The 111,332-nt window shown below is 39.0% G+C and overlaps 14 protein-coding genes across 18 annotated transcripts; 5 read left to right on the top strand and 9 right to left on the bottom strand.

Moving 5' to 3' along the window:
• Positions 1-18,836: 18,836 nt before the first annotated feature.
• Positions 18,837-22,712, top strand: LOC6562316 (flocculation protein FLO11). Its single transcript, XM_032735880.2, has 3 exons — positions 18,837-19,248; positions 19,709-20,049; positions 20,799-22,712. The coding sequence occupies exons 1-3, from the start codon at positions 18,837-18,839 to the stop codon at positions 22,710-22,712; spliced, it is 2,667 nt and encodes an 888-aa protein (XP_032591771.2).
• A 2,595-nt stretch (positions 22,713-25,307) lies between these two features.
• LOC6562317 (thioredoxin-like protein 4A) lies at positions 25,308-25,975 on the bottom strand. The gene is made up of 2 exons (XM_001989283.2): positions 25,808-25,975; positions 25,308-25,721 (listed from the first exon to the last, which is right to left on the bottom strand). Exons 1-2 carry the CDS (start codon positions 25,883-25,885, stop codon positions 25,371-25,373), a joined length of 429 nt encoding a protein of 142 aa, XP_001989319.1. The 5' UTR covers positions 25,886-25,975; the 3' UTR covers positions 25,308-25,370.
• Positions 25,976-26,124: 149 nt separating this feature from the next.
• On the bottom strand, positions 26,125-28,484 carry LOC6562318 (actin cytoskeleton-regulatory complex protein PAN1). Its single transcript, XM_001989284.2, has 3 exons — positions 28,312-28,484; positions 27,464-27,846; positions 26,125-27,402 (listed from the first exon to the last, which is right to left on the bottom strand). Exons 1-3 carry the CDS (start codon positions 28,482-28,484, stop codon positions 26,162-26,164), a joined length of 1,797 nt encoding a protein of 598 aa, XP_001989320.1. The 3' UTR covers positions 26,125-26,161.
• Positions 28,485-30,210: 1,726 nt separating this feature from the next.
• On the bottom strand, positions 30,211-36,986 carry LOC6562591 (transmembrane protein 94). Its single transcript, XM_032735991.2, has 10 exons — positions 36,930-36,986; positions 35,925-36,564; positions 35,160-35,865; positions 34,225-34,384; positions 33,223-33,319; positions 32,348-33,161; positions 31,026-32,158; positions 30,794-30,965; positions 30,467-30,716; positions 30,211-30,409 (listed from the first exon to the last, which is right to left on the bottom strand). Exons 2-10 carry the CDS (start codon positions 36,534-36,536, stop codon positions 30,337-30,339), a joined length of 4,017 nt encoding a protein of 1,338 aa, XP_032591882.1. The 5' UTR covers positions 36,537-36,564; positions 36,930-36,986; the 3' UTR covers positions 30,211-30,336.
• An 800-nt stretch (positions 36,987-37,786) lies between these two features.
• On the bottom strand, positions 37,787-41,602 carry LOC6562592 (transcription initiation factor TFIID subunit 2). The gene is made up of 3 exons (XM_001989286.3): positions 41,467-41,602; positions 39,672-41,413; positions 37,787-39,607 (listed from the first exon to the last, which is right to left on the bottom strand). Exons 1-3 carry the CDS (start codon positions 41,569-41,571, stop codon positions 38,038-38,040), a joined length of 3,417 nt encoding a protein of 1,138 aa, XP_001989322.1. The 5' UTR covers positions 41,572-41,602; the 3' UTR covers positions 37,787-38,037.
• A 430-nt stretch (positions 41,603-42,032) lies between these two features.
• Positions 42,033-43,872, bottom strand: LOC6562593 (thiamine transporter 2). The gene is made up of 2 exons (XM_001989287.2): positions 42,642-43,872; positions 42,033-42,579 (listed from the first exon to the last, which is right to left on the bottom strand). The coding sequence occupies exons 1-2, from the start codon at positions 43,795-43,797 to the stop codon at positions 42,446-42,448; spliced, it is 1,290 nt and encodes a 429-aa protein (XP_001989323.1). The 5' UTR covers positions 43,798-43,872; the 3' UTR covers positions 42,033-42,445.
• A 1,472-nt stretch (positions 43,873-45,344) lies between these two features.
• Positions 45,345-48,069, bottom strand: LOC6562594 (ATPase family protein 2 homolog). Its single transcript, XM_001989288.3, has 3 exons — positions 47,594-48,069; positions 47,045-47,539; positions 45,345-46,967 (listed from the first exon to the last, which is right to left on the bottom strand). The coding sequence occupies exons 1-3, from the start codon at positions 48,012-48,014 to the stop codon at positions 45,478-45,480; spliced, it is 2,406 nt and encodes an 801-aa protein (XP_001989324.1). The 5' UTR covers positions 48,015-48,069; the 3' UTR covers positions 45,345-45,477.
• Positions 48,070-48,209: 140 nt separating this feature from the next.
• Positions 48,210-52,456, bottom strand: LOC6562595 (PRKCA-binding protein). Of its 3 annotated transcripts, XM_032735915.2 has the most exons (5): positions 52,347-52,456; positions 52,117-52,173; positions 51,913-52,053; positions 51,164-51,275; positions 48,210-49,608 (listed from the first exon to the last, which is right to left on the bottom strand). In XM_032735915.2, the coding sequence occupies exons 1-5, from the start codon at positions 52,385-52,387 to the stop codon at positions 48,286-48,288; spliced, it is 1,674 nt and encodes a 557-aa protein (XP_032591806.1). In that variant the 5' UTR covers positions 52,388-52,456; the 3' UTR covers positions 48,210-48,285. The 3 variants fall into 3 exon arrangements, with proteins under 3 accessions (XP_032591806.1, XP_032591807.1, XP_001989325.2); XM_032735916.2 differs by lacking the exons at positions 51,913-52,053; positions 52,117-52,173 and having other exon boundaries at positions 52,347-52,452; XM_001989289.2 differs by lacking the exons at positions 51,913-52,053; positions 52,117-52,173; positions 52,347-52,456 and adding an exon at positions 51,406-51,469.
• On the top strand, positions 50,134-51,011 carry LOC6562596. Its single transcript, XM_001989290.3, has one exon. It carries the CDS (start codon positions 50,198-50,200, stop codon positions 50,981-50,983), a length of 786 nt encoding a protein of 261 aa, XP_001989326.1. The 5' UTR covers positions 50,134-50,197; the 3' UTR covers positions 50,984-51,011.
• Positions 52,457-52,558: 102 nt separating the features above from the next.
• On the top strand, positions 52,559-53,601 carry LOC6561387 (intraflagellar transport protein 43 homolog). Of its 2 annotated transcripts, none has more exons than XM_001989291.2 (5): positions 52,559-52,642; positions 52,698-52,969; positions 53,027-53,050; positions 53,105-53,227; positions 53,288-53,601. In XM_001989291.2, the coding sequence occupies exons 1-5, from the start codon at positions 52,604-52,606 to the stop codon at positions 53,562-53,564; spliced, it is 735 nt and encodes a 244-aa protein (XP_001989327.1). In that variant the 5' UTR covers positions 52,559-52,603; the 3' UTR covers positions 53,565-53,601. The 2 variants fall into 2 exon arrangements, with proteins under 2 accessions (XP_001989327.1, XP_032591808.1); XM_032735917.1 differs by having other exon boundaries at positions 53,285-53,601.
• A 118-nt stretch (positions 53,602-53,719) lies between these two features.
• Positions 53,720-56,279, top strand: LOC6561388 (T-complex protein 1 subunit delta). The gene is made up of 4 exons (XM_001989292.3): positions 53,720-53,940; positions 54,188-54,980; positions 55,232-55,916; positions 55,988-56,279. The coding sequence occupies exons 1-4, from the start codon at positions 53,835-53,837 to the stop codon at positions 56,003-56,005; spliced, it is 1,602 nt and encodes a 533-aa protein (XP_001989328.1). The 5' UTR covers positions 53,720-53,834; the 3' UTR covers positions 56,006-56,279.
• A 5,902-nt stretch (positions 56,280-62,181) lies between these two features.
• LOC6561389 (POU domain protein 2) lies at positions 62,182-79,785 on the bottom strand. 2 transcript variants are annotated; one of them, XM_032736558.2, is made up of 3 exons: positions 79,762-79,785; positions 68,663-68,719; positions 62,182-64,249 (listed from the first exon to the last, which is right to left on the bottom strand). In XM_032736558.2, the coding sequence occupies exons 2-3, from the start codon at positions 68,715-68,717 to the stop codon at positions 62,847-62,849; spliced, it is 1,458 nt and encodes a 485-aa protein (XP_032592449.1). In that variant the 5' UTR covers positions 68,718-68,719; positions 79,762-79,785; the 3' UTR covers positions 62,182-62,846. The 2 variants fall into 2 exon arrangements, with proteins under 2 accessions (XP_032592449.1, XP_001989329.1); XM_001989293.3 differs by lacking the exon at positions 79,762-79,785 and adding an exon at positions 72,432-72,900.
• LOC116805242 (POU domain protein 2-like) lies at positions 77,327-80,710 on the bottom strand. The gene is made up of 2 exons (XM_032735881.2): positions 79,989-80,710; positions 77,327-77,342 (listed from the first exon to the last, which is right to left on the bottom strand). Exons 1-2 carry the CDS (start codon positions 80,708-80,710, stop codon positions 77,327-77,329), a joined length of 738 nt encoding a protein of 245 aa, XP_032591772.2.
• A 5,286-nt stretch (positions 80,711-85,996) lies between these two features.
• Positions 85,997-87,889, top strand: LOC6561391 (neprilysin). Its single transcript, XM_001989295.2, has one exon. The coding sequence runs from the start codon at positions 86,021-86,023 to the stop codon at positions 87,887-87,889; it is 1,869 nt and encodes a 622-aa protein (XP_001989331.2). The 5' UTR covers positions 85,997-86,020.
• The last annotated feature ends 23,443 nt before the right edge of the window (positions 87,890-111,332 follow it).

The raw sequence follows: 111,332 nt of genomic DNA, 5'->3' as shown, positions 1-111,332 counted from the left end.
CTCCCCTTTTCTCACACCCTCTTTCTGCCTTTCTTTCGCTCTACCTCATCTATCTCTTCTCTATCTCTTTTGCCATATCCATCTATCTCTCTTCTCGCTTTTTCTCGCCCTTTCACGCTCTCAATTTATATTCCACAACTTAAGCCATAATTATTTACAGTGTATTCACCCCTCATCTCTACCCCGCCCCCCTCAGCATTCTGTCATATTATAACTTGTTGCTTGTTGCTAAACTTTGCTCTCAATGAATTTTGTAGTTTTGCTTTCGCCTTCGACATCAACTTTTCGCCTGCTTCTTTCGTCCTTGTGCTAAAACTGTCCTCTGGCTTCCCTTTGCTGTCCCCACTACACCTCCCTCTATCCGTGCAGACAATGTCCTGGCTTTGGCCATGCCAAAACTAATGTTGTGTGCATTTCGAAGGAGCCCAAGTTCTCCTTTTAAATATTTAACAAGCACAATTATTGGGATGGCTATCCGAGTAAGTTGGTATTCATTTGTGCAACATCTAATACATATATTTTATGGATCCCTCAAAGAGGAAAACTTTTGCTTATAGTTGATTTTGTCAATTTAAGTTTAACTTGCCATGTCTAAGCTATTTATAATTTGGCATTGATTTAACTTTTAATAATAACATTAATTGTTATTGTTATCAACATTTTATTTGCTTTCATTTTCTTGCGTATTTTCTTTTTTAACAACTCAATTTCTATCAATAAAATAAATCTGGCAAGTCGAAAGAGCCAATTAAATTGACTTTGAAATGCTTTTTCTTTCAATGCTTTTGCTTCATTTTCATTTTTCTAACAAGAGATTATCTTTGCCTGACTGAATCTATTATAAGACACGCTGAGAGTTTATAAACAACTCATATTTATTATTACCCATTATTTTCTATAGCAGGCATCATTCAATGCTCAACTTTATGTATATTTTTGTATACCCACATATATTTATATATATATATATATATATATATATATATATATGGCAATATGAGTAATGACTGCAATTGTTCAACAAAATTTCCCATCAAAGATAATTTACGAGCGTTTTGCACAACAAAAACGAATAAACACATTTTCTAGACACCTTTGCAAGTACTTATTGGCAACACACACCTTCAAATAGACACACAGACACTCACACACACACACGCACACCTTCACCCGGAAAATATACAAAATTTGAATGATGTGTAAACAGCTATTAGATAAATTTGCATACATAGATTATACAAGTATCTGTACAATATTTATACACGTGTGTTTTCTATTAGATTTGCGGAGAGTGTTTTATGTTATTTTGTAATGGATTGAGTAGCACTTTGAGGCATCATAACTAAGGCCAGCTATACTTAGGTGCCTATTATTTGAAATAGCAATAATTTGGAACTAATTCAAACTCCTGTTACTCAGATAGACAATTGATAGTTGATAATTTTAGATTTAGATTTAGTTCCACTTTAATAAAACATTTATTTAGTTTTACTAAGAAATAAGAAGCAAAAATAGTTGACTTTAAAACTTTATATAGAACAATTTTGAAATTAGTATATAGTTTATTCAATTAGTGAATATTTAATTGTTATTATTACAATCAACTCTTGTAATCTGATAAGTCTGCAGTAACTCTTAGCCCACCTGGACAGGGTAGCTTTGATTGTTCGTGGTCTCAGAGTAATCACTACTCTAGCGTACTCTAAGATATTCAAAACTAGCCGCTCTAAGTACAGGAACAAAGTAAGTAAACTAAGTAAGAAAGACAGACATGGAATGATTTCACTTGAGAACCTAATGCTAAAATTTAAGGAATAGACACAATTTTTAGGTTGCTTTAGATTGAACATCCATCAGGACACCTGTTAGATCAGATAATCATTAACACATTTCTGGACTTAGCTGCCTAGCTCTTTCTCTTTTCTGGTTACAATACTATCTAAATTCTTGTCAATACTCTGCTTGACTAATACTTGTCTAATTTCGTTGTATACTATTTCTTTCTGACTGACTAAAAGGCCACCAACTGTGTAATTACCTTCTTGAAAAGCCGATTTAGTCGATTTAGCCAAGCCTGTCTCAGAGACTATGGACCTAAAGACTTCAAATTTGAGACTAATATCCCATGTATCATAGATAGATCAAGTAGATGATTAACTCTTGGTCATAGCTATTATATTTACTATAGTTAATCTATTATATAGTTTAATCATAGCCTTAGCATCTTCTATTTTATGAATTGTAAATAAATATTTTCAATATTTGCGTAATCCTTTATTTATTGATAAATATTTATTCAGTTTATTCAGCTTATTTTGTATATTATATGTTTGACTGTATGTAATTTGATCTGTTATTTTTGTTCGTGTGATTTATTTTTTTTCGTAACTGCTGTTGGCCAATTTAAAGAACATAGTTATTAAGAGCGTGTTTTTTTCAAATTGCTTGTCACACCAACTACAGCTGACCCCCATACACACCCCCAATTCACCTCTGACCTCTCGACATTGTGACCAACTGTCGCCATCAATTTGCAGAGCGCTCCGTCAATCAGAATCAGAATCCCAATTCGAATCCGAATCAGAATCAGAATTGTGTGCTGTGCCGTAACCTCAAACACGATACGTATTCGTGCCTGCCACCGCTTCCCACCCTACCCTAACTCTGCCCCAGCCCCTGCCACTTACCCCATAAATGCCACAATGTTGGCAACATTGTAGGCGTTGTGATTGTATTTTTGGTGGGTCAACTTTTGCCATTGAATTTGTTTTTTTTTTGGGTGTTTTTTTGTTGGCAGCCAATTTTTTATAGCTGTTGCTTTTGCTGTTGCTGTGTTGCCTGCCAGCCAATTAATCATATTAATTTGCTGCAACTATTGATTTTCTGTTTATGTAAGCCTAGCAACTAAAAGCAAACATAATAATAATAATGCCACTATTACTAATTTATGGCAAAATCAACACGAAATTATACTTTAGGACATTTGGACCAGCTGCTAACAACAATAAAAACAACAAAAACAATAAAAAAAAGAAAACAATTTTGTCAGTCGCGCTTAAAAAATCTAATTATCTGCTTCAATGGCGAAATTTAATTAAATAAGTTTTGTGCAAACTGGCGTCGTTGTTGTCACTTGCTGTCGATGTTGCAAACTTAATTAAAAAGGAAACTCATGCCACACATACACACACATGCTCACACAGCACACACACACAACATATATATAAATGTTTTTTTTTTCTGTCCTTCGGTTGTAGTTAAGTCATGCTTACATATGTCAGCAACTTGCGAAAAACTTCTTGGCGAATATTTGTGGCTAATTAGTTGTGTGATGTTGCCAAAAGTTCTAAAAGTCGCACAAGCTTATTCAAATAACGTATACATAATACAAATAAATAACGATGAAAACTAGTTAATATTAAAAGAAGAGATTCTTTTACCTTGAACCTATAAAAAAAGGTGAAACAGGGTATAATGAAACTGAGCAATAATATGTAACAAGCTGAAGGAAGCATGGAGCAGACATGTCCGTCTGTCTGTCGGATCTGAGATATAGCCCTCCAATTGATATATATGTTATAGCCTGACATATTATTGATCAACTGTAAAAATTTTATTAAGATCGCATAAGAAATAAAATCAATTTTCAACAATTTACTCTCAGCAAGTCTCCTAGTTTAACCGTCTCAAAGAGAGGACTCTGAATTATTTTACCCAAAATCCAATGATCTTAAATAATCTTTAAACGCACAACTGAAAACCTTTTGCTGCTGCTGCTCGCAAAAAAAAATTAATTTAACTTTTTTTGATAGACAATGAAAAAGTTTTTGTTTTTCCTTTGTAAGAAGACTTATTATCAAAAAATATGCTAGCTTCGGAAACCTCTTTGTCATCGAGCCAATTACGAATTTTATCTGTTTAAAGATTGTCTTAACTTCTGCTCCTTTTAATATGCATATATAAACGAAAACTTGCAACACCGAAAATAAGGTTTATAAGTTTTTTATATAGTTTTTTCCTGCTTTTTGTTTTGCATATACATTTTTTTTGTTAGTGTTTGCTTTGCTGTCTGTGTCTGCATCTGTGTCTGTTTCCGAAGCTACTTGTGTTTGTCTTAAGCGAATTAAGTGCAACTTATGTGAGAGAGATGCACTGAGTAAGAGGAGTGGCAACTTAAGACAACAAAACGCTGCAAACTGAGAACTACTTAAATACAGTTTGCCCAAAGGCGGCTAAAGTTTTTCACTCGAATGCCATTGAGAAAAAGCAAAGAGTCTAAAAGAGTACCCTTAACTTTGAGATTTCACATGAGCTTTGTGGGGTTTTTTACACCCATAAACCATTGACTATGGTTACAAAGAGTAACGTGAAGTTGTGGAAAAGTACGTAGCAGACTGGAGAAGGTATTTACAGTCGCATAGAGTATTTTTATATATTTCTTATAATTTCTTCATCAACATCGAAGGCCGAGTCAATTTATCCATGTCCGCCTGTCTATAAAAGCTGGAGACTTCAAGTTCTTGTTTACCATACGCAGATCTTATTGATATAATTTTATCGATAACTTTCCTCACTTACACAATACCGATACAACTCGATTATCGGTAGCAATAAAAGGCACGTTTTGTAAAAAGATATAAGGCCTGTTTTCAGATCGAAAAAAGATCGTAGAGGTGAGAAAATTAGTAAATTTATTTTGGCTTTTAGCGGACCTTTTTCTTCATAGGTGCGAAATATATTGCAATTTCGAGAGTGTTTCGATCGGTAAGTAGGGAATATGCTTTATGCTCGGCTACACACCTTGACATAATATCAATCATATGTCAAAATATTGATAAGGTCGATTAAGAAGTCGATCAGTAAAGATTCATATCTATTATTATTCATATTTACCACCATATCTTTCTGGTTCTGGGTATCATTTAGACGAGCTCTCGCGACTGGAGCGTTCTTACTTGCTTTTATCTTTTTGTTATTTTGTCAAAGCGAAACTTTTGTTTTCACTTGCATTCAATGAAGGCAAGCTGTGTGCTTCTATTTGAATTTGTGCTTAACTAAAAGTAAAGACCTTCTGGCACGCACAACTAACACACACATGCATCCCAAGCTGGGTGAGAAAAGTTATTTGTGGCTAAATAGAAAAAAAAGGAATATATAAAAACTATTTTCCCTCTCGATTCGCCTCTCACATTTTTATTTGAGTTTCACCAAACTATTTCCTGCTCGAATTTCAAATGTGCAACTGTTGAGTATATATTACAGTGTGTGTGTTTGCGTGTGTGTGTGTGTAAGTAGGGGTCTTATTAATGTGCTTGTGTGTGTGTGTGGCTCCCTGGGGTCTTTACGCCTGGATTCAATTACATATTAGGTTATTGAAGCGTGTTTTGCTAAGTTAGCAGCTCGAACCAATCAGATAACGGCTATAAATGCCAGTTTCTTGTTGGCAACTTTATTCGTTTGATGCGATTAACAATTATTTGCCTATTTTACTTCAACTAGCTCGACTAGCTCTCTGTAAGTGTAACAATGACTGCTAAATTATCGATATATATTATTATCCTCATCACTTTTGACTATCAATTGTATTTAGATTGACTTCTGCTGTCCTCTCCAGTTTTCTTGCTAAATTATCGATTTTTAGTTTCAGGAGTATTTCCATTAAGTTATCGATTATTCAATAAACAGCCATGTCATTGCTTTCAAATACAACTCGAGTATATGAAATCAATCATAGATTGATTATGATTGACGTCACTCCATAAAATTGTCACATTATTTGTAAGTTTCTCGGTGACGCCCGAGTTTTATCTAATCTATCTAATCACGCGTCTGTCCTTCTCTTCTACGTGTACACTACTAAATTTAGACTGGCCGACAACAATAAACAATCAACAGCAAACAACAAACCAGAAACTACAACAATTATTCTAACAGATAAACTAAACACAGCAAAAAAGAAGCCAGAACAGAGCAGACTGTGAAAATAAACAGAATACAGAAATGCGAATTATTTTGTATCATTATTTTTAGGCACGCGAGTCAGTAAACAGCAGAAAAAACAAGTTTAATGGGAAAATCATTGAATTAAGCTGAATTCAAGGTTTTTTTTTACTTTAATTTGATACAGTTGAGTTCTTGAAAGTCGAATCTATTTGAAGAAAAAGTCAAAATGAAATGTTATTCATTTTAAGAATTGGTTTAGTTTATTCAGCTCTTAAGTCTGGCAAGAATATTTATTTTTTAAATATTTTTTTGTTATTATTTTGCATAAATCTATGATTGAATTCATAATCAATCAGCATAGTTTTCTCAGAATTAGATAAGGGAAACCCGAGAAAACGTATTGAAAAACTTAAGAGAAAAATGCAGAATACTTAAAAAAGAAAGAAAGAAAACTATGCAGAGGATAATACTTAATGCGATGTTAGTCTTCACACGATTTGTCAATTAACTGGCAGAAAGTCAAAGTGAAAATCACTTAAGGTATTTCATTACAAAGTGTAAAACAAGATTGTACCGTTAAAACGGTAAAAGCGAAACAAACACGAATACGAATACGAATACAAATACGAATAGGAATACAAAGCAACTGGCAAAGCGAAATAAAATCAGATTGCGAAACAAAATGAAAGAAAAGTCGACGCCAGCTGCGCAAATGGGAAGGAGACTGGGCGTAAATGGGAAGTTAATGGGTAGGGAAGGGGGGGTTACGGAAATAGCATGGAACAAGTGCAGACACTGACAGCAACAACAACAGCAACAACAACAACAACAACAGGTGGCAGAAACAGACAACGCACAGTGATTCATTGCTGCTATTTCAAATACACACACAGAAACACACAGGTTTATCTCCATACAACAAAAGAGCAGAGAACATTTATTAATTTTTAGATATAAATTAATGTTGAAGACATGGCAAATATTTATTATTAAATATAGTTCAAGTGTTCTGTGAGCCTAATCATAATAGTAATTTTACATTAATAAAACAAGTAAAAACACTAGCTTAATCATTTTAATTACGGGTTGTTCTATAGATCTAAAATTATTTCTAACGCTGCATGTTGAAGTACAACTTCAAACTGATTTTATTATTACTAGACTTACAAAGCTCACATATTATCTACAGCAGGTGATCAATTTTAAAACCCTACAAAGTATTATTTACTTATCTACAATAACCGATTTGCCATCCAGCAGCCATTTTGTTTGCGATTTAAACTCTAACTTCAGTTAATAATCTTAAGTGGCAATGGCAACTTTTATTGCTCATTGTACTGTTACTACTACTTTGGCCGTGACTGTTAGTTTTAGTGTTACTGCTACATTTAATGATATTTGAACCACTGTGCAAGTTGATGACCTTTCGTTATTGCAAAGTGGTTATAGTAACGGTCGCTAGATGGCGCGCCTGCTGACATTTTGCTGTTTCAAATTATTCCGCCAAGCGTTGTTTGTTTTTCCCACAAAGTGCTTTCTCTGTGTGTGTGTCGTGTCTGCGTGTGTTTGATGTGTGTGTGTGTGTGCTGTAGTCTCTGCAGTTGGCTTTAGAATAAATATTAAGTATGCTCACTCACCGCATGTATTTATGCAAATAATTGTTTTTGGCGAGTCACGAGTCGCGCGTTGCAAGCGGCGGAAACTGAGCCAAACTGAAAGCTGTTGCTGCAATTTTAATCTTGCTGCAACAGCAGCTGCCCAAGCAAGACAAACAGTGTGGTTTGCAGAGGTGGCCGAGGGGCAAGTGGGAACACTGTGAGACAGGCTGGCAGGCAGGAAACCAGCAGCAGTTGTTAACTCTGATTTAATGGCAATGGCGCAATGGGCTAACTATTAGCTACCTGTACTGAACTGCTCGACTGCCCAGCACTGGCAGATACAAGTACACTGCGCGAAAATCAGCATAAGTAATGCTTATTTAAATAAATACATTTTAATATTTGACAAGCGCAAAGTATTTCATAGTTCAAATAGGTTACAAGACGCGAAACTCTCAATTAAAGAGTCGCAAATTGGCACGATTTAAACTGAAAGCGAATGGTAAATAAAATGTAATATTCAAGTTTAAATTACAAAAAATACATATATGCTTATAAGATTTCAAAACAAGAATCTGAATTTCATACTACTTTTTATTATATTTCGGGCTTAACTTAAGTGTTTTGTGAAACAGAGAGAATATTAGATAATATTTATGCCAAAAATAAAATATTCATGCTCGAATCAAAAGTGTTTTTTGTATATTTTAAGCTTTTCATACTTCTTGAAAAAAATCTATGCCAAATCGTGCATACATTTCAACTTATTTAACTTTAACTATATGTTTTTTCTTGTGTGCTGACTGTTCGCATTACACCTCCATCCCCCACACTCTTCTCTGTGTTCTCCTTGGTCCTGCTACTGCTGCCGTCAATGTGCTCAACGGAAGTGGCAACGTGCTGCGTTTGTGGCTGTTGCAATACCCGATTACCCGGTCCCGGCTACGTCTACGTGCCTCCGGTTGGCTTTTTAATAGGTTAATGGCAGCACAGATGCTGCCCAGCCAGCTCCTAGCTACCAGCTACCAGCTCCTTATAGCTCCTAGCTGCAGCATGCAATATGTTTCCTCTTAGACCCCCTGCTCCTCCTCCTCGCTCCTCCCTCCTGCCTCGCCCAGCCGTTGGCATTATGATAAATACACATTTGGGCTGCTGCTTGGTGTGCTGAGGCGAATGGACTTTTAAATTACTTGGCCAGCTGAGAGTTTAAGATATGACTTCCTCTGTCTCTGTCTCTCTCTCTATCTCTCTCTCTCTCTCTCACTCTCTCTCTCTCTCGCTCTCTCTCTCGCTCTCTCTCTCTGTTAGAATGGACCCAGTTTGTTGTTAAGTGCTCTGGTTTCTGGCCTTTGGCTATTGAATCAAGGCGAAAGCATTTCCGACAGCAAATTTTGGTCAATTTGGACCAACAAAGTTTCTTAAACGATTCATTTACATGAAATGTGCTCTGGACATAAAAACCTGACCAGCCTTAACTCAACTAATTGTAGGAAATGCGTATTAGACAGGTAAATACCCTATTCCATAATATACTCTAAAATTATAGCTATACACTCAAAACATATTATATTTTATAACAAGGCTTCAAACAGTACTCAAGTGAGTTCTGTGGGACCTTTTCACTCTGTAACCCAACATTTCTAATTTATATGTTTTGAAGTGATTTTCCACAAAAAATATCCAACTTTAAAGAGCATAAAATATATATAAAATAAAAAAATCTAATTCAAATTTGGTTCTTAAGGTAATAATAGAATTTTCTCCATAAATGTGCTTATGCAATTAGGAAATTTAATAAACATTGAAAACTGAAGCTTCCACAATGGAATATATCTGAACCCATGATAAATATAAGCTAAAGTGGACTTTAAATTCATTTTTTTTATGATGGAAGAGCTTAAACAAAAATAGAGAAAGAAAGAAAGAGTTTGGAGAGGTAAAGAGACTTATTTTTTGTTGCATTCTGTCAGCTGCAATCAGTTGAAGAAACCGGTTGCCAGCGCCTTGAGTTGTTTAGTGGGTAAACAAAAAAGTACATAAAATATGTGTGGCAAGCAGGCGGACAATGTGCAATCTGTGCCAGGCACATGTCAGCCACACTCTGCTTGCCACACACACAGCAAGACAAAGGCGAGATGTCAGCAGCAGTTGTGGCAACAACAACAACAACAGCAGCAGCAGCAACAATGAAAACGACAGCAGCAAGAAAAACTATAATGACAGCCTTTAGACAAAAGGCGTTGGATTGTGCCGGAGTGTTACGGGAAGGTTGGGCGTTAAGTGTGGGCGTGGCAGCTGCGAGTGTTGACTGTGGGCGTGGCAGCAACAGTAACAGCAACAGCAGCAGCACAAAACTTTAATGGTGTCAGTAATTGTTAACTCAAGCGACGTTTATTTCCTGCTTGGCTGTCTTGCAACAACAACAGCAGAAACATTGCATACTTTGTGGCGCTTTTATTGTACAATACTGTCGATGTCGATCTTTGCTTGGCACTTTTACGCCACCGTTAAGCATACGAGTATATATAAAAACAAAAGTCAAGCATTATATATATGTATATTGTTTTGTTATTGCTGCAAGTAAATTACGTATACGCCATGTGGCTTGTGGCAGCACATTCATTTTTAGTGCGTAAATTAACTGTCGCTCGCATCCCATTTAATTAACCCTCAACACACACATTAAATTGCGCACATTTGTCAGTTTCGTGTCAAAAATGTGAACTGACCAAAAAATAAAGAAATAAAATAAATAAAACGGGAATGCTTGGTATGCTGGCTGGCAGCCAGAACAACAACAAAAACAACAGCAGCAACAGCAACAAGGCTAACAAAGTCGTTATAAATTTGTCTAGCGGGATGACTGGACAGGCCAGTGGATCCCGGCGACATGCCTTGACTGACATTATTGTCCCCCATTCAAGCCAATTCCCAGCAATTCCAATTCGGGGCACACATTTTTTTCTTCTTTTTTGGTTGGTGTCCAGCCGCCGGGTAGCCCAATTTGTCTGTCTGCCAAGCAGCGCATAAAAATTGTTTTAAATTAGTTCGTAATTTGATTTCTTTTCTCTCACATACTTTGACAGTTTCGGTCGGTTTATTGGCCTCATATATATATAGAGCTTAGTAGGCTTTTCTTGATGTCCTTACAAGTTAATATATATTCACCAGCTGAATTTATTGACCATTAGGCTTATTTTATGGCTGTTTGGCTTTGTATTCCAAATTAACTACTTACATTAGGATACTAAATTCAGGATTCTCTTTTCTGTAATCTTGAATCTGCTTTAAAATTGTGCCCAAAATAATAATGTATTTTGAAAATATTTTACACACTTTGTTTGCCTTTTTTAATATTAAGAGTTGACTGAACTTCTTCTGATGCCTGATGGCTATGCCAGAAATTCAATTAGACTTACTTAGCCTGTTAGCCAAAAGCAAACACCATCAAAAAAAGAGAGCCTTAATGCCAAATATTTTGAAAAGCAATTTACGCATAGACAATGCAAACAAAGACAAAAGATTTGCACCGCATTGATTTAAGAGCTTTTATTTCAATGTAATAAATTTGAAGCCACAGCAGAAAACTGATGGAAAATGTTGTTTAAATTTGGTATGCAAATGAAAATCCAGTTATTAAGGTCAGCCACGTGTAACTAATACAAAAAGCAAAACAGCCACTTAATCCGATTAGATAATGCAGGATAATTCATCCATTATTTTTGCAAGAGTTGTTTGACTTTGCTTACAAATTGAACTCATTGCGCAAAGAAATATTTTCTTGTTTGTACTTTTTTTGTATATACCCTGAAGTCATTGATAATGGATATATTTAAATTGAGGAAGATCATGTATTCTACGAATAGTAATAAATATATATATATATATTGGATTAGTCTATAGGAATAAGTCGTTCTCAGAGACTTCAAATTTGGAGTAAAAGTTCTCTTAAGCCAAAGACAGATCAAGCGATAATTGCCTTTGTTTCACGAATCGATATAAATCGATATCAATAAGAGACGCATTTGTAAACATATAGCATATATATTCCAATTAATACATAATTCACCCAGATCAGATTATTGATCAACAGTACAGATTTTGTTAGACAAAACGTATTCTTATTCTTGAATAAAATACTAAACTCTTTATTTAGCAGCTATGTTTAGGGTATCCTCTAATCGGGTTCTCTAATTTAGAGAGCATTCCAACTTGCTTCGTGTATCTATCTATTTATAAACATATATTTTATACATGATTTATTGACTCGCCGACGACAACGATATGTGCGTAAATGGTATCTGCGGCCTTCCAAGTGATTAAGCAATAAATTCACAAATAAACGACATATTTACACACACACAAGGACACAAGGACACACACACACATCATTTGACAGGGAATTATGAAATGTATGTGGAAAATGCAGGATTGAAAATGCATAAGAAAAACAAAGCAGAGGAGAGCAAATAAAAAGCAAGCCAAAAGGCATTTAGAGTTTTAGCAGCAGCTTATGGAGCAACTGGACTCATTAAATATCCCTTGTGGAGGCATTTGTAAAGCTGAGCACGTTCTAGTCTTGATTATTTGAGCAAATATTGAAAGTATACCCCAAAACACAAAAACTCAGACAAAACGTGACACGTTTATGGGAGTCGAAAATCGAATCCAATCTTGACTTTAGGCGCATAATTTTCGCTTCAGCGCATAGCAATAACAACAATGAAGCAAATGCAATTTAAAAAAGATATTTCAGTTTGTTTTGAATGGGGAACATTTGCCAAATAATGAAATAAATGATGCACGAAAGAAAGGCAGCCTCTTCTCCTGCCTAACACTCATGAAAACGTAAAACGCTTAGTATTAAAGACAACAACAAATAAATACACATACACTCTCACACACACATACACACACTCACAGACACACACACATACAGATGAGGGGGCATCGCCTAACAATGCCACCAAATGAAACAACACAAAAACATGGCCATAACAATAAAAGCACAACAATAAGCAGTAACAACGAGCCGAGCGTTTGGCAAGGATGAGCACTCGCAAGGACGTGCACTGCAACAAATTGGGTACAAATACACTTTTCTTTTTTGTGGCCCATCATGTATACAATGAATGAAAGAAAATTAAAAGCTATTGAAACGCTCATGGGAATCTTTTCTTTCTGTAGAAATATTACCAAAATCAAACAGGCAACGACAAAGTTGCATAGTGCTAAAAGGAAGTGTGTGTATGTGTGTGTGTGTGTGTGTGTTGCATGAGTGTGAGTGAGTGTAAAAAGTACTGAAAGAAGAGCATAAGCAATGGATAAGAGCAGATTGTCAAACCGAATCCAGTTTTGGTTCCGATTAAAATTCTGGTACGTAATGGGTTAAAAATCGGAAAAAATTAGGGAATAATTCTTAATTGTTTTGCGGGGTTCAGTTACATATTGGTATTAAGATTTTTATAATACATTTCCGAATTCAGAATTTCAATATTCCTATTCCAATTCGGGTCTAAAAGCTTAGATTAGAGTAAGCAAAATTCTCAATCAACTGCTCTCAATTAAATAGATCTTTCTGATCACTCTCAAGTCTTACAACTTAAGTCAAACCGATTTGGGCAAGTTTTTTTTTTCAAACACTGGTAGCTAAGAATCTAAGTTTTTTTACGGTGTAATATATGTCTCATTTATATATAGATATATGCGTATATAGATGAATGCTATACAAAAATATATAAAAATAATCCATTTATTTTTGCCTTGGCATTGTCAATTTAGGAAAGCCTTTCAAGCTTAAAGAAAAATGTTTTTTATGTATAGAAATTAATTCTAAGAACAAGAAAATCCTTCTAAATTTTGAGTTGATTTATTTTTTTGGCGATTTCATGTTGATTTTTTTCGCAGTGTATGCGCTAGAGGAGCAAGCACACGGCTAGATAGATATGCGCCTCATGGCCGTGTGGCTGCCAAGTGTAGCAGATTAACGGAATGTTTGTTAAATGGCGCAGACAGTAGGACGGTGCGAGGGGGGGCGTGGCACATAATTCGACAGTGAAAAATATACCCAAAACAGGGCATAGACAAAAGCAGAAAACAAAAAGAAAGGAAAAACACGCTAATAAGCCAGACAACTGACTGCAGGCATCGGAAGTGCTGAAGTTGGCTTCTTGCGGAAAAGCGAACATTTTGCGGGTTGCCTTTGCCAAATTTGTAATTCTAATAATTTCGTCAGCTTAGCTGATATTTTAATTAATTAAATATAGTATAAGCGATTATGCGCCAACAGCCAACAATGTTCTTCATTTCCATTTGAATTTCCATTTCCATTTGAGTTTTCATTTTCATCTGCTTAATGCTTTTTAAAGCCGCTTATAGGGCAACTAAGTGTAGCCATTGGTTATGCCACTTGATTACAGTGCGGGGCATTTAATTAGAAACAGCCAGACATTAACAGCAGACATTGAGCAACTTGCATCTGAGTGTAATTAAAGTGTGTTCTATGTTTCCGTGTGTTTGAAAGGATATACGAGGAGATTGTGGAGATTGGGGACTCAGGCCAATAATATTTGTGTATAGTAATAATAATTGCGTTAATAATAATTATTATTTTAAATGAAGATAGTTGCGTTAACAAACGAAATCTTTTTATGTTCATTATTATCAAATAATGTGTACAGAAACCAAAAGCATGATAAACGTATATATATGAGGAAATATGCCTAAATTGTGACTTTAAATGTTGTGTTACAGTTTCCGTGATTGGGAAAATTACTAGTTCTTTTTTCTACGTTCTTTCTTCTATATAATGCTATTGAAATGTACTCGAGTGTGTGTAGGGCTTACATATGTCGACTTCTTTGTATAATGCCTCAATACACATGAATGAATTCTTTGTTGTTGTTTGGGGGCCACCAACTCAAACCGAACGTGGCAAATATGCAGCGTACAGCGAACAAACACATTGTTCATGATATCCACATAAGGATATAAGGCATATATATATATATATATATATATATATATATATATATATATGTCTATATATATACAGTCACAACTACGTTCAATTGATTTGCCGTCAATTTCATTTCGGTTGCCGTCAAAAGGCAAAAACTGCACACAGTGAAAAAAATGGCAGTCGAAAACACAAAATACAAACACAGACAGCAGAAACATGACGCTAACATTGATAAATTATTATGCCGCCATAGTCCTTCGGCACACAAACACACACACACACACACAGACACAAGTATTACGCATACACACAAATATTACGCATACGCAGCGAGTGCCAAGTCAAGTTGAGGCCGCCTGTCAGCAGAGCGTGTTTTGTGCCTCTTGCCTCGGCCTTTGGCTCTGTTTCTGCCACTGCCACTGCCCCGCTGTCTAACCGCAATCATTCATCATGCTGCAACAACAACAACAACATGTTGCTCTGTATTTAGCCTACCTGACCATTTGCCGCTCAGCAAGTTTGCCTTGACATCGATATGTTGTTTGATATACACTTTCAATGCGCCGACATCGTTAATGTTAATGTTATTCTATCTATTGTCCATCTCTGTTTCAACCTCTCTCTCCCTCTCTCTCTCTCGTTCTATCTTTCTCTTTCGTTTGCCCAACACAACACAATTATCAGTTTTGTGTAACTGGCGCAAATCCCCAAGAGCTTTGTAATCCATCAATTCGTTCAAACAAGTAACTTCAACACTTTTCTGGGTGGCGGAATATATATATATATATATATTTTTTTTGTTGTTTTTTTTTTACGCATGTATATACATAGTGTATATATATATCTTTATATATATTTCATTCGTTCGAGCAATGCCCAGTGGAAGCTGCTACTTTTTAAAAGCAGTAAACTGAATTCCCAAAAAAAAAAGGGTTTTTAGTTAATTGTTGAGTTTTTGTCCGACTTTGAGTAATTGACAATATTAAGCAGAGTTTGCATTTACTACACAGGAGCAGCAGGAGCAATACATATATTGAAATATATTATAAGAAATGGGGAAGTTTAAATAAAGCAGTGGTTGGGTGTTGAGAGATTTCTCTGCTTTTATTTGAAATGAAAGTGGCCTTAACTTAAATCGATAATAAAAGCAAAGATATAATTAATCTTGGAGCTACAATTTTCTATAATATACACTCCTATATATTCTAAATTATTCAATTTCAGCTCGCCATAAGAAAAGTTTTCATTTCTTAAACCCTTTTGCAATTAAGTTCTATGAATTTCTTTATACAACTGTTGGGAGCTATTATAAATGTTTCTTATCATTACCAGCAGATTTGCAAGCAATTTATTTAATTTTATTGCCAATTTATTTGCTTACAAATTTGCCCATTTGGGCTAAGAAAAACAGCTATGAAAAAGTCCAACAGCAACTGGAAAGACGAAAAAAAAACGAAAATGCTGAAAAGTCATTAAAAATCACTTGAAAGTGCTTAGAGTGCAATTTTGCTCAACGTTTGCGGCTCATTATGCTCTGCACAGGGAAAAGGAATACGAATTATGGCCAATGCATAATGGCCATTAAAAGTTTTCCTTTTTTTCTTCTTTTTCCATTTTCATTTTTGTCTGTCCAGGCAATCGGAAAATGGAAACAAGCTGCGAAAAGCAGAGCATGAAAAAGTGAAGAAAAAAACACATAAAGAAATGAATACGAGAACATTAGACCAAAAACTTTTACAATAATCATTTGGAAAGCAACGACTGATGGCCAGCAGCGCGTCCTTGGACAGGACGGGAATAAAGAATACCAGAGATGTGCGGCACACACACACACACACACACACACACACACGCACACACACTCGCACGCAAATGGAATAACTACACAAAACCGAACTGAGAAAATTTACTGCGAAAGAAAAGAGAAAACTGCTTGTCGAAGCTTAAATTCCCTTTCAAAGTGGACACAAATCTGTTATATATTATTATATTTAACATTTCAATATAATTTATAAAAAACCCCATAGATTGTACTTATTAAAACTATGTGACACACTCTGAAAGAATTGTTCTAAATTTCAGAAAATCTCTCTCAAAACTAGAATGTTTTTATTTTGGTTTTTTAGAATATTTTCTTAATATAGGACAAACATTTTTAGATATTAGAAAGTCTTGCCATAAATCTACAATCCCAAAAATATGGTGTTTCTTTTATATTTTTTTTAGAAATATTGTGTATCATTAAGAAATGCATTTTTAAGAAGTAGAAATGCAAACCATAATTTTCAAGTCATGAAATATACTTTTTTCTGAGTATATATAGTCAAAAATCGATGATTTTTTGTGAGAAGCTTCAAAAGAAGCATATCTTTTAAGTTTGCGCTGCATAACGAATCGATAAAGGAAAAAGTTTTCTCTTTTCAAGAACTCTTCTTTGCATATTTGTTGTAAGAGCAACTCTGAGATATATTTAGTGTATTTCAAGTTTCATCGCGATCAATATAATATATCCATTTAATGTCGGGTATATCTGCTTCAATGCATTACAAATTGCATAAGTAAATTATAATGCGCGCTGCAAGGGTATCAGAAACGAGAGCTCGGATAGCAAATTCAGCCGAGCAGAGCTCCGCAACTGCGCGACTGTCAATACAAAAGCGAACAATTAGATGCCCGGCAAAACAAGGAAAAAACAAAGGGGGGCGTGGTGATTGGGGCAGCTATATTCAGCTCAACGACTGGCTGCCAATGACAATGAGCCAACGGGCGGCGCGGGGAGGATAAAACAACAAACAACCAGCAGGCAGAGGGACAAGCAGCGGGGCAGGCAGAGAGGCAGGCAACAGGCAACAAGCGATTCGTCCTTCTGAATTATTGAGCGTGCAACTTGTTGAAAATCCAAGGATGTAATGGAGCCAGCCACCTACACAAATACACATCTATATATAAATATACAGATATATATATATATATACACACACACACCTGCACACATATGTAACTTTAATTTACTCATTTCAAAGCGGAAAACGCGTTGAGAAATGTGCCAAGTTATTTCCCCAAAGGGAATCTTAAAAATTGCTGACTGTGAAGAAATGCGTAATGAAAAACGCTACAAAAAAAATGAAGAAAACAATTAAAAACTTCTGTGAAAGCTTTTTAAGGAATGCGCCCAACAAAATGTGGATAAGCTTATGGATTTTTAATTGCTGGCAGCGAAGAGTGGCAGGGATGGATGGATGGATGGGTGGCGGGGGCAGCAGATGGCTGCAGAAGAAATTTTAACTGTCGCTTTTCATTTTCCTATCTATGTGCGCCAAGGTGTTGGCTAATTTTCCAGCTGCGAGGGCTTTCTTTTCTTGGAATTTAAGTGGCCACAAAAGGCGCTCAAGAAATTTTTATACATTTTTTAGCAGATTCATTATAAAATAAATTACAGTCTTGTTAATTTGAACAAGCTACTTACATTTTTTATTATTTACTTCGTAAATGGTAAAAGTTTTGGGTAAATTGATTATTTATTTATTTCTTTATTTATTGTTATTATAAATAAAAAATAGAGAGAGACAGTAAAGTACAATTCAGAATGTTTAATAGCAAAATTCGATTCATTTATGGATGGAAATAATTGTGTAAACAAACTTTTAATTATTTATTACTATTATTTGGAATATTCGTTGGCTTAATTTAAATAAAAGTTGAGTAAACAAAAGGGTTAAAAGAGAGAGAAACTTTTTCTATATAAAATAGATATTGATTTACTTACTCTTATTGGCATAATTCATTTTAAACAATTGTCTATATTTAATTTTTATTTTATTATTTATTCTTTTGCAGACAATGTTGCAATAGAGATGGCCAAACTTACACGACGTGCGTCGTCGTCTGCAGCAACGCCGTCAACAGCAACAACAGCAACAGCAACAACCACAGGAAGAACAGGAACAGGAACAGCAGCAACTGCAACTGCAACTGCAACTGCAACAAGCACAACTGGAACAACGACTGTTAAACATGCTCGAGGAGAGCAACAACTGCAGCGCATTACACGTGCATCCTCCTCAGTCTCAGGCTCATCCTCATCCTTATCATCCTCTTACTCCTCCTCCAACACTCAATTTGCTGCCTTTGTCGATCCAAATGCAAATGTTGCCTCCGAGGATACATCATACTCAGCACCCGCTTCCGCATCCGCATCCGCATCGGCATCCGCATCATCATCGTCATCGTCGGCGCACTCGAATTACTCGAATAGCAACACTGCCTCGACAACAACGCCAACGGCGATTTACGCCCACGCCCGCACCACCGCCCCCGTTACGGCCACGCCCTACATGCCACTGTTGCCGCCCGGCGAACGTAATCTGACCGAGGCGGAAAATGCAGCGGAACGCGCCCGCATCCGCCAGGAGTTCTTTGCCACCTATGACGTGATGACGGGCGTACGGATTGCGGCCACTCTGGGCGGCTTCTTTGGCCTGATGGTCTTCCTCATCGTGTGGAAGAGTCGCAGCAGCAGCAATGAAACCCTCAAGGTGCTCAAAGATCCCAAAATGGCAGCCGTCGCCGCCGTCTGCATGCAGGAGGAGGAGGAGCGGGAGTTGCAGGAGGCCATCGTTGCCACCGGCATGTCCATCTATCCGGATGAGTATGATGCACTCGTCTATCGACGGCAGCGCATGCTCTCCCTGGGCAATGTGAGTGCGCCGCCGTTGCTGAATCGCGGCTATCGCTGTGCCTCTGTGGGTAAGTCAGAGTCTAAACAAATCTACACTCGGAAAAAAATCGAACTCCATTTTGAGAAAAATATTCAGAAAGTATTTATCTAAAAGAACAGTTTGTGTCTCTCTGAAAACCAAGCTTTTCTCTTCTTAACTCTCAAATTGAGAAACAATATTAGTTTTCATTTCTATTTTCTGAATTTCAGAGCAGTTTTTGCTAGAAAACATATTGAATATCTACTTTTAAGAAATATTCACTATTATTAAGAAATATGTAGAAATCTATTTTATTTTTTTTTTAGAAATTATTTCGAAAACCAAGACAAACTTTCTAGTTTTCAGAGCGATTTTCTTAGATTCAGTTCGATTTTTTGCTGGTACACTCGAAAAAAGTTCGATTTTTTGCTGGTACACTCGAAAAAAGTTCGATTTTTTGCTGGTACACTCGAAAAAAATCGTATTTAAATTGTATTTCTCAATTGCAGCTGGTGTTGGTGTGCCCGGTGCGACTGGTTATAGCTATCTGCTGGAGCCACCGCGTCGCTTTTCGTATTCGGCACTCTCCGCTGGAAGCGGTGCTCCTGGTGCACCCGGCAGACGGAAGAGCGGCTCGGAATCGTCAAGGATCTTCAGCAATTATCCGATGGGTGGCAGCTTTGGCACAGATGATTACTTTATGGAAACGGAGGATGAGCTGGACCACGAGGAGTATATGCAGAGGGACGCACACGATCAGGATCAGGATCACGAGGAGGAGGAGGACCAATTGCATCAGCGCACAGATTCCACGCGCAGCAAACCGGGGTTTCTGTCCGTCCCAATGGCGGTGAGTGAGTGAGCGTCAAGAGAGAGAGAGAGAGAGAGGGAGGGTAAGGGAGAAGAAGAGAGGGCGAGAATATGAGGCACAGAGAGAAAGAGAGAGAGAGAGAGAGAGAGAAGAGGAGAAGAGGAGAGGGCGAGAATAAGAGGGACAGAGAGAAAGACAGAAAGAGAGAAAGAGAGAGAGAGAGATGAGGATCTAAAGGATTTTAAATGCTGATGAGCTTTAAAATAACTCATGAGAATTTCTGTTTATAAAGCATAATGAAGAAAAGATAAAGTACGCTAAAACAGAGAGCTCGACTAAGAGATACCCTTTTCGCAGCTATTAGAAATATCATAGAATTGCTGATAGTAATTTAATTAAAGTCTGTTCGGATAGCACATTCTATATTAACACCACAGCAAGTCAGGAAATCAATATGCATATTCTCAGCTAGCCAAGTCGCTATTCAGTTGAGAAACTGTAGAAACTGTTGCAGATCTCTTCAAGCGATGTCGGAGCAGTCCCCTGAGCTGTCAGTGAACTAAACCACGGGATGGAACAAGCAAGATTTCAGAGAGTGGGTTGGAGGAGGGCGGTTTCCCCCTAATCTAACTTACCGGAATCTTATCTGGTCTTAAGGAAAGCCCGTTTTTTATATATCAATTGAAAGGCTATATAAATAAAAATAGATACTTTTTCGGGTTTCCCTTTTTATAAGCAATTTTAACCAATCCATGCTAATCATCTTCTCCATCCACCCACCACGACAGGGTCACGATTCGCGTCGGAGCAGTGCGATGACCTGTTGCAGCACTGATAGCTCCTATCTGGAGCGACGGACCTCTGCCTACACGCTGGGCATGAGCAATCTGCCGCCGACGCTGCAACGGAAGCTGTCGACTGCGTCGCGTACATCGAGCATAGAGAACTGGGACTACTACTATCCGGACATACAGGTGATACAGCCGACGCCAAAGGCATCTCCCTGTCCCTCGGAGCGGAGCATACACGAACCGATGCCAACGCCGAGTGTGAAGAAACGGGAAGTGCCTCCGGCTGGATTGGGTGCGCCCAGTTTTAAGCGCAAGCACAGCATTGTCTCCTATGATCCGGAGAGTGCCCATGCCGGACGCAAGCAGCAGATACACTCGATCAGCGCCGATACTGTGGATGTCTATCCGTACAATCAGACGACGCATCGGATGTCATCGGATTTTGTGGATGATGTGGTTAAACCGGTGCAATCGGCACCGCCCATCACCCCGGCGCAGCAAGCGTTTCATTTCTGCGAATCGCCGTCGGAGGAGCTGCGTCTGGGTGTGCGTCGCAAGCTGACGCTGGTCGAGCTGCAGCGCAGCGTGGAGAGCAACAACAACAGCTATCCCTACACAACAAATGCCGGCACGGGAACAGGCGCAGTAGCCGGAACGGGAACAGGAACGGGCACAGGCACAGGCACAGGCACAGCTCCGGCCACATCTAGCAGCATTAGTGTTGACAGCACGCCAGTTAGTTTGGATCGGCTGGAGCGGAATGGCAGCGGCGCCAGTGGTGTCAGCTTGGGCAAGGTGCTGCAGCAGGCGCTGCTCCAGGATGGCAAACGGGCGCCGCTCGCCTCGTTAAGTTCCTTTAAGATATCCTCTCTGGAATGCGGCGACTCGGAATTGCGCTCGCTCGATGAGGATTCGGTGTTTGGCCTGGCGGAGGACACCGATGATGATATGCAGCAGCTGAGCAGCGATAGCGAGGAGCAAATTGTGCCGGCAACGTTGCCCACAACAGATGCCCATCAGCTGCCCGGCAAGCGTTTGAGCTTGGGCGCTGTGCCCGCCGCCGTCGCCGTTGGCTTGATGGGTGCACGACCTCGACGTCCGCTGCTGCAACGACATCGCACCATTGGCGGCAGCTGCAGCCGCAATACACCAGCTACTCCTACAGCTGCGCCAACGGCTGCTCTGCCTCCTCCTCCGCCGCTGGAGACACATTTCGGTGCAGTGATTAGCAGTCCGCCACAGCGTCGCGGGCAACTGTTGCAGCAGCACAGTGATCCGCAAACGACAACGACGACGACAACAACGACAACGACGACCACAACAACCGAGGAGGACACCTGTTCCACGCTCAACACGGAGCTGGGCCTGCTCGAGGTGGCTCCCTCAGCTGGCGGGGAATCTACACAATACAGCAGCCTCAATACGGTCATCAGTGTGGGTGCACTGTCCACGCCAAGTCCAAGTCGTGGAGCAGCTCCAATTCCAATACCCGTCGCACAACTGCCATCCAATTGTAGTAGCTGTAGTGGTAGCAGTAGACTGGGCCACGATCCGTGCCCCACCTCCATATCGGACTCGGTGATAGCGCGGCCGCCAACCATTTGCATGCCCAACTCGCTCAAGGAGCTCATCTTGCGCGGCGCCAGCAAAAGTGCCCACAATCTCAGCTTGCACAGTGGCGAGATGACAGCGATGACAGCGACGCCAGCTGTTATCCTGGAATTGCCACTAATCCGACTGCCCACAGATGAGGATGAGGAGGATGCAGCGATTGCCGTTGGGGCTGCGAATGTGGTGGAGGAGGAGGACGTTCCGGATCCGGATCCAGATGCAAAAAGCGATGATTCCCGGTCGCGTGATCCCAGCCTGCCCGGCTCGGCCAGAAAGTGGTCGAAGGAGACGCTATTCTAGCCCAGTTTGTTGCCGCGGCTGTTCCATTCAAGAGCTTAACAACTGACTTTTTAGGCTAGTCCACAGAAAAAAAAACAAAACAAAAAACGGAATAAGAAACACTGCTAGAAAAAAAAGTGTAACTTTGACAACAAAATGTGTTTGTTAAAATGCGCTATTTCCACTGCAATATAAGAATTAAGTTGAGCAAACAAATAAAAGAAATTATTGATTGTTTTTTTTTTGTAGAAAATACACTGTTATTTTTGGTCTTCCAACTGTTGTATTTTCTATTTGCCATTGACATGTCAATAAATGAAAATTTACATTCGCAAGAAGGATATTTAAATTGATTGTAGTGGAAATAAAGCATAAAAAAAGAATTATTTGACACAAGAAAAATAAGGAAAACCGCTAAGAAGAAGAAAAACAGTTGTAAGAAAGTAAGAAGAGATTAGAACAACAACGTATTCGTACTTAGAGACTGTTGTCTATTAATTGTTAATAGAACTCTAAAAGTTAAGTAGTGATATTCGGATTTATTTTTCACACTATATCTATTAAATATAAACATGTCAAAATGCGACAAGTGTACATTTATATACACAACATTGAGCAAATGTTTATACATTTACCTATATATATATGTATATGTGAGATATATATATATAATTCTATATAGTACTCTTAGAATGCCAGCAGCCAGCAAGCAGCCGATATCAGTCTCCCTCAATCATTATTTCAATCATTCTTCAACTAGTGTCTTAAACAGCAGCTCAGCAAACAAACAACAAACAACAAACACACAACAACAAAATGAATACTTCAAGTATTGTAAATTAGAATTTTATATAGATTGCACACAACTGAAAAATACTTTACAACTGATGTACACTGACAGAAACAGAAGCCTACAACAAAATATATATATATATATATATATATATATATATATATATACAAATAGATGAGAACTTAAAGACCTCGGATAAGCGTTAGACGAACTATTGCAGTTGCCTACTTTCTAATTTTATAGACTCTTTATTTCTTTCCTTGCCATCTAGAAACTTGATATTTGACTTTTCTCAACAAACAATTCTTGGAACCACTTTTCTTCTATCGAAATTGAGACAAATTCAGAAAAGGTCATTCGCATGCAAATTGTTGAAAATAAAGTAAAAAAAAAAACAACATACTATAATAAAAACTAGTTGTTGTCAAAGGAAAATATATAGATATATATATTTAAAGAAGAAAAAGAGTAAATATAGCGTTACTTGAGCATATGTTTAAATAGTATGAACAATTTCCTAACTCATCCCACCTACGCATCTCTATTTTTCTATGAAAATGCATTTGCTCCACAAGTGAGAAAAAGTTATAGCAAATTAATGAAAATTAATAAAGGTATTATTAATGATAAACTTGTATTTTTCAAAACCACACAAAATTTGAAATCAAAATACAGAAATAATTATAGAGAAAACACACAAAACCAAAAGTATATATAATATGTAATAATGAAAATTAAAACTAGAGCTGCATTTTGTCGTTTGTGGGGAGAGGAGAATTCAACGAAGACCTATTAGAGACTTTCTCACATGCCTGAGCCTAATTTGTACCTATCCTATTGCATAAGTGTAAATCAAGCCCTATTTAAATATTTTTGAATACTAATAAGTATTTTATACGATGCAAAAAAAGAGAAAACAAAAAGAACAACTCAACAGGCGCCTAGGAAATGGTATATCAAAATTAAAAACAAAAATCAACAAAAACATATACTTACAAATAAATATTTAATTGTTGGTTATATGCTGAAGTATAAAAAAAAAACAAAAGTCAATGAAAAAATATAAAAAATAAAAAAAAACATAGTAGCGTTAAATTTGTTTCAAATAAGCAAATAAATATATATATATATACATATATATATATATATATATATATATATATATATATATATATATAAATATATATATTTAAAAGCAAGAAAAATAATAAGCAAACCTAAGTTGTATAAGTCGAAAAAGAAAAAAAACGTAGAAGAACCAATTATTAAACCTAAGCTTATAACAGAGTTAAGACCCAAAATAAAAAAAAAAACCGAGCTGTTGTATTAAATGAACAATAATAATTAAATGAAAAATGTATTGGAAAAAAATGGTTCAACAATTCATGGGGAGAACTCTAGTAATACTTTACAAAGTGGTTTATTTTATTCGAAATACTCTGAATACTCTTTTGTTGTGCCGTTTTCTTTTATACTTTTGTACTAATACAATTTTCCTATAAGTATTTCACAAAACTTCCAAACTTCTAATTTCCATATGTACCTTTAGCTAAATTTAAAAATCACAATTTGGTAAAACTGATGATGAAACGCATGAAAAGCAATGAAAGCAATTGAAAAAAATATACTATTAAATATGAAGTTATGAAGCCAAAGAGCTATTAAAAAAAAAACTTAGTTAAATGTTATACATATATAAAAGGAAAAAAAGAGAAAAAACAAAAAAACCAAATTGATGTAAATGTTAGCGATATTATTGAGAAATGTGACAAAAAAACGAAAGAAAAAACAAATAAACCAAATGAAAAAAATATACACAAAAGTTGCCAAGACAAAGATGTTTGCATTTTGTAGTTGGTTATTATTATTGCTAAACAAACTACGACTTAGTATCTATATTTGGTCGAGTAATCCTTGGGTGAAACGACTAAACCACGACCTTTGCGTGCGCCACGATAAACCGTCTCCACAATATCAATCATTTCCTGTTTGTCCTCCAGCGGCCAATTGATTTTATTATTGTTGCCGGTGCCCAAATCAATCATGATGTGTTTATTGCGGAAAAAGAACATAACGGTGCAGGGATCGTATAATTCGTACATTTTATTAAAATCCGGCACTTCCGTGATGTCCACCAAATAGATGACGGCAAAGTTTTTCACCTTCTCCGCAATGCTGTACATCACCTCATCCATTTTCATGCACGCCGGATCCCAATCGTGCCCGAAACGAATGACCTAAAATAAAGCATTTCTATTTATTGAGACTCCGCATCTGGTTTGTTTTGTATACGTTTATAATTATTATTTATTTGTTTACTTACAACCACGCGATCCTCCTCGGAGAGTATGGCCTGGTCCACTTGCCAGCCATTGTGTAAATGCGGTAGCATATACGACATCTTTACAAATTGTTTTTATTTATATTTTACAGCGGAAAGAATAAAATGTAAACAAATTCCAAGTGAATGTGGCTGATTAGCAATAAGTGTGACCGTGCGCTGAGCAAAGCTGTAATCGGCGCTGTTATCGATAGTTGCATTTCAGCAGTGAAGCGTTGCCAACTTATTATTATTGCGCGCCAAAAGTTTTTAAATTCAAATGGAAACCCAACGAGACGTGTTTAAAAATTACGTGTTTTATTAGCCGTAACTAGAGTTGGTTGTTGGTGTCGTTAGTCAGTTCAAATACTTAAGCTTAAAGTTATCTATTTGTTCCAGCACCTTGACAGTCATCTCATTTATATACTCATCCCGACTCTGCTGCGAATAGTCGGGCAAACTGCGCCGTGTCACATAATGATTTGGCAAGTTGACCTTATGTCGTCCAATCGACTTGATGATGAGCCACAAAATATAGAAATTGAACCACACGGTAAAGTATAATGGGATATACCAGAGTTTGCGACCAATATAGAAATAACTGTACTTCTTTACACGAGGCTCTGGTGGTGGTGGTGGCGGTGGCGGAGGTGGTGGTGGCGGCGTCGTTGTTGGTGGCGGCGGTGGTGGTGGATGATGATAATGATGCGGATGATGATCATCGTAGATTAGTTCGGGATACGAGACTTCTGGAAAGTGGGGATAAGTGGGAAAAGAGTCCGAATAATGATCGGGATAATGATCGTGATGGTGATCGTCGTGCTCAAAGTGTGGTGCGGGATGTGGATGCTCCGGATAATCGTGATCATGATCGTGATCGTGATCGGGAACATGATCGTGATCGTGAACATGATCGTGATCAGCTGGCTTTGGTGCTGCTGAATCCGGGTGCGCTTCGAGCCAGCCTGGAGGAGGTGTTGCATACTCCATTTGAGGATCGTATTTATTGTCATCGCTCGCCTGCTGACCTCCACTATTATCCAAGGCGGGCAGTGGTCCATCATCGCCAGCAGGTTTGGCATCATCGCCCCCATCGGGAGGGCCATCATCCGAAGAGCCGGCATCGCCGCCAGCACCACCCGCATCCTGGCCCGCCTGATTGTTAGTCGGTGGTAAATTGTCCTGTGCACTCGCAGGCAGGACGCCAATCGTATCATCATTGCCCGGATCATCATCCGGTGGAACGGCGGACATCGTACTCATTGTGCTGGCAGCTTTAGCCTTATCCCCATCACTTGGCTTGGGATACAGATAGCCCGAGGAGTCAACGGCAGGACCAGGATAGACATAACCACCACCCGATGCGGGTGGCAAATAACTTGTAACCGCATCCGAAGATTGACCCGTCTTGGCATCATCCGATGGTGATGGATAGTTGGTGTTGAGTGGCGGAAAGGAATAGATATTCTTGGGTGGGACATACGAGGGCACCGCATCGGAGCCAGCTGCCAGTTTGCCATCGAAGCTGTGGTCATGATGACTCTTAAATAGGGACGCGGCGACTGCTTGTCCAGGCGCAAAACGATCCGCAATTGAACCTGGGAGTGGAAGGGAATTTAAAATAGAGTATAACAAAAAGGAAGCCATCTTTAAACTAACCCCGTCGATAGCCTTGTTTGGGCGTCTGGTAGCGGCTGCCCTTGGGCCGATTGCGTTGCTGGCCGGGACGCGACTTAGGCTTGAACTGCTGTGGTCGTCCCGTCTTCACCAGTGGCGTTATGAGCTGGCCAAAGGGATATTTGGTGCGATAGTCGACGGCACGTCCAGTGGCGGTGGCTTCAGCCAAGCCAACTGGTGGCTCCTCGCTCGAAGCTTCCTCCTGTTCCTGTTCCTGCTCCTGATTCTGCTCCTGTTGCTGTTGATGCGATGGCGTTACAAATACGAAGGGTTCCTGCTCCTGCTGATGATTATAGGGTATGGGCGGAGGTAACGCAGTCGTCGTTGTCGTTGTTGTGGATACCACATTATCGGTTGAGTTGAAACTGTAGGGGATTAGTGAGCTATATGATATCTGGTTCCCCTTTATTCCGCAAAAAAATCACCCTAAATTATAATAAATCGCCATACTTTTGGCGCCAATTATTCAGAAAGTAAATTTATCAAAAATTTATGGATGTCGCTTTCCAAAAACTAGCGTTTGTCAGCTTGTATTTGGTTTTGTTAATTTCGAAATTGATGGACAACTAAACTCATTTCATAACTTGTTTCTACATTTTAATAAGGATTTCTTTTCAAGAATGTTGTATAGCATTGCTACTTTTTAAAAATGTTTTTCTTAATAATAAAAAACATTACTAAAAAACACAAGCGTCATATTTGATTGAATTGTCGCTTAAGGGCAAGCCTTATTAAATTCTAAGAAATAGAAAGCTTTCTTTTTTAATGTTGATTTACTAAAATGTAGGGCGATTATTCTTGTCTGAGTTAGCACTTGTTAGTCAACTCACATTTTGGGAAATATCAAATCCGTGTTGAGCGCTTTATAGATGCGCGGTCCTTGATCTGAACCATCAGTGCTGCCACTGACCACAACCTGTGAATAGCCGTCAATGCCAAGGATCGTGGCAAGCAGCAGGATTAGGCCCAAAAGCAGCGCACACTTTGCGCCGGCCTCTTTCATTATATATATCTTGTGTATGTATATATTTATGTATTAACCACAGGACACTGTTTATATATATATGTATATATATGTATATGTATGTATGTATATATATATATTTTTTTATTATTTTATTTTTTTTATTTCCGCACTCGTCATTTCCGCTTTTTGGAGCTCCGTAACTCAGCGTCTGCAATGCGCCGCGCGAAATTCTCGAATCGAGTGAAAAACAGTTGTTGGAATGGTTTTATTCATCGCATTCTTCGGCTTGGTTTTGTCGAAATATCGTGCATGGCGGGTATTTGATTTCATTTTTTCATGACCCACTTAAGGTGCTACTAGAAGTGATCCATATAAACGATATATACTACATAAATATCATGCACAGATGCTTAGGCCCGCGAGGTTCGTTCCATGGGCAGCACTTTCATTTAGCTGTTTGTCGCTGCACAGGTGCTAATTAATTCTTACTCCACATATTTGTTAGCCAGTTGGATCTGCCGTTAGGTTCTTTATCGTTCATGTTGTGGCATTAAAAAAAAAAACCTATGTGTTTCTTCGGCCTCCTTCATGTGAGCCATGCTTGAAGCCAAATCGTGTGCCTGCAATTTTCGCAATGAATTAGAAAGCAATAATTGACGGCACTATCTATGCTTACAATAGTTACAAAGTTGTCTACATAATTGTTATGTATTTTAACAACGACATTGTTGCACGTAATAAAAAAAACAAAAAGTTTGCTTTAAAATATAAGTTGGCTTTACTGGTTTAAGGGTGAATATATATTTCAAATTCAAATGTCAACTCCACAAATAAAAGAAATGAAGCATACTTTTAGGCATTTCAATTTTACTGGCAGCTGCATTGGAGAAGCGTCCAATGAAAACGCTTCTGTATGCCTTTAGGAATATGAGTTATGGCTTATGGCTATTAAAACTCCTTACAAAAATAACTATGTCGGCCAAATCATTACATATTTTCAAAGAACATGGTGTATTCAAGGTCATCAGAGACCAAACTCTTGTAAAACTTTCACTTCACTCCTTAAACCTGCTTACAAAAATTGCTCCAACTCGGCCAAATCCTTGCTGATTTTCAAAGGACACGCTGTCTGTGAATCGCGCGGATCAACTTAATAAAACATCAATGGAGATGGGAACCCACAGACTTATAAAAATACCACTCCAATCAGACAAAATAAACAGTTATCTTGTCAAAAATAAAATTAAAGCCATGCGATTAATTGTGATGCGTTAAATGCATGGATGTGGGTCAGAAAGAATGATCAAGATGATCGCTGAGTATTGCGTGCCAGAGTCCATTAACACCCAGTCAAGCGTGCCATGCATTATTGATACAGATCATTTACAACATTCAAAATATTGGCTAAACGTAAATAGTACTCAGATACATAGAAGAAGAATGGAGAGATAACTGGTTTCTGTTCCGAACTTTTAGTAGTTTACAAGTTAGAAGTTAGTTGTCTTCATTTTGGCTTTTATTTACCAGTAATACGTATATTTCATATAATAATTGCAAGTCTTTTTAGTGTTAGTACATAAATGATTTGTCATTGAAACAAGGAACAATAAAATCGAACATTTTACAAACTAGCAATCATTTGAAAATGTTAAATATGTTGCATATGTTAAATAATAATAATAGATTAGTAAAATATTCACAAAGACAAAATCATAGAATTAAATTATCAAGCAGTTGTTGCTTTTGCTTTGCAATACAAATAATAATAATAAATAAAAGTAAAGGGAATTTATAGAATAAATATGTACACAGAGCCTTGGCACTTTGGCTGGCGTAATTTTTTTCATTTGGTACTCGGCGTTAATCGGTGGTAAAAAAGAGTTAATTCTTAGAACGGCGAATTCATTCCCAGCTTGGTGCCAAAATCGAGGCGCGCCCTTCGCTGATAACGCGCATTAACTCTGCAAAATAACAATTAAAATTACTATTAAGATATATATAAAAATAAATATTTATACTTGTTCTCCTGTAGCTTAGCCAGCTCGCTGATCAGCAGGCTAAGCAAGCTGCTGCCAAAGAGCACGAGTATGGGCAGCCAGAGCTGTGGCAAGAGCTCCGCTAGTGATTCATCCAACAGCATTTGGAGGCTGCAGATGAAGCCGTGGAGCAGCAGCAGCGCCAAGCAGGTCGTCGCCCAAATGCGATTCCTAAATGGATTGCGCTGCCAGAGCGCATGATCCCGATGCACAAACGATATCGAGACGAGCACTGTTAAAGAGATAGATTGCATATGGCAACTTAATAATAATAATAAAATATATACTAAATAATAAGAATCTCATTACCGAAATGTAAGAGTACAGCAAACAAAGCACAACTGCGCGCTATATGCAGACACTGATAAAAGTCCGCATCACTATCCGAATCCTCCACGTCCAGTTCCAATTCAGCAGAGCTGTTGACTTTGTCCACGTGACTGGACAACGACTGCGTCATGCACATCCAGTAGGCAACGAGCTGCAAAGGAGCAATCATTATTATAATAATAAATTTAAATACAATTCCCAAAACACTTACCACGGCAACAACGGGCACAAGGAATTTGCAGCCATAGCACCACATGACAAAGGCAAAGGCACGCGAATCGTATTCGGTTTGCTTTTTGCTGGTGGCACGATTCATGATCTTTGGATCGAGATCGATGTGGGCGAGCGAGATGGCAATCAACGGCACCGGCACACACATCAAATATATGCCCAGCAGTGGAGTTAGCAATGGCGGCAACGACAAACACGCACAGAGCACATTCAAAATGGATATGGAACCGGCACAGCATGCCCAGAACTGTATGGAATTCCAGAGGCCCAGCGAGAAGCGACGTGACAGCTCAATGATGGCCACCAGTGACAAGGGGTCGTCGCGACAAATGGCTATCGAGCAGGGCAGTGAGTTGAGCAACCGACTCAAATAGATGGGTGACACGGTGTACGCCGGCGATTGCATGGCTCGAGCAGCGCCGCCCGACTCGAGCAACTGTTCGCTGGCAAACGGCTCGGGTTCGTCCGTTGTGGATTTACTTCGCTGCTGATAGTGGAGCTTGTTGTGCTGGATATTGGCCTCCGTGTAGGCATCGACATCCTGGCAGACCTGCGGATACAACGGTTCCACAGCAATGCTGCAATCTGCTTGCAGAAATATGTTGGCATTATCATTGCTCGCCGAGCTGCCCAAGCAGACGACAATCTCTCCGTAGGATTGCATAATGTCGAGCATTTGACGGGTTGCCTCCGCCGAGCAGTCTGTGAAGAGCGACACTTGCAATGGGACATTGTCCACCTGCTCCAGATGCGGACGTATATTCTCAATTCCTCGCGGCAGCTTCGCACGATTGGACATATCGAAATTGATGGGTGCACTCTGATCCGTGCTCTCCGTCAACGTGCTCAACGATCGACAATTCTCGTCCATGGCCGAGTCGAGAGAATGACGCTGATTGTGTCGTTCGGGATTGGGTTCATTTTCAAAATTTAATGCCTCATTCTCGGCACCCTGCTCCAATTCATCCTCATCCGTTGGAGCAATAGCCTGCTCGCATTCCTCAGGATTGGAGATGGCACCGGGCGCCGAGCAACTGAGTGTTTTCGAGGACTCCAAATTGGTGGGCTGCGGACTCAGCAAATAACTCAATTTGGGACCATCGCTGGCATCACCTACAAGATCAGTGCATGCAAACATGACTTGTTCACTGGATGGATTAATAGCAACGTTCGTGGTGGTGGTAGTGGTAATGGTATCTGTGATGTTGGTGCTGGTTGTGGTTGCTATGCTTGTGGTTGTGGTTGTGGCTGTGGTGGTTGCAATGGTTGTGGTTGTGGTTGAATTATTCTCATGCATTTTACCAGCACTCTTTGATGACTTGGAGGCGACAACATTCTCTGTCGTCTCCTTTGCCTTGCTGGCTGCACCTGGCAACTTTTCACGTTCCTCCGGTTCGCTCAGCAGCGAAATGTGACAATTCCAGCCGGACTCGAGGCCCATCTTCTCGGAGAAGACACGCGATCGCAACTCATTCTCCTTGCTGAAGTGCACAAAACGAATGCATGCGCGCTCCAACCGCTCGACGAGATGCACAATATCGTTTTGTGCCTGATACTGCATGGTGACCATGCCAATGAAGACCTGATGGCACTGCATCTCAAAGCAGCCCTCCACATCGTTGCAGTCCTCGTCCTTGTTCTCCGAGAACAGCAGCGAATCAGTGCTAATGCTGTGGCTCAATTTCACGTGATGTCCGCCCTCGAAATCACAATGGGATTTATCCACATGTTGCATACGCAACTTAGACTCGGGTGGCAGTTCCAAGTATGCAATCTGCCCATTGCCGTGCAGTGGTCCACTCAGTGCTCCATGGATGCCATGACGCAGCGGGCGATACGCGAACGCTGTGCAATACGAGGTTAAAGCGCTGCGCTGATAAAAGTCCAAGGCACGTTTGCGATCCTGCGGCGACAACGGTCGCAAATCCTTGCCATCCCAGAAATCATCGCAGCAATCGAGTATTATGTCAGCGGTGCCCTGTGTAAATAGTGACAAATATCCGCCAGGATTCTCACGCATCACCACGGACAGCGAGTGCGGAAATGGCACCTTCACCTTTGTAGACAGTTGCAATTGCCTCGCAAAGCGAATATCCCGGCGCACCACATCCGGTTGCTGTAAAAGGCGGAGTGGTTAATGATTTTCATGCAGCACATACATATTGGTGATCACTTACCAAATGCCTGTAACTGGCCAGTTGACCCTCAAGCGCAAAGCGATCCGTTGCATGATTGGTGAATCCAATTTGTTTGGCCAGCTCGCACAGGCAGCGTCTGATTTAACAAATCGCCAAACATATATGTTTATATAGCAGAAAAGAAGAACCAATTAGAAAGGCAGCAATTGTGGGTTGCTAGATGAATGTGGGTGGTGGTGGGTGGGTGGGTGGTGGTGTTGTTGACCCGTGAGAGCATGCAGGCGGCAGGCAATCAAGCGGAATTTCGTGAATCTTTACAAATGGATATCGACAATAAAACTTTTAAGCATTCTGGGCAACATAATAATTGGCTGTTCTTACTTAAAATAACAATACGCTTTACTATAGACAAATGTGGGGCGGGGGAGGAGGTAAGCATAAAAAATTATGTTAAAAAATGTCATATATATTAATAAACTAAAATTGCAAATTGCAACTAAACAAATATTATGACCATTTAGAGAAATGAAAAAAATGAGCTTTTAGTAAATTTGTACATTGGATAAGTTTGGGTTTACATATCAATATAATTTGTCTGCAATCAAATAATCAATTGAATTATAAAGTTATGTTTAAAATTTAGCTGACAAATTATTTGCATAGTTTTTGAATATGTGTGGAAAATGATAGATACATTTAATTAAGAGTCGTATAACTTTACCAATTGCATGTTTGTTTCTATACATTTTGGGGGTTTTTTGTCGTCCAATTGTTGTGTTTTTTTGGGTGTTTGTTTTGTTTTGTTTTGTCTTGCAATTAACAAAAATCAAAAATCAAAACTGAATTTCAGTTTATGGACATCACATATTGTTTGTGCGCAATATATATATATATATTTTGTAAAATATATATGCGGTTTGAAAAAATCATTGATTGGTATATAATCGATAAACATATCAGAGTTTCAAAGTATAAGTATATTTTTGATTAAAAATGCAACAATATTGGCTAATCGGATGAGTATGGCAATGAACTACGTACCCATGCAATAGGCATTTCATACTGGACTCAAACATCGCATACCGGTTTGTCACTGGCACCAGATCTTTGTCCAGCATCGCCACGGCGCTCACATGACCACAGAACTGCGCATAATGCTCATGCGTCAGCGGCGAACAGGTGTTCAATAAAATCGCAAGACCTGCAAAGATTCAAAGGATTAACAATTTATCGATTTATTGTTAAAAACATAGGTCAGACTTGGCCAGTTGTGATACCAATGATTGGGATTTTTTTTCATTTCTTGACACTAGTAGGGGAAACTGTATCAAAAATGAGTCCAGCTGTCAGGATTTATCACTAAAGATTTCACTGCTAAGTTTAAATGGACTAATTTTGATAAAAATAAAAATTCTGCCTAGTGTGACAAATTGTTTAATCTCTTGGTGGTGCTTAACCTCTTACAGGAACAAAAGAAGTGTTCAGCAGATTCTTCTGTTTCCTTTTCGCTGCAGCTTCTGCATAAATCATTATAGGAGAGTCTTGAAGTCTATTGGCAAGAGAACCGACTAGCCAATGGTTCGTTAAGATGCGGACAACTGCGTAGCACAGATCTTTATTGTGTTTTGTACTTATTTTGGACCAGATTTGGAGTGCTTGCGGACAAGCTGCTTGCATTCATCTGTTTGACATGCGTCTGTTTTGCTCTCTGATAATTTAGCTTGCTGGATCAAGGGGAGGAGGAACATATCAGTCTAGCATTTCCTGGCTAGCTCATTAGCTTTAGACATCCATATCAGGCTGGTCAAATGTTGATTTGCCAGCTCTTACCGGTATTGATTTTTTTGATAACGCACTAATCAATTTGATTACCGCTTCGCTATCAATATAGATATTGAGATTACATTGCAAGTTAGTTCTTCGCTTCTGCATATTACTTTTCGCTTGAAATACACAAGCAAAAAGAGAAAACGTACCCAAAGGCTTCAGAGATTTGATGTGTGCCTTCCACTCGTGATCATCGAATTCCAGTCGAAAGGGGCAGTGTTGATCGTGTGTGAGATCGAGCACTTCGGCGACAATGCCACGTTCCTTGTTCTCCACATCGTTGACATTATCGCTTTGCGTGGACATGGACAGTTGGCTGGCATCATCCTGCGGCTCCTCATCCGAATTGTGCAAGAAGAATACCTTTTCTGCCGTTGGATTTGGCCACGACAATATGCCCTTCTTGTCCACACAGCAGAGAGCGGATATGGAGCCCAGCACCTGGACAAGATTCGCTGAGCGTGGCAACAGTTCACTGTCACCTTGCCACAATTGCGTCCAAATACGCAGCACATTGGAGCGCAGCAGCGAAACACTATCGTAATTATAGCCAGGTGTATCGATATCCAAATCCTCAAACGATTTACTCATGCCCTTCTCGAGTATGGCCTGCGGTGTCTTTAGGAAGCATTGCAACCGTGCCACGCCCCACAGATTCATGGAGATCCACAGCAGTGGAAAGATGAGTGGTAACAATGGAATAACTGCAGCTGCTGGGGAACCAATCAACACATGACGCCAATTGTGCTTCTCATCGGTGGCCAAACCATAGCCATGAAGACGCAAGAGACCCGCAAAGAGAGTGATGATTAGGGCGCTGATGAAGCCCCATTGCTGGATGTACTTCGTCACTAGCTGTGGGTGGTAAAAATATGTCAAAGATGGGAATAATTGAAATGCAAAACAAGCCTCACCAAATAGCGCTGTTGATTGTAAATGGTTGGCGGTCGTTTCAGCGAATTCTTCAAGCATATACGCAAATTATCCAAATAAGGCGTGCGATCCAGACAACACACCAGATCGGGCAGTGGAGCACGAGCCATGGGCTTAACGGGTGGATCGCCGAGCTGGGCAGCAGAGGCGCCATAAATTTCGCTGGCATTGAAGAAGCGCTTCGATTGCAGTTCGTGGCAAGGCCCGGGAGATATATGACCCGGCCGCAAAACAATGCAATCGCCGCGCACCAACAGCGCCCATGGTAAATTGACAATGTGTCCATCGCGATATGTCCACTGCAGTGAGACGCAAGGCGACATTGGATTACTCAGATGTGGATAATTCGAGGCATGCCAATTGTCGCTGAGATGTTGTTCAGCCAATCGAATCTCAGTCAACGCATGCCGCGTCTTGCGATAGATTTCCGTGCGACGCAAATTACTCTCTCGGATGACGACACACAGATCCAGGATGAGAATGACAAGCAAACAGATTGCTGGCCAGTACATCCCGGTGGTTAGCAGTGCTCCACTGGTCAACAGCGTTGTGCAAATCGACACCCAGCCGAGTGGACTATCGTAGCGGTTCATGAAGGCGGCACGCAACTTACAAAGGCACCTAATGAATTAGTAATAATAAGAGAATTTACTATTTATTGTTTACTATTATTTATGGTATTTGTTATTTATTATTTGTTATTTGATATTTATTATTTAGTATTTATTATTTTCATTTAATATTTACTATTTATTAATTGTTATTTGCTAGTTTTTATTTGTTTGTTATTTATGCTATGTATTAATTATATTTTATTTATTAGTTACTACTTTGTTGTTATTTATTATTTATAATTTATCATTCATAATTTATATATTCTCATTCATCAATTAAAACTTAATATTGTTTATTTCATTCCGATTTAGGGACGAATTCAAAAATTTGCCTCCTTTCGTGTCACGACCCACGCCCACCATATGTCTTACCTCTCCGCCGCATGCTCCCGCTCCTGCTCCAGCAGCACATTCTCAATCTCCTCGTGCAGACGCGACAGGGCCACATTTGTGCTCAGTCCAAGGTGTATATTGTGCTTGTGTGGGTGTGCCTGTGTGTGTGCTTGTGCCTGTGGTTGTGTGTGTGGGTGTTCAGTTGTTGCCTGTGGTGTGGCTGCAGCAGCCGCAGCAGCAGCAGACGCGTCCTCAGTTTCTTTGTCACTGCTGCATTTTGCTTCGTTTGTTGCCCTTGCTGTCTCTGGTGTTGTGCTCTCGCTCTGCATCGTACCACCACCAAATTTAATAACACTTTCAGTAAACACGCTCGCTTAACACATTGTTTTTAATTTAATTTCCTGCTGTTTGCTTGTGTTTATTTGTTGCTGCTGCTTCACTTTGATTGTGCAAATACACATAGAAGCGCGTTGCCAATTGTGCGTATTTGTATGCAGTTGGCAACGCTCGGTACTGATAAGAGCACATAGGGCAAACATTTGACGTAGAGATGAGCACGCGTTAACATTTTGCTTTTGAATGTATTGCTTTCGCATTTATCTACGTTTTGTTTATATTTAATCATTGTTTTGGTGTGGCACAACTAATTTGCATATTCATTGATCATTGAACTGGTAAAGATATCAAATCAACTTGATCGACACGAACTTATCGATAAATTATGTTAATCAGCAGTGCCAAATGAGCACAAAAACTGTTAGCCAGCAGCGGTCTTTCTTTAAATCAAATTAAACCGTTTGCAGATCGCTCTCAAAATTACAATAAATTTCGTATATGGACCTTAAAAATAAAAAAGGGCTGCTGAGTTCCAAAAATTAATTTATTAATTTTTCCCCTCTACAGCTTTTATGAATTCACCTTTTTTTGACGATTAAAATAATTTAATCTGATTTTTCTTTCAGAACTTTATGCATTTAGATTTGAAATAAGGAGACTACCGATAAGACTTCAAAATCTAGGCAAGATAATCTACTGTCTTCTTTGATTACATAGGTAAGAATTGGTAACCACTCGAGCCTTGCAATTGTGATCTTCGTCCTTATTCCTCTTGTGACTTTGATGCTGTTGCGTCTCTGCTCTCGACTGCCTACAGACGTAAAAATGGTGGATAGCTTTGTTGTCTCTCCTTGTCCTCCTTGTACTTGTGATTCTTATGATTGTAACTGTCAATTTGATGCTTATGCTTTGTCCAGTCCTTTTTCTTGGCTACCTCATAGGTCTCATCATATTTGTGATAATTATCAGAAATTGGGAAAGAATTCTCATCCACTTCGGTCTCATAATCGTATCCTTGCTCTTCAGTCTCTGCGATCTTCTCCTTCTCTTGCAGATCCATGGCCTGATTATCACTGGGAACCCACTTCATTGAATCAATCTCAGCGAATTTAATCGTTTTCTGGAACTCCTCTTGCTGATTTTCCTCCTCCATTTTCATTAATTGATTGTCGCTCACTTCAAATATGGAAGTGCGGGGATTCCCGCATATCTTGGTTCCATTCTCCACAAATTCATTTTCGCTATTCGAATTACTGCTGTCTTCCATAATGTGATTCATATTCGGGAACCAAAAATTTGGACGCTCATTGACATACAGTTCATAATAGAGATCCACCATGTAGCAACGGAGTTTCGTGTTCCTGGACAGGCTATTCATGTTCCTCCAGATGCGTTCACTGAGCTCGGCTTGATCCAACCGATTGGAAGAATCTCTTGTGAAAGGTGGATTATCAATGAGCAACTGGACGAGACCATAACGTGCCGCCGGATCTGGATCGGTTTCGAGCAGATGCATCAAATGCTCCAAATCCTCGCCACTCTCATGGACCTGCACCAAGTCCACCAGACATTCCATGGCCGACAGACGCAAATCCAAATAGCTTCTATACTGCGAATAACTGCGAAATATGTGCGGCAGCGAGGGAAGATGTCCCAATTTCTGTAGACGCCTGATGACCTTCAAGCAGGCCACCAAAACCATGTACTTATAGGAGGGTAGATGATGTTCACCACGCAGGAAACGGGTTACGGCGGACAGCACTAGTTTGGGATCTGTGGAGATGGAGCTGCTGCTGTCCGTGGTCAGCGATTGATAACCCGGCGAGAGGGTGTCGCCCAGAGCTGTGACTAATGCCGCCCTATAATACGAATCCGAGTACGGATTCTGCGAGTTCTCATTGTATTTGATCAGATCAAGTAGGAAACGGACCACATCCGGCGGACAAATGCCATGGAGGGTTCGCAGTCCAGCCATCGCCACGGGTATCGCCTTTTGCAGGTAATACAATTGAAAGTTGGAAAAATCATTGAGCCGTACAATGTGCGGCGCCTGTAGTGAACCAAACATCTTGATAAAGATGTCCAGCATGGGTGGTGGTCCGCTCCACGAGTCCACCATTTGATTGGCCACCTTGGTGAGGCAATGGGCCGCCTCGCAGCGCACCCGATAGAAACAACACTCATTCTCAATGGTGTCCTCCAGTGCGGATCGTGTTGCACTCGTCGCATACCTTTCCAGCGCTCGGATTGCCTGAAATTGGGCGGTGACATCGCGCTCGTGGCGCAATTGATATTGCCACTGGAAGTCCGGCTGCTCAACAATCAGGTCTCGCAACAGAATCATCTCCGGATCGATGCGTACCCATAGCACAGGTGAGTCACTAAAAAGTAAAAAGGAATAGAATACACTTCTATCAATTTTATCAATTTCATAAGTAAACCTACTCCATGGCCGATAGATCCATGTCGATCTCCTCTCCCGTCCACAGTGGAATCTTTTTCTTCTTGTTACGCCTGCTTTTTGAGTGGCACGAGATGACCGACCTGGTCAGCGTATCCTCAATCTGCAACGTATGCTTAAAAGTGCCATCCAACTCCTGCAGCTGCACCATCAATGGACCATTATACTGCCTAACGCCCCGTTTCCCAATGTAATCCTGACGAATATCCAGCTCGATGGTATTCCGCTTGCAATTGAAAACGGAAATGACCGAGAACTTGACATGTCCCCCAGTGCGCACCCACTGATCCATACACAGGGACATATCGCTGCCGGTGACCGTAAAAATGGACTTGATGAAACTGTTCGTCGAGATGAGCAACTGGGACCACAAACCAGCCTCAATTTTCGTGCCCGCCGCATTTGTAGCCAGCGCCAATTGTTTGTTAAACACCCGAAATAGCATCTGTTGACCAATGCGATGCTCCAGCATCCTTATGACCAAATGGGATTTACGGCGCAGTGCCTTCACATATTTGGGGGAGACCGTGTGCGAACTCTCTTTGGGAAAATGATGTTGATGATGATCATGGCTAAACTTGGGAACCGCTGCTGCCGCCACAGGCTGACTACAATCGAGTATAACGCCGCCATAGCGTTCTTCATATTTAACGACTTGGGACAACTCTAACTGTACCCATTCCCGATACGGATTATTGCCAAAACATTGCCGCGAATGGAGGCCACATAGATAAGTGGCTACGCCCTTGGCCAGCCACGTATCCGACCAGCGATGTGGGCAGATGAAACAGCCATAAAACTGCTCTGCCACAGCACGAGCCATCTTGGTGCGTGAGCTATAAGTCTGATCAATGATCTCCTTCGAGTGCAACAGATTAACCGAGGCTATAGTCATGGAAGCATAAGCGCTAATCTTCCTGTCCAGTTCGTCGACAAAGACCTGCTTATAGCTGGCGAAAGGATAACGGGTCGCAAGCGTCTCCTCAAAAAACTCAAAGGCACCATGCAGATATTGAACCGTATGCTTTAACCAGGGCAACATGCCCGGCAAACAAAAATGGGTCACTTCGTGCGTTATCTGCGGATCTGCATAGATCTCAAAGGGACCCACGGCGAGTGCAATATTTGGTGCACTCACCGGCGTTCGGAGTTTATAGTAAAAGGTCTTCTTGCTCAAATCGGATGAGCTGATGACTTGGACAAGTTCCCCACACGAGACAGCCGTAAAATGTTTGTCCACGGTGAATTCCAGTTGCCAGGTGCACGGAGCTGCGTAGCTATCGACGCAGGGGAACCACAAACGCGATGAGTTCTCATAGCAATTGGTGTACATGTGTGCCCATTTCCAGGCTGATGAGGATGAGGCTGATGGTGGTCTCAAAACGAAGTGCATGCCACTCTTTGGATTAGAAAAATTGAATTGGATGCGTATGCGCAAAGTGAGACCTGCTTGAATCATTGCATAACCAGCTGGCGGCACTTTAATGAACAGTTCACCATTATTGAGATCGGGATCGGTTATCTTGGCGGCCATTAAATGTTTCTTCGCATAGGTTTCCAACGAGCGATTTTCCATCTCGCACACATTGTGAAAGGAATCAAAATAGATGAATTCCGCTTGGCAAACATCGTTGAGGAAAACTCGCTCAATATTCAATTGTTTCGCATTGAGGCGAATTATACGCAAGCAGTCATTATTTGGCACTATTGTCAGCTCCACCATGCCCTGATAAATATTATTAAATATGCATTTCTTTCCTAAATTGTGAATTTTCCAACCTGAATTCTGCGATGTTCCAAACTAATTTCGGTTAGACTCAAAACTTGATGTGACAATTTGAAGGAACGCAGTGGTGTCTCGGGCAGATCATTTTGAGTTTCCATTGTTTATTATGCAGAATTTCACAATGATTATTCACACTATTGGTAACAGTATCACAATTTTTACTAGTTGACAGTTGAGTAAGTGAGCGCCAAACATTAGTCATGGTCAAATGTCAATTAGTTATATATGAAAACATCGCAGCTGTTATATATCGATATTTATTGCAACGCTGGATTTTGATAACTACTATTATTTACTGTTTGCTATTGTAACGGATCTGAAAACTACTTGACCGTAAAACTAAAATCCACAATGTTAACTCAGTGTTGACCAGTGAGAATCCGCTCTTCAACGGTGTCAAAATAATGAACTTTGATGTATTTTGACGACGGCCACCGTCCATAGAAATGGAAATAGTAAATTATGAATGAAAAATGATTTTAATCTTCAAGAAAAAAGTTTACTTATAATTGTCGTAAAGGCTAGAAAATGAATTCATTCAATTTTCGCCTCTCAGCAAACCTTTATGTTTAAGTTCCACAAACAAAACATTGCAAATTTCGGTCGCGAAATTTTCCGTCGATCTGTAAACTGAGCTTAAAAATAATTTCTTACATTTGTGTTTAAAGTGAGTGATCTCTGTTAATAACAGCTTGGCAGAATTTAAAGTTTCTGGCATTGTACTCTTATCTTTGCATAATTATTCTTTCTTATTTTGTCATATGTTATTATTGATATAAAAAATAAAGTAAAAAAACAGGTGCTACGAGTATAGCGGTTTTTCTAAAGATAAAATTAAATTCTTACATTTGTGGATAAAATGAACGCTCGCTGTTAATTACAGCTTAGCAGCATGTTAAGTATCTGACTGTTTAACATGTGTCTGTATAAATAAGCAAAATATAACAAAATATATTTCATTTAATATTTATACTACGATTCTGACGATTTTTTCTTTGCAAATAAATGGATGAGCAAGCGCAACACAAGGAAAATGGCAGCCAAGCAAAGAAAATAGCTGCCATATACAATATACTGATCCTTTGGCGGCAAACCGTAACCCGTATCTAAATGGAGAATTTCAAACTTTTATAATAGATATATATATTTGTTTTAGGTATTCACTTACCCGTGACAACAACAACGGTTAGTATGGTTTGCAGGCCGAGTGCGACAAGCATATTGATGCCAAAGACCAAACCGAAACTGTCATCGACGAGATTCTTGGCAATAATCGCAGCCGCCACCGTAATGATGAAGAAGAATACGGCACAAAATATGGCATATCCGATGTAGGCCAACCAGACGCTTTCACAAAGTGCCGCCAGCAGTAGAAGACCACCAAGCAGAGCCACACAAAAGGAGTTCATCAACATATAGAAATTTCTTCTGATATTGCTGTTGAGCATGCCGGCAAAGAGAGCACCAATTGCGCCCAGCAAAGTGGCGACTGCCTCAACGCCACCATTATATTTACTCTCATTATCCGGCGCAAGATCCTTCCACAAAAACTGTATGTAGGTAATGACTTGGACTTGCCCGCAAGTCGCCAATGTCCACCAGATGCTCCACGTTAAAACAATCGGATTCGTATACGACGAGGTCAGATGAAACCACAATAAATGCCCAGCATTTTGCAAAGAAAACTTTGGCGCCATAGTCGTCTCCGTGCTGGCGGGGAGTGGGATTTGTGCAGGCTTTGCCGGAGCATAGAAATAAAGACTCCGTGGCACACGCGGCAACAGCAACGCAATCGGCAACGATATAATCTGTGTGGCCAGCGAGATGAAGTGTAACTGCCGAAAACTCATGCTATCCGTGGAGACGAGCAACTGGGCCAGAATCCCGCCCAGAAATTTACCACCCAAGATGGCGGCACGTGTATGTCCTGTGACGATCTGATATCGCTCCCGCTCCACCTTGGCATACATATAAGTGTAATACGCCACCTCGGCAGCGGTGAAGAAGCCAAAGAATATCTGCGCCAACTGCAATTCGAGCAGAGTTCGTGTCCAAAGCAACATGGCAAACAATGTGATGCCCGCCAGCGAGGAGAGCACAATTATCGGTTTATATCTCAGCAGGTCGGTGAAGAGAAAGACCAGGACTAGTTGTGCGAGCACCGAATATGTGCCAAATGGATACACCTCCTGGTAGACGGTCTCTGTGGTCAGATTGCGCCAATCCCCGGCCAAATATTCGGTGACAAACGGCTCCGAGGGACGCATCTCGCGAAAGAAACCAAATGTGCACAGCAGCAACGATATCTTCAGCCAGGTATCCATCTTCTCCAGCTGTCTGCTAAGAGCGGGAATGAAATAAATGTGTCTCTGTGATTACGACACAAACACACACAGAACGGGAGAGAAATGTTAATGCCACGAACGCCACACAACAACTGCTTTTTATCCGTTCGATCGCATTCAGACGAACTCTCTCTCTTTCTGTCTCTCAGCTGAAAACAACCTGTTGCTTGCTCTCCCTCTGCCTTGCTCATAAAAAGCACATTTTGCACACAGTGGCAAAAAATACAACAGAATTGACACATTACAAATAACCATACCCTGTAATAAGTAATCTAATGTATATTTTTGTATTCTACATTTAGTAGTTTACTTGTATATATTTATATACATATTATAGAAATTATGCTAAATTATTATTTAGTTTTATATAGATAAAGTTGAGGTTTATATTATATTGAGTATATGTTACTCAATTTTAAGCAGCTCTCTCTTTTTGTATACTCTTAGTTGGTGCTAAAGTTCAAGGGTATTAGACACCCTCAATTTAAAATTGCTTTCTTTGCCTCTAAATTATATTTAATTAATTATTTATTTATGTACTTAATTAACATAATGGAAATTATGTATACTCTAAATTGTTGCTGATTTTACTGGTATATAGGGTATTATATTCGGAAAGCAAGAAATTCAAGAACACAATTAAAATATTACAAATACACATAAGCTGTAGTAATTAAACCTAAATATTTTGTACTCTCTGCCGGCAAAAGATTCCAAGTGTCATTGTAGTAACGGGTTACTATATTCCATGTAACGATGTATGTATAAATAAATTTGCTGTGATTTTTTTTACTACATTTTCAAAAGCATTTCATACTTTTATTTGAGATGAAGGGCTTACTGCACACTCAGCATATCTAAACGTAATCAGCTGCTCAAACATTTGTCAATATTCAACTGATTCAATTGGGTGTCGAATTGGCTGATTGGTGATTGGCTTGTTTCAATATCTTTTTATTGAGTATAACAACTTTTTCATTATGTTTGCAACATCAAATAAATAAAACAAATGTGGGAAAGATTTATGATTAAATAAAGTACCAATGAGATATGTTATCAATTTGGTAATATTCCTATTTGTTGCTGAGCGCTTATCTATTTGATTGTCAGATGATTTATCAAGTTAATCAACCGCCCACCTGAGATTGGAGAGAGTGAAGAGTGATCGTAAAAATAAATCGCCGAAAATGGGCGAAAAAATTTACATTTCAGAAATATTTCAGGAGTAGGCGAAGAGCACGATCCGATAAGCTGATGGACATCAAATTGATTTCCACTTGAGATTTGAAAAAATCAGTTACAAGTGGCAAATAAAAATATATTAATCAATTAAATACAGTCGTAGTGATTTTGCACAAAAGCACAGATTGAAAAAGCTGAATAAAAAATTATACGAAATATTATTTAATTTGTTGAATTTGTTGAATAAAAACAATTACAACCACAGACCCATTTGTACAATACTTCAAATAACTTAAAGACGGCTAATTATTGGAAAAATCTGATTAAAACACTAAATGCCGAATATTTTTTCAGTCTCCATAGATATTTGAAATTGTTATGCAATCATTTTAATAAAAAACAATTTATAAAAGTCACTTGATAACATTTCAAAGAACTTGCTTATGGGAACAACTATTTGTATATAATACAAATTATTTACTTTTTGAGGTAATCCTGATAGAGTCGCAGCAGGTCGGGACTTGTGCGAGGGGGCACCCTCTCCAAAGCCGTCTCAAAGTGCGCCCAGTGGACGACGTCCGCTTCGAAGCTGTGCTCCAGCGCACAGATCGCTGCCTCATGGCAAACGGCCTGAATCTCGGCACCCGAATAGCCATCGGTGCGCTCCACAAGCCGCTCCACAAGGACATCCTCAGCCAGGGGCATGGCACGCAACTTAATCCCGAGGATTTCACGACGAGCCTCCGCCTCGGGCAAACCCACATAGCAAACACGATCGATGCGACCCGGACGCAGCAGAGCTTTATCAATCATATCCGGACGATTGGTGGCGGCGACAATGGTCACATTATGCAACGCCTCAACGCCATCCAGTTCGGTGAGTAGCTGGGTGAGCACACGTTCCTTGACAGAGGCACCAGCTCCACCCTCCGAGCGCTCGCCGCCAATGGCATCGATCTCATCAAAGAAGATGATGGCGGGCGCCACTTGACGTGCCTTGCGGAATACTTCGCGCACAGCACGCTCCGATTCGCCCACCCACATGGAGAAGAGCTCTGGTCCCTTGATGGCCAAAAAGTTCAGCTTGCTCTCGGTGGCCAGGGCCTTGGCAATCATTGTTTTGGAGCAACCGGGTGGACCAAACATGAGTACGCCACGTGGTGGTTTAATGCCCAAACGCTCGAATTTATCCGCATGGAGCAGTGGCCATTCGATGGCCTGTTGAAGGGTCAAACGTAGTGCGGATTGGCCACCAATATCCGACCAGAGCACATTGGGATTTTCGATGAGTACTTCGCGCATAGCCGAAGGCTTCACTTTTGTCAGCGCAGCCAGCAAATCCTGCAACTGCAGCGGATGCTGTTTCTCGCGCAGCGTTGCCAGCGTTGCTGTATACACCAAACTGGCCAAATCGGCGCCAACATAGCCATGTGTTATGGCCGCTATTTGCTCCAGTTCCGCATCCCCGAGCTGTTCTTGCAGGAGGCAGCGGAGTATCTCTTTACGGGCAGTTGGCGCTGGTGCACCCACTTCCAGTTCGGTGTCGAGGCGACCCGCGCGTCTTATGCTCGAATGCAGTGCCTCGATTTGTGAAGTGGTCGCCAGCACAAAAATGCGATCCGCTTCGAGACGGTGCCCGCTGCTCAGTTGATCGAGCAGCGCGAGCAAGGCGAGTGAAACACGCTTCACCAGATCACTGCCCCCTTCCTGCTTGGGACACAGCGTGTGCACATCCTCCAGCAGCAGGAGTGTGGGATGCGGATAATGAGCATAGGCGCGCTCAAAATGCGATCTCAATTTTTGCTCCGTTTCGCCCAGAAACTTGCTGAAGACATCACCGCTACTAATCCGCATTATTTGCACCTGACCATCGTGTTGTTTGGCAGCGGTGCACATTGCCTCACAGATGAGGGATTTGCCACAGCCACTGGCGCCATAAAGCAGCAATCCACGTGAAATTTTGATGCCTGCCAAGAGAGGGGAGGAGCAGAATTAACAATTATTCAAATAAAATGAGATAGTTCGACAATTAGTGGACATCTACCCGCTGGCAATGGCTTGTAGCCCAGTGCGTATTCCATGCTCTCCTCCACCAATGAGAGCTGCTTATCCAAGCCACCAATTTTGGCTTTTGTTGTGCGTTGTTCCGCCGGCAATTGCTCTTGCTTCTCTTCCCCGAGACTCAGCTCTAAGCGCGTGGCATTTGTGACCAGCACAAATTGCGGGGATTTATCTAGACTCAGTCGGGATAGCGCATTCTCCATGGAGCTCTCTTCAATGGCTTGCCAGCTGTCCATGCGGAAGACAAGCGATTTACAAAAGAAATTTAAATGTAGAACGCTTTGCATGCAGTAAACTTGATTGATCATCTGTGACTTGAGCACAGCAATAGCATCCATGAGTTGTACGTTTTCCAATCTGGATTCAGTGCCATTTAGCTGCCTCAATCTGATGCTACCAGCGGCAGAAACTTGTCCTTTATCCAGTGCGGAAATGTGCAGCAATTTGCCATGCAACGGCAACCAATTCAATTCGTAATCTAAAATAGAAATGTTAAGCAATTAACATGTAAGTGAAGATGGCAACAACTCACCCTCATCTGTGGCAAAGATCGTTGTAAGAAACTGCTCCGGAATTGCCCAAACAATGCGAATCAGAGGCGCCTCCATTTCATCAACAGCTTTTGCTGCCTCTCTAATAACCACCTGTTGTCCAATGTGCAACTGAGCTAGTTGCATGGCGCCCTCTGATATAAATACGAGCATGTTGACATATTTCTCTGGCAGATCCTTTAGTGCATCCACCTCAAAAGTGCGCTTTTGTAGGCTGCTTGTGTAAAGCGTTTTATTTCTCACAAATTCCGCATTTAATTCTGTGCTGCTCACATCTGCTTCGGGGGCAATGGGGCAGATGCGCTCGTGTGTGTCTCGAGATTTGGAGGTGATGTGCACGCCACATGCTTCACAGTAATACCAAGTTGCTTGGTTCTTTTTGTTGCTCGATTTTGGTGGCATTTCAACAGTAAACAAAAAGATTTTCTGTTTGTTAATCTATTGCCGGCGGCAATCAGCTGTGCATTTGTGCACGTGCATTGTGAATGGCAAAAGACCAAATAATGTGACACATGGCACCTTATCACGAGAGATCATATATTTCTCCCTTTTGGCTTGTGTCAGCATACCAGCCTTAACCGTTACAAATATTTTCCATTTAAAATTGAGCCAACTGCTTTTTACACTAATTATTTATTTGTACACACATACTAATAGTAATAATAAAATAAGTTCATTGCAGAAGCAAATCTGTTTCACTGGCATTCGCCGACATCAGATCCCGTTCGAGGCTTGTTGTTGCATTTGCTTGATTCAGGAACAGATCAAAATCGTAGCCATCATTTTGGGCGGAAATTGAATCCTTTTGATTGCTAATCGTTTGCGGATTCGACAACAGATCCACATCCTGCAGTCCCAGCTCCTTGAGCAGCAGCGATTCATTCTCAGTCGAATCCTTCGCCTCCATGTGAATAATCGGAGCCGGTTTCTCGACAGCTTCCAGGCCATAAACAATTTTATTATTGGGAGTCGGCTCGTTATTTGCTTCCAGTTCGTCCTCATCCAATTCCTGGGGCTTCAAAGTGCTCGACTTGTATTGGAAATCGGTCGCTTTAAAGTCCACCTCAATCGGAAAAAGGGGTGGCAACGAATCCAACCGCTCCACGAGATTACGATGCAGCTCTGCAAGGGATTCGAGCAGACTGCGCAGCTGTTTATTCAAGTCCATGGCATGTTTACACTCCAACAGCTCCATTTTCTCCAGCACATCGGTGCGCAATTTGGCAAACTTGCTGCGCGCATCCTGGCGACAACGCAATATCAGCCGATACTCATAGTTCCCCGTCTCCACGCGATATAGTGGCTCCTGTAGCGCTGCAAAGCCATGTTCCTCATCATCCATTTCTTTGACTTTCAGGCAATAGGATAAATATGTGAATTTGGCATCCGCATAACGACGCACCGTTAACTTGGTGTCCGGTATGGCCTTATTCAGATATGTGCCCAGATCGGCAAGCACCGGTTTGATCTGCTTGATGATCGCCAGTCCATCTTTCTCCAGTGAACGATGAAATTCTCCGAAAGTACGAAATGCTTCCGAGGCTCGTTGTTGCGGTTCATGTGCGGAGATTTGGGTAAAGCAGTCGCCAAAGGACTTGTAGGTCTGCAGCAGATCGTAGTAGGCCTTGAGCATGCGACGTGCATGCTCCACGAGACCCTTGTACATCAGTTCAGTGCCCTCGAGTTCTTCAAGTCGTTTAACCAGCGAATCATTGCACAATATGGCACGGGATAAGCCCAACGTATCTGCCGTATTGCTCGACAAACTGTCCACGATGCGATGCTTTAGCTTTTTCAGTATTATGTCCAGCGTTTTGCCCTGCTCCGGATCCGCGTGCAGTTTGTTGTAGTGCACAGTGACCTGATCGGTGGCTGTTTGGATCATTTTGGCCACCTCAACTTTGGTCTTGCCCTTTACACTGCTTGAATTGACGGCGAGCAGTTCGTCGCCGGATTGCAGCGAACCCTCACGTGCCGCTGGAGTGCCATCAAACACCTGCAATGTATGCAAATGATGAATAAATATATAATTTATGAAATGCTTATAAGATTATCGCTTCTGTTTTTGTTTGCATTTTGCCGGCAATTAGCTGCGGCAAAAGAGTAAAGCTTGCAACGGTTATTTGGGCGCAGTATGCAGCTTATCACGGGAGTGAGCTTAAATATGCTTTCAAACTGATTTACAAAAGAGTATAATTAATTATATTACATCAAGAGTCATATAAAAACACTGAATTAATGTGTTTTTGCTTTAAGTAAAGCTCTGTTACCGTGGTTTTACACTAATTTATATTTATGCGGAGTATGCAGCATATGTGAAAATTGAGCTGTTGTTTTACACTATAATTTGAAATTTCAAAACGAACCGATTAATATCTAATATGAAATATTTTTGTGATTATGAAAAGAAAAGAAACATATACAAATTTATTTAAATGTATAATCATTTTACAGATCTGAGACTTGAGATGTGGATAGTATTCGAGCAATCCTTGATTTTGTATCTATTTTTATTCTAAATGTAGCTTTAAATTTCATTTTTGGCATTAATTTTAGGACAAAATTTTATTTTTTTTTTAACCACCATGGCGCCCTCACACTTATTTAAGCAATTTGAGATGATGACATCGCCGACGCCGCCAAAAACAGACGAAAAACGGATAACGTTGGTGGACAACAAATTGCGATCGATTCTGCTGGAGAGCAACTCCAAACGGCTGCTGCGTCAACAGGCTGGATTGGATAGCTCAAGGAAGCGGCGCAGACCGCAGAAGGTGGCCGTGCCGAATGCTTATAGATTGCAGGCAGAATACAACCGCAATCGGAAGCAAAGACAGCTGCGCTTGAAGGGATCGCTGCGACCGCTGCGGAAACAGGTAAACACACCACATCCTGTGCCAAACTTCAGTGCGTTGCATCGGCGTTGGGAGCAACGGAATAGACTGCGTCAGTTGCGCTCCGCCCAACAAGTGACCGAACCAATAACACCGCGAACACTGCTCAGTTCCCAGAGGTTCAGGGAAAAGTGGGCGAGTAAGCAAATCCATTGGAAACGGCAAGAGGAACAGGAGTTAACCCATCGTCCCAATCTGTGCAGCAAATTTTTCGACCCATGGCGCAAGCGACCGTTTGTGCCACGCATCACTTCCACCATTGTCCAGACGAAGCCTTTTAAGCTGCGATCTGTGGAACGAGGTGTTCTCCGCAAGAAATTCGATATGTGGCAGATGGGAGAGCAGAATTCGCGGGAGCAACTCGAGACTGGGGAGTCGACGCGTCGCTGGCAGAACGAGTATCGAGAGGCGCGCAAACTGACCCAGTTCAAGGCTCGACCGAATCCATGGAAACGCACCAAGGCACCAGCAAATTAATGATTACAAATACAAATTCCAAAAGTTACACAAGTTCGTTATTTTAATGTACTCATTGAAGATGAGTAAAGGTATTTTGGTTTTTTGTAGGACTATGTTACAGGCAGCTGTTGGATGCAGTGTATATCATAGTCGAGTTCACTTCGACTACTGCGTATATATATAAATCTTCTCTCTCACCTGTACTATATAGAGGCAGGGACACATTGGCGCTCCGCCGCCGATGCTAATCCCGATTAGGTTGCTCTGATCCTTGGTGATGACAACGGCATTGGTGGTCACAGTCATGCCCCTGTTTGTATAAGGAACATAATCGGATTAGCTAAAGTTTGATTTGGTTTTGCATATATACGGTATATAGTCTGCTGTCTAGACCTAAGTTTGAGCATGTTACATGTAATTAATAAGCGTGCTGTACTCACTTCCTCAGGTGCAGTCTTCTAAAAAGCCATCTTATTAGTTCTAGCAAATCCATAAAAATCGTTTAAAAAAACTTTTATAAAATTTGATACTTAAAGCTAAGCCGCTACGGTTTCCAATCTATAGGAACTGAACTAGAACTAAGAACTGCGAACCACTTTATTTTAATATATAAATTCTGTTAAGTTGAGAACGTTCTATAAATATTTTCACCCTCTATTTTAATTCTAAGAACTTATTTACATTTAATTCTAGCTACACATCAAGACAACTAGTTGCTTACAATATAACAATTGGTGAAAACAATATATATATATAAATAACAAATATACACATGTTAAATGCTTTTAATTTAAATCTGGCGCCGTTATTTCTATTGTGGTGTGTTTTTTTTTTGACTCAGTCTCCGTCTATTTCGGTTAGCTTTGGAGACACTACATAACGATTAAAATTAAGTAATAAACGCTTTTTTTAATATCGAGCTAATTCGAGTCAAGGAATTGACTTACAAGCGATCTAGCTCATATTTCTGTTTATTGTATAGTCCAAATTTCTCGGCAGCCATGTCGAAGTTGGTGCAAAGATGCACTGCATCTGCATCCGCATCAGCATCAAAGTACGATTTCGATTCCTGGGCCGCATCCTTGGGACTTTTTTTTTTTTGAGAATTCACTTAAATCTATCTGTCAAATTGGAATATCCTAAATACTTACACCTCAAAGTCCTCATTTAATTGGATGAGCATTGGCTCGGCGCCGCTTGGCCGAGTTCTATCAAAAATATTTGTGCTTTGCAATTTCAAAAAATAAATAATCATGTACAATATGTTGACCCAATTATTGATTTTTTTGTTAACAACCCACTGGGAAAATTCTTTGCACGCTCACAATGCGATATAAAAAACATATAACAGTACGTTCTTTTGTGCACATTTTTTACTCACATTTTATCCTCGTAGAAGAAGTCATCGTCGTCCGTTAGCATCTTAGCAGTTTTTATTTATTGTTTTGTTTTGAACAAGGCAATTAAGCCTCCTCAAGGTATGGCGTGAAGTTGGCAGCAACAGAGCTCTATGTAAGTTGCTATCGAAATATATCGATATATCGTTTGATGGCTACATTACTCTTTTTACCCATACACTTGCAACGACTTGTTGCCTAGGCAACGAGTGAAAATATAAACAACAAAAAATTTTCTGCGATGGATTGGGCTGAAGAGCTGAAAATGACAATTAGAAAGGTAAAGTGGAGAAATAAAAATAATACTTTAAGTTAATTTTAATTCATATTTATAGACAACGGCGCGAAAGGGTCGTCGTTCAAAAAGTCGCGATGTGCTAAATGAAACCCAGGCGGGGGCTTCGAGTGCTGCCTCGACGCATAAGCTTGCTAAGGATTTATCGATAGATATTACGTTGGATATACACAATGAGAGCACAGGCAGTCCAACAACAACGACAACAGCGGCAACAACACCAACAACATTCAATAATGAATTTGATTCAAATCGACCGCCAATTAGACGTGTCTCAGGTGGTTGGGCAGATTCAGGCCAAAAATCCCTGAAGTACATAATATATTCTCCAAGATTATATTTTTTACTAATCTTTATTTATATTCGCAGATCAAAGAAAAATTCGTTTGATGAGTAAGTTGCAACCCTATTATAACAATCTTATTTCTAAAATGATTACATTTTTAGCGAGCGATTTCAAATAACAAAATCAGCTACAAGCACAATACCCACAGATGATATACCCATTGTACCAGATCTTGACGATATCAGGGATGAAATTTTGCTAAACGAAATTGTCGAACCGCCCTCGTAAGTATTTTATTTTACTGAAATTTACAATAAATTATAGTTAGTCATAAATTTCAGCAGTGTTGCCATCAATCGTGACGTCACATTTAAGGAGCTCAGCTCTGATTTGCTATCGCAGAATGCGTTCTCAGCTATCGAGGATGTCGACTTATCGATATTGACGCGTTGCCTGCAGGCCCAAGAGAATCTGGATGAACCCGACGAGGTTTGGGAGTGGGAGAAACTTTTTACAGGGATCACGGCTCAAATAAATTCGGACAAAACGTCGAGCGTTGGCATGCCCGAAAAGATTGAAATTGGTCCCGACGAAATACCGTCAACGGCTAAACTTAATTAGTTATGTAAAACATAAATAAATGCAATGTTTAAATTTATTTATTTAAAACGCATTTCCCATTCAACTGTGCGCGTGCACGAAAAAACAAAAAATATCATCAGAGCAATCGATAGAAAATATCGATAGCATTGTGTGTCATTTTCTTCCATCACCATCCGTCACGGGGCAGCGAAAAACACAGTTTATAGTCATTTTTTAATCTGTGTGAATCGCGTTGGAAATCGTTCTGAAAAATTGCAAATTCTTAATAATTGTATAATTAACACAACAATGGCACCGAAAGCACGAACAGTTGGTATTAAACCGAAAGCACAGACCTTCAAAGACAAGTCGAAACCGACCGATGTGCGTCTGTCCAATATACAGGCGGCCAAAGGTAAGCAGATATAAAAAAATATAAAAAGATCATCACTTAAAACGCACATGAGACGATCATTTATGTTGCAAATAGCAAATTGCGTTGCATTTTACTGATTACTAAGGTGAATTAGTGTGGAAAAATGCATAAAACAAAAGCAGTTGCCGGCTGCCGTCTCGAAACTTCTTAGTGGTGACACTTGGCTAAACCATATGACTCATGTGATGCAAGGAGAGAAATATTTTAATCGATACTTTTCTTGCAGCTGTTTCCGATGCTATTCGCACCAGTTTGGGTCCTCGCGGCATGGACAAGATGATCCAAGCAGCCAATGGTGAAGTATCGATAACAAATGATGGCGCTACCATTTTGAAGCAAATGAATGTTTTGCATCCGGCTGCCAAAATGCTTGTCGAGCTGTCCCGTGCTCAGGATGTGGAGGCTGGCGATGGCACCACTTCCGTTGTGGTCATTGCTGGCGCCTTGCTCGAGGCATGCGAGAAATTGTTGCAAAAGGGTTTGCATCCGACTGCGATATCGGATTCATTTCAACGTTGCTCGAACAAAGCCGTCGAAATTCTCACCCAGATGTCAACGCCCGTTGAGATCACCGATCGTGAGACTCTGATTAAGAGCGCCTCCACATCCCTCAACTCCAAGGTGGTCTCGCAGCAGAGCAGCCTCCTTGCTCCCATTGCTGTCGATGCGGTGCTTAAAGTCACCGAACCAGGCAGGGAATCATCGGTGGATCTGAAGAACATTAAAGTTATTCAGAGTTTGGGCGGCACTGTTGAGGATACTGAGCTGATTAATGGTCTCGTCTTCACCAGTCGCTCGTCGGGCACAAATGCCCCCAAGCGCATAGAGAAGGCCAAAATTGGTCTGATTCAGTTTTGTATCTCGGCACCGAAAACCGATATGGATCACAATGTGATTGTCAGCGATTATGCGGCCATGGATCGTGTCCTCAAGGAGGAGCGCTCCTACATCCTCAACATTGTGAAACAGATAAAGAAGGCCGGCTGCAATGTTCTCCTCGTCCAGAAGTCCATTTTGCGGTGAGTTTAAATATAAATACCAAACAGTATGTATAAATATAGATAAATATTGATGTACATTTGAGACTATGGAAAAAGTAATGGTTGGATTCGTAAGAATCAATGTCTGAAGGTTTTATTATTATTACTATTTTTATTACTATTACGAATCTTATTATTGTCATTATTAACTGCCTTATAATTATTATTATTATATTAACTTGATATATTAATGATCATCTTCAATTAATATCCTCTCTCTCTTTTAATAGTGATGCCGTTTCGGATCTGGCTCAGCATTTCCTGGACAAGATCAAGTGCTTGGTGGTAAAGGATGTGGAACGCGAGGATATTGAGTTTGTGTGCAAGACCCTGCATTGTCGTCCGATTGCATCGCTGGATCATTTCACCGCCGAGAATTTGTCCAGTGCTGACCTGGTCGAAGAGGTGGCCAGTGGCACCAATAAGTTCGTCAAGATCACCGGCATACAGAATCAGGGACGCACCGTCTCCATCATTTGCCGGGGATCCAACAAGTTGGTGCTGGAGGAGGCGGCTCGTTCGCTGCACGATGCGCTGTGCGTGGTGCGTTGCCTGGTGAAGAAACGCGCTCAGATTGTGGGCGGTGGTGCACCCGAAATTGAGATGGCTTTGCAGCTGGCAGCGGCTGCTCAAACTGTCGACGGTGTCGATGCGTATTGTTATCGTGCCTATGCCGATGCACTGGAGGTCATTCCCTCAACTCTGGCCGAGAATGCGGGCCTCAATCCGATTGCAACGGTGACCGAGTTGCGTAATCGTCATGCTCAGGGTGAGAGGAATGCCGGGATTAATGTGCGCAAGGGCGCCATTACCGACATCTTTGCTGAGAATGTGGTGCAACCATTGCTGGTCAGCATCTCGGCCATCACTCTGGCTACGGAGACAATTCGCTCCATCTTGAAGATCGATGATATTGTATGTTATTTTGAATTTTATATCTGATTTATGATTTGTATTTTGTTTTTAATTATTTCTTTCTCTTTCAGGTCAATACCTTCAGCTAAGCAGTTTGTTAGCTCGACAATATCTCAACATACTTTGTATTCGTGCCTGCAGCGCTTCAATATCTTTACTTATTTTTGCATTTTCATCTAAAACAAAAATCACAAAAATACACAAACAAAAAAACACACTTAACACACATTAATTAATCGCACACATATTGCGGCTGCGCACGTCCGCAACAAAATTGAATAAAATTCACTTAATATATGCCACTACAAGTTAATGCAAATTATCTATTTACCCTTTAATAAAACCAAACTAAACTAAATTAAATCAAGTCTTTTTATGATCATGTGATTTCCGTATTTTTAAATGTTAACGATTTTTTGCTCAACAATTTGTCATTCACACGCGCACGTGTTTTAGACACAGCGCTGCCAGACTTTTCAACATTTCTACGCTGGGCGCCAAATTCAAATTGCTGTATGCAATTTACGAAAACTATTATTATTTGGATTGGTTTTTATTGTGTTACGATGAGATTTTATATAATTAAATATTAACAAATGAATAAATCTATAACCAAATGGTTAGCAAGTGCAAGTCGCCATCAAATATTGCTCTAATTGAACCAACGTCATTTCAGTTGAATTTAATTTTATTACTATCACCTTTGGGTCATCTGATTGTCGGACTATTTTCACGCCCATTGGGAGTGCTGCTTAAATTTCAAAGGGTTTCTGTTTTCTACTCCAACCCTTTTGGGCTAGCCCATATATTTTGACGCCCCTTTTTTTTCTGGCATTCTTTCTTTTGTTGTGCGTGTAAATAAAAATCACTTGATACGATTTTTATGATGTGCGTTAAATGATTAAACCACTTGAAATGGTCTCAAATTGTCCAACAAAAAAAAATGAAGCATCAAACACGGTTTTCTTAGCCCCATTTTTCGAGTTTTCGCTTACACTTTTGGCCAAAAAAAGGGGTAGACTGACAGGAAGTTTTGGGCGCGTGTAAGTTAATTAAATGTGTAAACATGTCAACAACAAAAAAAAAGGCTGAACTTTCAGATTGGTGTTGATTTCAGTTCATTTCACGCCCAAAAATACCCATCCACTGAACGGGGTAGTTTCTTGTTGCTTTGATCAAAGTTTTCCAGCTAATTGGCTGAAAAATTCTTGAGTTTCCCATTTTGTTTTTCACTTGTGGGGGTTGTGATTGATGCATGCAAATTTCTGAGGCTGCCATTTGATTTTTTTAGAGTTCAACCATTTTAAATTTAAATTCGTTCTGGCTTTGGCTTTTGTGGCATACTTTTTGGGGCGTTCGCTTTTTAGGGTTGCAATACCTAAAAAGACTTGTTGGGATTCTTATTTTTCTTCGTTTTTTATATAGCCCACAGCGTTGAGAACTTTGCCACATTTTATTGGCTTTATTTGCACTGACCTCATCTAAAGCGGGGATGGCGTGAGTGGGAGGCGGAGGCGGAGGGGGGGGGGAGGAGGGAGGAGGAAGGACTTTGTCTAGGGACTCGCATTTGTTTGTATGCGCAAATATTGAATTTGCGCTCTTTTTATTTTGATACACTTGTAGAGGGTTTTATAATTGAGTCGTGAAGTGTGTAACGTGTGTCAATTAGACGTCTTCGGGCTTTAAAAGTAAATATAGCTGATTCGATATAGCCATATCCGTTTGTCCCTCTGTCTGTCTGTCCATCTGTCTAAGGAATTGAGGCGGTTAAAGGCTGTATTTGAAAAATTAATGAAAAATACTCGAGAATTTTTGCAGGATTTTATAGTTCATTCATTCAACATATGTAATGTGAGAGTTCTTCCTTGCAAATTAAATGTACTATAGTTTTAGGCAAAAAAAAACATAATTGTCGAAATATACTTTCTTCTTTGATACCCTTCTAAAATTGACTCCAATTTTGCTGTGATTGCTGAATCCATTCTGCTAGGGTATGTCATATTCGGGTAACCATTAGTTAAATGTTTTTGCTCTTGGTTTTTTTTGTTACTATTTAGCTAGTAGTTATATTTGCTTCGCTTGGTCCCACACTTTATAATTTTGGAATTGTGGTCCATGTTGGATTTGTGCTTTGTTTCTTTGTCGCTGCGTTTCTTTCTTGCATGTTTGCTTAATTTTTTGTGCTACTGCAAAAAAAAGAGAATAAGAGAAAAAGTAACTTTTTCTTTGTTGCTCATTTCATATTTTCATTGTAATTCAATTGGGTTCTCCACTTTTCCACTTGCCCACTTTTCCAAGCAGCATCGCTCTCTTGTTTTCTTTTTTTGGCCAAATGTTTGCACAATTCTTGTATTCACTGGACAACAAAGACCAGCTACCAGCTATAAAAAAGGGGTGTATCTCTCCCTCCGCGCCCTCCCTTGTCAGCTGCTTCCTTTTTTTGCACAAATTGAAATTCAAAGCATATAAATTCGCATGCAATCATCCAGAAACTGAACATATGCTCGCCATATAATTTTCACTTGACACAGACATCTCCGTTCAAATCTATTTAATCTTCAGCAATTGCATTGAAGCGCTCACAAATTAGAATCACTTGCTCGAATACATCTCAAATACTCTGCAATTTAATATTTGTGTGCCTTGCTAGCTTTAAAAACCTCAAAATCCTGGTACACTTAATTTTTTTTTTTTTTTAATCTATTTTCCTCAGAATCAGCATGAGAATTATCAACTTACTTATTAAGTATTATAATATATAAAATTTGTATTTTAATTATAACGATAAACTTAAAATTTGGTTGATAAATCTTAATTTAAGAATGTGTTTTACAAAACGAGAAGAAAGAAGAAATTGGTTGTCGTACCGAAAACCTTGCAACTTTACTGATGCAAATTCATAACTAGTACCGAAAATAAATATTATTTTAAAGAACCAGTTTCAAAAACCGATAATATTAGTATATATATTAGCATAATTGAACTGACCACCGAAAAGATGTGGAAGCAATTCACAAACTTTAAATGAGCCTTTGTACTTTATGTGCCGGAACCGGTTCTGAAACACGATTCGATTTGACAATTTGACTATGCATTAAAAAACCATAAGTGCTGAAATTTTTTTCATATAGAACTTTAATAAATATAATAAATAATATTTTTGGCTTAAGATAGTTACTCTGCTCACTTCTACACTTAAATGAATAATTTATTCAGTTTTTTTCCTTTTGACCTGATCCCTTGGCCAATTTGACAATCAAATATGTTTCCCATCATATTCATACTTTTCGATTAGCCGCTCTGTTATGCGGATAAAAAGATAAGCTGTGCATTTAACCAAGTTGAAACGCCCACCAAATAGGCGGGGCACTTAAGCGGATACAAAAAACACAAAAATAAAGCAAGACGAAGCAGCAGCAGAAGAAAAAAAACTTAATTTTCGTTAGTCCTGGCAGCACTTGTGTGATTAATGATTTGGCCGGCGATGGAGAAGCTGTGTGAAGGGGGGGAAAATGTTATGAAAACGCATTCGAAAATTTCATTAAATTGTTATAAATGAAGTTTTAGCAAGCAACAACAAAAAAAGCGAGCAGAGAAAGCGAAAAAAGCATTTCTCAAAATGGAATGGAATTCAATTTGCAAATGCAGTGGGCAAAGTGGGAAAAAATCTATCAAAAGGAGCTCTGAAATCAAATCTTTAGCAGCCGATCTGAAACATAGTCCGCCGGCTTGCCACACATGCCACATGCCGCACAAATAATAGTACCACCACCCCCCAACCCCTGGGGCAACATCCTATGCCTAATCCCAATTCCAACCCGCTTCTTCTGCTTTGCTATTTGACCAGTTAAATGACCAGAGGGCTGCTTAGGGTTTGAGGTGGGGTGAGGGGGACGATTGGGGAGGGGGTGGGGGGGTGCGGTTTAGAGCATTTTGAATATGGGCTGAAAGCGTTTTCTTTCCCTTTTCCCTTTCCCTTTGAACGCCGTCTGCAACGGACTGATAACATTCAAAGAACGGAGCCGAGATGCTTTCGAGTGTACCAATTATTCGTGAGTGCTGAATGAGTGCTGAATGAGTGTGCCTTCAGCTACTGTTCTGTTTGCAGCTTTAGTCCTTAGTCCTTGGTCCTGAAGTCCTTGCAGTTGATAAGCCATTGCTTCAGGGCGCCCTTGAAACGCTTTTGATCTGCAGCCAAATTAAATTGGGCACTTTTTAGTTTGATATTTTTAAGGGGGGCTAAAACGATGGTAGATCCTTTAAAATTGTTATGAATCGTGGGTACTACATAGGAAAATTCAATTCAATAATTTTCTTAAAAGAGACATTTTGTTTAACAAGATATACGCAGCAAACTTATCAGTTATGCCTTTTATAATGCTCCTAAGAATAATTGGAGAATTTTGACGAAAAATTCATCATCTGCACTATCAAAACATATATAATATATAGTGAAATTAAATATCGGCACGTCTACAAAGGTCTGTTATCTTCCCCAAGCCCAAGAAAGCTTTTCTCACTTGTTTTTCTTTTTAAATGAAAAGGAATTTGCGAATATCGGCAGATAACTCACAACTGGGACACAAGACACTAAATGCTTTCACTGTCAATAGTAGCTAAAGGATACCCTCCCCCCCCCACCAAAAAAAAAAGATAAAAAAACAACAAGAGAAATAGAAATAGAAACAGAGAACAATTTCCCCCTCTTTAGTAGACCATATGACATAACTATGTGTGAATTTATGGCATAAACCCTTTTCTTTTTTATTTTATTTTTTTGCTAGAGAGTTCTCTAAGCGAATCAGGAAAGGGCGATTCGGAGGGAGGAGGGGGAAGCAAGTCGCTAAAACTTTTGCTGTGAGGGGGGAGGGGATTTACACGCTTGCCTCAATATACAAATAAGGGTTTCACTCGGTTCGGTTCGGTTCGGTTTGGTTCGGTTCGGTTTGAGTGTCGCAACGGCAAAGATGAAGTGATTTCTTATCCAACAAATCCACTCCCGAGATTTTTACCAACAACAAAAAAGAAAAGGGGTTGGTGCGGGTTAACCTCCACCCCTCCACTGTGTCTGTGTGTGTTTGTTGTGTGTGTGTGTGTAGAGGAAGTTTATTAAAAAATGGTGTGTTTGCGCTTGGCGCGTGTCCTGTCGGATGGGATTCTGTTCGTTTTTTTGTTGTTTTCTTTTTTTTTTGGCTGTGCTGCGAAATCAGTTAACTAAATATGTAGTTAAATATTTATTTAGGGAGCTTCTAATGAGATTCAAGTGTACTTAGGACTTAATATTGGGCTGTTGCCCTGCCAAATGGCACCTAATTGAATTATAAACCAAATCCGAGGCTTAAATCGTTTTGAATGAGAGCAACGCAGTTTTTAATGGTTTCTTTTGTAGGGTATACAAGCGTGCCTTGATTATTTATTTCTTTATTCGAAGAAGAGAACAGATAGCATTTAATGGAATTTTTAGTATTATTTTTAGTTATTAGCTTAAGGCAGCAAGTAGCATCTTCGACCCCAAAAACTCTATTTATTCTATATATTCGTCTCTTCGTCTGTTTGAATGAATATTCCGATATCATAAAATATTGAAGCAAGATTTTATTTAAGAGCTGCTTTAATTCAAATGCTAAATAATGACTAAAAGGTATTGGTTTTAAATAATCGTTTTGACGAAGATAATTCAGACTATTCTCAAGTGGATTTTTATGCTCTGAGAAACTCGATAAGAATCTATAACAATTTCAAAACTGTAGTCACCAATTTTGGCTGGTGATGTTCTTCAAATTATTATTTAAATAAATTACTGTTTATGATGAATGTTTACAACTAAATAGTATATCATAGCCTACATATTTGCTGCTGAAAAGAATTCTTCTCTATATATTCTTCTAATATACTATAATACAGTCGATATAGCGCATAAATCTCTTATTTTATCTAGTCTAACTAGTCGATGCATTTTGAAAATAGCTTAGAACTCTCACAATTTTCAGTAATATTAATTCTAGCAGTTTTGTCATTTTTATTGTTCTTGAACCCATAACAACTCTAAAATCTTTACTTTGAACTACGTAATTTAATGCTTTCTAGAATTTAAAAGAACACAGCTCAACACTAGAATAAAATTTCTTAAGAACTTTCATATTTCCCAATTTAGTAGAATGATATTAATATTAATTTATATAAATCACTTTATAATCCATATAAATCTTTTTCTATTAAAAACTCCTTTAATTTTAGGCTTTATTAAAAGATACTCGGTTAAAGTTTTTAAATAATTTTTATTGAAATTTGTTTTGTGTGTGTGTGTTTTTTGTTGTTGTGTTTTTGTTTGTTTGTTTTGTTAGATCTAAGAGTTAAGATCAATTTACAATTGGACATTGTACAACAATATCTTTAGCATTATAATATAGTATACAAATACATAGGTAGTATGTTACATTGGAGTCTAACATGTAATATTATATATAATGGTATAGGGGTATAGGGTATGGGGTATAGGGTATATATATGTGTGTTATATATATAGATACTTGATAGATTGGCATGCTGAAGAGATACACAATACACAATACATGTACACATATACAGGACACAACAGTTATGGCTAGTTATAAATATTTATATATTCGTATAGCTAGGAACTTGGGATCTGAAATTGTATATATATATATAGTAGTAGTAGTATATATAGTGTGTATGCTGTATATATGTATTTCTTGTAAATTCGTTATGGAATGCTTCTTGATACGACTGTCTATATCACCTAGAGTGGGGAGCGGGCTTTACGATATGCAGTTTTTTATGGGATTTCTTTTTTCCTTTTTTCTTTTTCTTTTCTTGGTTTTTTTTGGAATGTTTTTGGAAGTTCTGGAGCTAAGTTTTGCTATATATATTATATACAGAAGAGCTGATTGTACAGTTGGGTGGACATTATTCCCCCGAGCTGACAGAGCTGCCACACAGCGATCCCCCCGCCTCGTGGAGCAACAACTGACCATTGGACATGTTGAGGGTTTGCGGTGGATAGCCAAAGGCATGACTACTGAGAGGAGTACCCGTTGGACTATCCAAGTCCAGCGAGGGATTAATGCGCTTCTCCTTCTGCCGGCGATTGCAGAACCACACACGCACCACTTCCTTATCCATGTGGAGGCGTTCCGACAACTGATTAATCTCCTCCGAGGTGGGTTTGCAGTTCATCATGAAGGCCTGCTCCAAAGCACCGCGGATCGTTGTCTCAATCGAGGTGCGTTTCTTGCGCCTGCGTCCCAAAATGCTCTCTGGCGTGCTGCTCAAATTGCTCGTCATCGAGTTGATGTTGAAGACGCCGCCACCCGACTTGGCCACACCCGAATCCGCATCCTCGAGCCACTTTTGGAGCAGTGGCTTCAGCTTGCACATGTTCTTGAAACTCAGATTGAGTGCCTCGAAGCGAGAGATTGTTGTCTGGGAGAAATCATTGCCGTACAGTTTGCCCATGGCCAGACCCACATCGCCCTGGGTGAAACCCAATTTAATGCGACGCTGCTTGAAGGTCTTGGCGAACTGTTCGAGCTCCTCCAGATCGGTGGTCTCCTCGGGCGATTGCTCCAGTTTGGTGGCCATCACAGCGGCAACTGTGGCGCCCCCAGACAAAGGCTTAGGCGTACTCGAGGCAGTCGCTTGCTGCAGCTGTTGCATGCTTGGTGTATTTGGTGTCATGGCAGCGCTGCTCAAACCCAATCCGCCCAGTGAATTGGGCGGCGTTCGCTGCTGCTGCTGCTGATGTTGCACTGGACTCAGGGAGGGACTGCGCAGCGGAGATTTGCTCAGCGGCGTTGAATAGTGGCGACTCGCTGGCATTGTGGTTGCCTCACACGTAGCTGGCTGCTGCTTGAGTTGTTGCAACGCCTGGAATTGTGCCAGCGCCTGCAGCGAGTTCTGCAACAGAAATTGTGTGGCCAGATTGGGATTGGGAAATGCATCCGGCGCCAGTTGACGCACCATTTCAATGTAGCTGTGCAACTGCAACTGCAACGCGTGTTGCATATCCTCGGCGGCAAAGGCGAGAGCGTGTGTTGCCACCGTTGATGGTGCTGCTGGTGGCGCCTCCTCGTGCAGCGCCTGTCGTTTCTTGGGCGGCTCCTCCAACTCCAACTCCTCCTCCGCCTCCTCCTCCTCATGTCCATTGCTTCGTGCCAGATTTAATACCTCATTCGCTCCAGCCTCCGCTGCCTCCTCCCTTGCCTCCACTTGTGTTCTGCGTTTGCTGCTCAAATTCTGCGGCGTCTCGCAATGCACCTCCGCCAGCTCTGCCTCGAGCTCCTCCTCCTCCTCGTAACTCTTGCCGCAATCTGTAAGAATATAGAGAAAAGTTGTTGTTTGCTATGGTTAAACTTTTAAGACATTTATTGCTTCAATTATGTTCTTTATATTGCTATTTAAATAGCTCTTCTCGTCTTCTCTCTTCTCTCTCTTCTCGTCGAGCTCTCTCGACTAGAGCATTAGTTCTAGTTCTAGTTTAATTCAACCTCAGTCAAGCAGTTTTAATACAGCACTTATCGAAGTTCTTTGTATTTTCTTGCAGTGCACATTATTCTACATATATTCGAAATGTATTTTCTTTTTCAATTTTCCAACTCAGTGAAGTTTGAAAGTAGCCAGGACATTGCAGGACAACACGCGTCGCATAATTCAATTCACGTCCCTTTCTCTCCTCTGCTCTCTTTTTTTTTGAGCAGTTTTCAATATTTCTGCTATTTTAAGGCAAATTTTATTCAATCTTCCAATTGAATGCGCCAACTGGTTTTCTTGTTGTTGTTGTTGTTGTTGTCCTGGCTTGTTGTCCTGCGGTCGCCGATAGACGCTCAAGCGGAAGGGTTTGCTTTGTAGCCGTGCCCCAACCCCCATAAAGACCCCCTAACTTTGCTAGTCCAAAATTCAATCATGCATAATAATTGAAAAATCGCCGAGGCACAGGATGCAGGACACAGTACACAGGACACAGAACTCAGCAAGCTTTTCTCAACTTTTTGGTTTTTCTTTTTCTGCGTTTTTTTTTGTACTTTTTATTTAGATCTACGCAGCTCAAATTTCATAATGTGTCATGAGCATTTATTGATTTGCAGCCCATACAATTCAGAATAATAAAGAAGGAACTTCCTGTGCTTGCTGTAAGATAATACTTGAAATAATTGTAAACTTCCTTAAGATCAATCGAAGATCAGAAAAATAGATTGAACACAGTGGTATTCGTGCTTTGCTTTTTATTTTTAATAGATCAATATTATATATTGAAAATACTAGCAAGTGTTTTAGAAACTTCCTCATAGATTGTAAGACAAGCTAAAAATACTTTAGAAAAAATGTAATTGAGAGAAATATTGTCGAGTTTTTTATACTATCTTTTTAGTTATCAAAAAAAATGATCGAGTTTTTGAAAACGCTTCTTCTGTTTTCACCCTGAAAACGATTTAATTAAATGATTGTTTTAAGCGGATTGTTTTTGGCCAACAGGATAAGTCATTTGTTTTACAATGCGGGTGGCTTAAAGGGGGAGAGGGAAAGGCTTTAAATTTTTATGGATATATATATATATACATATATATATAGATATATGTGGGCAGCTGTTTTTATGACTTATAATGTGAGCGCAAAAAATCGCCTAATATAATTAGCAACAAAAAAATATATATATAAAACGCAGTCAGCTCTAACAAAAATCACATACATAACTGTATATAAGGGTTATGGCTGCCCCTGATTGTAAAATTTGTTGCACCCTCCTCGCGCTGGTTGCTGCCACCCCATGCTGCACGAATTTTAAACAATTCGCTACAATTGCGCACAATTTGAAATGCACGAGTTGAGGATGATTTCCAAGGGTGGAGGGAGAGAAAAAGCAAAATACATATAGACTTATATATATATATATAAAGGCTGACTGCAACTTGCGATTGGCGGAAAGGGGTTTACAACAGCGCAAAAAAAAGGGGCATTATTGCAAGTTGCATAAAGTCAAGAAGCTGCAGGCAGCAAGCAGCAAGCAGCAAGAACAGCGTGCCTGCAGCGTGTTTCCCAAATTCAAAAGCTGATTCGAAAAAAGAAAAATGCAAAACCCGAAAAATTTGAAACCAGGTGAAATTTTGTTGCTGCTGCTGCTGCGTTTTGTCTTTTGCCACAGAGCAGATGTGTTTTTGTTGCTGCTGCTGCTGCTGCTGATGCCTCAAAAACACAATGGTTAAATGTGTGAATGTGCGTGTGTGTTGCACTGACAAATAAAGTGTTGCCTGCCCCTGGTTGTTGCACTCTTCTCTCTTGTCTCTCTCGACTGCATTTCTAGGGGTTGATTTTGAGGAGCTCATGGGGAGTTCCTCGTTTTTGAATACAAAATACAAAATACAGCGATTTATGGGAAAGATATAAAAGATCGAGTTGGTGTCTGCTGTGTGTGTGTGTGTGCCACAAACTGTTCAATTGTAGTGTGAATATTTGGCCAAATAAAATGGAATTGGTTGGAGCTGCTTAAATTGCAGGCAAAAGTAGGTAATTACTTTCTATAAATCTTTTCTGGGTCTCTTTCTTCTGTTTACTTGATTCTACACATTATAATTATTCTGTGTGGAGAATCACATGGATAAATGCCTTGATTTCCACTCTTACTTTCAACTCTCTTTGTCTCTCTCTCTCTTAACTATCTGAATACTTTTGTAAAATTTTAATTTCCCTTCCCCAACCACACCCCCTTCCATACACACATACACATTCTCGATGGTTAATGTGCGACACCCACAACTAAAATAGGCATTTGCAACCCTGAAATTTGTGATGGCAACAACTGTTCTCGAGTATGCAAACAACCCTCAAGCAAATATGCAAAAGGTTATGCACACACACTCACACACACTACACACACACACACACTCTCACTGTTGACCCCCGCCTGACCCTGTGACCCTCCCTCATAAACATACACAAAAATAACAATTTGTCAAAATGTAAATTTTCTCGTTTTCCTTTTGCATTATTTGGCAAAACAACTGCGCATTTAAATTTGATTGTGCCAACAATTATATAAGAAGGGGAGGGGTTGGCAGCCCTAACTGGCGACCTTAAACCCCCCCTGCCCTACCTTCTCTATAAGCATAACAAAGTGCAACTAATCTATGCAAAAACATGCCTAGAACATCAAAGTCATCCCCCCTCAAAAAAAGTGCTCACATTTAAATGACAACCCTCCTCATTTAAATACACATTGGACAGGGTTGCCTGCCTGCCAATTAAAGTTGCATTTTTATTGGCTTACACAAAATTAACAACGAGGCGCATATTCAAATGTGTCACAACAACAACAACAACTATTATGTGAAACCCTTAAAAAAGGGTTGCTCTTAAAAAAAGAAGGGTTGCCAAAGCAACAGTTGTTTGGTGTTGCCTGTTTAACATATCATTTGAATAGTGATGAGGACGGCGATGAGGTGTAAAGCGAGTGTGTCAAATTATTGTTTAGCGGGTTCCCTTCCTTTTTTCTTTTTTATTTTTTGCTCTACGTCACCCTAGCACAAGCGTAACCCTAAAATTAAGTGTGCTTACTTTTTTATAAGTGCCCCACTTGTTGACTCTTGTTGCCTCTTATTCAAATTGAACGCCTCTTCCGCTTACTTTTTTGTTGTTGCTTTTAGGGTTACCCCAAAAGGATTATGTTGCGTGAGGCTAATTGTGGTTTTCCACATTTTGATAGGGTAATTTGTGTGTGCCTCTTGTGATATTATTATTATTTTTATTTTCTGCTCACTGCTGTTTTTTTGTTTAGTTTTGTTTGATTTGGGGGCGTTACGAGGGCGTTTTACTTCTTTTGGAGTTGAGCATTTGTGTAGAATGGAAATTATAAGGTGTTTTCAAGAAGAGTTGTTCAGTTATGGAGGAATTGAAGTGGGACTTGTTGTGGAAAGCAATGAAGTAATTATTGGCTGAATATGAGTTAAAACTGTCAGCGATGCATAACCGATTGGCGGAAGGAACATTACAGGTTGCTCAAGGAACTAGCCAACCTGCAAATTGTGTAGGAAGCCATTTGTAGACTCTGCTTGGGTCTCTGAGGAACAAGAACGAGCAGCTTAATTTGCATCAGAATATGATTATTGTTCACTTTAATATACATCTTGTGATAATAGGCAAATAATTATTTAACCTATTTCCATATCAAAGCCGGGCTCAACTTTTGCCACATACAAATTCATCGAATTTCATGCAACGTTTGCAAAATAGTCAATGAGTGCCACATATTGTTGCACAACCGAGTTTAGGGTCACACTTTAGTCACGTGCGTGGCAGCTACCTAAAAACCCCGACCTAAACCCAAACCCAAATCCAGATGCCTGCCTCAAAGAGCCAAACTGACACGCTCGGAGCTGAGGCCCAACCTCATCCTCAGCCTCAAAATAACATTTGCCTTTGGGGTAGTCTTTGTCGTTGTTGTCTGTGCTGTTTGTGTTGCATATTGGCCTTTTGCAACAAACTATATAATGTTGAGCTCGCCTTGCCTCCGAGCGCATCCCTTCACTCTTTTTAGGGAGAGAGGAGAGAGACATCAATAAATTGGCAAACGTAGCTCGTGTGAGTAATCAATTTAGCCACAAAGTAGCCACGTTCCGAATCAGACACGAGACACGAGTCCGACAAACTCACAGCTATCGTATCTTTATGTTATAATGATTCCTGGTGCATGTCTGCTGAATGTGGGCAAAGGATTACATTGGATTGCATACCTGACAGGGATCGCAGCGGAGATGGCGGTGTCGGTGAGTTTGACATGTGTCGCATAACTGCAAAGAAAAGAAGTAAAAAATATATTTAAATTCAAGTTCATTTTCAGTGAGTGAAAAGGAAATTCTCTGAAAAATTTGAGTAATTCTAACGATTTGCATAAAATTATGTTATCGTAAGATATCTCAAGTCGAGTAGTCCTCTTAAGTTAAATGAATTATTCAAATTAAATTTGTATAAATAAACCAATTCAAAAAGGATAAACCTTCTTGTAAAACTAGTTGCCCCTCAACTGAGTTAATAAATAAATATAACACTTTTCCAAGACACTTTGTGGTAACAGTCAAAGCTAAATACAGCTTAAAAAAGTGATCAATTTTGTGTTGAGTTGCCTTTGGCTAATGTTGCCTATCAATTAAAATTAAACTTTCCAACATTTGCATAGTAATAGTCAAAGCTAAGTTCAACATACACAAGTTATCGATAAGTGTTATCGAAGCATAAACAAATTTGACTCCTCTTTCACTAGAACATTAAGTTGTTCAACAATTAATCATCATCATTCCATGCTACTTATCATCGATTAATCATTAAGTTGGCAACGCTTGACCAATCATTTGCCTATCGATTATTTCATTCACCCCTCTACTCCACACACCCCGCCCCCCATCCCTATAAATGCAAATGTCACGTATGTCCTTTCGCATAGCTTTCAATTTGTGCCACTTTCTGGGGCTGGGGTTTCCGTCTGGGTGTTGTCTGTTTTTGGCGAGTGTAACTGACACACTCACACATCTACACAGACATCTATACACACACAGACACACTCAGACATTTTGGTCATCGTTTGTCCATTTCGAGCTGTTGGCCTCGGTTTGCCCACTTGGCTCGTAAAATGTCCATTAGTATTTACGGCTCCAACATGCAAAAATTGTTTGTGTTTTCTTCTATTTCTCTGAGTGCCTGAAACGCTGTAAACTTTTTAAGACTTTCATGTGAAGCTAAATTCAACTTGAAATGAGTCCAGTTCTTAAAGTTCACTTGAGTAATGACATTCGTAAATTGCAAATCGATTAGAACTGACTTTTGTGAGGGTGGTTTAAAAGCACAGAGTTTATCAAGCTGGGCAACTATTTCCAGAATGAGTTCTCTCATTAATTAATCTTAAATAAATTAAACATTTTTCTTTAAAATATGCATAGCAATTGGCAAAGATAAATATAACTTTAAAAAGTTAATCATCAGTTTATTAATAGTCAAGAATAAATACAACATAGACAAGTTATCGATAAGTGCTATCGAAGCATAGCTAAAGCTGAGTTCCCTTCCGTTAAAAGATAAAGTTGCACATCTATCAATAAGTAAACTGCTTATCGATAATTTCTTGAACATTTTTATAGTATTAGTCAAAGATAAATACAACCTAGACAAGTTATCGATATCTTCCATAGAAGGATAGCTAATGTTAAAGTCGCTAAGGTAGAAAGTAGTCCATCAATTAAGCATTAATTAAGCCTCCAAAAAAGTGATTTGCTCTCAAATGTTCTAGTATTAGTTAAAGCTGCACAATTTAAACGAGTTATCGATAAGTGTTAAACATTAACTTTTGATATTTATAAAGTGTATAACTATGCAAAAATCAAGTACACCACACACACACATCCATAGGCACACACGGGATGCGTGTACTTTAAATACACACATATGTGTTTGAGCTGTTCTATCTCTCTCTCTCTCTCTCTCTCTCTCTCTCTCTCTCTCTCTCTCTCTCTGGAGAGAGTTGTTGCAGTTGTTGTCCATTGCCCAGTAGTGTCCACTGTAACGTTCTGAGTCCTGTTTTTTGTGCATGGCATTTTCGGGGTTTTTTGTTTTGCAAAGTAGATATTAAATTTATAGCTCCCCCGGGGCGTAAACAAACTGTGTGCAGCATCCTTGACTAAGACAGAACAGACAGACAGACAAACAGACAGACGGACGGATAGACGGAAAAAAGCAACATATTTTTACGACAATATATGGGCAGAGATGTAGAATGTTTTGGAATCCTTGTGCATAATGTCAGCCAGCCAGCTTGAGCATTATAAATATACAGATTACCCAGAGAGTAACACACTGTGTGCGGTTCATAATGGACTTTTGCGGGTGTGCGTATGTGTGTGTGTGTGTGGGCTGAGGGTGGGGGCGTGGCAGTTGGGAGTTGTGCTGGCAGCGCCAGGCTTAGCTTTGCGAAGTGTCCCTTTTTGCTCATAGGGTGATTACAAGTGGCATTAGGGGTGTTCCACTCAATCTGCATGTTGCCTTTCTTTTTTCTATTATTTTTTCTCCTTTTTTTGTTATCCTTATGCAATTAAAAAGGCAACGCATATCCTTGCACCTTCGGCTTAAATGTAATTACAACAAATTTGGCTTTTGTGGCCAGTTTTTGTATTTTTTTTATGGTCAGCAAAATTATGGGAAAATTGCACGCCTTGAGGAAAAGGAAGAGGAAGAAAAAGGCACAACTATTTTTTTAAGACTGCCTTTTTTAGGGTAAAGAAAAAAAACGTTTTCCTTTTTTTCGGTTTCTGTTTTCCTTTTTCTTTTTATTTTTGTTTTCTGTGATGCGCATGCAAAATACCTGAGACAGGTAAAAAGGACCTCGGTTCTCTCTGACCAGGATGCAAATGCAAACAGTGGGCAATGATCACACGCACAGTGGGGAGTGCATCAGCTGCAAGAGAACTAAAGGACCAAAGGACTACAGGACGACCTGACTACAGGGGACATCATCATGATGCCATATCAAAACTCTACCCATGAAATTGTAGATCTGATAGCACAAAAACCGTAATTCTATACGATGAGCTCGAGATGTGTGGGCGTGGTCTGCCTGCCTTCTATTGTAATCAGTTCATGTGGCATTTGGTTGCAAGTAGTTTGCACGTGGAAATTTATGCCCAAAGAGAAAGTGAAAGCCACAGGTGCGGCAATAAATTCAACTCATCTCTGGCTATATGTAGATAAATCAATTAATTATATAGAAATCTGTTGAAATCTATTTTCTAATATTTTATATTTATCTCCTGTTCTTTTTTAAATTTACCCACAAAATAAATAATATAGATAAGGATATCTGAATTATTACATTCATCTTCGGTTTAATATTTTAATTAATGTTCATTTCAAACTAGAAAATATTTGTATTTATCTTCCGATTAATAAGTATTTTTCTAATGATCTTCTTGGAAAATGTAAAATTGGAAAAGTAATCCAATAATATCAATTTTAGTCAACGAAAAGTTTTGGGCTTGAAATCTGTCAAAAATTACTGAATCAACAAAAATTTAATATTAATTCTCAATAAATAAAAATTCCAGCATCATAAATTGAAGTTTGTAAGCAACATAAGGTGCTTAAAAATATAATAAATAAAATAAGCATTTAAAATATTGTAAAACCTTTCAAAAGTTGATCAAAAAATTAACGAGAAAATCTCGAAAAATCTCTGCTTATGCTTGCAAGTTGCAGCTGGTAACACTCTATTCAAAGCTTCTGAGTGGGTTATTCAGCTTTGCTGCCTGGCAATGCTGTTTGCTATTATTGCCCGCGAGCTTATTGTAAATTTAAAACTCGAAGTTGACAATGCTGTCCTTAAGCCGTCTAACTAGCTTAGTCAGCCTAGCAGCCTAAGCAGAGCTTAAGAGTTGGCAACACTCTGCTTAAAGCGCTTAACTAACTTAGTATGCTATGTGCAATTCTTTGTTAATTTAACATTTAAATGTAATTGTTTACATGTGTGTGTTTTGGCCGCATTATTCAAATCCAATTCTGCTTCCGATTTTGTTGTTATTGTTGTTGCTGTTGCAGCAGCGCCTGTTGCTGTTGTTGTTGCTTCTGTTGTTGTTGTTGCTTTGGTGGCTTCCCACAAACGTTGCTGTTGCTGTAGCACCATCATTTTAGTATTTTCTTTTAGTTTTCTTTTTCCTTATTTTAATACACAATTCTCTCAATAAAATCACTTGCACTGTGTAAATGTGTGTGCGACAGAGAGAGAGAGAGAGAGATAACTGTTAGCAGTAGTCAAATTTTATTTGCAAGTCACAGCAAACGATAACATAGACACACACACACATACACATACACAGAAATAGATGACGAAGCGTCGCCGACTTGTTAAACTTTCAAATGAAGCTAGGCGGCCTGTTAACGCCAAATGTAAATTGTAAGTGGAGCCGAACCGACTTCGTTCGCTTGCCGAATGCAACTGACAACCGACGAAACGACAAACGGTACAAAAATAATGCAGCAGTTGCGAGCACTGCTGCTGCCGCTGCTGCTGTCGCTGTGTGTGTGCCGGTGTGAGTGAATGCTTTATGATTTGCAGCAGCAGCAGCAGGAGTTGTTGTTGTTCTTCTTCTTGCCTAGTTTTCTTTGTTGCTTTGCACTCAGTTTCATAGGTGCTCTCACTCACTCACTCACTCTCTCTCTGCTCAAACTCAAAAAAGTAGATCAACCCTGGCACCGTTAGCGAGCGCACTTTGAGTTTGTGGAACGTATTCGGCCTGCATTCTGATTAGACTTGTGTGTTTTTGTCATTGTTAGCTGCATCTTCTTCTTACCCATGCACAATTTCCCTTATGCATTAGCATAGAGTTTTTTTTTGTTTTGAGTGAAATGGGTGTGGCTAACTGTGCATGTGCATGCGTGTGTGTGTGTGTGTGTGTATGCACATGCAGAGCAGTGTTGCGCAGTTGCCGTTACAAATGTAGTTCCTTTTGCATATTCTTTCTGCTTTCTCGCATTGCACTCAAGTAAATAGATCATAATTAAGATTGCTTGTGTGTGTGTGAGAATGCTTGTGTGTGTGTGTGTGAGTGAGCGCATAAAGGTGTCTGAGCTTATTGGGTGCCAGTAAATGAGCTTATATATATATGTAAATGTGTATGTGTGTGTAAATAGTATATAATAAGTGCAAGGAATAAAGCAGAATGCAGATATATTTGGCACATTATTTACATATGTATTTTTTGCGTTTCTCTTTTACTCTGCATAAATATTGAAATAGTTTTCTAGCTGCATTTATTACAATTATTTAATGAGTTATTTTTCTGTTTAATTTCTGATTTTTTTATTTACTATTATTTTTGGTTATTGCGTGAGTTTTCTTTATATGTAAGGATAGTCTTTGATATTAGAGATAATTTTAAATATAATTTGAAAGAAACTTTGTCATTTTTTATTGAAGAAATATGTATCAATCCATAAACATATTCTTCATTTAAGATTCTTGATTTAAGGCATTTGTTTTTAAAGCTATTTCAGTTTTCAGATTTAGTAATTAAATTTATTTGCTTATATAAATATGTAATAAAAATATATAGGAAAAAAAAATATTTAAATTGATTTAACTTTGTATAATATATAATTTAATGTAATAATATCAACAATTGCCACAATTGCAACAACAACAAGTGTTGTTCTCATTTGCCATATATGTATATAAATATACACATATGTATGTAAATGTATACATGTGTGTCTGCACGTGGTGTGTGTGTGCGTGGGTGCAAAGGCAAAGTTTTTGCAGCACTGCAAAAGAAAGAAGCAAAGCAACTTGCAAAAGTCTTTTTTCCCACATGCAAGCGACGTGTGCAAAAAGAAACCAAGAGAAAAAGGGAGCTGAGTTGGGGAGGAGGAGGTGGGGGTGTTTGAGGCTGCCTCGGTGACAGCGCATACATTTTATGATTATGAGTGGGCGGCAGCGACGTTGACTGCGACTGCAACTTCGACTGCAACTTGAAGTTGAGCGCCGGCTGTTTCTGCTTTTGTTTAACAGCAAGAAAAACAACAAAAAGAAAAAGGGAAACAACGAAAGAAATGCGAACAAGTCTAAGAAATGTGCAGGATATGCCGTTGGATATCCTCTCACAGTGCGTCTGTGTGTGTGTCTGTGTGTGTGTGAGTTTGTGTGTGTGTGCGTTGAAATGTTTTAATTAAAACTGCAAAATTAATGTTTGACTGCAATCAGGATATGAGTGAACGCAGCACAGACTTCCTCTCTCTTTCCCCCTCTCTCTCGCTACCCCTCTTTCGCTTCCTCTCTTTTTCTCACTCAACATTAAAGTGCCAAAATGATTTAAGTGGCAAATGGAAAAGTGTGTAAAAATCAATACAGAAAATGCAAAACATATTTAAATATTTTAAATATTAATTATAAATTATATAAAAAGGTTGTTGGTAAATGAGAACTTTCTGATATAAAATATCTATTTTAGAAACATTCTGCAAACTATAATTTATTTAATTGCTGTTTAAATATTATACAACAATGCAAAATGCGCTAATTTGTTTGGTTTGTAGTTGGTGTGGGTTGTGGTGATATTGTTATATATTTTATAGCTGGGATTCGTGCCAACTCCAATCGAGCTCTCCCACTGGCGCAGGTTTAGTTGTTAATTAATTAATAAATCTTTGCAGAAGTGTGCTCAATATTCGGCTTACCTAAGCTAAACATTCTTAATAGTTTTTAATTGTGTCAATTTAAATTACTCAAACTTATTTTGTTATCAGGAAATTGATAAAATTACCGGGAATTTTAAAGTGAGTAAGCAAACTATTTCTGTTGATAATCGGAAAATAGAAATATGTCATATTTATGATATTGTTAGTTTTAGTGCTATGCAAACATCCGCCATAAATTCATTGGAAAGTCAATAATAAAGCGTAATTATTGTTCAAATATCAATTATAGTACTTGCTTGTTTATATTGCGGGCTTTTGATCTAAAATATATATACTTTATTGGCTTGCAAAATTTCATTAAACCATTTTCGATTCGATTTCTGATTGATGATGCTGACTTTTACCAAAGCACTTAAAAGCCTTACTTTAATATTGTAATTGAAAAATGTAGTTCTGCAAACTTAAAGTAAGCCGAAACCCAAAAGTAGAAACAACAAATTAAAGCAATCTTTATTTATATGGAGAGGCAGACAGACAACTGTACAACCCTCAACAAGGACGCAAAGGAAGACAATTCCAACTAGTCTCATCTTATTTGCTTAACGCAAATTGGTATGTCATTTTAATGCATTGCAACAACACCAACAACTAGAAGATAGACAGAGAGCGAGAGAGAGAGAGAGAGAGAGAGTGAGAGAGAAAGGGCCGGGGAGGGGGAAAATCCACCCACTGCGCATTTTGTGTGGCATTTTTCCCTGCTGCTGCTGCTGCTGTTGCACTTAGAAAAAGAATCACCATGAATTTTTGGAAAATTTATATGTTTTTCATGTTTTTAGAAATAATTTCTAAATATAAGAAAACATATTTCCAACTCGACAATCCCAAGAATACGGTGTGGAGAATTCTAATAATCACTCTAGATTTTTTCTGAGTGTATTGCCTGTGTTTTCCTTGCTTTTCTTTTCTGGTTTCATGCAAAGTGTGCGGCGTCCCTTTTTGTCGTCGCTTTCGATGCTGCCAAGCGTTTATTTTCTTGATTAATTTCAACCAAGAACTTTGTTGCCTGCCCCCTTTTTGCGCTCTACATATTTACATGCCTCTCTTTGTGTCCACTCACTCCCCTCCTCCCCGACGGCTAGAGCTGTCTGGGTCTGTCTGTTTTTGGCAAATAATCAAATTGCCCAGTGCCTCAGACTGGCAGACACTGGCAGAGCAGCAACTGCAGATTGTTTATCTTTTGGTTTCATCCCGTGACAAGTTTAATCAGGCTACGTGCAAAGGACACACACTCACACACAGACACTCCTCTCACAGGATAGCCAGTCAAAAGGATAACTATTGAAATTAGTTGTCAGTTGGCAGTTGTTCAGTTTCTGATTTTCTATGCGTTGATTTCGGGGGGATTTTTAGATACAGTGGTGATTTTAATAAACGAACATTTCTAGAGTTGAATAGAGGTAAATAATAAAACTAATTAATAATAATAATAATCAAAAATACTTTTTTAAGAACCAATTTATGCATATAATAAATGACTGTTTTTTGTTTGGATTTTAGTTCTGGCCTTATAAGTTTATACTTAAAATAAATATGCTTCCCTATCGACATTTATTTCCGGAACTTCCACAAAACTCCTCAGCCAAAAAACCAATCCTTTCTGTAAGGTTTCCCTTTCATTAATTCCTTTGCTCAACTGCTCAAAAAAAGGCGCCAAAAAAAGGTAAAAAATCCGCAGATTTTTTTGATAGGAAATCAAAGGCAAACCCCAAAGCGATTGTAACGGAAATCAATGCAAGAAAACAACAACAAAATATCAAAGAATGACAACAAATGTGCCTTTACTTCCGCATTTTAGCGCCGTCTTTCTAATGATCCTGATCCTGGCAGTGCCTCATCCTTGTCCCAGTTCCGTTCTGGTCTCTTTTTATTGAATTCGACTTGCCTGAGAATCAGCCACAAAAAATCCTCCTCTGTCAACTGCAACCCTTCGAAAAAAAAATTCACCCAATATTCAAGATGCATTTTCCTCGATTTTATTGAGAAAATTGCGCGCCGTTTTTTTTCTTCTATTTTTTGGGCAAGAAAAAAGGCAGAAATAATCTAAGAAAAAAAACTCAAGGGTAAAAATTGAGGATCATTGTCAAGGATTACCAAAGATCTTCGACAGCTTAGCTGCAGCGCAAACACAAGGCTAGGGGTAGGGGTAGGCAGCAACCCCTAAGCAACTACCAGCTAGCCGTTCTAGGGGTGAATGTACGCCAATAATGCGCAATTTTTTAATGTAAAAAATTGAGAAAAATTTACAAATAGGTAAAAATTGTATTTCAAACAATGCAATTTTTTCTTTTCCACTTTTTGGGTGATTTTTTGTGTCTTTTCTTTTTAGGGTAAGAAAAGGTATTGCGGTATTTCTTGGGTGCCGTTTTTTTGATTAACTAGCGTTTGTCTGCTTTCAGTTCTAACGGAATTTTTGTCAAATTTTCTCACAGTTTTTCAAAACTAACGCCATTTTTTATATATTTATTTGATGCAAATTTAACCCTTACGAAAAGTGACGCCATTGAAATGAAATATTTCAGTAACTTTAAAAATGGGATTTGTACTCATTGCTTCCCCCTTATATACATTTAACCCTTATTTTTCATATTTTAAATAAATCTGAAACTCTCTTTAGCTGTATTAGATCAAATAGATCTTGTAATCCTTATGCAAAGTTAAACCTTAAACTAAAATCAGACACTAAGTTTAGCTGAAAATTACATTTATGATTTTTCCAACAAAGTTACCCCTTGGAGAGGTGATAAAAACTTAGTTTTTAATAATTGACTTTAGTTTAAATATATTTTGTGATCTTTACTATGCCTTTAATGCAAAGCAGAGTCGAATTATGGGATCTAAGATTTAAGCTACACCACATGTCAATTTAACCCTTACTCTAAATATTGTAAGGAATATGGAATAAAATCTCGGCATTACTTGACTTAAAAATGGGGTCTATGATCTCTAACATACCCCTATGCAAATTGAAGCCTGGAACTCACATTAGTAGTTTTAGGTCAAACTCGGGAACCCTGCCAACCCCTTTATGCAAATGTAACCCTTATGAAAGCCACTCCATTTTCTAAATATTTAAAAAATCTGGAATGCATTCTTGCTGTATTAGATCAAATAGAAAACGCCTCCATGCAAATTTAACCCTGCAGCGAATCGACGCCATTATGTAAACCATTTTTGAAAGCATTTCTATAATCTTTTTAGTTGCAGTTCAAATGGATTTATGATCTTTGCTTTACAGCTTGTAAAGCGGTTTTATTGGATTTGTGAGCACACACACACACGCACACACCTCAAACACCACCCGCAGAGTGAGGGGGTGGGTTGGCTCAATTGGCCATAAGCTGCTCAGGACCTGCACAGTCACAGTTGGTATTGACACCGCTGAGCTTTTCTATTCCCTTTTTATTTTTTAGAATTTTCAAGGGTGTATTTTCTACTTGTTGTTGTACCTTGGCATGTTCATGTCAAAGGTTACCTCATGCAATTGTGGTTCGGTTGCCGCAGGGCAGCCATTGAAACACCACCCCAAACCACCCACTGAAAGTGGTTTTAAATTCCATTAAATAAAGTTGTTTAGGTTTTGTTCACAGCTTGCACTTGAGCATTTTCACGCATATTTTGTTCGCACTTTTGTAAAATTTATTAATATTTTAGTGATTTTAAATGGAGTTTGTGTGTTGCTTGGGGTTAAAGATGAAGAAACGGGGGAGGAACTGGATGTTTATGGTGTGCGAATGTTGTGTGTGTGGCACATACCTAGACATTTACTTGTGTCTACTTTTAAGTAAAGCGCCTGTAATTGAGTTGAGAGTTTCGAGGTGGACAAGTTGGGGTTGCTTTTTTGGTTGGGGTGGTTGTCATAGGGGAAGTTCAGTAATGGATTCAAGAATGGAAGTTCACCTGTGATTAGTTCAAATGGAAATCAACTAAGAGTTTATCTTGAGATACAGCAGTAAAAATGATTGAATACTTGTAGTAAAAGTTACTTATTTTGTATTGGGTAAAATAATAAAAAGGGAATTTTCAGTTGTAGACAGAAGGATAGATATAATATAGCTAGAATATTCAAAGTTTTTCGGGTGACTGATAATTTTTCCATAGCTAAAGCATTATATCAAAATAGGTTGTTGTGATATCCAATTTGCTTACTTATAAACTGGTGCTGACTTGGAATAAGGAATTAAAGAATTCGATTTTGGGATGCAACATTTCTGATGTAATTTCAGATGTATACCCAACTTTATCAAGTTAAATTCAAAACTAACAGATTTCACAGAGTCTGGCAGATAGATAGATGGTTAGTTAAACTACAAATAAACCAGTTATATACTGAATAAATCGAAAGAACGTATAAGTTACAGCTTTAAAAGGTGAGCTTCATTTTAGATGGGTAGCTTTGACATGCTTGAAGAAGAATATGCATAACCTATGCAGTTGGATGGTGTTTACTTCAAAACGTTGGCTTGAAGCAAGCTTGCCTAATTATATTTAACACCCTTAATAAACATCAAATATAATATATTTATATTTGCAGGCTGAATGCAAGAAAACAAAAAAAACACGAGACGACATCAATTAGTAGCAAGAATGGCCATAAACTTACCTTTGTTCGTAGTTGTTGCTGTTGTTGCTGCTGCTGGTGCTGCTGCTGTTGTTGCTTTGGGGCTGCCAGTGTTGCCAGGGTTGCCCACGCAACAAAGTAGACCATTTGGCTGCTCGTAAATATGCGAGTCCTTGTGGCAGGCAACAGACGTGGCAACAAGAGGAGTCAAGACTGCAGCCGCCTGTGGGTTGTTGCTGTTAGTGTTAGAGTTATTGTTGCTGTTGCTGTTGGAGTTGTTGTTGCTGTTGTGCTTGGCTGTCATGGCATTGCCATTGCCGTCATAGACGACACCATGCCAATGATGATTATGATGGCCAGTCGACTCCAACTGCTGCTGCTGCTTTTGCTGCTGCTGCTGTTGTTGCTCCGACTCCAATTCCAGCTCCACCTCCAGCTCCAGCTCCAGTTGCTGTTCCTCATCCTGGTCGCGGAGTAGTTGCTGTTGCAGTTGATGTTCGCGTATGAGACGATCCCGTTCGTGAAAATGACGCACGAACAAATGTTCGCCGTTGTGGCGAGGACGTGTGGCAGAGTGTTGTTGCTGCTGCTGTTGCTGCTGCTGCTGCTGCGGGGTTAATGACTTTGTGGCATAGCAATTGGTGGCAATGGTAGCAATGGGAGCACTGTTGAATGTCTCTCTTCCGAGTCCAGGCAGACTATTAATTAATGTGCCCATTGTGCTTCCTGCTGTTGTTGTTGCTGCCACAACTTGTTGTCGTTGCTGTTGATAATGATGTTGAAACATGATTTCATGCAACGGTATCAGAAATTCGGGCAGCAATTTGTGTGCTTTGGCGGAGACGGTTGTTGTTGACGGCATTTCCATTTCCATGCCAAAATATGGCAGACATGTCTGCGGCGACTCCCCCGCAACTCCCACTCCACCGCCACCCCCAACCCCAACGCCAGCCACGCCCACTCCTAAGCCCAAGCCCAAATTCAAACCCATGCCAACATCGACGCCAAATGTTGTTGCTGCTGTTGTCGTTGTTGTTGTGGTTGGTGGCACGAAGGACAACAAATCGGTGTCCTTGCTGCTGCTGCTTGTATTATTATTATTATTATTATTATAATTATGATATCCAACGGGACGCATATACCAGGGATTTAGCATTGTTTTCGTGCGACAGCTTGTCAGGCCTATAAATCAAAAATGGACGAGAAAAATTGAGAAAGGGGTATTATTGAGAGCGCTATAAGCAAGTAAAAGGAGAGAGCTTGAGTCGTGAATGACTAGCAGATACCCTGGAAAAAGGGAGTGTGTCGCACTCTATTTATTATTCAATTTACTTATCATATTTATATAAGTGTATATATATCATTAATATTGTTATTAAATTCATTGCAAACTTACATCAAGCGTAAGGCATTCAAGATTGCTCTACTTAATGCTTAATGTTCACAAAATCATATAAATAAATAATATAATAAAATATATAATTAATGAATTGATAAATTATAAAATTTAATTATGTGTTTTTGCTGGCAAAATCATAATATTATAAACAGTAAAACAGCATTAAAGACAGAATTCCACAACTCTAATCAAGAATTATTCACTCTATAATATCACCCTTCTGGCTATTCAGAGTATTTACAGGGTATCAGCAATAAATTGGGACAAAAAACGATTGCATTTTTATAGACCGAAAATGAAGTGAGAATTTGTTGTTTTTTGCACCCAAAAAAAGGCGCAAATAATGCCAGAGACACAGAGACAGAGAGAGAGACGGAGACGGAGAGAGGGAAAGGGTTGCAGCACATCATCATTATCAACACTTGCCGCATCATAACTAACCCCTGTTTAGCAACCCTGCCCCACCCCAACCCTAAGCTAAACTGGCTGCCATATTGCTACAACTAGTTGTTGTTGCTTTTATGTCACTATCAATTACTCATCATTATTGCAACGCCTTTTAGGCACATGACATCTAAAAAAGAGAGTTGTAGTTGTAGTTGTAGTTGTAGCAGTGAAAAACTGCCCCGCACCCCCCGCCTTGTTACTCAGGGGGTTGCACGCCATTTTCCAACAAAAAAAAAGGAATGAAAAAAACGCTGTTTAATGCTTAATCAGTTTTGATCGTCATTCGATTCGATTCGTTTATGACTTTGATTGATTATCAATCTGTTATAGAATTTGTAGTTTTGTGTTTGAAAATTTGAACATTTGCTCAAAAGAGGCGTGGGCGTTACAGGCGATAAGCGTGCCTGCCGGGACACGCCTACTTTTTGAGGCAATTCACGCTTGTGACTCTATTAAGGAAGATATGAGGAGATTTATTTATGAAATCATATGTTGAAATATCTAATGTTCAAGCAGAAAGTTACTTTAATATTAGAATGCATTTGTATCTTAATTATTATTATAATATTTTTTATTTATTTAAATCACATACAAAATTAGAGATTTCTAGGTCTTAAAATCACATGTTTGATATTATATATTATGTGTTATATAAATATGATTGGAACATATTTATTTAATTTAATAATTATTACAATTATATTCAAATATTAAGGTTCATATTCCTTGTGTGGTCCCAATTTCAAATCTTTCTTTTATAGATTTTTACTACAGAGAAAAAACTGAGAAACTACAAACTGTTGGCAGCACAATAAAATAGAGATATATATAGAGAGAAAGAGAGAGCAAGAGCGAGAAGCAGGGAGATAGTGAGTGGGAGGAGTTGCACAGTAAAAAATAGATTTAATATTAGGGAATAATTGAAAATCGTTAAAGGATCTTTAGACGCTGGAAACGCTGTCACTTTTAGCTGCAATTGCAGCAGTAGCTGCCGCTGCCCCTTTGTTGCATTCAGCTCGGTTGCAAGTCTAATGTGTTTGCCAGCCGGTGCATGCAACAATGGGACAAAGGATAAAGGATATTGCCGCAATAGAAATCAAAGCGCATATAAGAAAGCAATAAAGGCGCTCAGCTAAAAAGATGTGTGGCAAGGTTGAGGCGCAACACACCAGGTACCAAGGATAATCAAAGGATGTGTGTGCCAATGTGTGTGTGTGTGTGCCGGCGGGTGCGTGTTAATCGCCGTGTTGCAGGTAAAGTAATCGCAATGTAACAATGCCAAAAAAGAGAGAACGATTTAAACCGCCAAATAAAAAATGTTTGATGGGGCAGAGGAGGGGTGTAGAGCAGTGGTAGAGGGGGCGGGGGTATTTGTTGCACAGGATAACCGCTTCGTCTTTGTTGGCGCAGCTTGCCTTAAGCCTTGAGGTGCCTGCCCCGCACGGCTGCAACAAATTGAGCCTGAAAAAAGGATTTAATTTGCAGTTTTTTGAACAGTGGCTTGTGTAGCCGCAGCTGCCACAGGATGTTGCAACTACTGGCAACTGTTTAAGCAGCATCAGCAGCAGCAAGAAAACGAAACTGCTCAACTTTCACCTTTAACCTTTAGCAACTTCATTTCAGTAAATTCAGCATTGAAATGTCGAACTGCTGTTTTCAAAGGACTTTTCACAATTGACGGACACATTCATTCAGCGGCTTTGACAGCCTTTCAGCGGCCATAATTAAAAGTCAGCTAAGCCACGCCCCCTCCTCTCCAAAAAATCCTACACTCTCTTTCACTTTTTCTTTTAATTTCCATTTCTACACTCAGAAAAATATTGGTCCAAGATTAACTCACTTTTTTATTCAGAAAGTAAATTTCTTTTCGCATTTCTACTTATTAAAAATGTATTTCTTAATAATATCAAATATTTATATATACTTTTCAGTGCCTGGGTTTTTCAAAAAATCAATGCTATTTTTTTGAGTGTACATAAATGTTGGCACACTTTTCCGCAGCAGCAGCTGGCGAATATCCTGTCAACCCCTCAAACCTTAACCCTTAACCCCTTTTTTTGCATCTTTAAGAAGCGCGTGTCAGGCACACGCCTCACCCTTTTTTGTGACTGGGGTTTAAATGTTAACTAATATATTCCAAAAGTATTTATATATCTATATATATAGAAATTTGTTGCTGCCGCGTGGCAAAGTTTGTCGTTGTGACTTCCTGGTTCTTAAGCCTTAATCTTCCGCTTTGTTCTACCTGACCATAAATCAACGAAATGTGCCCGACAATAAAATAACACAACTCTATTATAGCCCGCAGCTATATATAGATGTAGATATATGTAGATTGTAGCTGCGGTTGTCTGAATCTACACTCATTATTCAAACAGTTTCATTTTTTTAATGCTCTAATGAGCATTTTGTGGTCAGCACAATTGGGAATTTGGTTGTACCTACATATTTTCCATGCATCATTAGCCCGAGGTTTACAGACTCAAATCGAGTTGGTGTTTCATTTTTTTGTTGTTATCATTCATTCATGAAATTGCGATTAGCTTCAAATGCATAAGGTTAACACACATCATAATGAAATGATCTAACGCAAACACGGCAAACAGTAGCTGATGACTCTACAACAAATGAGAAGCGCCGAGAGAGGCCCATTCATATTAATTGAACTAACTGCAGCTAATCAAGGTTAGCCCATCAAATAATAGATATTTTATTATACCTTTCGATGAGCGATTTCATACAGTGTATATGCTACATAAAAATATATATTCTTGATCTGCATCACGAGTCTGTTTCCATGCAAGGATATGCACAAGTCAGAATTGCTGTTATATCTTGTTATAATCTCTTAGAGGAAACAAATCCGATCACATAGGGTATATACTTATGATCAGCATTTCTTGACTAAGAGAAACTACCTCAGTTGTAAGACTAGTTTATGGAAGCTTGGCATGTACTCGTTTTCTTGCTAAAGGTAGTACATAGTGCGAAGCCGACAGGATCAGACTACTATATCATACAGCTGCCATACGATAGCTGGACTATTTGTTGTCCAAGTTATTTTACTACATTTTCTCTGATGAAAATATAAGATATTTACCTACATTTTCGTGCTCTTCACACATGTTTGGCTATTTTTGAATCGCAGAAACAAATATCAAACAAAATCTGTCCATAGCACGATTGAGCTACTTTCATAATGTGTCAATTTTCATTGGGAGCGGAAAAGAGGCTGGAACAAACAACCGAAAAATTGAAACCAAAAAGCTAAAAACTAAAGTTTTAAATCATTTAGAAATGTTTTGCATTATAATTACGGCTATTATTTTGTAATGGGGTCATTAACATGTCACAATCGACCAAAATACTAAAACAAATACAAACACAGGCCAAATACAACTTTGATCTATAATTAACGATAAAATAGGTTATAAAAAAGTAAAAACAACAACAACGAACGAATGATAAGTGAAGAGTGATAAGGGAATGAGGTAAAGTGCTTAAACAAAACAGAATAAAACAAAACAAAAGCAAGAAGAAACAGCAAATAAATTAATTGGAGAATGTGTTCTGCCGTCGAAGAGAGCCAAAAAGATTTCGCCAAAGATTTTCGCTTCAAATCTGATTTAGAACAACCATAAATTTTTCCAGCAGCTAATTGTGGTTTCTGTGGTGAGTTTGAAGAATGACTGCGGATTTGTAAAAAACCAAAACTCTAAAAAAATAAATAACTAAAAAGAACAACAAATCAATGCGTCAGCTGTGCCAAGCTAAGCGTAGCTTGAGTTGATGGCTGAACTGAGAGTTACCCTGTAGTTGATCAGAGAAGTAGTCAAACAATTTGCTTATTCTCTTCAGATTTCTTTTAGATTATCAAATCAAGGAACTTAAAATTGGAACTGTAACTCATAATTATTTTTAAGAACCAGCTGCAAGAACCCATATTATTTTGTTGAGGGACCGCTATTAATAAGGTTCTAAAAGGAAACCGAGTGCAATAAAACGGTAGAAACTTGTGGCCAATTCATAAACTATATCAAATCCCTTACAGCCAATGTGCCCTCTACACCCACATGTAACTTTTACAGGGTATTTGAAAAAGTGCCCCGAAGTTGTTGTTGGTGTTGCTGCTGCTGCTGCTGCTGCTGATTTTGTTGCACGTGCTGCTGTATATAAATTGGCCTAGCTGGTTGCCATCGAAGTTTAGAACATTTGCGGCAGTTGGCGAGCGCGTAACCCCAAAAAAAAGAGGCAAAAATAAACTTATGCTAATTTCTGGCTAGATACGCTCAGATCATGGCTAACGCGCTGTTGGCCACGTTAATACAGGCAGCCGTTGTGGCATCGGCCAGCATTTTGCCATCAACATTTAACTACAATCAAAGTGACTTTTTTGCGCCACCCAACAGCGATTTGAGGCACAACGAGGAACTGCTGGAGCACTATGGCAACTTCATGCTCTCCACAATGAATCACAGCGTTGATCCTTGCGAGAATTTCTACGAGTATGCGTGTGGCAACTGGAAGGAGTCCTCGCTGCTAACCGATGAGGCAAAGAACTCCAGCTTACTGCAAGCCATCCAGCAACGCATCAATGGAGTTGTCCTGGATTATCTGCAGAATACAACGCAGCTGGCGAGGAATGCCACATCGGCGGCGGCATGGAAGGCCAAGGAATTCTTTAGCACCTGCGTGCAGATGAAGGCGAATATGTCGAGGGGCTATGAATATCTCATGATGCAGCAGGATGATCGCTTGAAGGCACGAAATATTACTCAGGATTGGATCTATGTGAATTTCATGTCCAGCTACGAGTTGTTCCCACTGCTGCCCCTCAAGGTGCACTATAATACAGCAAAGCGCAAGTTTGACATCCTTATTTCGCCACCCACAAAAGTGTTGGCCAATTACAATGAGGAAAAGTTGCTCAACATGACGAAGGATCTGCAAATAACGGATGAGCTGAAACGCAAGGAGTTCCTAGCACTCTTTGCCAATCTCACGCAGTTCGAGCGGAATCTCACCCAGCTGGCCAAGCCGAGAAATGAAACAGAGAAACTGACTCTGGACAAATTTCTGGTGCAGCACAAGGAGGATCGTTTGAATTGGACGCATTACTTTGAGGTGGCCTTCAATGGCAGTCAGCAGGGTCAGTGGCTGGTGCTCAATCAGTTGGAGCAGGTGGGCGAATTGGTGCATCTGTTGGAGCAGAGTGATTTGCAACTGTTGCGCTCCTATGTCCAGCATCGAGTGCTGGTCAAATTCTACGCGATGTGGGCCCAGCAGCAGAGTAGCAAGAATGCGAGCATACCCAACGATTGTCGGAGTCTAACCGAGAGCTACTTCAACTACGCCCTGTTGCCATGGTTTATAGGAAAGCTCTTCGATGAGGAGCGTCGTGCCGATGTCCTTGGTGTGGCCAAGGATATTAAGGATACCTTCTACGAGCTGCTCGAGAATTATACCTGGCTGGATGAGGAGACCAGGTCGGAGGCCAAGACCAAGTTGTCCTCCATGGATTTCCTTGTCGGGTATACGGATGAATTTAGGCATCCCGAGGTGATCGATGCCGCTTTCAGTGACCTCAATATGACCAAGGACTTCTTCGAGAATCTGGCCACACTCGAAGCGAATCGTGCCCGGATTCGCATGAGATCGGTGGATAAGGCGCTGATACCCCAACTGATGCCGACGCGTACAGTGAACGCCTACTATGCGGAATTCCTCAATCAGGCCTTCATCACAATTGGCCTGTCCCAGTGGCCATTCTATCATGTTGGATTTCCCGAGGTGCTCAAATATGCCGGCGTTGGCAACATTATCGGCCACGAGATGGCTCATGGCTTCGACTCGTATTGCTACCAGTTCAACTACGATGGCAAGAAGGTCAACTGGTGGTCCGAGGCATCCTTGAGGAATTTCAAGGAACGCTATCGCTGCCTCGAGTCACAGTACAACAAGTTTATCCTGCTGGGCATTGCGACTAACGGCACTCTGACATCGGGCGATAATATAGCGGATAATGTCGGCACTCGAATGGCCTATTACGCTTATAAGCGACGCTCCAAGGATAAGGGGTGGCTGGAGAAGCCATTCCGTAATGTGAATTTGAATAATAAGCAATTGTTCTTCTTGAAGTTTGCACAGACTTGGTGCTCGGGTCGGGATACGGCATCCAAGTTGAGAAGGATCAAGACGGATGTGCATGCCTATGAGGAGTTTAGGGTTGTGGGCACCCTCGGCAACATGGTCGAGTTTAGCGAGGCCTTCAACTGTAAACTGGGCACCGATATGAATCCCCTCAAGAAATGTGTCGTTTGGTAATAAAATATATAGAAACTAAGCTAAGCTTAGTGTGAGTTTCTCAATGGGTTCCACTTGATGGGTTGCTTCACAAATATCTCTTTGAGATGGTTAAGGCTATGAATCTTTGCTAATCTTTCCCGATCTTCTGCTGCTCTATTTTCATTTTTATAGCACAAAAGTTCAGGCAAAAGATTTCTGCCTTCTGCTTTTCGATTTGTATTCGTAAACATAAACATTTGTTCAATTTAATTCATAGAACGCCAAAAAAATCTAAAGTTTCTTTTCTATTTTGACAGAATTTACGTATCTTTATCTTTGATCTGAAAGTGGCAGAAATCAATGCAAAGATTCAACAAGATAAGAAGCGTTCTCAAATCTGGTTTAGTGGGCTAATGCCTAATTAGGTCTCGGACATTGAAGTTTGTATTTTTATAGGTAATTAATATGCAATATCAATAACAAGTTAGAATGCTCCACTCGACACAGACAGAGAGACAGACAGAGGAACAGAGGAACAGAGGGGGGACCCTCAACACAGCTGTTAAATTAGACGGAGTCTTGTTGATATTTGCTTGTTCAGTGGAAAAGTACGTTCTGGTTAATAAAATCTGTGTTTCTTGTGCGATTTTAATTAAACTTTTACAGTTTATCCATAATATATCCGGTTATATAATGCATTAATAGAAAGGCTATGGAACTGTTTTTAGAACGCAACAAATTTCGCTCAAGAAATTAAAATCCCTAAAAACAAAAAGGTTTGCTGTGACCCAAATATGGACGGACATGACGACTAAATCGACATGAATCTTTATGATGATCAAGAATATATATATATTTATTTTTTAACTTTTTATGGGTTCACAAATGTTTCCTTCTGCCTGTTGCATACTTTTGGAGAACATTGAAAACTGTTCGAATGGCTTCAGGACAAAATATTGACATTAGTTGAGCTATTTCTCTTTATTTATTATTATTATTATATTATTATTATTATTATTATTATTATTATTATATTATTATTATTATTATTATTATTATGGCAAATGTGTTGCTAGCTGCGCAGATGACGCCATAAATCAGTTGCCACTTCTCAAAATTGCCAGCTGAAAACCAAAGAAAAAAGGCAGCTTCTAAAACATTCGTTCTACATTTTTAGTACAGCTGAAGACGATGATGATGATGATATTAATGATGATGATGTCGATGATGATTGTCGTATAGAATGTGAACTAATTGATTTTAAGCAGAACCTGCAGAGTCCTCAAAGTGGGCGGGTCCCGTAATATTTGTCTTTGACTTTGCGCCTGCGACACCTTTCTCATTACGAATTAATGGCATTTGAACAATAGCGAACAAAAGGACACAGACAAAAAGGACGAAAAAACAAAGGACAAGGTGTAGAAAGTGTGTGTGACAGATAGATAGATACACACACACAGAGAGAGAGAGAGAGAGCTGAAAGAAAAACAGTTTTACTATCATTAGTCAGGTCTGGAGATGATCATCTTCGTAGTTCATACTGAGAAGTGAAGTCAGGAAGCGATTGCTGCTGCATACGAGATGAGCCCAGATCTCCTCATCTCATCCTTATTTGTTTAAGGATCTATCTGTTTCCATTTGCTGCTATTTTTATGTATTTGTCTGTGTAACGGCTTTTCATGCATTTGTTATGGATTTGCGGCGCCAGGCCTCTTATTAGCTGGACTCTGTTCTAAACTATGCAGGTAAATGCTTCAACTGATCCTTGCACACTCAGCAGGGCCACCAAATGCGTGACTTGTCTGACTTTGGGCCATAATCTACTGGCAACAGCAACAGCAGCAGCACAAGCAGCAGCAGGTCATAAAATCAGCGCATTGTGGCATACATCATTCATTTTTACAGTTTTTCTCTTTTTGCTTTTTTGACTTTTGTGCCGAAGAAAAATGCAAAAGTGTTTTTACTATTTACCTACAGCAATGCTGGTTGCAGGTGGTCTTTTATCCTTCTCAGTTTGCAAATCTTCAATTATATTTGTGAAGGGTTCCAATTTGATGAGCACTTTCCCACTTTATCTCATAATTGCATAGAAAATACTACGCACAAATTGCAGCCACAAATCGACAGTCAAATTAGCCAAAGTCGAATGCAACCATTTGTAATCTTCTAGACCCAAGTTGAAGACTCCAGTCTCCTGTCTCTGCCTCAGTCCCTGTCTCAGTCTCTATCTCTCTCTCTCTCTCTCTCTCTCTCTCCGTCTTCAGCTCAGGTGCGGTTCATTTATTTAATTTCATTTATGTAAACCACTCTGAACTGCGAGCAGGGCTTGTCTTTTAATATGAAAGGCGTACACCGCGTAATAAAAAATCAACTTGTGCTCTTCGGGTCTGAGTGGGAGCCGCTCCACAGTAATCGACAGTCGGTACGCATTAGGGTTGCCAGGTAGAGAAACACATCAACAGATTATATACTTAAATAAATATTCAAATAACCAACTGCAAATATTGAATGTGTAGAAGAACACAAATATATTGTTGACTCGGAAAACTAATAGGGAAAGTATATCATATTTTTGACTAAGTAAACAAATGGAGATAAATTTAGAGTTATATTTGAAGCACCTAATAAAGGCTTTATTTTATTCCGATCCCAGGTAAAGAAGAGATTTTTGATATTGATTGATAGGACTACAAATTTTTCATAAAATTCATAAATTTACAATTATATAAATATCAACTCAAGTTAGTTTAAATACGGATAATTGAATGATTTACTTTTATCATTTTGAGAACTTTTAGTTGAGATATATGATGCACAAAAAATATCTGCAGATTTTTAAATATATATATAAGTAAATAATGTAAAAAGAAATCAAGTGTAGTTAATTTAAAATTGTAGAAAACGAAGCTAATTTCAAGTACCAGTTGAGCAGATGACACAATATTATTTTGATCAGTATTGCACTCTAAAATAAAGTCAGCAAGCTCGACAACCCTTTTCTGGTTGGTCGAATATTGTTTAAGCAACTTGCCAAAACCATGTTACCATAATTACATGCAGAAACTCTTGCCGCAGCTTAGCCAAAGTTCAGAGCGCGGCATACACACTTCCCCATACACCCACACACACACACACACACACACACAGGTTGTGTGTGGCTCATCATCTTCAGTGTAGCAGCAGCAGCAGCAGCAGCAGAAATTGAACAAATGGGGCGTCACGGCAGAGATGTGGAGTAGAAAGGAGGAGTAGGAACAGGAACAAGGGGGAAGGAGGGCAGAGATAGAGTAGCGAAGAACTACCAAAACAGTTGCAGATGATGCGACTCTGAAAGCCACCGGAGCAACCAACCAGCCGCCACCACCACCGGGTGGTGTTCATGGTGAATTATGAAAATCGTTGCGAAATTAAGTTAAGAACTTTTTGCAGGCAGGCAAAGCTAAGCAAAGGTAAAAGGCATAAGACAGAAGACGGCGGACAGCAGACAGAAGGCTCAGAAGAGCCACGAACCGTTTCTGGAGGATTCAGGCTTTTGCCTTTATTAAATGGAGATGATCAATTTAAATATTTTGTTGTTGTTTTTGTTGTGGTTTTTGTTGTGCGTGTGCGCCTGACCCAGGTTTGAAGATTGGAGCTGACTGCAATTCGCATCTTGATGCAGTTCAGTTTTGCTCCACAGCTGGCTGCTGCTGCTGCTGCTGCTACTCTTTCTTTTGCTACTCCTCCTGCTCCTCCTCCTCCTTTTCCTCTGCTACCAGCTCCACAGCTCCTGAGCCGTCCTTCCACCTCCTATTCCGATTTGTATAAAAAATGTGCTTCATTTTATTTGGTTGCTGCGCCGTCCGCCTTCGTTCAGGTAAACGCCCCACAAAATAATATAAAACAAGTGAAATCGATGCAGTTGTGAAAAGCATCTACTGACTGCGAGATACTCTGTTTTGGCAGTGTTTAGCTGGAGCTTGAAATGAGTGTGGAAGAGGGTCTATTGTGATTGAGGCAAACAAAGATTATGAAGGATGAAGGGAAAATGAAAAGAGCTCTGTTTAATCCTTGCATATTCTATAAATTTCGATTCGATTCGAAAAGTTCTGGTAAAAGCTTGAATATTGTGAGAGATAACTAAGTCTATAGAACTATATAAACCTCATTAAGTTTACTTCAACTTGGTAGACTACGAGAGACAAAGCAGTTTCGTTGAAATAGTGACATTTCCCACGAAACAACACATATACCCCATTCACAAATTACAAAGCAGGGTATCTAAGAAAAAATGCAATGCCCGCCGCCGAAAAAGCGGCAAGCAAATCGCATATGGATCGCTTTGTGGCATCTTCTGGCTTCGCCTCGACTTTGTGGCTACTGCAAAGAGCCAAACTTGTGCTTCTTCTTCTGCATTTTCGAGATATTTCCCCTCCTATTCCTTGCATCTTTTCATATTTCTTAGTTTTTTTTTTTGCAAACGATTATCTAAATTGCATATGAAATTATTTTAATTAAAAATCTAATTTTGTTGCCGCCGTTTCCATTTGGGGGACTCCTCCTTCTGCTGTTTGCTACAACTTGTTACTTAACATATTGCAGTCTTAGATCGATGGGAATTACTCTCGATGGCCAGGCTGTTTTTGAACCCTTAATTTGGTGCGATTAAAATGATATTAGCCTGACTTAAGCATGCATGTGAGCAAAGTATCTTTGTATCTTTGCCCCATATGTTGTTTGACCTTTGAAAAGGTTTCAAGAGCGAGGTGTGAAGACAAACGTCAGCTGTGCTGCTCCTTTTCTATTTTTATTTCAAACGTGACCATTTCTACGCCATTTATTGATTAATGATCCATTATTGTGTTGGGCATACTTATTTGTGCTACTTGGCTACAAATATTATACGTAGAGCAGTCCACTCGGTACTTATTCTAATAATTAACGCCTTTCCGGTTTGTCCTGGGAATTTCTTTGGCTGTCTGGGAGTGTTTAAGTGTAGAAGCAACTGTTGTATAATTGTTTCTGCTATGGAATAGTTTGTGGTATATAAAATTCAAGTATTCCAGTTGGCCTCAGTTTGAAAAAGCTGGGAATATATTCTTTTTTTTGCTTAACTCTTGTCGAACTTGGTTGGATCGATTAACTATACTAAAAAGCTATCAGTCGTAAGATTCTACGAAGGATGATTTCTTATATGAACACAATTTTTATTTAACAAGCTATCAAACTCAGTAAAAATATGATATATATTCTGTTCCGATCTTTGGCGTGCTTTAAATACCTTTTCTGCTTGTTTAATACTCAGAATTATATTCAGTTAGTTTGCCACAGCTTTACAACTAAGAGTAGATCTCAAATTGCTCTTTTGCTTCTTATTGTACACTGTTACCGAAGGTGGAAGAGTATATTGGGCTGTCTGTCTGCCTTCTCGACACACTTGAAGCTTTTGGAACATATGTACAAGTCTAGTGTTGGAAGATAGATGCCACATCCACAAAAATTGCTAAATAATAATTTATATGACCCACTGAGATCCAGGAATTCGATGCCATTGATAAATTTAAAGGTTAGACTCGAACTTAGATGTTAAATAACAAAGATTGGTAAGTAGATTCGAATAATAGTCCTAAAATTAGGCCTAGGCAATCGATGAGGGCCAAATTTGTAGGATAGATTATAAAAGTTGGAGTGTGGAGTCTAATAATCAAAAAATGTAAGTAAATGTGAATGTAATCACCAAAACCTATATCACTCACAGTTTTGCAGGTGTTTAAATCAATATTCAATGGTCGAGGCAGATAAAAGATCATTGCACCTGTCATCAGCTGTTAACAGAGCATAGCGCAGTCGGTTACGCCTCGCGACTGGCAACGCTTCTCTCACTTGTTGTTCACACATTATAAACAGATCTGAGCAGCAGACCCAAGCTGAGTTGCTGAGGGTAATAATAATTGAATTGGTATGCAATCAACCACCAACCGATGCATAAAATTTAAATAAATGTTTGATTTGAATTTAATTGCAAGCTGAGCTGAGCTGAGTTGAGTTGAGTTGAGTTCAACTCGCTCGCATTACTGATTGAATATAAATCAAAACTGGCAGCACATCATCAACATCATCAATATCAACATCATCAGCAACCACATCGAGAGGAAAAGAATAGAAGCCTATCGGATGATCAAAGGGATGCGCTAATCACACGCTGCGCCAAATAGGATCTAATTTCCCCCCAACCCCACCACATCTCCCCCTACCCCTAAGCATATTCAAAAGAGATATATACATATGTAGAGAGAGAGCGAGAGATCAGCTGGTAAAGAAAATAATGTATCTGACGGATATCTCGCTGTCTGCATTCAAATTTTGCGCAGCGCAGCGAAGATAAATGATGAAGGAAAATCATTTGGGAAAACAGGTAGTGGAAAGGCGCTGAGGGGGTTACAGGTAGACAGAGACAGAGAGAGAGAGAGAGAGAGAGAGAAAGAGAGGGGTAGTGAGGAACAGGTACGATTTGAATTTGGACAAATAATTAAGCGCAACAATGGATTTATTGAGTTTTCCAGCGGCTTTCCATCATAATCTTCGGCTTCCCCTGCCATTGTAGTTAAACGTCGAGTTTGATCTGCGGTTCGACTGAGCCCACAATTAGTTGTCTCTCCCCTCCTGTACTCCCCTCCACACAGTTGCCCCTTCAGCAGCAGTTGCAATTATCATAATTATTTTCATTCATGCAGCGATCAGCTTCAGATACGCATTCGAGTTTTCAGTTTGAGTTTGAGTTTGAGTTTGGAGTTTGAGCATCGCCAGATGCTTTGCTTTAGATACGTTTCATATAGTCAGTCTGTCTTGTGTCTTCTGTGTCTGTCTTGATCTGATCTTTCAATGAAATTGTTGTTGCTTGCCCACTTCTCTGACATTTCTCTTTGGAGTTTAACGCCGTGCGTTTCCTTTGTGCCTCCTCAGGATGTGGCTGGTTGCATGTGCATTTCTCTTTTCCTATCTCTATTTGTTTTTTAGTTTGTTTTTTGAATTGTCTGTTTGCATTTCCTGTACTTGTTTAGCTGCTGCACTTGTAGGAATTGAAGAATTAGATTTGCTGTTGCTTAAATTAGTAACTGACTGAAACGGTTGAACTGTGAAACTTGCAGGTATCTACTAAGTTCTCTCTTTATCTGATTATAAGGATCACTGTATCACATAGCTGATATATAAGCAATCGGTTGAAAGGCAGCCTCTTGGATAAACAACTTTTGCAAACACATCCAAAAGAAACGCCTTAAAAAAAAGTCTTCTACTATATCCCATAGATCTCATGGGTAAATTCGATTGATTTTTTAAATTTGTAGCAAGACTTCGCTCTACAAATGTATTTTGTGTTTCGGCATGCTTCAGATAGGCTTTCTTTCCGGTTTGTTGTCATATTTTAATTGACAATTAAGCAATAAAATGATGTTCTCATATTCGAATCGTGTTTAAATCGTTTTAGACGCCATTTGCGCCTTTGGGTAATTAATTGCTTACTGTTGTTGCCATATATAGCTGCAACTGCAACTGCAACTGCAACTGTATCTTTATGTGCATCGCAGGCTGTATCTTTATGTGCGTATCTGTGTCTGTGCAGTTGTTGCATCTGCAGTTTGGCGCCACTGTTGCAAGCTGTTGTCATGTTGCGCATGTCTCCCATGGCCAAACTGACAACTGGCAAATGGCAACTTAAAAACTCGACTCGAACTTAAAAAAACAGTGAAATTTGTATGCTTAAACTAGCTGCACATTTAAAGTAAATTATTATGAGATGGCCAGTTGGCTGTAATGATGCCAATGAGCCAAGTTAGTAGCTCAATAATAAACAAAAAACCGAAAATCTAAAAATACACAAAATATTCATCTAACAGCAAAACAAACGAAAAATGTTTCGGTCAAGTTTCGTTTCGTTAAATTGCTCACAATTTCCGGTCGCGTGTTGATATATCTCTCTTGTGTCTATGTCTGCTGCTTCTCTTTAGTATACCCTGTAGCCATTAAGCAATGAGTAGAAGGGGTATACTGCTGCTGTGGAAATGTGTGTAACGAGGCAGAAGAAAGCACTTATTTTATGGATCAGCATCAGAGACGATAAAAGTGTGTGAATTTTGAGTATGAATTCTTTTATATCTGATCATTCTCAATTATCGAAAATAATCGATTGGCGATTGATAAAAATTTTAGCAAGTTGTATCACATTTTATTAGTAATAGAGATCGTCAAATACTTGAAAACCATTCAATACAAGTTTATTCGCTCGATAAGTCTTAGTCACTGAATGGTATCGATAAGAATCGATAATTAATAGCAATCAAATTTCATATTCTTAACAATTAACAACTCAAAGCTTTGGAAAACACTGCAAAATATTGAATATAAGTTTTTGAGACCGCCAAGTCATTTTATAGTATTGATAAAAATCGATTACCGATTGTCGTAAATGGTACAATTTTTAATAAGTATTAAGCAAGTTCGTTAGAAATAGAAGTCCGCAAAATATGGCTATGCTTTAAAGGCATATAAACGATTAAGAAATACATACGTATAATATTCAATCTATCATAGCTATACAATTACGTACAGGGTAGTCTGCTAGTCGAGCTTTCTTTACCTTTGCTTTATTTTCATTTTTTTTTCAACATTGTTTTACATTAAAATTGTGGATAATTGCGGCACTTAAAGACGCTTCGTTTAAGCTGATGTTTGCTTTGTTTTGTTGTTTTGCATGTCAGCAGCGCATTTCCTTTAGGAAATGGATTTGAATATGAAGATGAATGTGGATCAAAGTTGATTTAAATAGTAAATATATATATATATATATATATATATATATATTGAGGAGGGGGCTGCATAGCAATTTCTGGTCTTTAAACACAATTGAGGTCACGTGTGTGTGATGGAAAGGGAAGGGAAGGGGAAGACGCGGAAGGGCAGCGTCAGAGAGATCATAAAAATGGGCATTGCCGGCAATTTCAATAATCGAAAGAAAACAAGATGTTTCCAGCAGCAGCAGCAGCAGCCCCTTGAGCAACAGGACAATTCCAGCACCCTTTTTTACCCCCTTTTCTTTTTTTTCTTCTTGTTTTTTTTTTTTGGGTCGCGGTTAAGATGGATGAAGTGTTTGACAACCCTTTCAATCTTCATAAATGTTGGCACTCGTGGCCAGGCGTCGATTGTGCAAATCTCTCCCTCTCTCCCTCACTCCTCTCTCTCGCTCTCTTTCTCACTCACACTGTCTGTCTCTACTTGAGCAATATTAGCCAGCTTGTCCCTTGTGTCACATCGTTTTTGGGCTCTATCAAGATGATGACGTCGTCGACCTTTTGCCTTTTTCTTCAAGGGTTTCGATAGCAATAAAAAAATACAAAAAAAAGAGGAGAGAAACCCAACTGAAATCTGTTTAAACGCATAAAAAATTGAAAATCTCATAAGCATGCGTTTGGCACACGAGTTCAAAGGGGTTAAGGCCATGAAAAATGGCAATGTTGTTGTTAACACATTGTAAATACCTCGTTTTTCACTTAACGGGTTTTTAACTACATACGTATATATATGTATTTGATGGGGCTGGTGAACATATTGACTGGATACAACTTTAATTTCAGTTTGGACAAGCCATGAAAATCTTCTTTGTAGATGCAGAATTAACTTGAGTTCAGCTTACCACTGAAGCAAGTTCATTAAAATGAATAGAATTGATTTTTTGGATCTCTATAAGAATCGATTAACTATTGTAATTAAAGTTACAATTTTGAAACAAATAGTAGTCAAGTTCGGAAGGATTACATCTAGGCAAATGTTGATAAAATTGAATGTAGATTGTTTCATGGAAACGATTAAGAAACTTATATATTGCTCCAGAAATTGTATATACATATGGTTTTATGTATGCTATTATATAGACATAAATCTACATATATATAATAATAATAATATATACAATAAACAATAATATATATAATAATACATGCAACTTACCCGAATGTTTGTTGTTGTTGGCCATGTGGCCGTTAATGTTGCTGCCACAGATATTGTTGTTGCTGTGGTAGTGGTTGTTGTTGTTGCTGCTGTTGTTCTTGTTGTTGTGGTTGCTGTGGCTGCTGCCTCTTTGCTCCATTGGCTCCATGAACTCCTGCTTGACTTGGATGTGTGGCTGTCGTAGAAGGATTTGCTCAAATGGATTTTGGCTGACTGTTCGCTTGTTGTTGTTGTTGTTGTGAGTGTTGTTGTTGTTGTGCTTTGAGTTAAAGCCATTCAAATGTGCCACGTAAGCGGCATAATTAAGAGATGCGGCAACATTGGCAGCAGCGCCTGCTGCCACTTGATCATTGACTGGAGTTGGTTGGCGAGCAACGCCTTTGCCAGTAATTTGAACATTAACACCTGTTGTTGTTGTTGTTGTTGTTGCTGCAACAGTTGCTGTTGTTGTTGCAGTGATTGCTGCTGCAGGCAACGTTGTCTTTGCTGCTGCTGCTGCTGTCTCCAGCAACAACATTGCTGTTGCTGCCCCTGCTGGCTGCAAGTGCTGACGATGGGAATTATTGTGTTGCTGTTGCTGCTGCTGCTGCTGTTGTTGTTGTTGTTGTTGCTGCAGCAATAATGACATTGTTGTTGTTGCTGCTGATGCTTGGCGCAGTTCGTCAGCAGCAAATTGCGTCGCTTTGATTTATGACGCTGCCGTTGTTGCTGCTGCTGCTGTTGCTGCCACAAACTTGTTGCTGCTGCCTCAGATTATGATATTGACCCATGCACCAGCGGCAATTTTTTCTTGGGCAAGTGTTGCTGCTGTTGTTGCTGTTGTTGCTGCTGCTGCTGCTGCTGTAAATGGTTGATAATTAAAAATGTCTTCTTTTTGCTGTGCTGGCTGCTTGTCAGCTGGCTGCTGAAAGCTTAATTTGCTGTTAAGTGCTTTTTAAAATGTCGTTATTAAAAAACACAGAGAGAGAAAAATGGCAGTTGCAACTGGCAACACCAACCCTTCAAGTTAGCTTCTTTCCAGCCTAGCCTAGTTACACTCAGAAAAAAGCAATGCAATTTAGAAATTTCCCAAGGATAACTACTAATGCAGAAAGTATATTTCTAAATTATAATTTCTCTTCTCTTAATTTCAGGCATGGGTAAATTTGTCTAAAATGTAGAAAATATATATCTGATTTTCAGGATATTTCAAAGGATTTTCTCCTAAAAACTTCTACATTTTAGGAATGCGTTCCTTCATAACAGAAAATAGTTCTAAGAGAAATAAAGCAAGACAGCATATTTTTGGGATAATTAGATTTGAGGCAAGCCTTTCTTATTTTAAGAAATGTATTTTCTTAAATTTAGAATTTATTTATAATAACAGGGAAAACTATCTAGTTTTCAGCGGGATTATCTAAAATTCGAGCCGATGTTTTTTTTGAGTGTAGCCCCATCTCTTTCTCTGCTACTGCTGCTCCCTCTTTCTCTCTTTGTGGCCTTGCTGCACTCTATCATTCGGTTTGCTGCGGCGATTTTAGAGCCACGATAACAGTAAATTAATTGATTTGCCGTCTATAACACTTGTCGCACTCCCCCTAGAAAAATAGAGGGGGCACCCTATCGAGTACTGGTGGTATTCACGTGACCAGCAGTGTGACTAATTCGCAGTTGTTTTTTCACTTGGCAATTTCAACAATAATTGCGTTTGATTGTTGTTGTTGAGTTTCCAATAAATTTATGGCGGAAGTTTGCATAGCTCTAAAAATATTAAGGGGAACACCAATAATATAATCTTAAACGTGGCATTTGTATTTCTTACGATTATCAGCAGGAACAGGTTGCTTATACATTTTAAAATTACGTGGAAGTTTATCAATTTGCTGATATCAAAATGAGTTTCAGTAATTTAAATAGAGGTCTGTCGAAGTCTTTCTATTATGAGAATATAATTAAAAACTAGTCGGAATGATTAACTTGGGTAAGCCGAATATTGAGCACACTTTTGCAAAGGGTAAGTAAGTAAAACTGCGCCAGTCGAGAGGGCTCGACTGGAGTTCCACTGAGATATATAATAATATATCTACATATCCACAAATTTCAATGCCAAATTTGAAGTCTTTAGCTATTATTGTCTCCGAAATCGAATTTTTGTATATAGATGGATAGCAATACTTGGTAATTTCCTGCAAACCCCGTTTTCTAATCAAAGTGCGCAACTGCTTAAAAAAAGAAAAGAAAAAAAGAAAAACTAAAAATAATTGTTGAATATGTGCATTATGCAAACAAAGGCAACGTTGAAAAATCATATTGACAAATAGTTAAAACGAAGCGCGCTGAAACGAAATTGTTGTAAATTGAAAACAAATTGAAGTCAATGCGATAAGAACTGCGATATATATATATATATATATATATATATAGATATATATAGAAATGTATCTATGTGCGTGTGAAATCAAAGGAAATGGAAAATTAAACGACAACAACTATTGATGTTTGACGATCAAAAGCGAACCCTCCCCGCAACAAAACTTGACATTTAGGCAAACAATTTCGATTAGATAAGCGAAAGTGCAACGAGTTCACTTCTCTCTGCTGCTCTATGGAAATATTGTCCAAAGGGGGCGGCATTTACATACACCTGTCGAGTGGGGGAGTGGCAGAGGTTGGTTGGGGGAGGGGAGGGGTAACATTATTAATGGCACTTGTAAACAAATCGATTGACAGCGCAAATTGCTCGCAAAGTGCCTCAGTCTTGCTTGATTCTTATCAATCAAATATGGTTTGGGGGCAGAGTGGGTGCGAGGGGAACAACAACATTATGTACTTTGCATCTCAGAGAAAGAGAGAGAGAGAGAGAGGGAGTAATATTGTTTTAAGAAGCCGCCCTGCACTTCAAAGCCAAAGAAACCGACAAATTGTTGCAAGTTTTTGCTGCCTTTTTTGTCCATCATCTTTTCAGCTATTTTTAATAATAAAATTGCTTATTATTGCTTTGTTTATGTTAAATTTTGTGCTAGTGTTGGACAAGTGTTAAAAGCACCTGCCCCTCCACTCTTAACCTAGTTTCTAGTGATAACTGCCGTTATTTTTGGACTGCTTCGATTTGTTTTTATCTTGTTTTAAAATTAAGCACACACGTCATATTTGATTTTGTTAACGGTTAACATAGATACACACATACACACACACACACACACACACTAACAGGTACACTAACACACACACATAGTTAATTTCTGAGCACTGTTTTCATAATTTTTCAACACTTGCGAGTTGTAAAGATAACGGTTTCTCCGTCTTCTTCTTGGGTTTGTTGTGATTTATTATTCGATTTGAGAACTTTAACCCAGAGCAGAACTGAAAATAATGTGAATTATGCCAATTTAAAAGTAATTATTGCAGTGTAATAAAGGCATAAACTGTTTAATTCGACAAGATTATGAAAGATGCATGAAATGTTATGCAATTTAGTTAAGCAAAAAAGTATAATTAAAACGGTATAAGGTATTTACTTATGGTTGCAGATATGCGAATCTATGATTATTGAGTGGTAACCCGTTTAAAAAGCTATTCGATTAATGTATTTGATATATTTTATATAGGTCCTTGCTACAATCTATATTCTTTTCACATAATATATATATATTTTTCTAATTAACTCTGAATCTATAAAAAAAAGTGATTGAAATGGTTTGAAATGTTAATTTTTCTTGTGAAATATAGTCCCTAAAGAGGTATTTCTGAACTTTGAATTTTAGTCAGGATTTCAGAGCACACATTTTTTTTCTTAAAATCATGATGTAATCTCTTTTAGAATGCTATTCTTAGCTGAGTTTTTTATTATTAATCATTTATAATTTGACTTACCTAGATTAAGCTACAATTAAAATAAATGATAAATAATATATAAAAAAAATATTGGGTTACCAGATTTGTAATTCATCTCAAATTATTCGAGGCAAGGAAACAATTTAGAAGCACTTGTTGTTGTTACTTAGATGCACGCACACCCACACACATGCACACACACACACACACACACACACACACATGAAGCACATTAACAGTAAAATAGAATTATAAACACGACCAGAAAATGTCACCAAGAAATGCAATCGCTGTTTAAAAGTCTATCGATAGATCTTTGAGCGAAGGCGTTGAAAGCAAAGCTCCTTAAAAAGCACACACACACACACACAGACGCACAGACACATATATATATATACACATGTATGTACACGCGTTGATCGCTTAGCCGCACCTTTTCGAACTCGACCTTAACTTCAACTTCGAATTCGAATTCGGATTTAATTTAATTGTTTGTTTTCGTCTTAAATTTAATTGCAATGGCGTCGCTGCTGCTGCTGTTTTTGCTGCTGCTGCTGCTGCAGTTGTTGTTGTTGTTATTTTTTCACGCCTTCTGCTGCTGCTGCAACAACAACAGCTGGGAGCGAGACACGCTTTTTGATTGACTTCCGACAAACGACTGACTTAAAAAAAGCGCCACAAGATATGAGCAAAAAAAAATAAAATAAAACAGTTAAAATGGGGGGGAAAATAAAGCGACGGCGACGTCCACAAAATGTCAAAGCGAACAGCAACAAAAAAGTAGATGATGTTGCGGCAGCGCAGCAGCAGCAGCTGTGTGTGTATGTGTGTGAGTGTGAGAGCTTTTCGCTCTGCCAGCAGGTGGCTCTGTGCCGTTGATAGCGACTGCAACGGCGACTGCGACTCCAAGTGCGACTGCGACTGCGACGCTTTCGACTTGGCTTTGGAGATTCGCTGGCATTTTGGGAGTTGGGCGCTTTTTATGGACGTCGTTTTTGCTGCTGCTGCTGCTGCTGCGCTGCTGCTGTTACTTTTTTCTGCTGTTTTTTTCAGGTTTCTTGGCACGAGGTTTTAAAATCAAAAGCGTGTATTGTGTGGGTGGTCAATGAGCGTGTGTGTGTGTGTTTGTGTGCGTGTGTGTGTGTGTGTGTGTGTCTCTTATCGGATTTGAAGCTTTTCATATATGTATTGAGCGCCTTGTGGCCAATAGGGACGAGGAGGGGACTTTTAGCTTGATTTGTAGTCTCCTTTTATATATTATTTTTTGATTCGTTTTTTTAGATGCCAATAAAATGTATTTGCAACTAAATCAAATTTTAAATGAACAAATTCATAAAACTGAATAATTATTATATTGAAAAACTTTAAATTTAAATGATTTATGTATAAATTAAAATTATTTTAAGTATTTCTATGTGTTTTATAACAATTAATATTTGTCATATTTACAATTTATGAAAAGTGTCTGAAGTTTGATAAGCAGCCTAAATGAATCTGCTAAAACTATTTAAATGATTACAAAAGCGAATAACTCTCATTTTTGCTAGTTCTCTGCCACAAAAATTGTGTTTTATTAAATATCATATTTTTCTTTTTTTTTATCAATTATGAATATATTTAAAATACAAAGGAATTTCAAAAGTGGAGCAATTTCAAAAGGATTTCAGAAGTAGCTTAAAAGATAAGCTAATTATGTGCCTTATATTTATATATATATATATATATATATATATATATATATATATTTATATTTAAATCTTTTCTTTTAAATTTTCTATTTATTTCAAATATTCTTAAACGATTTTCAACGTTTAGAATGCTAACAAGTTGCCTTCAAAATGGTTACGTATACGTCACATGTAACTTAATATATATTTATGACTATTTATTTATTTATTTTTTTCAATCAAAGATAAATATTCATTTGTTTTCTTTCTTCAAAATTTGGTGCGTATGATGTGTGTGTGTATGTGTGTGTGTGCAACAAACAATACAAAATTGTCACTTGTCATCATAAAAAAATAGAAATAAAGCAAAACTGCAACTGCAACTTGAGTTGAGTAAAAACAGCGAGAGACAAAAAAAAGAAGCAGAACACAGAATGAACTGACAGATTGAAGAATTGGCGAACTGATGCAGAAACGCGAATTATTCGCTGCCTGTCACAAAACCGAATGTCAAACAAAACAGCAAAAAACAAAAGCAGAAGAAGAAGCGGCAGAGGGAGCAGCAGAGGTGGGCAGCAGCAGCGACGCCAACAGAAGCCAATGGCAGCCGCAGCGGCGTTAAACGCATAAATTAAAATAATTACAGGGCAGTAGCAGATTTCAATGCTGTTATTGCTGCTGCAGTTGTCAAACACACACACACACGCACACACATGCACACACACGCACGCACGCACGCACAGAGAGTAAGGTAAGAAAAAAAAAGCGCGCGCGTCGCGTCAACTTTTGCGCGTATTTGTTTGCTGCTGCTGCGTTGGTTGCAACTGCCACATGCAGCAGTCAAAGCCAACAATTTTTGCACTTGCGTTCCACACACTCACACACACACACACATATACAATGCAGTCGTTGATTTTATTCAAAATGGTTTGTTTATGCTTCAACAGCAGCTGAGGAAATGCGCGCGCTCTCTCTCTCTTTCTCTCTCTCTCGCACACACACACACATGCTTGCTTGGGCAGCCAATGGCATTTGGCGCTTTGGCGGCGCATGTGCTTGGCGCTCTCTCTCTCTCTCGCTCGCTCGCTCTCAGTCGCTGTGTTGCGCGCTCAGCTCCGCCGAATTCGCCGTCTGCCTTGAATTCGCCTCGCAGCATCAGCATTGGCGTTTTTTTTCTGTCTACCTTTGCCTTTTGCTAATTTCCGTTCATTAAAGTTGCCTTTAGTGGCAGCGACGTCAACGTCGACTTCGTCGGCGGCTTCGTCTCGTGCACTATTTTAACCATTGTCGCTCTGGCGACGCCCCCCCACCCCCACCTCCACCACCGTCCGAGCTTAAAGCTCGCGCTTTGCGTTTATTTTTGGTGTAATTTCTTTAAGCTTTAATTTCATTGATTAGCAAAAATCGTCTGCTCTGCTTCTTCTTCATCTTCTTCTTCAACATCTTGTTGCTGCTGCTTAGTTTTCCTTTTTGTTTTTGTCCTGCGTCTGTCTGTCTGTGTGTATTTCGCTGTGTGTTTGTGTGTGTGCGTGTTGCTTTGTATTTTTAGTTTCACTGCCAAAAATGTAACTGTTTATTTGATTGTTGTTGTTGTTGTTGTTGATGTAACTGTTGTCTCTGCTTCTTCTTTGGCTCTCTGCATTAAGCATTTGAGCATTTAAGTCTTTTTCGTCTTTCTCATCTTTTTCTCGTCTTCCTTCTTAAATTAACTAATCGATTGGAATTCTAGTTTCTGTTGTCCTTTTTTTCTTCCTCACATATTTAAGAGCAGCAGCAGCGGCAGCAGCAGCAGAAGAAGAAGAAGAAGCAGCAGCTGAAATAGTTGCTTAAGTTGTGCGATTAAATCGGAGTTTGACTTTGGGTGTGGGAACATTTCTTTAGTGTTGAATAAGAGAGGAGAAAAGTGTTGGCAAGAATAGTAAGGGTTTAAGTTGTGGTAGAACTTTAAGTTGGAAAACAACGTAAATAAAGTAAGTCTTTTATGGTATCAGTGTGATATTATTATTATTATTACTATTATTTTTACTATTATTATTATAATTATTATTATTATTATTTATTAGAGTTTCATATTAAACTTACATTGTCTTTGCAGTGCTTCTTAGCAAGCCGATTTATTTCATATCAAGTTTCTTTTAGGTTTCTTTCATTTGTAACCTAAATATTTTTATATACTGAGCCCATGGAAAATTGGTAAGAAAAGTTTATCCAAACTTCTTCTAACTTCTAACTTCTTACTTCGAATTCTCAATTTGCATGAAAAATAAAGTTGATTTGACGTTGGCCGTCTGTGTGTTTGTATTCACAAATCGATATCAGAGACTTTAAACTTTCATAAACCATAGGCAGATCAAGTTTATTTCATTTTAACGATAACTGTCTTACCAATATCGATACAAATCGATATCCTATTAGAGACAGATAAATCTAGCAATGTATATAATATCCCTAGACATATTATTGAGAGACCGTAAAGACTTCATTAACATTGAATAAGAAACACAGAATTTGTTAACCAAAGCATATTTTCATATTGAATAAACTACTATCAGACAGCATACTGTATTTGCTATACGTAGACGAGTTCTCTCGACTAGCGCATTCTAAATTGTTTTTAATATTTCATATTAGCTACCTATCAAAATAAAATAAAAAACAATGTCTATGATTTAATTTAAAATTAGCCGACTAAACCAGATTTGAATACATTCAACCAAATTGCAATTTCTCCCCTTCGAGCTCTCTCGACTACAGTATTCCAACTTGCTTTAACGTGTTTTTCCCACTTAAAACATATACAATATCAACAGTTTTTTTTTATTTCTTTCTTGGCCAACCTTTAATCTATATATATTCAGCAATTATCCATTCATTTTACCTCTTATCAATTCACACAATGCTTAACCTCTTTTTGTACATTTATCCCCTTCCCAGAAAAGGAAAATACAAATTTCATTAAAACTTTCATTGTGTGTGTACGCTCATGCATGTATTTGTGAACCCCCCTTCTACTACCCCTTAATCCCCCCTACCCCATCTGCTCACCCCCATTCAAAGAAAAGGCCTGTACAGGAAAAAAAAAACCGCCCCAAAAAGTTTTAAATGTATTTTTAGCATATATGCAGTGCGTTAGAAAGAGACAGCATCTGTTCTTTAAAAAAAAAAAAGCATTTTAAATAGAGTTTCGGCATTTGACTATATGCAGAGCGTGCCATGCCTTTGTCTCTCTCACACACACTCGCTATTACCACATCTTTCTCTCGCTCTCTCGCTCTTTTTATGAGGCGCACACAAAAGGTTGTTTTGCCATCATTTTTTATGTGTGTTGGGTGGTTGGGGGGTGTGTGTGGCACCTAACTTAAGTTATGGCAAACTTCAACAATTTTTTCAACATTTTTTCTTATTCTTTTTTGGTATTTTTTTTATATATATTTATACATATTGCAAGCATTTCCTGTCTCTTTTTATTTACATTACGCTCGGGACATAAGCGACATAAAAAGTGCCCCATGTGTGTGTGTGTGAGTGTGTGTGTGAATACAATGCCATATAAGGAATGCCGAGCGCCGTTTGCCGTGTGTTTTCCCCCTGCTTGTGTGGGTGCCTGGGCATTTTCCAACTTTTCTTTTTCTACATATTTTTTTATATTTTTTTTTTCGCTCTGTGACTTTTCATTTTTCATATGTTGACTGCCCTGTACACACACACACACACACACACATGCATACTCCTCTGTCTTTTCTCTCTCTCTCTCCCCCTCTTCCTCATTTTCCTCGCATTCCTCTTTGCTCCACAAGTAAATGGCTTTTGCATTGTAAAATGTTGCATACATTTTCCTCTATTTTGCCTTTTGTGCGCGCTGCGTAGGTGTGTGTGTGTGTGTGTGTGTATATATATGATGGTACATATATGCTGTTCAAATCTGTATACTTCAGCAAATATATATATATAGGTACATAATGTCGACAATTCGCCAACGAGTGCGAGTGAAACGAGGCGAGTTTTCCTTTTTGGGTTCCCAGTCGGCAGCTTTGACTCGGGGCTTTGGGCATTCAGGGGCTGCTCCTTTCGACGGTATATTTTAAAATTTATGAAAAATAATATTTTCCCATCTCTCCACACACACACACGCACGCACACACACACATTGCAGTGTTTAGGGCGCACAATCAGAATACAATGGCTGCTGCTGGCTGCCTGGGGCAACATTGTAAACTAGGCACATTTAGGGACGGGAGGGGGTTGTCGAGGGGAGTGGGATGTGGCATGTGGGGTAGGTATAGCACACACTTTGTCTTGGCTTTACTCGCATTTACGTATACCCATATTCACACACACACACACCGAAATACACAGGAGAATTAAAGCAGTTGCAAGCAGAAGATGCTGCTAGAGATAGGGTTGTCAAGCTAATGGAAAAGCATATTATATTTATATATATAATATATATATATACTTATTTGAAAGTATGAAACAAATTAGAAAATATTGTGATAATGAAGCTGGCCATTGGAAAGAGATCTCAGACAGGCCAAGATTTTGAGTGCTCAGTTATCTCAGGACAGATTATTGTAGACAGATAAGTCAGCTTATCTAATCTAAGTATAATAATGATTGCTTCTTAGAAAGCTTTCATCAGAAACTATTTCAACTTGTAACATCAACGGGAATAAAAATACTTAAAGAATGAGGAGGAATCCTCAATATCATAACAAAATATGCATGGGGAAATATGTTAATATCAACCCGACAAAGCCTTATGTATTCTTTTAAGAATCAAGTTAGGGTACAATATATCTAATAGGAACTAACTATAATTAAAACCATAACTAACTATTTATAATATTATTTTTACATATTTATTTGTAACTATTTTTCATATTAATAAACTTGTATGCGACAACTCTGACTCTCTCAAGTCAAACCATTTCCATTATGATAATGTAAGTGCACAATTTACCAACTTGAATGCACGAGTTACACACACACACACACACACAAACACACACACACATTGTATGTGTGTAGAGGGATACAAAGTGCAAGAAGAGAGAGCTTTGGCAAAAATTTTCATATCCTGCACATGAACATGAAAAACTGCACAAATTGCAGAAAATGTTGCAAAACGACGTAGCACACACAAGTAGCATGCATCCATGTGTGTGTGTGTGTGTATGTGTGTGTGGCAAACAGAGGAGGTGGAGGTGGAGGAGGAGACAGAGGCGAAGAGCACATAAAATACGATAACTGTGCAGCCAAAGTGCTACATATGAAAGGTATTTCTTGCTAGCTTGTCTAATGCTACGACCAACCCCCAACCCCAACCCCCTCCAATCCCCGGGCAGTTACTGCATCCCCAACCCTTACACTCAGCACAAAATCTAGCTGAATTCTAGAAGTTTTCCCAAGAAACTGCTGATCACATTATTCAGATGGATTATTTATAAAAATCATAGTTTTTCTTTTCTTAACTTAAAAAATATTAAAAAGCGCCATATTTTTGGGATTGACGACTTAGGGAAAAACTTTCTTACTTTACAATTTTTATATTTAGAAATTATTTATAATTTTGTAGTCTTATTTCTGAGTGTGGCACAACTTATAATGCTCTGCAGCATATACATATGCAACATTTGCAATGCATGTGTGTGGTTTTAGAATATAAAAGCATGCCAGCTCCCACTACTCACTTCTAGCTACTCGTAGATGCCACCACCTTGGGTTTGGGGGTTGGGGATTGGGGGTTTGTATGTAATTACAGCTGCTGCTTCAGTTGCCGCCTTCTGTTTGCACCTTGGAGAACCTACTTGCCACAACTACAACTACCACGACACATACACACACATGAAATATGATGGCATCTTTTATATAACATAGCTCTCTCTCTCTCTCGCTCGCTCTCTCTTCCTCTCTCGCACTCGCTCTCGCTCTTTAGTTATTGCTATCCCTCTTGTCTACATAGAACATAAAATTAAGTATGAAATTGAAAAATGACTCGCAAGCCAAAAAAAAAAAGAAAAAGAAAACGAAGAAAAGCGAAGAAAAAAGGAAAATCGAGCAGCATATTGTGAAATTAATTTTTAAATATTTATGAGCGACTGTTTTGGGGGCATTTGCTTATGGATAAGGGGGCAAGCTGGGGAGGAAGAGGAGTTGAGTAGAAAGCAGCTCACATTTTCAATTTGCCCAATTTTTATTGAATTTTCAAGTATAAGTAAGAGGTGTGCGAGTGTGTGTGTATGTGTTAGGGTGTGTGTGTGTGTGTGTGTGTTTTGTACACGACTACATTTTAGTTTTTTACATGAAATATGAGAATTCGGTTGCTCAAGGGGGCGTATGAGTAATGTGCTTCTTGTGTTTATCGAGAGCCGAAAAATAAATTCGATTTTCTCTGCGTGTGTGTGTGTGTGTGCACCTATTGAAAGTGCTCAAGTGAGTGTGTGTGTGTATGTGGGTGTGTGTGGAGAAAGCACGTTGGACAATATAGCAATATAAGCAATATACCCAAAACAAATGTGAAACAAGCCAAGCTATTATCGAAAGAACATGCGAGCTTCTGCTAAAAAAATATTCACTTTTTTAAGTCAAAAATTATTGTATATGGCTTGTAAACTTAATATGCAACTGCCTTTCAATGTCCTGGTTATAGAATTGAACATAATACTAAGCCATAAATGAAATCCACTTTTTATTTAACATCTTGGAAAAGCAGTCTTCTTTACAGTGAAAATTCCAACTGTTATGTAATGAAAAATACTGTTCCAATCTCCGAATTACTTTCAATTTTGTGCAGGCTTTCTTAACTGTGTGATGAATTTTCTATATACTTATAATACTCTTATGTATAATACTTTTATAAATACATTTCATCTTTTGAGTCTTCTTGTGATTAAGCTATTGTTCCAGCAAATGAGGAAATTGGGCTACTTTATCAACTTGGTAAGGTATTCACAATCAAAGGGATGCTAAGATCTGCATAAATGGTCTTACTCGAGATCAACTGGTAAGGTTTTTTGAGGGGCTTTTTATATAACATTCATAAAAATATGTTTCTTATGCAATAACCTATCTATAATCGATATAGCCATATCAGTTTTATAGCTATCTTCATGAAACAGATCGACAAACTATATTTTATAGCTGTTATAGGATCAATCCTTAAATATATGAGTTTTTAAACGTTTTGTATCTTTTATTATTGTAGATATCTTCACAAAACTTACTAGTTATGAGTACTACTGATCTCTTAACCGTTAGGCAATATATTATTCAAATCGGACTACTATTTTGTGGTATATATCAATTGCTTCAGTAATCGGTCGATCGATGAGTTTTTGTATGGAAAACTTTTAGTCGATAAAGTAGCTCTTATATATATTATGTATATTTCTACCATATCATATAGCTGTCATGTAATTAAATTTAGTAGTTAGCAAATGGACTTTGATCTGCGAAGGGAACTTATAGTAAAGTTAACTGATCTTTCTTGTTGGCATTCAAGATGATTGCCCCCTTTTTCTGTTCAGTTCCGTTCCGTTCAGTTCACATCCTTAATCTCTCGGTTTTGATCTTGACGTCCTGTGCGTGTTTAGCGCGCTCTGATAAGGCAGCGATAATGATAATGATAATCCGCCTACCTTTCAGATCCACTCCACACGCTTGATTATGATAATAATGCGCTTAAGCAGGGCTCAAGCCATGAAATTGTTAACCTGGCCAGCAGCAGCTGCAGGCGAACTACGCTTTATTTGCCTAATAAGCTCAGGCAACAAATAAGAAGAAAAAAACTCGACTGGAAACTCGAGCAGACAATGTGCCACTAAGTTGTTGTTGTTGCTGTTGTTGTTGTTGTTGTTGGTGGCACAAGTGCTTAACAAGCTGTTTTGCATGGCAAGCAGAGTTACCAAAAGACCAGTAGCCGAGTTCCGAGCCACGTTCCACGTTGCCAACAAAACCAACGAAAAAACAATGCGGCTAATGTGGGAAAAAACGTCAAGAATGCGCGTTGAAAATTGCACGTT

This window comes from Drosophila grimshawi, unplaced genomic scaffold (genome assembly GCF_018153295.1).
Source record: "Drosophila grimshawi isolate 15287-2541.00 unplaced genomic scaffold, ASM1815329v1 contig_1377, whole genome shotgun sequence".
Classification (NCBI taxonomy): domain Eukaryota; kingdom Metazoa; phylum Arthropoda; class Insecta; order Diptera; family Drosophilidae; genus Drosophila; species Drosophila grimshawi.
This window is presented reverse-complemented; position numbering and strand designations above follow the sequence as displayed.

Bases quoted from the DNA above. Each gene is read 5' to 3' on its own strand.
- LOC6562316 (XM_032735880.2), top strand. From the start codon at position 18,837: ATGCCACTGTTGCCGCCCGGCGAACGTAATCTGACCGAGGCGGAAAAT. The intron at 19,249-19,708 runs GTAAGTCAGAGT...TCTCAATTGCAG, and splicing joins CTATCGCTGTGCCTCTGTGG to CTGGTGTTGGTGTGCCCGGT. The intron at 20,050-20,798 runs GTGAGTGAGTGA...CCACCACGACAG, and splicing joins TTCTGTCCGTCCCAATGGCG to GGTCACGATTCGCGTCGGAG.
- LOC6562317 (XM_001989283.2), bottom strand. From the start codon at position 25,885: ATGTCGTATATGCTACCGCATTTACACAATGGCTGGCAAGTGGACCAG. The intron at 25,722-25,807 runs GTAAGTAAACAA...GCTTTATTTTAG, and splicing joins CCGAGGAGGATCGCGTGGTT to GTCATTCGTTTCGGGCACGA.
- LOC6562318 (XM_001989284.2), bottom strand. From the start codon at position 28,484: ATGAAAGAGGCCGGCGCAAAGTGTGCGCTGCTTTTGGGCCTAATCCTG. The intron at 27,847-28,311 runs GTGAGTTGACTA...AATCCCCTACAG, and splicing joins GATTTGATATTTCCCAAAAT to TTTCAACTCAACCGATAATG. The intron at 27,403-27,463 runs GTTAGTTTAAAG...TTCCACTCCCAG, and splicing joins CAAACAAGGCTATCGACGGG to GTTCAATTGCGGATCGTTTT.
- LOC6562591 (XM_032735991.2), bottom strand. From the start codon at position 36,536: ATGAACCGCTACGATAGTCCACTCGGCTGGGTGTCGATTTGCACAACG. The intron at 35,866-35,924 runs GTGAGGCTTGTT...TACCACCCACAG, and splicing joins ACAATCAACAGCGCTATTTG to CTAGTGACGAAGTACATCCA. The intron at 30,966-31,025 runs GTAAGTGTTTTG...GCTCCTTTGCAG, and splicing joins TTGTGCCCGTTGTTGCCGTG to CTCGTTGCCTACTGGATGTG.
- LOC6562592 (XM_001989286.3), bottom strand. From the start codon at position 41,571: ATGGAAACTCAAAATGATCTGCCCGAGACACCACTGCGTTCCTTCAAA. The intron at 41,414-41,466 runs GTTGGAAAATTC...AATATTTATCAG, and splicing joins TGGAACATCGCAGAATTCAG to GGCATGGTGGAGCTGACAAT. The intron at 39,608-39,671 runs GTAGGTTTACTT...TTTACTTTTTAG, and splicing joins ATGGATCTATCGGCCATGGA to TGACTCACCTGTGCTATGGG.
- LOC6562593 (XM_001989287.2), bottom strand. From the start codon at position 43,797: ATGGATACCTGGCTGAAGATATCGTTGCTGCTGTGCACATTTGGTTTC. The intron at 42,580-42,641 runs GTAAGTGAATAC...TTCTCCATTTAG, and splicing joins AACCGTTGTTGTTGTCACGG to ATACGGGTTACGGTTTGCCG.
- LOC6562594 (XM_001989288.3), bottom strand. From the start codon at position 48,014: ATGCCACCAAAATCGAGCAACAAAAAGAACCAAGCAACTTGGTATTAC. The intron at 47,540-47,593 runs GTGAGTTGTTGC...TTTCTATTTTAG, and splicing joins GATCTTTGCCACAGATGAGG to ATTACGAATTGAATTGGTTG. The intron at 46,968-47,044 runs GTAGATGTCCAC...CTCTCTTGGCAG, and splicing joins CTACAAGCCATTGCCAGCGG to GCATCAAAATTTCACGTGGA.
- LOC6562596 (XM_001989290.3), top strand. From the start codon at position 50,198: ATGGCGCCCTCACACTTATTTAAGCAATTTGAGATGATGACATCGCCG.
- LOC6562595 (XM_032735915.2), bottom strand. From the start codon at position 52,387: ATGCTAACGGACGACGATGACTTCTTCTACGAGGATAAAAT. The intron at 52,174-52,346 runs GTGAGTAAAAAA...TATTTTTGATAG, and splicing joins TTCTTCTACGAGGATAAAAT to AACTCGGCCAAGCGGCGCCG. The intron at 51,276-51,912 runs GTAAGTCAATTC...TTATACAAACAG, and splicing joins AAATATGAGCTAGATCGCTT to GGGCATGACTGTGACCACCA.
- LOC6561387 (XM_032735917.1), top strand. From the start codon at position 52,604: ATGGATTGGGCTGAAGAGCTGAAAATGACAATTAGAAAG. The intron at 53,051-53,104 runs GTAAGTTGCAAC...TTACATTTTTAG, and splicing joins AAGAAAAATTCGTTTGATGA to CGAGCGATTTCAAATAACAA. The intron at 53,228-53,284 runs GTAAGTATTTTA...CATAAATTTCAG, and splicing joins GAAATTGTCGAACCGCCCTC to CAGTGTTGCCATCAATCGTG.
- LOC6561388 (XM_001989292.3), top strand. From the start codon at position 53,835: ATGGCACCGAAAGCACGAACAGTTGGTATTAAACCGAAAGCACAGACC. The intron at 53,941-54,187 runs GTAAGCAGATAT...CTTTTCTTGCAG, and splicing joins CAATATACAGGCGGCCAAAG to CTGTTTCCGATGCTATTCGC. The intron at 54,981-55,231 runs GTGAGTTTAAAT...CTCTTTTAATAG, and splicing joins GTCCAGAAGTCCATTTTGCG to TGATGCCGTTTCGGATCTGG.
- LOC6561389 (XM_001989293.3), bottom strand. From the start codon at position 72,594: ATGATGGTGCTACAGCAACAGCAACGTTTGTGGGAAGCCACCAAAGCA. The intron at 68,720-72,431 runs GTAAACAATTAC...TTTTCTTTGCAG, and splicing joins TGCGGCCAAAACACACACAT to TTATGCGACACATGTCAAAC. The intron at 64,250-68,662 runs GTATGCAATCCA...ATATTCTTACAG, and splicing joins TCCGCTGCGATCCCTGTCAG to ATTGCGGCAAGAGTTACGAG.
- LOC116805242 (XM_032735881.2), bottom strand. From the start codon at position 80,710: ATGGGTTTGAATTTGGGCTTGGGCTTAGGAGTGGGCGTGGCTGGCGTT.
- LOC6561391 (XM_001989295.2), top strand. From the start codon at position 86,021: ATGCTCTCCACAATGAATCACAGCGTTGATCCTTGCGAGAATTTCTAC.